Source organism: Salvelinus namaycush, chromosome 8 (assembly GCF_016432855.1).
Source record: "Salvelinus namaycush isolate Seneca chromosome 8, SaNama_1.0, whole genome shotgun sequence".
NCBI lineage: Eukaryota > Metazoa > Chordata > Actinopteri > Salmoniformes > Salmonidae > Salvelinus > Salvelinus namaycush.
The window spans coordinates 47,517,305-47,646,816 of NC_052314.1; the positions used below are offsets into that span (position 1 = coordinate 47,517,305).

The 129,512-nt window shown below is 43.0% G+C and overlaps 4 protein-coding genes across 12 annotated transcripts; 3 read left to right on the top strand and 1 right to left on the bottom strand.

The window, feature by feature from the left end:
- Positions 1–13,625: 13,625 nt before the first annotated feature.
- LOC120052163 (leucine-rich repeat LGI family member 2-like) lies at positions 13,626–37,003 on the top strand. Its single transcript, XM_038998995.1, has 10 exons — positions 13,626–13,742; positions 13,798–14,017; positions 27,212–27,335; positions 27,582–27,653; positions 28,340–28,411; positions 28,721–28,792; positions 32,450–32,521; positions 33,639–33,808; positions 34,400–34,564; positions 36,168–37,003. Exons 1-10 carry the CDS (start codon positions 13,626–13,628, stop codon positions 37,001–37,003), a joined length of 1,920 nt encoding a protein of 639 aa, XP_038854923.1.
- Positions 37,004–38,651: 1,648 nt separating this feature from the next.
- Positions 38,652–73,799, top strand: LOC120052758 (coiled-coil domain-containing protein 149-like). Of its 5 annotated transcripts, XM_038999854.1 has the most exons (16): positions 38,652–38,816; positions 43,799–43,979; positions 44,419–44,620; positions 44,775–45,137; positions 47,207–47,368; positions 50,273–50,311; positions 53,697–53,804; positions 54,015–54,131; positions 56,435–56,607; positions 56,760–56,832; positions 57,237–57,321; positions 69,258–69,405; positions 69,639–69,715; positions 70,055–70,090; positions 71,292–71,582; positions 71,854–73,799. In XM_038999854.1, the coding sequence occupies exons 4-16, from the start codon at positions 45,036–45,038 to the stop codon at positions 71,871–71,873; spliced, it is 1,431 nt and encodes a 476-aa protein (XP_038855782.1). In that variant the 5' UTR covers positions 38,652–38,816; positions 43,799–43,979; positions 44,419–44,620; positions 44,775–45,035; the 3' UTR covers positions 71,874–73,799. The 5 variants fall into 5 exon arrangements, with proteins under 5 accessions (XP_038855782.1, XP_038855786.1, XP_038855784.1 ...); XM_038999858.1 differs by lacking the exon at positions 44,775–45,137; XM_038999855.1 differs by lacking the exons at positions 38,652–38,816; positions 43,799–43,979 and having other exon boundaries at positions 44,309–44,620.
- A 3,919-nt stretch (positions 73,800–77,718) lies between these two features.
- LOC120052760 (extracellular superoxide dismutase [Cu-Zn]-like) lies at positions 77,719–80,494 on the bottom strand. Of its 3 annotated transcripts, none has more exons than XM_038999860.1 (2): positions 80,381–80,494; positions 77,719–78,601 (listed from the first exon to the last, which is right to left on the bottom strand). In XM_038999860.1, exon 2 carries the CDS (start codon positions 78,577–78,579, stop codon positions 77,941–77,943), a length of 639 nt encoding a protein of 212 aa, XP_038855788.1. In that variant the 5' UTR covers positions 78,580–78,601; positions 80,381–80,494; the 3' UTR covers positions 77,719–77,940. The 3 variants fall into 3 exon arrangements, with proteins under 3 accessions (XP_038855788.1, XP_038855787.1, XP_038855789.1); XM_038999859.1 differs by having other exon boundaries at positions 80,296–80,422; XM_038999861.1 differs by lacking the exon at positions 80,381–80,494 and adding an exon at positions 80,265–80,373.
- Positions 80,495–90,405: 9,911 nt separating this feature from the next.
- LOC120052761 (pre-mRNA-splicing factor ATP-dependent RNA helicase DHX15-like) lies at positions 90,406–102,593 on the top strand. 3 transcript variants are annotated; one of them, XM_038999862.1, is made up of 14 exons: positions 90,561–90,622; positions 91,672–92,020; positions 92,720–92,913; positions 93,504–93,663; positions 94,686–94,904; positions 95,145–95,312; positions 95,579–95,665; positions 97,764–97,913; positions 98,214–98,322; positions 98,572–98,763; positions 100,459–100,581; positions 101,393–101,583; positions 101,724–101,893; positions 102,105–102,593. In XM_038999862.1, the coding sequence occupies exons 1-14, from the start codon at positions 90,561–90,563 to the stop codon at positions 102,220–102,222; spliced, it is 2,292 nt and encodes a 763-aa protein (XP_038855790.1). In that variant the 3' UTR covers positions 102,223–102,593. The 3 variants fall into 3 exon arrangements, with proteins under 3 accessions (XP_038855791.1, XP_038855790.1, XP_038855792.1); XM_038999863.1 differs by lacking the exon at positions 100,459–100,581 and having other exon boundaries at positions 90,406–90,622; XM_038999864.1 differs by lacking the exons at positions 90,561–90,622; positions 91,672–92,020 and adding an exon at positions 92,348–92,579.
- The last annotated feature ends 26,919 nt before the right edge of the window (positions 102,594–129,512 follow it).

The following is a 129,512-nucleotide window of genomic DNA, read 5'->3' on the forward strand; positions in this document are numbered from 1 at the left end:
TGTCAGTTGGCTTTTCATAGCCGATTATTCAGAGTTAGAGACAGCAGGTGCAGTAGAGAGAGATACTCGAAAACAGCAGGTCCGGGACAAGGTAGCACGTCCGGTGAACATGTCAGGGTTCCATAGCCGCAGGCAGAACAGTTGAAACTGGAGCAGCATCAGGCCAGGTAGTCCTGAGGCATGGTCCTAGGGCTCATGTCCTCCGAGAGAAGAGAGAAAAGAGAGAAAGCGAGAAAGAGAATAAGAGAGAGAGATAGAGGGAGCATACTTAAATTCACACAGGACACCGGATAAGACAGGATAAATACTCCAGATATAACAGACTGATCCTAGCCTCCCGACACATAAACTATTGCAGCATAAATACTGGAGGCTGAGACAGGATGGGTCGGGAGACACTGTGGCCCTGTCCGACGATACCCCCGGACAGGGCCAACCAGAATACAATATTTGTATTCTGTATATTTGCAATTTAAGCCATTATTTTGGAGTCACTACAATGTTGTTGATCTATCCTTCATGTTCTCCCATCACAGCCATTGAACTCTGTAACTTTTTTTACATCACCAATGGCCTCATGGTAACATTCCTGAGCAGTTTAAGACTATCTTTGATGTGTCTAGGTAGTTTAATACATCATCCACAGCATAATTATTGTGGCTGCTTCACGTGATGTATTGTTGTCTCTACCTTCTTGCCTTTGTGCTGTTGTCTGTGCCCAATAATGTTTGTACCATGTTTTGTGCTGCTACCATGTTGTGCTGCTTCCATGTTGTGTTGCTACCATTGTTATTGTCATGTGGTGTGGATACCATGCTGTGTTGTCATGTGTTGCTGAAATGCTATGTTGTTGTCTTAGGTCCCTCTTTATGTAGTGTTGTTGTGTCTCTCTTGTCGTGATGTGTGTTTTGTCCCGCGGGAGACCTTTTGCCTTTTGGTAGGCCGTCGTTGTAAATATGAATTTGTTCTTAACAGACTTGCCTAGGTTAAATAAAAAATGTAATAGATAAAACATTTACTTGACCATGCTTAAAGAGATATTTAATGTCTGATTTGTTATTGTTATCGATCTACCAATCGCTGCCCTTCTTTATGAAGTTTATGAGGAAAAGCTCCCCTGGTCTTTGTAATTGAATCTGTGCTTGAAATTCAATACTTGACTGAGGGACCTTATACATGTTGTATGTATGGGGGACAGAGGAATGGGTGTCAAACCCTATTATTTCTTACAGAGTGAGTCCATGTAACACATTATGTGATTTGTTAAGACTCCCTCTCTTTTCTTGCCCTCCCGGTTTTGACCCTTGCCTGTCCTGACTCCGAGCCCGCCTCGGAGTCAGCTTCGTGGGCTGATGGAGGGAGTCCAAACATTGGCTGAGCTCCATGAACATGCTGCTGGAGCATTTCCGCGGGTCGTCTGGGGGGCAGCCTGCCACGGTGGTAACCCCACTGCCCCTCAGCAACTCGGCGGTTAGTAGCGCCGCCCCACCGGCCACTCCACCTTCCCGGGAGCCCCGGTTACCTCCTCCGGAACGCTTCAATGGAGAGCTGAGCACCTCTCTGCATTTTTAGCTCAGTGTGCCCTCATTTTCGAGTTTCAGCCCTCCTCCTTCCCCTGGATCACTCCAAAATAGCCTATATCATCACGCTAATGTCTGGAAGGGCTCTCACCTTGGTTACCGCTGTATGGGAACAGCAGCCGTCCATATACGTGAGCCTGGAGGGGTTCGTGGGAGAGGTGAGGAAAGTTTTTGATGCCCAGTTCTCCGGGAGGAAAGCTGCCAGGAAGCTAATCCAGCTCCGGTTTGTGGTGGATTTCCATACGTTGGCAGCGGGAGAGTGTGTGGAACCCGGAAGCACTGTTCAACATGTTCCTGCACCGCGTCTTGGAGGAGGTTAAGGACGAGCTTGCGGCTCGGGATTTACTCAAGGATTTTGACTCCTCATCGCTTTGACCATCCGCATAAATGGGCAATTGCGGGAACGACGGATGGAGAGGAAATTCAATTTCACTCGCACGTCCAGGGCCGAGGCACTGTTTTCCAAGCCCATGCAACTAGGCAGGGCTGGGCTGTCGCCGGCGGAACGGCAACACCGGATCAGCACAAGCTGCCTGTATTGCGTGACTTTTGGTCATTTTGTGTCCTCGTGCCCGGTAAAAGACCAGGCTCACCAGTAGGAGCGAGTACTCTGGTGGGACATATGGGGAACTTTTCTGCTTCCCTCACTCGCACCCCTTTTCATGTCATTCTACTGTGGTGTAACCAGGCCAAATTTCTCCGGGTCCTCATTGACTCTGGGGCCGATGAGAGCTTTTTGGATGCCACTGGTTTCCGAGCTGAACATCCCCACTCAGCCCTTCTCCATTCCTGTGGATAATAGAGCATTGGGCGTGCGCTCTATATGTCGGGTCACCCATAACACCACTCCCATCAACCTACGTGTGTCAGGGAATCACAGTGAAACCGTTCAGTTCCTGCTCATCAAATTCCCCCAGATTCCCGTGGTTTTGGGATTCTCCTGTCTCCAGCGACACAACCCACTTATCAACTGGTCTACGGGTGCCATCATGGGCTGGAGTCTGCTCTGCCACGCGCACTGTCTGAAGTCGGCGCAACCTGCCACTTCCCTTCCGCCGCACCGCCCCTATGACTGCTGGATTGACCTTCTCCCTAGCACCACACCGCCCCAGGGTGTCTGTACTTGCTGACGGGACCTGAAACCAAGGCTATGGAGGACTACATTGGGGACTCCCTAGCTCCCTCCTCTCCCGCTGGCTCAATGTTCTTCTTCGTGAAGAAGAAGGAAAAGACCCTGCGCCCGTGCATTGACTACCGGGGACTCAACAACATCACGATAAGGAACCGTTATCCACTACCACTCATTTCCTTGGGGGGCCATGGTGTTCTCCAAGCTGGATCTACGTAACGCCTACCACCTGGTGCGGATATGAGAGGGGGACGAGAGGAAGACCGCCTTCAACACGGCCAGCGGCCACTATGAATATCTGGTTGTGCCCTTTGACCTCACCAACGCCCCTGCCGTGTTCCAGACTCTGGTGAATGACGTTCTCCGCGACATGCTGAACCGGTTCGTCTTCGTCTACATTGATAACATCCTCGTCTTCTCCCGCGCTGCCCAAGAACACATGCTCCATGTCTGGCAGGTTCTCCAGCGCCTTCTGGAGAACCAGTTATTCGTTAAGGCGGAAAGTGCGAGATGGATCCCGAGAATGTGAAAGCGGTGGTAGATTGGCCCCAGCCTACGTCCAGGGTGCAGCTGCAACCTTTCCTGGGGTCCGCCAACTTTTATCACCGCTATATCCAGGGTTACAGCACCCTGGCCTCCGCCCTGTCTGCCCTCACCTCTACCAAGGTTCCGTTCGCGTGGTCCACGGCCGCTGATCAGGCGTTCCAGGACCTTAAACACCGCTTCACCGCGGCTCCGATCCTGGTTCATCCGGCACCTTCAAGTCAGTTTGTGGTGGAGGCGGATGCTTCGGATGTTGAAGTGGGGGCTGTTCTGTCCCAAAGTTCTGCCCTGGACTTTAAGCTGCATCCCTGCGCCATCCCTGCGCCTTCGCAGTCTATCACAGTGCCATCCGTTTTGTCACCAAAGCCCCATATACTACCCACCACTGCGACCTGTATGCTCTCGTTGGCTGGCCCTCGCTTCATATTCATCGCCAAACACACTGGCTCCAGGTCATCTATAAGTCTTTGCTAAGTAACGCCCCACCTTATCTCAAATCAAATCAAATCAAAGTTTATTTGTCACATGCGCCAAATACAACAGGTGTAGACCTTACAGTGAAATGCTTACTTACAGGCTCTAACCATTGGTAAGGGGAAAAAAAGGTGTGTGTGTGTAGGTAAGTAAAGAAATAAAACAACAGTAAAAATACATTTAAAAAAAGAGTAGCAAGGCTATATACATACACCTGTTAGTCAGGCTTATTGAGGTAGTATGGACATGTAGGTATCGTTAAAGTGCCTATGCATATAGGCTGCGCCTATATGCTGCGCCACTGCGCCTCCCGGGTGGCGCAGTGGTCTAGGGCACTGCATCGCAGTGCTAGCTGCGCCACCAGAGTCTCTGGGTTCGCGCCCAGGCTCTGTCGCAGCCGGCCGCAACCGGGAGGTCCGTGGGGCGACGCACAATTGGCATAGCGTCGTCCGGGTTAGGGAGGGTTTGGCCGGTAGGGATATCCTTGTCTCAGTATGTAAAATGTAAAAAATGTAATAAAATGTATGCACTCTACTGTAAGTCGCTCTGGATAAGAGCGTCTGCTAAATGACTAAAATGTAAATGTAAATGTATATATGATGAACAGAGAGTAGCAGAAGCGTAAAAAGAGGGGTTGGCGGGTATTGGGACACAATGCAGATAGCCCGGTTAGCCAATGTGCGGGAGCACTGGTTGGTTGGGCCAATTTTGGTAGTACACTGCTCAAAAAAATAAAGGGAACACTTAAACAACACAATGTAACTCCAAGTCAATCACACTTCTGTGAAATCAAATTGTCCACTTAGGAAGCAACACTGATTGACAATAAATTTCACATGCTGTTGTGCAAATGGAATAGACAACAGGTGGAAATTATAGGCAATTAGCAAGACACCCCCAATAAAGGAGTGGTTCTGCAGGTGGTGACCACAGACCACTTCTCAGTTCCTATGCTTCCTGGCTGATGTTTTGGTCACTTTTGAATGCTGGCGGTGCTTTCACTCTAGTGGTAGCATGAGACGGAGTCTACAACCCACACAAGTGGCTCAGGTAGTGCAGTTCATCCAGGATGGCACATCAATGCGAGCTGTGGCAAGAAGGTTTGCTGTGTCTGTCAGCGTAGTGTCCAGAGCATGGAGGCGCTACCAGGAGATAGGCCAGTACATCAGGAGACATGGAGGAAGTCGTAGGAGGGCAACAACCCAGCAGCAGGACCGCTACCTCCGCCTTTGTGCAAGGAGGAGCAGGAGGAGCACTGCCAGAGCCCTGCAAAATGACCTCCAGCAGGCCACAAATGTGCATGTGTCTGCTCAAACGGTCAGAAACAGACTCCATGAGGGTGGTATGAGGGCCCGACGTCCACAGGTGGGGGTTGTGCTTACAGCCCAACACCGTGCAGGATGTTTGGCATTTGCCAGAGAACACCAAGATTGGCAAATTCGCCACTGGCGCCCTGTGCTCTTCACAGATGAAAGCAGGTTCACACTGAGCACATGTGACAGACGTGACAGAGTCTGGAGATGCCGTGGAGAACGTTCTGCTGCCTGCAACATCCTCCAGCATGACCGGTTTGGCGGTGGGTCAGTCATGGTGTGGGGTGGCATTTCTTTGGGGGGCCGCACAGCCCTCCATGTGCTCGCCAGAGGTAGCCTGACTGCCATTAGGTACCGAGATGAGATCCTCAGACCCCTTGTGAGACCATATGCTGGTGCGGTTGGCCCTGGGTTCCTCCTAATGCAAGACAATGCTAGACCTCATGTCGCTGGAGTGTGTCAGCAGTTCCTGCAAGAGGAAGGCATTGATGCTATGGACTGGTCCGCCCGTTCCCCAGACCTGAATCCAATTGAGCACATCTGGGACATCATGTCTCGCTCCATCCACCAATGCCACGTTGCACCACAGACTGTCCAGGAGTTGGCGGATGCTTTAGTCCAGGTCTGGGAGGAGATCCCTCAGGAGACCATCCGCCACCTCATCAGGAGCATGCCCAGGCATTGTAGGGAGGTCATACAGGCACGTGGAGGCCACACACAATACTGAGCCTCATTTTGACTTGTTTTAAGGACATTACATCAAAGTTGGATCAGCCTGTAGTGTGGTTTTCCACTTTAATTTTGAGTGTGACTCCAAATCCAGACCTCCATGGGTTGATAAATTAGATTTCCATTGATCATTTTTGTGTGATATGGTTGTCAGCACATTCAACTATGTAAAGAAAAAAGTATTTAATAAGAATATTTCATTCATTCAGATCTAGGATGTGTTATTTTAGTGTTCCCTTTATTTTTTTGAGCAGTGTATGTACATGAATGTATTGTTAAGTTACTATGCATATATGATAAACAGAGAGTAGCAGCAGCGTAAAAGAGGGGTTGGGGGGGGCACACAATGCAAATAGTCCGGGTAACCATTTGGTTACCTGTTCAGGAGTCTTATGGCTTGGGGGTAAAAACTGTTGAGAAGCCTTTTTGTCCTAGACTTGGCACTCCGGTACCGCTTGCCATGTGGTAGTAGAGAGAACAGTCTATGACTGGGGTGGCTGGGGTCTTTGACAATTTGTAAAGCCTTCCTCTGACACCGCCTGGTGTAGAGTTGACTTCCGGGTTGGAGCGAGTGGTCGCGTTTCGCTTCGCTCCACAGGTAGTATTACATTTAATTTAATTTCATTACAGTACAACGGTTTGATTTGTTTGATCTTAGCACTTTTTTTCTTAGCTAGCTACATAGCCGTCTTTGTATCAAAGATAATTGTGTAGTTTAGATTATTATCGAATTATCGAATCTTCTAACGTTGTCAACACTGCTAGCTAGCCAGCTAGCCAGCTAGCCAACTTCTACCGAATCATTACAACGGAACGATTTGATTAGTGTAGTGTTGGCTAGCTACATAGTTGTCTTTGCATCTAAGATAATTGCGCAGTTTAGAGTAATCATCTAGCCAGTTATCGAGGTTACCTAGCCAGTTCCACTTTCAAACAAAGTCAGCTAGCCAGCTATTTTCGCCGTCAACACTGCTAGCTAGCCAGCTAGCCAACTTCTACCGAAACAGTACAACGGAACGATTTGATTAGTGTAGTGTTAGCTAGCTACATAGTTGTCTTTGCTGTCCTTGTATCTAAGATAATTGTGTAGTTTAGAGTAATTATCTAGCCAGTTATCGAGGTTACCTAGCCAGTTATCGAGGCTACCTAGCCAGCAACACTTTCAAACATAGTCAACAACGCAGCCACTGCTAGCTAGCCTACTTCACCAGTCAGCAGTACTGCATCATTTTAATCATTTTAGTCAATAAGATTTTTGCTACGTAAGCTTAACTTTCTGAACATTCGAGACGTGTAGTCCACTTGTCATTCCAATCTCCTTTGCATTAGCGTAGCCTCTTCTGCAGCCTGTCAACTATGTGTCTGTCTATCCCTGTTCTCTCCTCTCTGCACAGACCATACAAACGCTTCACACCGCGTGGCCGCTGCCACCCTAACCTGGTGGTCCCAGCGCGCACGACCCATGTGGAGTTCCAGGTCTCCGGCAGCCTCTGGAACTGCCGATCTGCGGCCAACAAGGCAGAGTTCATCTCAGCCTATGCTTCCCTCCAGTCCCTCGACTTCTTGGCACTGACGGAAACATGGATTACCACAGATAACACTGCTACTCCTACTGCTCTCTCCTCGTCTGCCCACGTGTTCTCGCACACCCCGAGAGCTTCTGGTCAGCGGGGTGGTGGCACTGGGATCCTCATCTCTCCCAAGTGGACATTCTCTCTTTCTCCCCTGACCCATCTGTCTATCGCCTCCTTTGAATTCCATGCTGTCACAGTTACCAGCCCTTTCAAGCTTAACATCCTTATCATTTATCGCCCTCCAGGTTCCCTTGGAGAGTTCATCAATGAGCTTGACGCCTTGATAAGTTCCTTCCCTGAGGATGGCTCACCTCTCACAGTTCTGGGTGACTTTAACCTCCCCACGTCTACCTTTGACTCATTCCTCTCTGCCTCCCTCTTTCCACTCCTCTCCTCTTTTGACCTCACCCTCTCACCTTCCCCCCCTACTCACAAGGCAGGCAATACGCTTGACCTCATCTTTACTAGATGCTGTTCTTCCACTAATCTCATTGCAACTCCCCTCCAAGTCTCCGACCACTACCTTGTATCCTTTTCCCTCTCGCTCTCATCCAACACTTCCCACTCTGCCCCTACTCGGATGGTATCGCGCCGTCCAAACCTTCGCTCTCTCTCCCCCGCTACTCTCTCCTCTTCCATCCTATCATCTCTTCCCTCTGCTCAAACCTTCTCCAACCTATCTCCTGATTCTGCCTCCTCAACCCTCCTCTCCTCCCTTTCTGCATCCTTTGACTCTCTATGTCCCCTATCCTCCAGGCCGGCTCGGTCCTCCCCTCCTGCCCCATGGCTCGACGACTCATTGCGAGCTCACAGAACAGGGCTCCGGGCAGCCGAGCGGAAATGGAGGAAAACTCGCCTCCCTGCGGACCTGGCATCCTTTCACTCCCTCCTCTCTACATTTTCCTCTTCTGTCTCTGCTGCTAAAGCCACTTTCTACCACTCTAAATTCCAAGCATCTGCCTCTAACCCTAGGAAGCTCTTTGCCACCTTCTCCTCCCTCCTGAATCCTCCTCCCCCTCCCCCCCCCTCCTCTCTCTCTGCGGATGACTTCGTCAACCATTTTGAAAAGAAGGTTGACGACATCCGATCCTCGTTTGCTAAGTCAAACGACACCGCTGGTTCTGCTCACACTGCCCTACCCTGTGCTTTGACCTCTTTCTGCCCTCTCTCCCCAGATGAAATCTCGCGTCTTGTGACGGCCGGCCGCCCAACAACCTGCCCGCTTGACCCTATCCCCTCCTCTCTTCTCCAGACCATTTCCGGAGACCTTCTCCCTTACCTCACCTCGCTCATCAACTCATCCTTGACCACTGGCTACGTCCCTTCCGTCTTCAAGAGAGCGAGAGTTGCACCCCTTCTGAAAAAACCTACACTCGATCCCTCCGATGTCAACTACAGACCAGTATCCCTTCTTTCTTTTCTCTCCAAAACTCTTGAACGTGCCGTCCTTGGCCAGCTCTCCTGCTATCTCTCTCAGAATGACCTTCTTGATCCAAATCAGTCAGGTTTCAAGACTAGTCATTCAACTGAGACTGCTCTTCTCTGTGTCACGGAGGCGCTCCGCACTGCTAAAGCTAACTCTCTCTCCTCTGCTCTCATCCTTCTAGACCTATCGGCTGCCTTTGATACTGTGAACCATCAGATCCTCCTCTCCACCCTCTCCGAGTTGGGCATCTCCGGCGCGGCCCACGCTTGGATTGCGTCCTACCTGACAGGTCGCTCCTACCAGGTGGCGTGGCGAGAATCTGTCTCCTCACCACGTGCTCTCACCACTGGTGTCCCCCAGGGCTCTGTTCTAGGCCCTCTCCTATTCTCGCTATACACCAAGTCACTTGGCTCTGTCATAACCTCACATGGTCTCTCCTATCATTGCTATGCAGACGACACACAATTAATCTTCTCCTTTCCCCCTTCTGATAACCAGGTGGCGAATCGCATCTCTGCATGTCTGGCAGACATATCAGTGTGGATGACGGATCACCACCTCAAGCTGAACCTCGGCAAGACGGAGCTGCTCTTCCTCCCGGGGAAGGACTGCCCGTTCCATGATCTCGCCATCACGGTTGACAACTCCATTGTGTCCTCCTCCCAGAGCGCTAAGAACCTTGGCGTGATCCTGGACAACACCCTATCGTTCTCAACTAACATCAAGGCGGTGGCCCGTTCCTGTAGGTTCATGCTCTACAACATCCGCAGAGTACGACCCTGCCTCACACAGGAAGCGGCGCAGGTCCTAATCCAGGCACTTGTCATCTCCCGTCTGGATTACTGCAACTCGCTGTTGGCTGGGCTCCCTGCCTGTGCCATTAAACCCCTACAACTCATCCAGAACGCCGCAGCCCGTCTGGTGTTCAACCTTCCCAAGTTCTCTCACGTCACCCCGCTCCTCCGCTCTCTCCACTGGCTTCCAGTTGAAGCTCGCATCCGCTACAAGACCATGGTGCTTGCTTACGGAGCTGTGAGGGGAACGGCACCTCCGTACCTTCAGGCTCTGATCAGGCCCTACACCCAAACAAGGGCATTGCGTTCATCCACCTCTGGCCTGCTCGCCTCCCTACCTCTGAGGAAGTACAGTTCCCGCTCAGCCCAGTCAAAACTGTTCGCTGCTCTGGCACCCCAATGGTGGAACAAACTCCCTCACGACGCCAGGACAGCGGAGTCAATCACCACCTTCCGGAGACACCTGAAACCCCACCTCTTTAAGGAATACCTAGGATAGGATAAAGTAATCCTTCTAACCCCCCCCCCCCCCTAAAAAATTTAGATGCACTATTGTAAAGTGGCTGTTCCACTGGATATCATGAGGTGAATGCACCAATTTGTAAGTCGCTCTGGATAAGAGCGTCTGCTAAATGACTTAAATGTAAATGTAAATGTAGAGGTCCTGGATGGCAGGCAGCTTTGCCCCAGTGATGTACTGGGCCGTACGTACTACCCTCTGAAGTACCTTGCGGTCGGAGGCCGAGCAATTGCCGTACCAGGCAGTGATGCAACAGGTCAGGATGCTCTCGATGTTGCAGCTGTAGAACCTTTTGAGGATCTCAGGACCCATGCCAAATCTTTTTAGTTTCCTGAGGGGGAATAGGCTTTGTCGTGCCCTCTTCACGACTGTCTTGGTGTGTTTGGACCAATCTAGCTTTTTGTTGATGTGGACACCAAGTAATTTGAAGCTCTCAACCTGCTCCACTACAGCCCCGTCGATGAGAATGGGGACGTGCTCGGTTCTCCTTTTCCTGTAGTCCACAATCATCTCCTTAATCTTGGTTACGTTGAGGGATAGGTTGTTATTCTGGCACCACCTGGCCAGGTCTCTGACCTCCTCCCTATAGGCTGTCTCGTCGTTGTCGGTGATCAGGCCTACCACTGTTGTGTCGTCAGCAAACTTAATGATGGTGTTGGAGTTGTGCCTGGCCATGCAGTCGTGGGTGAACAGGGAGTACAGGAGGGGACTGAGCGCGCACCCCTGGGGAGCTCCAGTGTTGAGGATCAGCATGGCAGATGTGTTGTTACCTACCCTCACCACCTGGGGGCGGCCTGTCAGGAAGTCCAGGATCCAGTTGCAGAGGGAGGTGTTTAGTCCAAGGTTCCTTAGCTTGGTGATGAGCTTTGAGGGTACTATGGTGTTGAACGCTGAGCTGTAGACAATGAACAGCATTCTCACATAGCTGTTCCTTTTGTCCAGGTGGGAAAGGGCAGTGTGGAGTGCAATAGAGATTGCATCATCTGTGGATCTGTTTGGGCGGTATGCAAATTGGAGTGGGTCTAGGGTTTCTGGGATAATGGTGTTGATGTGAGCCATTACCAGGCTTTCAAAGCACGTCATGGCTACGGACGTGAGTGCTACGGGTCTGTAGTCATTTAGGCAGGTTGCCTTTGTGTTCTTGGGCACAGGGACTATGGAGTCCTGCTTGAAGCATGTTGGTATTACAGACTCAATCAGGGACATGTTGAAAATGTCAGTGAAGACACCTGCCAGTTGGTCAGCACATGCCTGGAGCACACGTCCTGGTAATCCGTCTGGCCCCGCAGCCTTGTGTATGTTGACCTGTTTAAAGGTCTTACTCACGTCGGCTACGGAGAGCTTGATCACACAGTCGTCCGGAACAGCTGATGCTCTCATGCATGCCTCAGTGTTGCTTGCCTCGAAGCGAGCATAGAAGTGATTTAGCTCGTCTGGTAGGCTCGTGTCACTGGGCAGCTCGCGGCTGTGCTTCCCTTTGTAGTCTGTGATAGTTTGCAAGCCCTGCCAGATTCGACGAGCGTCGGAGCCGGTGTAGTATGATTCAATCTTAGCCCTGTATTGACTCTTTGCCTGTTTGATGGTTCGTCGCAGGGCATAGCGGGATTTCTTGTAAGCTTCCGGGTTAGAGTCCCGCACCTTGAAAGCGGCAGCTCTACCCTTTAGCTCAGTGCGAATGTTGCCTGTAATCCATGGCTTCTGGTTGGGGTATGTACGTACAGTCACTGTGGGGACAACGTCCTCGATGCACTTATTGATAAAACCAGTGACTGATGTGGTGTATTCCTCAATGTCATCGGAAGAATCCCGGAACATGTTCCAGTCTGTGATAGCAAAGCAGTCCTGTAGTTTAGCATCTGCTTCATCTGAACCTTTTTTTATAGAGCGAGTCACTGGTGCTTCCTGCTTTAATTTTTGCTTGTAAGCAGGAATCAGGAGGATAGAGTTGTGGTCGGATTTACCAAATGGAGGGCGAGGGAGAGCTTTGTACGCATCTCTGTGTGTGGAGTAGAGGTGATCTAGAATTTTCTTCCCTCTGGTTGCACATTTAACATGTTGATAAAGATTTGGTAGAACTGATTTAAGTTTCCCTGCATTAAAGTCTCCGGACACTAGGAGCGCCGCCTCTGGCTGAGTGGTTTCCTGTTTGCTTATTTCCTTATACAGCTGACTGAGTGCGTTCTTAGTGCCAGCATCTGTCTGTGGTGGTAAATAAACAGCCACAAAAAGTAGTGTGGCCTGCAATTTATCACAATATACTCTACTTCAGGCGAGCAAAATCTAGAGACTTCCTTAGATTTTGTGCACCAGCTGGTGTTTACAAATATGCACAGACCGCCCCCCCCCCCCCCCCCCCCCTCGTCTTACCGTAGTGTGCTGTTCTATCCTGCCGGTGCAATGTGTATCCTGCTAGCTGAATATCCATGTCGTCATTCAGCCACGATTCCGTGAAGCATAGGATATTACAGTTTTTGATGTCCCGTTGGTAGGATATTCGTGATTGTACCTCGTCTAGTTTATTGTCCAATGATTGCACGTTGGCGAGTAATATTGATGGTAACAGCAGCTTTCCTAGTTGCCTTCTGCGGGTCCGGAAGAGGCATCCGGCTCTTCATCCTCTGCGTCCTCTGCGTTGCTTCCTTTTGCGAATAATTGGAATGTCTGCCCTGTGGGGTGTTTGGAGAATATTGTGTGAGTCCTGCTTGTTGTTGTTGTTGTTGAAGAAATCTTCGTCTAATCCGAGGTGAGTGATCGCTGTCCTGAGTGATCGCTGCTCTTTTCTTCCGTCAGATACGGTTGCAGAAACATTATGTACAAAATAATTTACAAATATTGTTAAAAAAAACACATAATAGCACAATTGGTTAGGAGACCATAATACGGCGGCCATCTCCTCCGGCGCCATTTTGTTATCAGCTCGCTGGTCACCATAGCAACACTCACCCGTAGAACGCGCTCCAGCAGGTATATTTCACTGATCATCCCCAAAGCCAACACTTACTTTGGTCGCATTTCCTTCCAGTTCTCTGCTGCCAATGACTGGAACAAATTGCAAAAATCACTGAAGCTGGAAACTTATATCTCCCTCTCTAACTTTAAGCATCAGCTGTCAGAGCAGCTTACCAATCACTGTACCTGTACACAGCCAATCTGTAAATAGCCCATCCAACTATCTCATCCCCATACTGTTATTTATCTTCTTGCTCTTTTGCACCCCAGTATCTCTACTTGCACATCATCATCTGCACATCTATCACTCCAGTGTTAATGCTAAATTGTAATTATTTCGCCTCTATTACCTCCCTAATCTTCTACATTTCCACACACTGTACATAGATTTTTCTATTGTGTTATTGACTGTACGTTTGTTTATGTGTAACTCTGTGTTGTTGTTTTTGTTGCACTGCTTTGCTTTATCTCTGCCAGGTCGCAGTTGTAAATGAGAACTTGTTCTCAACTGGCCTACCTGGTTAAATAAAGGTGAAATAAAAACTTCTAATAATAAATTACAATGTGGGGAATCGGGAACTTCTTGCGGTCAAGATGGCATTGGAGGAATGGAGGCACTGGCTCGAAGGGGCGAAACATCCGTTCATTGTGTGGACCGACCACAAAAACCTGGAGTATCTCCGCCCCGCCAAGCGCCTCAACTACAGGCAGGCAAGATGCGCCCTGCTGATTACCCGGTTCAACTTCTCCCTCTCCTCCTGGGCAGGGTCCAAGAACGTCAAGCCAGTTGTCTCGCCGCTATAACCCTACGGCTACCACCCTGGAGCCCGAGACCATACTTCCCACCTCGTGCCTGGCGACGGCACTCAGCTGGGGTATTGGGAAACAGGTCCGGGAGGCGCAGCGGTCCCAGCCGAACCCGGAGGGGATGTTCGTGCCTGACGCTGCATTCCTCCAGGCTTGCCTGCCACCCGGCGGACCCTGGCGTTTGTGCGACGATGCTTTTGGTGGCCCAACATGGTTCCTGACGTCTCCGCATTCGTCAACGCTTGCAACGTGTGTGCTCAAAACAAGACTCCGCGGCAAGCTTCGGCTGGTCTTCTCCAACCTCTGCCTGTCCCTCCCCGTCCCTGGTCTCACATATCCCTGGATTTCGTCACAGGTCTCCCCCCGTCTGAGGGCAACACTGCTGTCCTGACGGTGGTCAACTGGTTTTCCAAGGCCGCCCACTTCATTCCTCTCCCCAAACTACCCCCGACCAAGGAGACGGCCCAGCTTATGGCGCAGCACGTCTTCCGGATCGATGGACTACCCGTGGACATAGTCTCCAACCGGGGCCCTCAGATCTCTTCCCGGTTCTGGAAGGCGTTCTGCACCCTCATTGGGTCGTCGGCCAACCTGTCCTCTGGGTTCCACCCCCAGTCCAATGGCCAGTCAGAGTGAGCCAACCAGGACTTTGAGACAACTCTACGCTGCCTGGTCTCTGCCAATCCCACCACCTGGAGCCAGCATCTTGTGTGGGTGCTCTGCCACGGGCCTATTGCCTTTTGAATGTTCCCTGGGGTATCAGCCCCCGCTCTTCCCCGAGCAGGACGAAGAGGCCGGCGTACCTTCTGCCCAGATGTTTGTCTGCCGCTGTCGTCGTACCTGGAGGAGAGCCCGGTCGGCCCTCCTCAAGACCACCTCCAGGAATTGACGACAAGCGGATCGCCATCGGACCCCGGCTCCCCGGTATCGTCTCGGGCAAAAGATATGGCTATCCACCCGGGATCTGCCCCTCCGGGTGGAATCCCACAAACTCTCCCCCGGTTTATTGGCCCATTTCCCATCTCTAAAATGATTAGTCCCTCTGCTGTTCATCTTCTGCTGCCCCGTACCCTTCGTATACGCCCCACCTTTCATGTGTCCCGAGTTAAACCAATGTCTTACAGCCCTGTCTCCTGTATCCATCCCCCTCCAGGTGTCGTCCATCTTCCCCATTATCTCCTGTGTATTTATACCTTTGTTTTCTGTCTGTCTGTGCCAGTTTGTTCAGCTCCTGATTTTCCAGTCTCTCTTTTTTGACCCTTGCCTGTCCTGACTCTGAGCCCGCCTGCCTGACCACTCTGCCTGTCCCTGACCCTGCCTGCCATCCAGTACCGTTGCTCCACCTCTGGTTTTCTGACCCCGGCCTGCCTTGACCTGTCTATTGCATGCCCCTGTTTGGAACATTAAACTATTGTTTATTCGACGTGGTCTGCATCTGGGTCTTCCCTTCATATCTGATAGTTATCACATCTTTAAAAAAAAATGAATTTTTTTCTTCCACTTTGACAGAGTATTTTGAGTAGATTGTTGACCAAAAATGTAAATTAAATCAAATTTAATCCCACTTTGTAACACAATACAATGTGAAGAAATCCAAGGGGTATGAATACTTTTGCAAGGCACTATACAAACAATTTATAACAGAAGAACTGCCCTGACATTGCTAATCTGTATAATGTCTTTGCCGATTAGAAAAAATTCTGCATCTGGATGACAGCCTTACTTGACTTAGTTTGCTGTTTATGGTATGTTTTGCTTAAGTAGGTATGCAGCATTGTCAGAGCCAGAACTGCTCATAGAGCAGGAGTTGGTTTCTGTAGCTTGAGGCAGCTTGATGCACAAGTACACCTCCTGAACCGGACGCTATAGTTTATTTCATGGCCTTATCACCGATCCATCTCCTTAATGCTGAGAGCCAAGCAGAGCGGCATCAGTCTTTGCTGACTCAAATGGAGATCGAACCCCAAACCTTCCAATATCAGGGCTGACACTAACCACAAGGCAATGTAGTTTGTCTGAGTTGTTCTGCTGAAAGAGTTGATATTCTAAAGGTAATGAGAGAGAATCCCCGTGCTGACCTATTATCTCACTGAGATAATACATCCTCTTCCTACAGTGTCCTTTTCTCTTTTGATTGCTACATTAGCCTAATGCACCCGCATTGCACATGTCAGCACAATTAGCCCTCACTTAGTCATTAAAGTTGGCCAGTCTTATTTGTAATGGGCATGGTAACCATATTCTACAAAGAGGATTTTGTACAGTCTATTCAAATCAAATCAAATTTTATTGGTTGTGTACACAGAATTGCAGATGTTATCGCAGGTGCAGCGAAATGCTTGTGTTTCTAGCTTCAACAGTGCAGTAATACCTAACAATAAATAATAATAACAATATTACACACATAATCCAGAAAAATTAAGAAACATCAGAACGAGCAATGTCAGAGACTGGAATATGTTTTGTATGGAAACATTATTAAAGTGACCAGTGTTCAATGACTAGAACACAATATATACATATAAATTGAGGAAAGCAGTATGTAAACATTGTAAGGGTCCTGTGTGTAGCTGGTGTAGAGAGTCAGGCACAGGACAGCAGATATGAGTAGTCAACGTATTTTTACTCAAAATATCAAACTACAAAGTAACATCACTAGCACACCATGACAGACCGAAAATACAATAAACAATCACTCACAAATACAACGTGGGGAACAGAGGGTTAAATAATAAACAAGTAATTAGTTGAGTGAAGCCAGGTGTGAAAAAGACAAAGACAGAACAAATGGAAAATGAAAAGTGGATCGGCGGTGGCTAGATAGCCAGTGACGTCGACCGCCGGATGCCGCCCGAACAAGGAGAGGGACCGACTTCGGAGGAAGTCGTGACAAACATTTTTAAAGTGACCAGTGTTCAATGACTCTATGTACATAGGGCAGCATTCTCTAAGGTGCAGGGTAGAGTACCGGGTGGTAACCGGTTGAGAACTGTGACTAAGGTTAGTGGTGAATGTTTAACAGTCTGATGGCCTGGAGGTAGAATTTGTTTCTCAATCTCTCGGTCCCGGGCTTTGATGCACCTGTACTGTCTCCACCTTCTAGATGGTAGTTGGGTGAACAGGCCGTGGCTTGGGTGGCTGAGGTTCTTGATGATTTTATTGGCCTTCCTTTGACACCGGGTGCAGTAGATGTCCTGGAGGGCAGGCAATGTCCCCTCAGTGATGCGTTGGGCTGACCGCACCACCCTCTGGAGATCCCTGCGATTGCTGATGTTACAGTTGCAGTACCAGGATGCACGACAGGATGCTCTCAATGGTGCATCTGTAGAAGTTTGTGAGGGTCTTAGGTCCCAAGCCAAATCTCTTCAGCCTCCTGAGGTTGAAGAGGGGCAGGTTGTGAGTGATGTGCACACCGAGGAACTTGAAGCTTTTGACTCTCTCCACTGTAGCCCTGTCGATGTGGATGGGGGCGTGCTTTCTCTACTGTCTCCTGTAGTCCACAATCAGCTCCTTTGTTTTGTTGACGTTGAAGGAGAGGTTATCTTTCTGGCACCACTCCACCAGGACTCTCACCTCCTCCCTGTAGGCTGTCTTACTGTTATTGGTATTCAGGCCTAGCACTGATGTGTCGTCAGCAAACTTGACGATTGAATTGGAAACATGCGTGGCCACGAAGTCATGGGTGAACAGGGAGCATGCACTTCTGTGGGGCCCCAGTGTTGAGGGTCAGCGTGGCGGATATGTTGTTTCCTACCCTTCACCACTTGGGGCCAGCCCGTCAGGAAGTCCAGGACCCAGTTGCACAGGGGAAGAGTTCAGAACCAGGGACCTGAGCTTAGTGATGAGCTTGGAGGGAACTATGGTTATGAAGGCTGAGCTGTAGTCGATGAACAGCATTCTTACATACAGTTGAAGTCAGAAGTTTACATACACTTAGGTTGGAGTCATTAAAACTCGTTTTCAACCACTCCACAAATTTCTTGTTAACAAACTATAGTTTTGGCAAGTCGGAAAAGACATCTACTTTGTGCATGACACAAGTAATTATTCCAACAATCGTTTACAGACAGATTATTTCACTTATAATTCACTATATCACAATTCCAGTGGGTCAGATGTTTACATACACTAAGTTGACTGTGCTTTTAAACAGCTTGGAAATTTCAAGAAAATGATGACATGGCTTTAGAAGCTTCTGATAGGCTAATTGACATCATTTGAGTCAATTGGAGGTGTACCTGTGGATGTATTTCAAGGCCTACCTTCAAACTCAGTGCTTCTTTGCTTGACATCATGGGAAAATCAACAGAAATCAGCCAAGACCTCAGAAAAAAAAATGGTACACCTCCACAAGTCTGGTTCATCCTTGGGAGCAATTTCCAAACGCCTGAAGGTACCACGTTCATCTGTACAAACAATAGTACGCAAGTATAAACACCATGGGACCACGCAGCCGTCATACCGCTCAGGAAGGAGATGTGTTCTGTCTCCTAGAGATGAACGTACTTTGGTGCGAAAAGTGCAAATCAATCCCAGAACAACAGCAAAGGACCTTGTGAAGATGCTGGAAGAAACAGGTACAAAAGTATCTATATCCACAGTAAAACGAGTCCTATATCGACATAACCTGAAAGGCTGCTCAGCAAGGAAGAAGCCACTGCTCCAAAACCGCCATAAAAAATCCAGACTACGGTTTGCAACTGCACATGGCGACAAAGATCGTACTTTTTGGAGAAATGTCCTCTGGTCTGATGAAACAAAAATAGAACTGTTTGGCCATAATGACCATCATTTTAGAACACCTACTCATTCAAGGGGTTTTCTTTATTTTTACTAATTTCCCCATTGTAGAATAATATTGAAGACATAAAAACTATGAAATAACACATCATGTAGTAACCAAAAAAGTGTTAAACAAATCAAAATATATTTTATATTTCAGATTCTTCAAATAGCCACCCTTTGCCTTGATGACAGCTTTGCACACTCTTGGCATTCTCTCAACCAGTTTTGCCTGGAATTCTTTTCCAACTGTCTTGAAGGAATTCCACATATGCTGAGCACTTGTTGGCTGCTTTTCCTTCACTCTGCGGTCCAACTCATCCCAAACCATCTCATTCCGCGTCTCACAAAGACACTGCGGTTCTCCAATTTGGAATCATCAGACCAAAGGACAAATTTCCACCAGTCTAATGTCCATTGCTCGTGTTTATTGGCCCAAGCAAGGCTCTTCTTCTTATTGGTGTTCTTTAGTAGTGGTTTCTTAGCAGCAATTCGACCATGAACGCCTGATTCACACAGTCTCCTCTGAACAGTTGATGGTGAGATGTGTCTGTTACTTGAACTCTGTGAAGCATTTATTTGGGCTGCAATTTCTAAGACTGGTAACGCTAATGAACTTATCCTCTGCAGCAGAGGTAACTCTGGGTCTTCCATTCCTGTGGCAGTCCTCATGAGAGCCAGTTTCATCATAGTGCTTGATGGTTTTTGCGACTGCACTTGAAGAAACTTTCAAAGTTCTTGAAATGTCCCATATTGACTGACCTTCATGTCTTAAAGTAATGATGGACTGTCATTTCTCTTTTCTTATTTGAGCTGTTCTTGCCATAATATGGACTTGGCCGTTTACCAAATAGGGCTACCTTCTGTATACCCCCCCCCCCCCCAACACAACTGATTGGCTCAAACTCATTAAGGAAATAAATTCCCCAAATTAACTTAATTTAATTGAAATGCATTCCAGGTGGCTACCTCATATGGTTGAGAGAATGCCAAGAGTGTGCAAAGCTGTCATCAAGGCAAAAGGGTGGCTATTTGAAGAATCTCAAATATAAAATATATTTTGATTTGTTTAACACTTTTTTGGTTACTACATGATTACATATGTGTTATTTCATAATTTTTATGTCTTCCCTATTATTCTACAATGTAGAAAATAGTAAAAAAAAATAAAGAAAAACCCTTGAATGAGTACTGTAGGTGTTGTAAAACGTTTGACCAGTAGTGTATGTGTTGGGCTTTAAATATTGTTTGTCACACCCTGATCTGTTTCACTTGTCTTTGTGCTTGTCTCCATCCCCCTCCAGGTGTTGCCCATCTTCCTCATTATCCCCAGTGTATTCATACCTGTGTTCTCTGTTTGTCTGTTGCCAGTTTGTTTTGTTCGTCAAGCCTACCTAGGGTTTTCCCCTTGCTTCTGTCTGTTTCTAGTTCCTGTTTTCTAATTTTCCCAGTTTTGACCATTCTGCCTGCCCTGACCCTGAGCCTGCATTCCGTTCTGTACACTGTCTGCATCTGGGTCTTCCCTAAAACATGATAGTTTATTTGTATGTGTCACGTTCGTTCTCCTCCTCGTCTGAGGAGGTGCATGGATCGGACCAATACGCAGAGTGATATGAATACATCTTCATTTATTAGAGACGAAGATGAAACGAACAATATACAAACTAATACAAAAAACAATAAACCACGAACGTGAAGCTACAAACGAAAGTGCACACACAGCTACTAACGTTAGACATAGACAATTACCCACAATCACCTAAAGCCTATGGCTGCCTTAAATATGGCTCCCAATCAGAGACAACAATAAACAGCTGTCTCTGATTGAGAACCAAACCAGGCAACCATAGACTTTCCTAAACCTCTCTACTTAACACAACCCCATACACTATACAAAACCCCCTAAACAATACACACACCCTAAACTAGACAAAACACACAAACATCCCATGTCACACCCTGACCTAACTAAACTAATAAAGAAAGTCAATATAACAGAGGCCAGGTTGTGACAGTATGTGTTGGGCTTTAGCTGAGATTATTCTTTACAGAGTGAAGTATACAGTGCATTCTGAAAAAAAATGTAAAACTGAAATATAATATTGACATAAGTATTCAGACCCTTTACTCAGTACTTTGTTGAAGAACTTTTGGCAGCGATTATAGCCTTGAGTCTTCTTGGCTATGAGAGTACAAGCTTGGCATACATGTATTTGAGGAGTTTCTCCCATTCTTCTCTGCAGATCCTCTCAAGCTCTGTCAGGTTGGACGGGAGCGTTGCTGCACAGCTATTTTCAGGTCTCTCCAGAGATGTTCAATCGGGTTCAAGTACTGGCTCTGGCTGGGCCACTCAAGGACATTCAAAGACTTGTCCCAAAGCCACTCCTGCATTGTCTTCTCTGTGTGCTTAGGGTCATTGTCCTGTTGTAAGGTGAATCTTCGCCCCAGTCTGAGGTCCTGAGCGCTCTGGAGCAGGTTTTCATCAAGGATCTCTCTGTACTTTGCTCAATTCGTCTTTCCCTCAATCCTGACTAGTCTCCCAGTCCCTGACACTGAAAAACATCCCCACTGCATGATGCTTACACCACCATATTTCACCGTAGGGATGGTGCCAGGTTTCCTCCAGACGTGATGCTTGGCATTCAGGCCAAAGAGTTGAATCTCACCCTCCATTTGGTAAATCCGACCACAACTATATCCTCCTGATTCCTGCAAAAACTAAAGCAGGAAGCACCAGTGACTCGGTCTATAAAAAAGTGGTCAGATGAAGCAGATGCTAAACTACAGGACTGTTTTGCTATCACAGACTGGAACATGTTCCGGGATTCTTCCGATGGCATTGAGGAGTACACCACATCAGTCACTGGCTTTTTCAATAAGTGCATCGAGGATGTCGTCCCCACAGTGACTGTACGTACATACCCCAACCAGAAGCCATGGATTACAGGCAACATTCGCACTGAGCTAAAGGGTAGAGCTGCCGCTTTCAAGGTTCGGGACTCTAACCCGGAAGCTTACAAGAAATCCTGCTATGCCCTGCGACGAACCATCAAACAGGCAAAGAGTCAATACAGAGCTAAGAGTGAATCATACTACACCGGCTCCGAAGCTTGTCATATGTGGCAGGGCTTGCAAACTATTACAGACCACAAAGGGAAGCACAGCCGCGAGCTGCCCAGTGACACGAGCCTACCAGACGAGCTAAATCACTTCTATGCTCGCTTCGAGGCAAGCAACACATGAGAGCATCAGCTATTCTGGACGACTGTGTGATCACGTTCTCCGTAGCCGACGTGAGCAAGACCTTTAAACAGGTCAACATACACAAGGCTGCGGGGCCAGACGGATTACCAGGATGTGTGCCCCGGGCATGTGCTGACCAACTAGCAGGTGTCTTCACTGACATTTTCAACATGACCCCGATTGAGTCTGTAATACCAACATGTTTCAAGCAGACCACCATAGTCCCTGTGCCCAATAACACAAAGACAACCTGCCTAAATGACTACAGACCCGTAACACTCACATCCGTAGCCATGAAGTGCTTTGAAAGGTTGGTAATGGCTCACATCAACACCATTATCCCATAAACGCTAGACCCACTCCAATTTGCATACTGCCCAAACAGATCCACAGATGATGCAATCGCTATTGCACTCCACACTGCCCTTTCCAACCTGGACAAAAGGAACACTTATGTGAGAATGCTATTCATTGACTACAGCTCAGCGTTCAACACCATAGTACCCTCACTAAGCCAAGGATCCTGGTACTAAACACCTCCCTCTGCAACTGGATCCCTGACTTCCTGACAGGCCGCCCCCAGGTGGGGAGGGTAGGTAGCAACACATCTGCCACGCTGATTCTCAACACTGGAGCTCCCCAGGGGTGCGTGCTCAGTCCCCTCCTGTACTCCCTGTTCACCCACGACTGCATGGCCAGGCACAACTCCAACAACATCATTAAGTTTGCAGACGACACAACAGTGGTAGGCCTGATCACCGACAACGACGAGACAGCCTATAGGGAGGAGGTCAGAGACCTGGCCGGGTGGTGCCAGAATAACAACCTATCCCTCAACGTAACCAAGACTAAGGAGATGATTGTGGACTACAGGAAAAGGAGGACCGAGCACGCCCCCATTCTCATCGACGGGTTTGTAGTGGAGCAGGTTGAGAGCTTCAAGTTCCTTGGTGTCCACATCAACAACAAACTAGAATGGTCCAAACACACCAAGACAGTCGTGAAGAGGGCCCAACAAAGCCTACTCCCCCTCAGGAAACTAAAAAGATTTGGCATGGGTCCTGAGATCCTCAAAAGGTTCTACAGCTGCAACATCGAGAGCATCCTGACTGGTTGCATCACTGCCTGGTACAGCAATTGCTCGGCCTCTGACTGCAAGGCACTTCAGAGGGTAGTGCATACGGCCCAGTACATCACTGGGGCTTAGCTGCCTGCCATCCAGGACCTCTACACCAGGCGGTGTCAGAGGAAGTCCCTAAAAATTGTCAAAGACCCTAGCCACCCCAGTCATAGACTGTTCTCTCTACTACCGCATGGCAAGCGGTACAGGAGTGCCAAGTCTAGGACAAAAAGGCTTCTCAACAGTTTTTACCCCCAAGCCATAAGACTCCTGAACATGTAATCAAATGGCTACCCAGACTATTTGCATTGTGTGCCCCCCCCAACCCTTCTTTTTACGCTGCTGCTACTCTCTGTTTATCATATATGCATAGTCACTTTAACTATACATTAATGTACATACTACCTCATTTGGGCCGACCAACCAGTGCTCCCGCACATTGGCTAACCGGGCTATCTGCATTGTGTCCCGCCACCCACCACCCGCCAACCCCTCTTTTACGCTACTGCTACTCTCTGTTCATCATATATACATATTCACTTTAACCATATCTACATGTACATACTACCTCAATCAGCCTGACTAACTGGTGTCTGTATGTAGCCTCACTACTTTTATAGCCTCGCTACTGTATATAGCCTGTCTTTTTACTGTTGTTTTATTTCTTTACTTACCTATTGTTCACCTAATACCTTTCTTGCACTATTGGTTAGAACCTGTAAGTAAGCATTTCACTGTAAGGTCTACACCTGTTGTATTTGGCGCACATGACAAATAAACTTTGATTTGATTTGAATCTTGTTTCTCATGGTCTGAGAGTCCTTTAGGTGCCTTTTGGAAAACTCCAAGCAGGCTGTCATGTGCCTTTTACTAAGGAGTGGCTTCCGTCTGGCCACTCTACCATAAAGCCCTGATTGATGGAGTGCTGCAGAGATGGTGTCTTTCTGGAAGTTTCTCCCATCTCCACAGAGGAACTCTGGAGCTCTTTCAGAGTGACCATACGGTTTTTGGTCACCTCCCTGAACAAGGCCCTTCTCCCCCGATTGCTCAGTTTGGCTGGGCGGCCAGCTCTAGGAAGAGTCTTGGTGGTTCCAAACTTCTTCCATTTAAGAATGATGGTGGCCACTGTTCTTGGGGACATTCAATGCTTCAGAAATGTTTTGGTACCCTTCCCCAGATCTGTGCCTCGACACAATCCAGTCTCAGAGCTCATGGCTTGGTTTTTGCTCTGACAAGCATAGACAGTTGTGTGCCTTTCCAAATCATGTCAAATCAATAGAATTTACCACAGTTGGACTCCAATCAAGTTGTAGAAACATCTCAAGGATGATCAATGGAAACAGGATGCACCTCAGCTCAATTTCGAGTCTCATAGTAAAGGGTCTGAAAACTCATGTAAATAAGGTATTTCTGTTTTTTATTTTGTATAAGTTTGCAAAAATGTCTAAACCTGTTTTCAGTTTGTCATTATGGGGCATTTTGTGTAGAGTGATGAGGAACATTTTAATTTAATCAATTTTAGAATAAGGCTGTAATGTAATAAAATGTGGAAAAGTCAAGGGGTTTGAATACTTTCCTAATGCACTGTATACACATTTAAAAAAATGTTTTACCAGAAGCATTTAACTACAGGGCACTTCCACATGATATGGAATGTGCCTACCTTATTTACATACAATATTTCCATATCCTTAATATCCTTCGTCTGCGCTTATGGACTGTCCTCTTCATTTCAAACCACATGTTTTCAATGGGGTTGATTTTGTGGTCAATTAACAATTTCTCAGTGAATTTTGATGTGTGCTCGGGGTTATTGTCTTGCTGGAAGATTCACTTTAGGCAAAATTTTAGCCTCCTGGCAGAAGCAACCAGGTTTTTGTCTAAAATGTCCTGCTACTTGGTAAAGTTCATGATGCTGTTGACCTTAACAAGCGCCCCAGGACCAGTGGAAGAAAAATAGCCCCATAACATATAAGATCCCCTACCATATTTTACAGTAGGTATGAGGTACTTTTTTGCATATGTTTCTGTTTTTCTACACCAAACCCACCACTGTTGTGAGTGGCCAAAGAGCTCTATTTTCATGTAATCTGACAGCACAACCTGGAGTTTGCTAAACAGCATTGGTACTTGGATTGGAACCGATGCTTTGGTCAGACGACATGAAAATAGAGCTCTTTGGTCACGCACACCAATGGTGGGTTTGGCGTCAAACTGATATTATGCAGAAAAGTACCTCATATACCTTATAAATTGTTTTATTTTATTACTTGTTAAACAAAATCTCTTTCTCTGACCAATTGTTAGTAGAAAAAATAATATAATTTTCTAAATGTTTGTAGTATACAATAAGAACTCAGTTTTGAATAATTTATTTTATTCAGTCTTTTTGCTAATCTTTATCAATGGTGCCACAATTTGGGAGGTAACTGTATATGTTGTGTGGGGGATATCGCCAGAGCACTTACTGTTATAAATGTTTAATGTACACACTTATCGTTAATGCATCTTATCTTACCTAATTCAATCACAATGCCATTAGGGTTGTCAATATATTACATTAGCAGAGGTTATGATATAGAGGTCATAAATCAAAACGATGAGTTGCAAACAAGTCCACAGCCCTACAGGCCTATACAGAGTATTCAATGGTTTTAAATGTAAAATGTGTCTAGGCCTAGAGGTAGAACTATTACATTTGATCTAAGGTAGTCTAAAAGTATGGAATTGCTTCATCATCTGAGCTGGACCTGCCTCACTGTTTACACTAGCTTCTACAGTATATCCACACAGTCAGATTCCACAGCCACTAATTGAGATTCACAGCTACAAAGTAAGATTGGCTACAAAAATGATCTTAATTGAAATGATCTTAATTTAAGGTTAGGGTTAGGCATAAGGTTAGCAGTGTGGTTAAGGTTAGGTTTCAAATCAAATTTGATGAAAATAAATGGTAAATATGGGTGGGGTTTATGACTTAGAAGCTAGTCTAGGAGTTAGACATGAACCTGCCTCTCCTGTAGTTATCCTTCCTTGTCGTCTGTACTGGTGTAGGATCTTAATGTGATCACTCTTTTGTTGCTGGGAATTTTTTCTGCACGGCAGGAAAATCTAATCAAATGTTATTTGTCACATGTGCCGAATACAACAGGTGTAGTATACCTTACCATGAAATGCTTTCCTACAAACCCTTAACCAACAATGCAGTTCAAGAAATAGAGTTAAGAAAATATTTACTAAATACACTAAAGTAAAAATTAAATAAAGTGGCATATGAGCTTCATGAATTACACAAATTCACTGAAAACACGCAAAAACAACGGTTATATTAACAGGCTATTGCACTTTTCATTGAGCATAATTTTAGACCAATAATTGCCTAACCACCATTCATGCAACATTATAGACTAAACTTTCAAATCCTGTTAGGCCTACTGTAGGTTTATTTTTCTGCGACAATAGGCCTATTGGTCAAATTAAAATCCTACACCTGTAAATCAACCATATTCTAAACAACTAGGATGGCCCATGAATTTAGTTGTAATCAGGCATCAGACAAAACAAATCTATAAGGGCGCGATATTGGAGATCACGAGACATGTATTAAATTGTTCAAGAGAGGTCACAAATTGTTTAGTTTAAACATGGAGCTGTAACATAATTGCGGACAGTAGCCTATTTAGCCTATTTATAAAGGAGAAATGTATCCCGACAAAAAGCAGATATTGCCATGGCGGACACGTGGGTTTATGTGTTGGGGAAAAAAGGGGACAATTTATTTGAGAACATAACTACACTACAATCCTATTTTCAAACAACAAAAAAACGGTCTCCTTTCTCCGCTGCACATACCAATAATTCAAAAATCACTAGTCTATCGCACATATGGGCCAACTTTCTCACCTATTGGAGCTTTGAAAGAAGGCTAACTACTGATATTATCATCAACATTTTTTAAATATTTTAATCGACCGTAGTTTGCCTGGAATCCCGGAAATCTTCCTGAATTGCGTTGGATGCGAAATTAAGAAGCCTAGCGGGAAGCATCTGCAGCAGAATCTGCTTATGTCAGGTGTTCTTCTGTCCACTGCTGTATTCAAGGCACGGAGCGGTGAGATAGAGGTGGATTGCATCGAAGTCACTCTCTGTCATTGTCATACATTTCAAAAAATGTTAGGCTCGAAGCATTGGTTATGGATCAATTTGATTATACTGTGTCTCGGTCAAGCCAGTCTAGCTGCACCTAAAAAGGTTTTTCGATGCCCTTCGGGATGCTCGTGCTCCAAGGAGACCATTATCTGTGTCGGGACCTCAAGTGTACCACGGACTATGCCGAATGACATCAACTCACTGTGAGTATTGTCCTCAATTTATTCATCATCACACATAGTTGAAAGGAAAATACAGTAGGCCTATCACATGGAATGTTGAAAAACGTGCAAGCATGAATTGTGTAATGACTTCAGTGTTACAAATGTAGCCTAACCCACTTTATATGTGTCAATGATTTCCTCGTTACAGACTATTTAGACAACTGAAGCATATTAATAGGTTAATGCTGGTTTCATATTGTCAATATTATGTCGATCTTCCACCAGGAGCATAGTAAATGGATCCCTCGCAGAAATCACAGAGGCCATGTTCTCCCTCATGCCATCTCTGCAGTTGCTGTACGTAGCCACATAATTTACATTTTCAGCAAGTACATAAGAATATTTTGTTTTTATAGTAACCTATACATGGATCCAGCAATACAGGCCTACACCACTAACTGTAAATGCAATTCTGATGAGGCTGTGGTCCTGTACGGCTCAGTTGGTAGAGCATGACGCTTGCTAAATCAGGGCTGTGGTTTGAATTCCTGGTGCTACCCAAACGTACAATGGATGTATGCATGACTAAGTCACTTTGGATAAAAGCGTCTGTTAAATGGCATAAATTATTACTATATCAGACAGAGACACATGCAGGGAGTCGTGTCAGACTGAATTGCCTTATTTATGAACAGTATCTCAATGACTTCGATAATCTGTTTGGTCATTGTGCCTTGCAGATCGAAGGTCCGTCACTCACTAAAAGGTCCGTCACTCACTAAATGACTGGATATTATGATGTAACCATGAAAATGATTACTACAGTAATGATTTCAATTCTTCACTTGAAACCACACACACACCTGCGCGAGTACGCATGCAAGCCCTAACACGCACACAACTCACTGCATCCATGCTGCTAATCTTTTTTTTTCCATCTTTAATAAGTTTAACATTTGCCATCCAAATGTTAAAAGTGGAATATGCTATGGAATTTTGGCTAATACGACCCAAAACGTATCATGTTTTTCTTATTTTCTCAGGCTTCTCAATTCAAATTCATTGACCACCATCAAAGATGATGCTTTCTATGGCCTTCCTCATCTTGAATATTTGTGAGTATTTGGTTCAAACTAATTTGACTTCCTCTCCCCAGTCAACTGTTTTTGCAGAGACAGTATGATTAACAAACATCTGAATTAATCTTCAATGTCTAAACACATTTTAAGGTGGCCTATGGAGCACTAGTGTATGTGATACCTGTAATTCGTCATAATTCTTTCTTCATTTGTGTCATATAAAACCAAAAGTTGTTAGCTTTAGTAAAATAAGTAATTTGATATTTTTAAAAGTGAATAACAAGCTCAAAAGACAGCTAGAGTAACATCATTACTCCCTTAATTTATTACATTTGTGATTAACAGATTCATAGAGGGCAACAAGATTGAGACTATCGCCAAAAATGCCCTCAGAGGTCTCCGAGACGTGACTCATTTGTAAGTCTGCTGATACCATTTCTACCATCTCTATTCTACCCAGGGCTGTAACTGCATATGAAGACACCAAGGTCCGGACCTCTGTAATTGTTTAGAATTTAAAAAAATTACAGTACAAGTCAAAAGTTTGGGCACACCTATTCATTCAAGGGTTTTTCTTTATTTGTACTATTTTCTACATTGTATAATAATAGTGAAGACATCAAAACAATGAAATAACACATATGGAATCATGTAGTAACCAAAAAAGTGTTAAACAAATAAAAATATATTGTGTATTTTAGATTATTCAAAGTAGCCACCCTTTGCCTTGATGACAGCTTTGCTCACTCTTGGCATTCTCTCAACCAACTTCACCTGGAATTAGTTTCAAACAATCTTGAAGGAGTTCCCACATATGCTGCTGTTCCTTCACTCTGTGATCCAACTCATCCCAAATCATCTCAATTGGGTTGAGGTCGGGTGATTGTGAAGGCCATGTCATCCGATGCAGCACTCCATCCTTCTCCTTCTTGGTCAAATAGCCCTTACACAGCCTGGAGGTGTGTTGGGTCATTGTCCTGTTGAAAAACAAATGATAGTCCCACTAAGCGCAGACCAGATGGGATGGCGTATCGCTGCAGAATGCTGTGGTAGCCATGCTGGTTAAGTGTACCTTGAATACTAAATAAATCACTGACAGTGTCACTAGCAAAGCACCCCCACACCCCCACACCATCACAACTCCTCCTCCATGCTTCACGGTGGGAACCACACATGCGGAGATCATCCATTCACCTGCTCTGCGTCTCACAAAGACCAGTGGTGGAAAAAGCACCAAATTGTCATACTTGATTAAAAGTATAGATACCTTAATGGAAAGTTACTCAAGTAAAAGTGAAAGTTGAGGAAAAGTCTAAAAGTATTTGGTGCTAAATATACTTAAGTATCAAAAGTAAATGTAATTGATAAAATATACTTACGTATGAAAAGTGTAAATCATTTCAAATTCCTTATATTAAGCAAAGCAGACGGCACCCTGTCTTGGTACACTACTACACTCAGACATAATCTACAAATTATGCATTTGTGTTTAGTGAGTCTGTCAGATCAGAGGCAGTAGGGATAACCACGTATTTTCTTGATAAGTGCGGGAAAGTCCTCAACTGGCAGCTTCATGAAATAGTACCCGCAAAACACCAGTCTCAACGTCAACAGTGAAGAGGCGACTCTGGGATGCTGGCCTTCTAGGCAGAGTTCCTCTGTCCAGTGTCTGTGTTCTTTTGCCCGTCTTAATCTTTTATTTTTATTGGCCAGTCTGAGATATGGCTTTGTCTTTGCAACTCTGCCTAGAAGGCCAGCATCCCGGAGTCGCCTCTCCCCTGTTGACGTTGAGACTGGTGTTTTGTGGGTACTATTTAATGAAGCTGCCAGTTGAGGACTTGTGAGGCGTCTGTTTCTCAAACTAGACACTCTAATGTACATATCCTCTTGCTCAGTTGTGCACCGGGGCCTCCCACTCCTCTTTCTATTTTGGTTAGAGCCAGTTTGCTCTGTTCTGTGATGGGAGTAGTACATCGCGTTGTATGAGATCTTCAGTTTCTTGACAATTTCTCGTATGGAATAGCCTTCATTTCTCAGAACAAGAATAGACTGACGAGTTTCAGAAGAAAGTTCTTTGTTTCTGGACATTTTCTGGCCTGTAATCGAACCCACAAATGCTGATGCTCCTCATACTCAACTAGTCTAAAGAAGGACAGTTTTATTACTTCTTTAATCAGCACAACAGTTTTCAGCTGTGCTAACATGATTGCAAAAGGGTTTTCTAATGATCAATTAGGATTTTAAAATTATAAACTTGGATTAGCTAACACAACGTGCCATTGGAACACAGGAGTGATAGTTGCTGATAATGGGCCTCTGTACGCCTATGTAGATATTCCATTTAAAAAATCAGCCGTTTCCAGCTACAATAGTCATTTACAACATTAACAATGTATACACCGTATTTCTGATCAATTTTATGTTATTTTAATGGACAAAAAATTTGCTTTTCTTTCAAAAACAAGGACATTTTTAAGTGACCCCAAACTTTTGAACGGTAGTGTATATATAGAGAGAGATTTTTTAGGACCTCAATCAAGGTCTCAACTTACTGTTGAGAGTTAGAATAGTAGAATACACAAGGTGCAATTTTGAAACTTAGTTGTGAATCAGCAGTTTTTCTTTTGTTATATGTCACTCACAGACAGTCACTCAATTAGCCCAAGTCAGTTAAAACATTTTTGATTGTTAAATTAGTCTAGTTAGTCTAGCCAGCTATATACAATTGCAATAATCATGGCCGAATTCCCGACCCGGCACTCAGGGAATGTGCCCAGGGGCCCTGACTTCCAGAGGGCCCCCATTGATTTTGTTTGTCACTCCCACTCAGATATCATATTAGCATGGCATGTCATGGCAAAATGTGTAGAATTGCAGAAAAGGTGCTTTAAAACTGCAAAAAATGATCCACACCCCATGACAAAACATTTAGAATTGTAGGAAATTATCTGTAAAACAGCAACCCCCCAAAAATGATTTGTTTACTTTTTGTTCATAAAATACTTTTTCTGCTTACAAATCCCTTTGTACGCATTCAATTATAGTTTTGAATCCTGGTGCTGAGTTAATGTGAGTTAATGTGTTGCGGCTAATTGTGTACTGTACAGACTCAGGGCAGAGCAGGCTGTTTGCTGCTTCATTAAAACGTGTTTATTGTGATAAAATGATGTTACAACAGTCCCTAGCTAACTAGGTAGCTAGCTTGCTTGTGGAAGGAGAATTTCATTTAGTGTTGCACTTAGCTGGTTGGTTAGCTTTTCTTTCGTTTCATGTGAAGTGACTGGCTCAGGCTTAGCTAGTAAGTTATCATGTACATGATCAAACTTCAGAAATACTCAAAACCCCTTAGCTAGACTTAAACTTAAAAATTCATTACAGATTTCTTGATTTATCTTGATTTATTCTCATTATTTTTGAGAGAGGCGTAGAAGTGACTGTTGTTGCTAGGAAACATGATAGGATTCATTGGAAGAAGTTGCTGCCAAGGGCGCCGAGTCGGCGTTGGATGCGCACTCAATAAAGAGGCTTCCAAAGGGCGCAGTGGAGCCATCAATGACTCAAGTACTAGCATTTTTAGATTGACTCTATTGACTTGTAAGTGCTCGAAGTACTCAAAGTGTTCGGTTTGAGATTCAGCCTATATGTTTATAGATCAACTTTTTGCTGACCCCCCAACCCCCCTGTCCAAACCTCACTAAAACTCAGACAGACCCTGTCTCTGCCATCTCTTCCATCTTTATTGTCTCTCGATCTCTATTCTATTCCATCTTTATAATCTCTACCATCTCTATTTTCTATCATGTTTATCATCTGTACTATTTCTACCATCTCTTCCATCTTTCTACCATTTCTATCGGCTCTTATCATTTCTCTCTCCCTGATCATCTCTCTGTACCACCTCTGTCATTTCTATCAGATCTATCAATCTCTTATATCTACCATTTCTATCGGCTCTACCATTTATATAATTTCTATTCTCTACTATCTCTATCATCTCAATCCTCCACCCAAGAATCTCTCTCCATGATGACACATTATTTTTCTCTCCGTCTCCTGCCGCACTGTCTCTCGCAGGTCGCTGGCTAACAACAACATGAGGGCTTTGCCAAGGGATCTCTTCCACGATCTTGACTCCCTGCTAGAGCTGTGAGTAAGAAACCCAGCTAGCAATCACTTATAGGACCACAGGTTTCTATGAGGCAGCACTGACACTGCACCAAACATCTCTAATTGATAGTTGGCAACCCGCTCTTATTAGGCTTTTAAGACTACCGCCTTTTGCCCGATGTCAGGAGGATGAATACTGAAGATGGGCTGCCGGTGCTCCTCTATAAGCTTGCTATCAGGGAATGGTGGTTTGCGATTTATTGAACAAGATCACATTGAATATCTGGATATCCAATGAATAATGGTTTTGAATATAATATTGACAATGAGATTAACAGGAAATGGTTGCTATACTCAGCTAGTTCAGTCAGAATGCTGCTTGTGCTTAAAGAGTTAATGGTCAATTTGTGTATATACCTCAATGTTTTGTTTTTAGTAGGTTTAATAAATAAGTGCCTTGTTCAGTACACTGGCTAGCCAGTGATTTAGAAATGGCACACTACATTTTTACTAGGGACAAGCTTAGTCCCGCATGCATATAGGGCGCCATTTTTGTCACAGAACAGAGCACATATCTGTGAAAAACATTGTAGAACTCCACATTTATAATCTGCAGTGCAATATAATTTGAAAACGTCATTTAATGTTGTGCATAACTGCCAATTGCTCATGCAAAATGTTGCCCGTAATGTGTTGTTGTTTTGGCATTTGAAAAGGTGTATGGGATGTTACGCCTGGTCCAGAGACAACCTTCAGCCCCTTTCCCCTAGGTCCATCTGAAGAGAGATTGGATAGGTGAAATCAACATGATGACATCTCTACCTGTTTCATCAAATCTGAAAACCCACAAGGGGCTAAGGAAAGGGACTAGGGGTTGTTTTGAAAAAAGTGTTAGGGTTAGGGTTAATCTGATTTTAGGGAAGTAGATAAAGGGCTTCATTGCCACAATCCCAAACTATCCCTTTAATTGGTGTCCAGGAAACTAGCCCCTAGAGTCCAGACATTATTTTCTTGCAGTGTGAGGATACTGGATGGCATACATGTTCCCATTATTTTAACTCTGAATGCCCTAAGCTTTGCCTTTTACTAAGTGATCACATTCTATCTTTTGGTGGATTCATTTATGTTACTGCATCCATCCTCTGTCACATGTTAGGGATTTGAGAGGCAACATATTTCAGTGTGACTGCGAGAATAAGTGGCTGATGATGTGGCTGAAAAACACCAACGCTACCGTATCGGATGTCAACTGCGCAGGTCCCATAGAAATGAAGGGCAAACGCCTGAACGACCTTCCCATCCCGCCAGACGAGTGTATCTCCACGGGTAATTTAACCAGCGCACCTCCACACTCCAGTCAAACATAAATGTCACACCCAACCAATTTATATTATTTCTCCTTTTAAGAATTATATTTTTGGTGTGTGTGTTGAGGGGGAATCAAATATACAGTTATGCATTTTATTTATAGGCACATCTGTGTGATACTGTAATAATACTATACACATATACTGTAGTAGCTCTACATACTATGAACCATGTTTGATTTACATATATACACAAAGATTTCATGACACACAGTCCTTTCACACCATATATGTTGTCTGTTCAACAGTTGATCAGATTTCTTGTAACAACACAAATACCTTTTTAACTCTTACATGGTAAAATACATTTTACTTTCTGTAATAATGTATTGGACATCATCAGTACTTTGCTGTTGTATAATTAACAAAAAATTACCAATGGACAATGGGGGCTTTAATTCTTCGAATTCAAGTTATATTTAATTATTAATTTGTTGTAGCTTATTTGGAGAGTTGCCAGATTATTGTGGCCTTGTGTGGATATCAAGTTTTCCTCTGTACACATTTTTGTGTTATGTTCATCATGTTGTGTTCCTTTTCTGCCCCACAGACTTTGTCCGTCATCAGTCCATTCCAACCCAGGCTTTGTCGGCTGACATTTTCTCCCATAAGGAGGACATTTATGTGGCGATGGCTGACCCCAATTACAACAGCTGTGTGGTCATGGAATGGGACCACATTGAAATGAATTTCAGGCCTTTCGATAACATCACAGGTTTGATTTCTTTTCGTGTTTCTTTTTTTGTGTGTGTGTTTTTTTTATTGATGTAGGCCTATCCTTGTTGTTTAGTTAAATATACTAGAAATCTCACCATCCATTTTTTTTGTTTTTCAGTTGTACTATACACTGAGTTTACAAAACATTTCCATGCTCTTTCCATGACATAGACTGACCAGGTGAATCCAGGTGAAGCTATGATCCCTTATTGATATCACCTGTTAAATCCACTTCAATTAGTGTAGATGAAGGGGAGGAGACAAGTTAAAGAAGATTGTTAAGCCTTGACACAATTGAGACATGGATTGTGTATGTGTACCATTCAGAGGGTGAATGGGCAAGACAAAATATTTAAGTGCCTTTGAAAGGGGTATTGTAGTAGGTGCAAGGCGCCCCGGTTTGAGTGTACCAAGAACTGCAACACTGCTGGGTTTTTCACACTCAACAGTTTCCCGTGTGTATCAAGAATGGTCCACCACCCAAAGGACATCCAGCCAACTTGACACAACTGTGGGAAGCATTGGAGTCAACATGCGCCAGCTTCCCTGTGGAATGCTTTCGACACCTTATAGTCCATGCCCCTACAAATTTAATTTAGGCCCCAACGAATTAAGGCAAACTCAACTCAATATTTTTTAATTTGTAAAAACATTGTAATTTTTTATTTAACTAGGCAAGTCAGTTTAAGGACAAATTCTTATTTACAATGACGGCCTACCCCGGGCAAACCTGGACGACACCCTATGGGACTCCCAATCACGGCCGGATGTGATACAGCCTGGATTTGAACCAGAGACTGTAGTGATACCTCTTGCACTGTGATGCAGTGCCTTAGACCGCTGCGCAACTCGGGAGCAAATATTAGGAAGGTGTTCCTAATGTTTTTTACACTCAGTTTACATTTGTTGTTCCACACACAATTCAATAGAAATCACAAATTTGACTGGCCAGGACCTTAAAACAACTTATCTAGTGTGAATGTATATTGAGAAACATTCTTTTCAAGTTGAAGTTTTTATTACACTCATATAGCAGTCAATATAAACTGAAATACATGAGCATACAAAATATTAAGATAAGAGTAACAAAATAAAAAGTGTAAGTAAAGACATTTTATAAAAAATGTCCTGCGTCTTAAAGTGGCTCCTTAATCAATGAGCAGAAATATAAGGTCGGCCCCAACGAATTAAGGCAAAGGGGGGTTGATCTCTTGTACTGTTCAGTTCTAGACTTTGGTATAGTCAGTTGGTTTTGGCTGCGGGTGTTCCTGCCTGTCACTGTCAGGGGGGTAACCAGTCTTTGAATTGAGATTTTAGGAGGTTGACAACAAAATCTGTGCAGAGTTGTGTCCTTATTTCATGAATCCGGGGTAGGGACAGGGTCTGAAGTGCCTCAGTATAACTCGAGTATCATCCTAGGATGATGTAGCATGCTCTTTTCTGAATAATTTCCAGGTCATCAGACTGGGCCTGGATCAGTGAACTATTCCATCACATGAGTAGTGGTAGAGCTTATAGGACTTGATAATTTGACTATATTTTATTTCATTTTGTTCTCATTCATAATTTCACTATTACTAATTATTTAAATATTACTCCAGGAAAGTCTGTTGTTGGATGCAAGTCTGTTCTGATTGACAACCACGTCTTGGTAATCGTGACTCAGCTCTTTGGCGGCTCCCACATCTACAAGTTTGACGATCAACAAAACAAGTTCACCAAGTTCCAAACCATTGAGGTCTTCAACATCTCCAAACCCAATGACATTGAGGTGTTCCAAATAGCCGGCGAGTGGTACTTCATCATTGTGGACAGCTCCAAGGCAGGCTTATCTACTCTGTACAAGTGGAACGACCAAACGGACCGGAACGAGACCGGTTTCTACTCCTACCAGTTCCTCCACGAGTGGTTCCGAGATACGGACGCCGAGTTCGTCGAGCTAGACGGGAAGTCCCACCTCATCTTGGCCAGTCGCTCTCAGGCGCCCGTCATTTACCTGTGGAACAAGAGCAGCCAGAAGTTCCAACTGCACAGCGAAATCCCAAACGTTGACGACGTGGTGGCGGTCAAAGCCTTCCAGGTAGACGAGGAGCTCTACCTGGCCATGACGTGCTACATCGGGGACTCCAAAGTCCTCAAGTGGACCAGCAAGCAGTTCACTGAGGTGCAGGCCCTGCCTTCTCGTGGCGCCATGGTCCTCCAGCCATTTTCATTCAAGGACAGGCACTACTTGGCCCTGGGCAGCGATTACTCCTTCACACAGATCTACTTGTGGGATGAGGAGATCAAAATGTTCTCCAAGTTCAAGGATATCTATGTGCAGTCTCCACGTTCTTTCAATGTGGTGTCCACTGACCGGCGTAATTTTTTATTTTCCTCCAGCTTCAAAGGGAAAACTATGGTCTTTGAGCATGTTATTGTCGACATAAGCCTGTGAAACTAGAAAGCTTTTATTTGTGCCTAACACCATCAAATTATTGTTTCTGACACATTTATACCCGTTGCCATGAGTAGTAAATTATTTATTTATTTCATGAAAGATGAATATAGTGTTTTAAATTAGTATTTTTCATTTGCAATGAACTATGGTTTAGACAGTCTCTGCAAAACTATGAATTTCTCTTTGTTTACATTTGTTAACATTTTGTTATTGAATGTAATGATAGATTGGTAAAATTATTTCCATGTTAAGTTTGAAACCAAAATATTCATATTAAAGCAATGACAATATGTGAAATGTAACCCGCATGATGAACAATGGCTGCCAATACCTGCAATGGTCTTGTACAGTGACTTATCAGGGATATGATTATAGCAACTGCACAGTATTTACAGCTAGCTGTTAAACATTAACAACTATTATACCTTTACTGAACATAATGAATAACGGAACTGAAATTGATGATGGCCAGCTATATGATGGAACAGTGCCTGGCTAATAGCAAAACAGAATGTCAATAATGTAGTATGAATTCCTATGCAAGATAATGATACATATCTTTCTGTATATTTAATGCTGTTCTTTATTAATATGCTTTATTATATGCTGTACTACATTAGTACAGTTAGCTAGAACTTCATTTATATAATACACATATATTCCTTGTCTTTAGTGTCATGACCTTGCTGCCTTTACCTTCAACATGTTAACTATGCCCTACTACAGTATGTTACCTCTGTACAATGTTGATGTTCTGAACAAATGGTCTTTTCAGACACATCTATCTATGTACTGTATATAAGTTAGAAATACAGAAAATTTATTGAATGTAGATTCCATTTGGCTTTAAGAAGATCCTCGTGAAATAATTGTTCTCCATTTATTATTTAACATTTGTGGTTTTAAAATGCAATAGAAATAAAGCATCTGACAGGAAATCTACTGCACTGTTGTTTTTGTTCCCATTATTCTGTACAGCATACCTAGCACTTACAAATGCTGAGAATTTGTCTGTGTTGCAATGATAAAGTGCCCAAGATGGCAAAGTTAAGATGTGTAGCCTTGTCAGCACTGGGCCTTTGTGACAGATTTATCTCTGGCTTGCAAGAATAGAGGACATCAGTGCATTGGTAGGCTACATGTATTAGCCAGTGTTATGAGAATAAGAGAAAATGTAATGTGTGGGGAAATTTCCAAACCACTTCCATTCCTTGATTAGTTGTCAATCAATTTTGTAAGAGGAGGGCAAGTAGGCCTATGCTGTTATATTCCTTTCTTTGTGAAACAACAACACATTGTCAATATTCTTTGAATACATTAACAAAGGCTATGAGCATTACCTGATTCTGTAGGCTATAGCCTTTAAACCTATGCATTTACCTCAAGATGAGTGTGATAAGTGCACCACCCTATGTTTAAGACCGACATTGCAGGGCATTGAGGCAAAAGGAAAACACAATATTTCGTTTACAAATGCATTAAAATGTACTTTCCATGTCGGCATATTTGCATAACAAAGAAGACACAGATCACACTGAAAGGTCAGTCATATTCATATTAATGACCCTGATAGCTGCTCAACTCTGCTGACGTTTCACACGCACGCACGCAACTGACAGACAGGCGGAAGTGAGGTAGACTGAAATAGCATAATGTCTTCCTATGCAGAATAAATACAGTGATGCTTCCCTCCTGATACTGACTGTACCGCCAAGCTTGATAAACGACAACATTGAAAGGCTGCCATAAAACAAACGAGATGAATTCCTCAAGAAGAAGCGAAAGTGATTGGCAGGGTTTGGTCAGCGAGGTGAGTTTATTCAATATGCCACTGCCTCCATGTAAAACTTAATACATCGGCTCACAGCTGTCAGTATCTTTATCACGTTGTTTGAAATAAATGTGGCTACAGTATCTCGTTTTTGAAACACTTCCTATAGCCTAAATATGAATGTTTGTCGGGTAGCCTATTTAATCTACAACGCAGTTGCATATTTCAAATTCAACATGCTAGCCTACAACAAACTAGAACTGATGTGTACAGGGTATTTTATTTCCAAGACAGAACCGCTACGTCGTTTCTTTTGATAAATATGACGGCTTGAACATGGAATGAGATCCAACATTTTGACGCATGTTCATTTTAAATGGAAATGGATTAACCGTGGTTTAATGCGATTATAACATCGTCCTCGTTTGTTAGGAGGGAGGGAAGACTGCCTAGTACTGCACTAATAAACATCTAAATGTTTTCAATAAAGTCCATTACATGTTTTCCTGCTACGGACATAGTCTTCCTTGTGGGCCTAGGCTATATGCTATCCCCGATAACATTTGGGAGCATAAGGAAGTACATTTTGAGAGAAATCCAGACAAATGTTTTCACACGGTGCTGTACTGTTGGCCTACAGTACATTCTAAGCTTATTTACAGAAGCATTTGTTAACAATTAGGGTAAGGTTAGTCAGTCAAAAAGCACACAGGCGCAGAACAGGAATGTGACAGCTATATAAAGCATTATATAAACTATTCCAATCTTTATTTTGGTCATGTATTCATTAGGTGTGTAATGCAACGCTATGTACAGTTGAAGTCGGAAGTTTACATACACCTTAGCCAAATACATTTAAACTCAGTTTTTCACAATTCCTGACATTTAATCCTAGTAAAAATTCCCTGTTTTAGGTCAGTTAGGATCACCACTTTATTTTAAGAATGTGAAATGTCAGAATAATAGTAGAGTGATTTATTTCATCTTTTATTTCTTTCATCACATTCCCAGTGGGTCAGAAGTTTATATACACTCAATTAGTATTTGGTAGCATTGCCTTCAAATTGTTTCACTTGGGTCAAATGTTTCAGGTAGCCTTCCACAAGCTTCCCACAATAAGTTGAGTGAATTTTGGTCCATTCCTCCTGACAGAGCTGGTGTAACTGAGTCAGGTTTATAGGCCTCCTTGCTTGCACACACGCTTTTTCAGTTCTGCCCACAAATGTTCTATGGGATTGAGGTCAGGGCTTTGTGATGGCCACTCCAATACCTTGACTTTGTTGTCCTTAAGCCATTTTGCTACAACTTTGAAAGTATGCTTGGTGTCATTGTCCATTTGGAAGACCCATTTGCGACCAAGCTTCAACTTCCTGACTGATGTCTTGAGATGTTGCTTCAATATATCCACATAATTTTCCTTCTTCCCTCTTCATGATGCCATCTATTTTGAAGTGCACCAGTCCCTCCTGCTGTAAGAACCCCTACAACATGATGCTGCCACCCCCGTGTTTCACAGTTGGGGGGGTGTTCTTCGGCTTGCAAGCCTCCCCCTTTTTCCTCCAAACATAACGATGGTCATTATGGCCAAACAGTTCTATTCTTGTTTCATCAGACCAGAGGACATTCTCCAAAAAGTACGATCTTTGTCCCCATGTGCAGTTGCAAACTGTAGTCTGGCTTTTTTATGGTGGTTTTGGAGCAGTGGCTTCTTCCTTGCTGAGCGGCCTTTCCGGTTACGTCGATATAGGACTTGTTTTGCTGTGGATATAGGTACTTTTGTACCGTTTTCCTCCAGCATCTTCACAAGGTCTTTTACTGTTGTTCTGGGATTGATTTGCACTTTTCACACAAGTACGTTCATCTCTAGGAGACAGAATGCGTCTCCTTCTTGAACGGATTGACGGCTGCGTGGTTCCATGGTGTTTATACTTGCGTACTATTGTTTGTACAGATGAACGTGGTACCTTCAGGCGTTTGGAAATTGCTCCCAAGGATGAACCAGACTTGTGGAGGTCTACAAAAAAAAAATTCTGAGGTCTTTGCTGATTTCTTTTAGATTTTCCCATGATGTTAAGCAGAGGCACTGAGTTTGAAGGTAGGCCTTGAAATACATCCACAAGTGCACCTCCAATTGACTCAGGCTAATTGACATCATTTGTCAGAAGCTTCTAAAGCCATGACATAATTTTCTGGAATTTTCCAAGCTGTTTAAAGGCACAGTCAACTTAGTGTATGTAAACAGCTGACCCACTGGAATTGTGATACAGTGAATTATAAGTTAAATATGTCTGTAAACAATTGTTGGAAAAATTACTTGTGTCATGCACAAAGTAGATGTCCTGACTTGCCAAAACAAGTTTGTTAACAAGAAATTTGTGGAGTGGTTGAAAAACGAGTTTTAATGACTCCAACCTGAGTGTATGTAAACTTCCAACTTCAACTGTAGATGTAATGTATAGGTAACAAATTACTAAAGAAGGAGCTAGAGATAAATATAGTCTAACCAGAAAACCTGTTCCAACCCCCCCCCCCCCCCCCCCCCCCCCCCCTTCCAACTGCCCGATTCTGCTGGTCTTCGAAGATTCTGCCATTATGCTCCTGAAGTTGCCGTTAATAGGCTACACCAGCGGTCGCAACCTCATCCATTTGCAGTGCCACGTTATCGTACCATTTCTACTGATCTGCATTGCAGCCTGCAACATTGCAGCCTGCAGGTAGAAAATGTCCATGTAAAATAAATATCATATAAATCACATTGGCTATGCATGGCCTGTCAGCAAGGAACTTTAAACATTGTATCAACTATTAACTTTGATAGCACCATCAGGCTGGACAAACTTTAACATTGTATAAAATCATTTGGGCCCTCTGAGTTTTCCGTGCCAATAAGCTCCTGACAAACAGACACAGCTGTAGACTACCTTCTACCTGATCTGAGTGTTACATTTGTTTTCCCCTTTCATGCTGAGTGGTTGTCAAAAGGGAGAGAGGGCTGTAAAGATTTTTCAAATAGGCTACTTTGAGGAACTATTGTCATTCTCAATGGATGTAAAAACAGACTTTGTTTACTTGCTGTTTGAGGCGATGGTGAGTTAAGACAATCAGAAATAGTATCAGATCCCCAACTGGGCACATTTTATAAGCTATCATTTGCGCGCACGCCAGGTAGCCTAGGCCTACTTCTATGCGTAATCGGGTGCGTGTCCTTACTCAAGATTGACAGTAGCGCTCAAAACAAAAGACAAATAAATTGATAACTCGTAAATGTAATGAAATAAACCCCCCCACAAAAATGTTCACATGTAGCCTAGGTTGTGCACTGCAAACAATGTGTGCACTCCTACAATGACAACTTTAAGACTGTAATAATATATTGAATGCATAAACAGAAATTACCGTAACCAAACAAACATTATAGAGTAGAAATGATGTGAATTAATGGTAAATGTGGTGATACTGGTGTGCCATCCCCGCGGCCTCACTGTTCACTGAGACAGCTGTTAATCAGACAGCTGTGAATGTCTCGTGTGCCATGCATTCTTTTTTATATATTTGCCACTAGTTGACAACAAAAAAAATCGTATATATTTGCCACTGGTCGACCAACAACCTATCGACCAAACAATCGACTAAATGGGATCAGCCCTACTTTAAGAAAATATCTCAGTGACTTTGAAAGAGGGGTCTCAAAGGAGCATAGAGGGTTTAAAGTGTGTGTGTGTGCATGCTCAGGCATGAGATTTCAACCAAATTGAACCATTATGGGAGATTCTGGAGCAGTGCCTAAGACGGTGTTTTCCACCACCATCAACAAAACACCAAATTATGGAATTTATTGTGTAAAAATTGTCACATCCCTCCAGTAGAGTTCCAGACACTTGTAGAATCTATGCCAAGGCACATTGAATCTGTTCTGGTGGCCCAATGCCCTGTTAAGACATTATGTTGGTCAGGGTTCCCATGGGTCCTTGAAATCCTTGAAAGTTTGTTAATTTGAGAGAAAAAATCCTTAAGTTTTTGATAATATACATAAATAGACATGGGTCATTGAAAGTGCTTGAATTGATATATTTTGTGCAAGAATATAAATTGCAGTTCTTTAGATTCTTTAGATTAATTATTTTGTAACTTAACGTCAGTAACAGACTGACCACACCGCTCGCGTCGCGTGCGAGATGTAGAAAATGTAGAAATCTATGTTATTCAATTATTGCACCCACACTGCTCGCGCACGCCAACGAGCGTCTGCGTTGCCAAGGGCTAAAATAGAAATCAGTTCTATTTCTGATGCAGATGCTCTGCAATTCCTGCCTCTCCCATCTCCTCATTGGTTTATAGAAGCAGGTACCCACATGCCATCTCCTCATTGGTTATACCCATCTCCTCATTGGTTATACCCATGTGGGTGACTGAAAGACGAACTAGGTCAGTGGCGGTAATGCACCTAATTTATGAAAGTTGTCAATCGCAATGTAAAGTCAAGAGAAGAAAAGGCCTGGAAGGAAGAGTAATGACTAGAAACGATTCGGTTGACCGTTTTATGTGTGGATTAATTGGCGAGTAGAGGACCTTGTGCATTTCAGGTAAAATAACAACTCAATGTTTATATCCCAGGACAAATTAGCTAGCAAGCTAACTAACTAAATTGCCATAAATGTTTAATACTTTTCGACCTGTCCCCAAATTAATATATTTGGTTCAGAGTTTGTTTTGATATTTTAACCTGCGTGTCGTGATCGCGTTTGGTGTGGGGGGACAAAATTAATTTCTGCACTATGGCGCACAATGGTTTGGGCGCAGCTGATTTGGGTTTCGCGTAATAGGCTAAATTCCGCTGTCTGCATGTGTGTCTTCCGCCGTCTGTGCGTCCTTGTTTCACGCGTCACCTGCCTCGCAAGTGCGACGGTCAGGTGCATGCATGAGTGATTGAAGTTGAATGATGCAGGTTAAACAGCGGCAAGGAAGCGAGAAAGCTAACGTTAAGTGAACCTTCAACTCTGCCTGGAAAATGTACATTCCAGGACTCGAGGCTCACCAAAGACATTTACAAAGACTGGCTTGTTAAAGATCCGCGGGACATCCATATGGCCCGATGAAGAGCCTACAGCAAATCAATAAAAGTGCACGCCATGGGCGAAGCAGCTATGACGAGCCATGCTGCTGGAACATCACACATGACGGCACTGCACAAGTTAAAAGCAGGTAGGTCCTACCCCTGGTAACATGCAGAAAGGAATACAACAACCATAGTTAGTTACTAACGTTAATTAGTTAGCTAGATTATTCCAGTTGGGTAAATTAAGTTGGGTAAATTTAACTTTAACGTTACAGAATTATTCGGTAAAATTAACGTTTGCTAGGTTGTTGTTAGCTAACGTTATCTAGATGTCAGTCAGTTCTCCCACAAAATCACACCTGTCAATATAGTGCTAGCTAGCTAATGTTAGCCAACTTGAGGCAAGCAAAGCTGGACAGTGAACATTTAAAAATAAATGACGGTTTGCTGACATTGACTGAAAGTTTACATTTAGTTAAAGGACGTTAACTAGAGTCGTTAGTGACAACGTTTCATGACTAATGCTAGTTAACGTTAACCAGCTAGCTAGTCATTCATCAGACTTGGACACTTATTTTCTTACAGTTCCCACTCTATTGAACTAAGTGGAAAAGTCATCGTCATCTACATCACCACCTAGACAATCTTCTACAACTACTACCACATTCACCACCTCCTCAAGACAGTCCGTCATAACTTCCCAAAGAGGACACATTGTGGGCTGAGACATTGTGGTGTCTGAATATGATGAAGTCTCACTACTCTTTCCACTCTAGTGAACGCACGGGTGAGTGGTATGGTTTATAAACTGTCACCTGTAACATGAAATTATTTTTAGGAACATGTTTGTTTTCATATTCTCTCTCTGAAACACGTTCACACACAGGCTATAAACAGAAATAAGTGTTTGAAATCAATCTTTTATTTTTTTTAAATTTTAGGTGTGCTGTTCTTAGTGATGTTCCCAGACAGTGCAGTAGCCAAGACCTTCGCATGCGGGGCAACAAAGACCAGCTATGTGTGCACAGATGGCTTGGCTCTTCATTTCAGGCATTTGTTGTCTAAAAAACTGTCTGCTGGGGGGAGGACTATGTTTTTCTCTTTGATGAGAGCCTTAACAGAAAAACAGTCAAAGCAGTGTGACTCACGCCTGTTTATGGGATAAGGACAAAGTCGTGACAAGAATTTATGATTCTAAATCCATGGGACATGCGACTGCTTTGGACCTTAAAGCTGTCTATGAGAAGAGCACCGAAGATCTACCAAAGAAAAACATGCTTCAGATCTCCATGGGTGGACCAAATGTAAGTTGGGCATTTTACTCAAAGGTTGAGAAGTCCCTCCTTGATTTTTATGTACACCTTATAAACATTGGCAGTTGCGGTCTCCATATTGAACATGGAGCGTTTCAGAAGGGAATGGAAGAAACCGAAAGGAAAGTCGACAGTGCATGCTATGTACCAACTTCTGAAGGATACTCCAGCCCGCAGGGAGCACTACCTTAGCATAATTGGATCATCAGATCCCCCAATGCCACTTAGGTTTTGCAAGGCACAGTGGGTTGAAAATGCACCCGTGCTTGAACGAGCTTTAAAGTTTTTACCCCATATGGCAACATGTGAAGGCTGTAGATCCAGGCACAAAGTCCTTTGAGGTGGTTCAGGAGGCCGTTAAGGACCCTCTCATGACAGCAAAACTGAATTTTATCTTGTCATTGAGCAAAGGGACACCATTCCTCCACACGCTACCAGACCGATAAGCCCATGGTGCCATTGTTCAAGCTGCTTAAGAGCATGATAAGCAGATTCATTAAGCCAGACCTCATGAAAGAAGCGAAGAGCCCTCAAACTTCTTGATGTAGAGGTGAGCCAGTCATCCAATCACATCGACTCCTCACAGGTAGACTTGGGCTTTGTTACTTGAAGAATCGTGAGTGACTTGCCCGTGAATTTTTTTTGCCAGAGAACATTGATGGACTTCAAAATCGCTTGCAAGAAGTGTATGGTCACAACTGTTAACAAACTCATTGAGAAATCCCCATTGACGTACACTCTGGTCTCACATTTTTCTTTGATCCAAGGGAAATGGCAGGCACAAATGGAAAGATGCTGTCTACAGCAAAATCGAAGATGGCCCTGACCTACCTTGTAAATGGTCAACGGGAGGAAGAAGATTGTGATAACATCATTTGACAATACTCACATTTTATTGATGACATTGTCCAGGCCCAAAACTCAGAGTTTGTAACTTTGATCCTGTCCAAGACAGCGTGGACACATTTACATGAGTACATGTCAAAGGACAAAGAGTTCAGAAATCCTTGGAAACTTTCCTGCCAACTCCTCTTACTGTCACACGGGCAAGCCTCAGTAGAGCACGTATTCTCCATCAATCGGCAGATTGAAGTGGAGAACTTGAAGATTCATACGTAGCACAGAGATGTATAGTTGACCACATAAGAGCTGTGGGTGGCATACATAATGTGTGCATTGACAGATCGCTGCTGATGTCAGTGGCATCTGCAAGGCAGAGGTATGTGACGCATCAAGAAGAAGAGACAGAAGAATGGATGAGCAAAAAACAGAGAAGACCTTATAGATTAACTTAAAGGGAAGAAAAAGACTGACAGTTGACATAAACGCTCGTGAGACCTCGGCAGACAAATTTGCACTTAAAGCGGAGAGCACAGGCAACCTCACTCTTATTACCAAGTTCAATAGCCTGAGAAGGGGTGCTAAAGATAAGAGCTCAAATAGCTGAAATAGAAACACTACTCAACAAAAAAGTGAATGACCTAAAAGTGAATGATCATGTTTTTGCTCTGCGACATGTTTCGTGTTGTTAAGCTGGTGCTAATGAAATAAACGAGGAGTTACTTAGCTCTTCAACTCGTAAATAAGTCTGTCTTTATCGCTCATCTTACACAATATATTGTTTTGCTGTGTTAGAGAAGGCAAGAGACCACGTAGTCTGCCATCACTGTAACACAGCACAATTTGAGATGTGTTCACACATTCAAGCGCCTCTCTTTTTAATTGTCTGTGAGCTTCTGTAAAGCCTGCTAGTTCTCATTATAATAATTCTCAGTGTTGTAACTGTAATTAACCTTGATCCATGTCTCAAACTATGCCATGTTGGGTCCTTGAATTGGGCCTGGTAAGGCCTTAAAGTCCTTGAATTTGATGTTTAAGAAGGTGTGGGAACCCTGGTTGGTGTTTCCATTATTTTGGCAGTTAGCTGTACAGTGTGTCCTGCTTATAGAAGTTTAATATGTCCCACACAGTGATCTCATCATGCAGGCAAGTTGCCTTTTTTACAGTATGTCTGATCTGCTTGCACAAGATGACAATGTGTGTTCCTGTCATGTGTACAGTTCCTGGTGTGTAAGCGCAAGTTGGAGAGCAAGAAGGAGGCCCTCCTGATTCTGTCCAAGGAGCTGGATACCTGTCAACAGGAGAGAGACCAATACCAGCTGATGGCCAACCAGCTCCGAGAACGCCACCAGGGACTCAAGAAGAAGTACAGGGAACTCATAGTGAGTCTACACCCTCGGAATAGGGTGATTTTGGATCAGTTATATTTTCAGAATTAGGGGAGGGGAATCTGATCCTAGATCTGTACCTAGGGGGAAACTTCACCCCGGAGCCACTACTTCACACTACTACTCCACAACTGCTCCTCACATTGCTACAATACCTTACTACTGCCAATCTCACACACACTGAATTACTACACAAGAGGGACATTAAAGGCCTCATTCAATCAAAAGTTGTATTACCGAGTTTTAATAATTCAAAGTGACACTTCCGGTATCACAAGAAATATGAAGATCAAGTTTGATTTGTTGCATGCTTCGTAAACAACAGGTGTAGACTCAGTGGCATGCTTACTTATGGGCCCTTCCAACAATGCAGAGAGGAAAAAGATAAATAATAGAAAAATAATAACACAAGGGATAAATACACAATGAGTGTATTGATAACTTGGCTATATACACAGGGTACCAGTACTGAGTCGATGTGCAGGGCTACGAGGTAATTGATGTAGATATGTACATATAGGTAGGGATAAAATTACTAGTCAACAGGATATACACTGCTCAAAAAAATAAAGGGAACACTTAAACAACACAATGTAACTCCAAGTCAATCACACTTCTGTGAAATCAAACTGTCCACTTAGGAAGCAACACTGATTGACAATAAATTTCACATGCTGTTGTGCAAATGGAATAGACAAAAGGTGGAAATTATAGGCAATTAGCAAGACACCCCCAATAAAGGAGTGGTTCTGCAGGTGGTGACCACAGACCACTTCTCAGTTCCTATGCTTCCTGGCTGATGTTTTGGTCACTTTTGAATGCTGGCGGTGCTTTCACTCTAGTGGTAGCATGAGACGGAGTCTACAACCCACACAAGTGGCTCAGGTAGTGCAGCTCATCCAGGATGGCACATCAATGCGAGCTGTGGCAAGAAGGTTTGCTGTGTCTGTCAGCGTAGTGTCCAGAGCATGGAGGCGCTACCAGGAGACAGGCCAGTGCATCAGGAGACGTGGAGGAGGCCGTAGGAGTGCAACAACCCAGCAGCAGGACCGCTACCTCCGCCTTTGTGCAAGGAGGTGCACTGCCAGAGCCCTGCAAAATGACCTCCAGCAGGCCACAAATGCACTCTGGAGTAGGTTTTTTCGTCAAGGATCTTTCTGTAATTTTCTCCGTTCATCTTTCCCTCGATCCTGACTAGTCTCCCAGTCCCTGCCACTTAAAAACATAATGATGCTGCCGTAGGGATGGTAGGGATGGTATTGGCCAGGTGATGAGTGGAGCCTGGTTTCCTCCAGATGTGACGCTTGGCATTCAGGCCAAAGAGTTCGATCTAAGTTTCATCAGACCAGAGAATCTTGTGTCTCATGGTCTGAGAATCCTTTAGGTGCCTTTTGGCGAACTCCAAGCGGGCTGTCATGTGCCTTTTACTGAGGAGTGGCTTCCGTCTGGCCACTACAATAAAGGCCTGATTTGCGGAGTGCTGTAGAAATGGTTGTCTTTCTGGAAGGTTCTCCCATCTCCACAGAGGAACTTTGGACCATCAGATTCTTGGTCACCTCCCTGACCAAGGCCCTTATCCCCCGAATGCTCAGTTTGGCTGGGCAGTCTAGGAAGAGTCTTAGGGGTTTTTAACTTATTTCATTTAAGAGTGATTGAGGCCGCTGTTCTTTTTTTACATTTCATTTTTTAATTAACATTTATTTAACTAGGCTAGTCTGTAAATAATAATTTGTTCTTAACTATGACGGCCTACCCCGGCTAAACCCTAACGACACTGGGCCAATTGTGCGCCACCCTATGGGACTCCCAATTCACGGTCGGTTTTGATACAGCCTGGAATCGAACCAGGGTCTGTAGTGACTTTTTTAGCACTGAGATGCAGTTCCTTAGACCGCTGCGCCACTCTTGGATCTTCAATGCTGAAGAATATTTTTGGTACCCTTCCCCAGATTTGTGCCTCGACACAATCTTGTCTCAGAGCTCTAAGGACAATTCCTTTCGATCTCATGGTTTGGTTTTTGCTCTGTCTGTGGAACCTTATATAGACAGGTGTGTGCCCTTCCAAATCATGTCCAATCATTTGGATTTACCACAGTTGGACTCCCATTAAGTTGAAACATCTGAAGGATGATCAATGGAAACAGGATGCACCTGAGCAAAATTTAGTCTGTAGCAAAGGGTCTGAATACTTATGTAAATAAGGTATTTCTGTTTAATACTGTCACGACTCCTACCGAAGGTGGCTCCCCTTCCTGTTTGGGTGGCGCTCGGCGGTCGTCGTCACTGGCCTACTAGCTGCCACTGACTTTTTCCTCCCCCTCCTTATTTGTTTATTGGTTACACCTGTTTTTAGTTAGGGTGATTAGTAGGGCTTTATTACCCAGCAGGCCCGCCTGTTGGGTGTGCAGGATTGTTTTGTGTACTGTTTGTACATGCGTGTATGTCACGGTTCGTGGTAGTTGTATTTTTGGAACTATTTTGTTCCCCTTGTGTGTTGGGGCATTTGGTTGGAGTGGTGTCGTTTCACCTTTGTGGTGATTAAAAGTTACGCTACTCTGAACTCTGTCTCCTGCGTCTGACTCTTTCCTCCACTACACCCCGGGCATTACAAATACATTTCCAAAAATTAAAAAAAAACTGTATTCGCTTTGTTATTATGGGGCATTGTGTGTAGATTGAGGGAAAACAATGATTTAATAAATTTTAGAACAATGCTGTAATGTAACAATGTGGAATAAAGAAAGGGATCTGAATACTTTCCGAATGCACTGTATAGTACTTTATTTCTTTACATTTCATAATTTAATAACTATAGTCATATCAATCATACAATTTTACCTTGACTTAAGCGAAGTGATCTGTCCTCACTATCTATTTTTTTTTTCTTCTACATTCTAGGATGGAGACTCCAGTCTACCACCTGAAAAAAGAAATCAAGTAAGTCGACATCAATAGACGCCATGGCGTCAAAATATTTAAATGTTCTTACTAATTGTAGTAACGTGGCAGTCTAAATGTGTCGACTGAAAAGTAAATGATCAACCGTGTCAAATTGGATGACCACGGTAATGGTTTGCATTATGACTGTACTGTACTGACATAACACCCTTGGCCAGCAACTTCCCTATGTCGAGGACGTTATAGTATGCTAGACTACACAGCAAATTTGCGGTGTGTTAAAATCTCTGTGATGAGGTAAGTGTTGTCATTGTAATATCTGAATATTGATTCTAGTGGGGTTAACAGTGGGATCGAAATTGACGCCATATGCGGTGAGTAAATTAAGTGTTATTTGAATCACAGTGGAATCAACGCCAGTTGGTGTTACTCGACTGTGTTGCTTTAATTTCCATTAACTCTGAGTGAAAAAGACATGGGAGGGGCCTCATCATATTTCCAGCATTCTTTGTTGCAGGTTGCTTTTTAGAATAGTTTATTTTAATATGTATGTTACTGAATTAATTAATTGATCTTATGCTACACAAAGATTAATAAATTGGAGTAGTTTTAAAATATATATGTTAAGTGGTTGGACTTATTTCACCCGTTATTGAGATGGTTGTTCCAGTTTAGGTAGTTATTTATCAATCTCCCTACCTTGGCAGGCATTCTATCTGCAGATGCGGGTGATTAAAAGTTACAACTGTTGTATATCCTAAATGGATTCCAATAGGAATTATATAACACTTTGCAAGTCAGCAGAATATTACTTGCCGATGTAGCCTGCAAACCAGGAGTTTCAGACCACTGTGTTAGGGTAAAACTAGGCTGTCAAAGTCTGGTGTTAGGTTCTTATTTTTCTGAGTAAATAACTCAAGAATACTAGAGAAGCTTTAACCAAGTTTAATCATTCCCAAAGGTTCTGTACAGCTGAAATCAGACAGCAAACATTTCAGACATCACAGTTTATATACATCCTACTTAAGACACTCCTCCTCCTTACCGTTTATGGCTCCACATGAAAGAAGGTAACCAGATACTAACCCTGATTACTCCCTTAAGGGGAGCTGACCTCACCTCCTGATCCACAGATATCCATCTGTCTTCCCTATATCAACACATCGCTCTCCTCTCCTCCATCAAACACATTCCAAAGCCTTCTGTCTTTCTTCAGAGAACCATTAACTTCTAACATAGTCTCTTTCATTTCCTATCATTCATTTACTACCTCAATGATCAAAGTTTAGCCAATTCCAACAATGGTATTGTCAAAAAAAATGTATGTGTTCTCATAAATAATAAAATATGACCTTACACACTAACTTAGTGAAGGCTACAGGACTGAAAACCATCGAATGCAACAATCATGTCTGTCACTAGAAAAGACCGTCATGGGTGCAACAGGTACCTCTAAAATTCACTCGAAAGGCACTCTGAGAAATAAATATGCAAAAGGCTTTAGTATTAACACCCAAAAAACAGTTACTGTAAGACCACAGGTGTTAATTCCATTAGACTAAGAAAATGTAACAGCGTCAGCTCTAATAAAGTGTACATTTATCAACAATATTCTGATGGTTCACATACACATTAAGAAAGTGTTACATTTAACATTGTTGGTGTTAAAATTCTGATCTCAAATTTGCTGTGTAGATGTGAAAGAACAGTACCGTGCTTCTACACCTGCATTGCTTGCTGTTTGGGGTTTTAGGCTGGGTTTCTGTACAGCACTTTGACATCAGCTGATGTAAAAAGGGCTATATAAATACATTTGATTTGATATCATGTACAGTTGAAGTCGGAAGTTTACATACACTTAGGTTGGAGTCCATTAAAACTTGTTTTTTCAACCACTCCACAAATGTATTGTTAACAAACTATAGTTTTAGCAAGTCGGTTAGGACATCTACTTTGTGCATGACACAAGTAATTTTTCCAACAATTGTTTACAGACTTATAATTCACTGTATCACAATTCTAGTGAGTCAGAAGTTTACAAACACTAAGTTGACTGTGCCTTTCAACAGCTTGGAAAGTTCCAGAAAATGATGTCATGGCTTTAAAAGCTTCTGATAGGCTAATTGACATCATTTGAGTCAATTGGAGGTGTACCTGTGGATGTATTTCAAGGCCTACCTTCAAACTCAGTGCCTCTGCTTGACATCATGGGAAAATCAAAAGAAATCAGCCAAGACCTCAGAAAAAAAATGGTAGACCTCCACAAGTCCGGTTCATCCTTGGGAACAATTTCCAAACTCCTGAAGGTACCACATTCATCTGTACAAATAATAGTACGCAAGTATGAACACTATGGGACCACACAGCCGTCAAACCGCTCAGGAAGAAGACGCATTCTGTCTCTTAGAGATAACGTACTTTGGTGCGAAAAGTGCAAATCAATCCCAGAACAACAGCAAAGGACCTTGTGAAGATGCTGGAGGAAACCGGTACAAAAGTACCGACATAAATTGAAAGGCTGCTCAGCAAGGAAGAAGCCACTGCTCCAAAACCGCCATAAATCCAGACTACGGTTTGCAACTGCACATGGGGACATTTTGGGCTTTTTGGAGAAATGTCCTCTGGTCTGATGAAACAAAAATAGAACTGTTTGGCCATAATGCCCATCATTATGTTTGGAGGAAAAAGGGGGATGCTTGCAAGCCGAAGAACACCATCCCAACCGTGAAGCACGGTGGTGGCAGCATCATGTTGTGGGGGTGCTTTGCTGCAGGAGGGACTGGTGCACTTCACAAAATAGATACATCATGTGGTAGGAAAATTGTGGCTATATTGAAGCAACATCTCAAGACATCAGTCACGAAGTTAAAGCTTGGTCGCAAATGGGTCTTCCAAATGGACAATGACACCAAGCATGCTTCCAAAGTCGTGGCAAAATGGCTTAAGGACAGCAAAGTCAAAGTATTGGAGTGGCCATCACAAAGCCCTGACTTCAATCCCATAGACAATTTGTGGGCAGAACTGAAAAAGCGTGTTTGAGCAAGGAGGCCTACAAACCTGACTCAGTTACACCAGCTCTGTCAGGAGGAGTGGGCCAAAATTCACCCAACTTATTGTGGGAAGCTTGTGGAAGGCTACCTGAAACGTTTTACTCAAGTTAAACAATTTAAAGGCAATGCTACCAAATACTAATTGAGTGTATGTAAACGTCTGACCCACTGGGAATGGGATGAAAGAAATTAAAGCTGAAAGAAATCATTCTCTACTATTATTCTGACATTTCACATTCTTAGGATCACCACTTTATTTTTACTGACCTAAGACAGGATTAAATGTCAGGAATTGTTTAAAACTGAGTTTAAATGTATTTGGCTAAGGTGTATGTAAACTTCCGACTTCAACTGTACATGTCATTCACTCTCAGTTGAATTTGGCCCAGCTGTTGAGAGACTCCAGAGAAAGGAGTAAGCAGCTGTCTGAAGAGGTGAAGGAGCTGAGTCAACGACTGGCTGAGGCCCAGGGGGATAACAAGGTATGATGTCCTTAAGGGATGGGGTCAATTCTATTTCAATTCAGGAAGTAAACTGAAATTCAAATTTTCATCATTTAAAAAAAAATTCAGTTTACTTCCTGACAGTGCAGCAATGGTTTACGCACATTTGAAATCAAACAGTGGAGTTACTGTCGGTTGCATTCCAAATTGAAATGGAATTGACTCTGTCCTCCCCCTACCCTCCCACAGCTCCTGCGTATGACCATAGCCAGACAGAGGTTGGGGGATGAAGAGGTGGGGGCAAGGCACTTCCAGGCCTATGAGCGGGAGGACCTGGTCCAGCAGTTGGAGACGGCACGAGAGCAGGTGAGGAATGGAAAGGTTGTGCCATAATTTGTGTAACTGTTGGTATCTGAACCCCGGTCTCCCACTCAGGAAACCACCTTCAACATTAGACCAAGAGGAAATTCCAGGGCAGGGCTACCTCATTGCAAAAGTGTGAGTCTGATTCACCTCTGCTACATTTGGTTGAGTGGTAATGCGACTAATTGCATTGGAGCACATGTCACTCTAGAGATCAGGGTTAAATTCCCCGGTCTGGCACTTCTGAACTGTTTCCACCCTCATCTGTCTCTCCTTTTTACTGTCTTAAATACATTTTAAAATTCTGAGCAAGACTGCATTCTCCTTTTTTTTTTTTTATATATAAATCAAAGTTGTAGAATAAGTTGTCCTGCAAAGAGGGTATGGTGGTGGGTTAAAAGAAGGCAAGCAAGTGTGAGGAACATACATTGGGTGATTTTGGAAACCACACCAATGGCAGAATGAAGTTGTACAGATGGTTTTAATATTTTCATATAGCAAGATAAGAGATCAATTGTCACAATACCATATTCCCAACCAACCATAATTCAGCCTATGTTGCCCACTCATTACGCAAGGCGGTGTTGGACGTTTGCCACAGTCACAATCTGTAATATTATAGGTATTTAGTGGGGCAAAAAAGTATTTAGTCAGCCACCAATTGTGTAAGTTCTCCCCCTTAAAAAGATGAAAGAGGCCTGTAATTTTCATCATAGGTACACTTCAACTATGACAGACAAAATGAGGGAAAAAAATCCAGAAAATCACATTGTAGGATTTTTAATGAATTTATTTGCAAATTATGGTGGAAAATAAGTATTTGGTCAATAACAAAAGTTTATCTCAATACTTTGTTATATACCCTTTGTTGGCAATGACAGAGGTCAAACGTTTTCTGTAAGTCTTCACAAGGTTTTCACACACTGTTGCTGGTATTTTGGCCCATTCCTCCATGCAGATCTCCTCTAGAGCAGTGATGTTTTGGGGCTGTTGCTGGGCAACACGGACTTTCAACTCCCTCCAAAGATTTTCTATGGGGTTGAGATCTGGAGACTGGCTAGGCCACTCCAGGACCTTGAAATGCTTCTTACGAAGCCACTCCTTCGTTACCCGGGCGGTGTGTTTGGGATCATTGTCATGCTGAAAGACCCAGCCACGTTTCATCTTCAATGCCCTTGCTGATGGAAGGAGGTTTTCACTCAATCTCACGATACATGGCCCCATTCATTCTGTCCTTTACACGGATCAGTCGTCCTGGTCCCTTTGCAGAAAAACAGCCCCAAAGCATGATGTTTCCACCCCCATGCTTCACAGTAGGTATGGTGTTCTTTGGATGCAACTCGGCATTCTTTGTCCTCCAAACACGACGAGTTGAGTTTTTACCAAAAAGTTATATTTTGGTTTCATCTGACCATATGACATTCTCCCAATCTTCTTCTGGATCATCCAAATGCTCTCTAGCAAACTTCAGACGGGCCTGGACATGTACTGGCTTAAGCAGGGGGACACGTCTGGCACTACAGGATTTGAGTCCCTGGCGGCGTAGTGTGTTACTGATGGTAGGCTTTGTTACTTTGGTCCCAGCTCTCTGCAGGTCATTCACTAGGTCCCCCCGTGTGGTTCTGGGATTTTTGCTCACCGTTCTTGTGATCATTTTGACCCCACGGGGTGAGATTTTGCATGGAGCCCCAGATCGAGGGAGATTATCAGTGGTTTTGTATGTCTTCCATTTCCTAATAATTGCTCCCACAGTTGATTTCTTCAAACCAAGATGCTTACCTATTGCAGATTCAATCTTCCCAGCCTGGTGCAGGTCTACAATTTTGTTTCTGGTGTCCTTTGACAGCTCTTTGGTCTTGGCCATAGTGGAGTTTGGAGTGTGACTGTTTGAGGTTGTGGACAGGTGTCTTTTATACTGATAACAAGTTCAAACAGGTGCCATTAATACAGGTAACGAGTGGAGGACAGAGGAGCCTCTTAAAGAAGAAGTTACAGGTCTGTGAGAGCCAGAAATCTTGCTTGTTTGTAGGTGACCAAATACTTATTTTCCACCATAATTTGCAAATAAATTCATTAAAAATCCTACAATGTGATTTTCTGGATTTCTTTTTCTCATTTTGTCTGTCATAGTTGAAGTGTACCTATGATGAAAATTACAGGCCTCATCTTTTTAAGTGGGAGAACTTGCACAATTGGTGGCTGACTAAATACTTTTTTGCCCCACTGTATAAGGCATCTCTTACAATGTTTGAAATGCCATAAAAAGTTTGAAATCGTACATGTTGTGTTTTTTTTGTTTGTCCTAGAATGAGGAGCTGGAGCACAGTGTGAAATCTCTGACTGACGAGCTGCAGGATGTGAGGGCAGAGCGTAACGTGTTCCAGGAAAAGGCCCAGCGGCTGAACCACGAGGTGAACCACATCTTGGGGGGACACGAGTGTCGGATTCTAGACGTAGATGCACTCTGCATGGAGAACAGGTGTGTTTGTGTGTGGGAGAACATAATGTATGTAATATCTGTAATGCCTTACTGAATGCAATAAGGATGTTCATGAACAACTTGCTTCACAATGTATGACTTTGGTCATTTGTTTTAGAATACTTTTTAAATAAACTGATGTTTTCTTTAAGATATTTACACGAGAGGTTCAAACAACTGCAGGAGGAGGTCACCATGCTCAAAATGAATGTCATGAAGTACAAGGTATTGTAAGCAACATATAAACAAGCCTTTAATGTTGTCTGAATAGTACTAATAATACTATAGAATAGAACAATCCTTAGAGATGATCACAAGTAATAACTACTCAAGGCCTTATTTAGTCAGAGCTGGTAACTGGGTTTCTGGGCTCATGTTCTAATGTCAATTAATGTCATCTTTAGGGACAGTTTTGTTGCCAAGATGGCACCCATAACAATTGTAGATCTCAAACCAAGTTTGACAAACTGTATGATATTCTGTATGGTTTTTTTATTTGGTAATATTCTGTATGGTTTTTTCCCCCCCACAGTTTGTATGGTTCACAACCCTCTACTACTACACATGCTCAATCATGTTAGTGAACAGGGGTATACAATATATCATATGAATATTTTACTGGTTTTCAGAGTGCTCTGGAGAGCAGGAAGAACTCCAAGACTTATGGCAAAGCTAACAGCAGTGCACTCACCGGGGTGCTCTCTGCCAAACAAGGTACTGCACAAACTGTTCCCCCACTCATCTTCTTTCTGTTAGTATTTTATTCATAATGCAAATCAATCATTGTACTCTATCTTGAAAATGTACACACTTCCAGACTTGGAATTGGAAAACACATTTTTGGGGGATTGTATTAACAGTGGACTAATGAACAAAATAATAAACATTTTATTTGTATGTAGTTTTTTAAAATTCATAGTAGACCTATTGAGACCTAGTTCTCTTTTTCAAATGTGACCTGCAAACACAAATATACACACATACAGTACCAGTCAAAAGTTTGGACACCTACTCATTCAAGGGTTTTTCTTTATTTTTTACTATTTTCTACATTGTAGTATAATAGTGAATGCATCAAAACTATGAAATAACAAATGGAATCATGTAGTAACTGAAAGTGTTAAACAAATAAAAATATATTGTATATTTGAGATTCTTCAAAGTAGCCACCCTTTGCCTTGATGACAGCTTTGCACACTCTTGGCATTCTCTAAACCAGCTTCGCCTGGAATGTTTTTCCAACAGCCTTGAAGGAGTTGCCACATGCTGAGCACTTGTTGGCTGCTTTTCCTTCACTCTGTGGGCCAACTCATCCCAAACCATCTCAATTCGGTTGAGGTCCGTTGATTGTGGAGGCCAGGTCATCTGATGCAGCACTCCATCACTCTCCTTCTTGGTCAAATAGCCCTTACAGAGCCTGGAGGTGTGTTGGGTCATTGTCCTGTTGAAAAACAAAATATAGTCCTACTAAGCGCAAACCAGGTGGGATGGCGTATCGCTGCAGAATCCTGTGGTTGCCATGCTTGTTAAGTGTGCCTTGAATTCTAAATAAATCAGACTGTGTCACCAGCAAGGACCCCCAGCAATTTGACCATGAAGGCCTGGTTCACGCAGTCTCCTCTGAACAGTTGATGTTGAAATGTGTCTGTTACTTGAACTTTGAAGCATTTATTTGGGCTGCAATTTCTGAGGCTGTTAATTCTAATGAACTTATCCTCTGCAGCAGAGGTAACTCTGGGTCTTCCTTACCTTTTGTGGTCCTCATGGGAGCCGGTTTCATCATAGCGCTTGATGGTTTTTGCGACTGCACTTGAAGAAACTTTCAAAGTTCTTGAAATTTTCCAGATTGACTGAGCTGTTCTTGCTATAATATGGATTTGGTCTTCTACCAAATAGGGCTATCTTCTGTATACCACCCCTACCTTGTCACAACAGAACTGATTGGCTCAAACGCATTAAGAAGAAAATAAATTCTACAAATTAACTTTTAACAAGGTCCACCTGTTAATTGAAATGCATTCCAGGTGACTACCTCATGAAGCTGGTTAAGAGAATGCCACGAGTGTGCAAAGCTGTCATCAAGGCAAAGGGTGGCTACTTTTGAAGAATCTCAAATATAAAATATATTTTGATTTAACACTTTTTTGTTTACTTGATTCCATATGTGTTATTTCATAGTTTTGATGTCTTCACTATTCTACAATATAGAAAATTAATTGTAAAAATAAAGAATGAGTAGATGTCCAAACTTTTGACTGGTACTATACATTACATTAAAATACAAAAACACACTCATGGGAAGCATCACAAGTAAACATCACAAATCACCCAGAAAAAGTTACATTCCTCCACAAATAATTCCCCAATCAATACTCTAAACTTCACGAACAGAACCTTAAGATGAAATATATTTAGAATTTTGTTACAGCAATACACTGCATTAAAACTAAAAGCAGATTTACCTAGCTTGGTGGAGACCCTAGGAACCTAGAGTTAACCAATCCTGTGAACGGGTTAGGCAACTCAGGTGTCTATATACTTGAAACGCAAAGTGAGATAAGATGGAGGTTTTTGAAGTATCCCATTTAAGAGTAGTAGCAGCTGCGCTTTGATAAATATACTATTCTGCACTTTGATAAATATCAAAATATAAACTTAACATTTTAAGTGTTGGTTTCATGAGCTGAAATAAAAGATCCCAGACATTTTCCATACGCACAAAAACCTATTTCTCTCAAATGTTGTGCACAAATTTGTTTACATCTGTGTTCGCGAGCATTTCTTCTTTGCCAAGATAATCCATCCACTTGACAGGTGTGGCATATCAAGACGCTGATTAAACAGCGTGATCATTAAACAGGTGCATCTTGTGCTGTGGATAATAAAAGGCCAGTCTAAAATGTGCAGTTTGTCACAACACAATGCTACAGATGTCTTGAGCTTTGAGGGAGCATGCAATTGGCATGCTGACTGCAGGAATGTCCACCAGATCTGTTGCCAGAGAATTACATTTCTCTACCATAAGCTACCTCCAATGTTGTTTTAGAGAATCTGGCAGTACGTCCAATTGGCCTCAACCACAGACCAGTATCCACACCAGCCCAGGATTTCCACAGCTGGCTTCTTCACCTGCGGGATAGTCTGAGAACAGCTGATGAAACTGTGGGTTTGCACAACTGAAGAATTTCTGCACAAACTGTCACAAACCATCTCAGGGAAGCTCATCTGCGTGCTCATCGTCCTCATTAGGGTCTTGACCTGACTGCAGTTTTATGTCGTTACCGACTTCAATGGGCAAATGCTCCCCTTCACTGGCACGCTGGAGAGTGTGCTCTTCATGGATGAATCCCGGTTTCAACTGACCCTGGCAGATGGCATTGTGTGGGTGAGCGGTTTGCTGACATAAACATTGCGAACAGAGTGCCCCATGGTGGCGGTAGGGTTATGGTATGGGCAGGCATAAGCTACGTACAACAACCACAATTGCATTTTATTGATGGCAATTTGAATGCACAGATACCGTGACGAGATCCTGAGGCCCATTGTCGTGCCATTCATCCGCTGCCATCACCTCATGTTTCAGCATGATGATGCTCTCCCCCGTGTAGCAAGGAACTGTACACATTTCCTGGAAGTTGAAAATATCTGTCCTTCCATGGCCTGCATACTCACCAGATATGTCACCCATTGAGCATGTTTGAGCATGCTCTGGATCGACATGTTCCAGTTTCCACCAATATCCAGCGATATCCACTTTTCACAGCCATTGAAGAGGAGTGGGTCAACATTCCAAAAGCCACAATCAAAAGCCTGATCAACTCTGATGGAGATGTGTTGCGCTGCATGAGGCAAATGGTAGCCACACAAGATACTGACTGTTTTTTGTGATCCACGCACCTAAGGTATCTGTGACCAATAGATGCATGCCTGTCTTCCCAGTCATGTGAAATCCATAGATTAGGGCCTAATAATTTATTTAAATTTTCTGTAATTCAGTAAAATCTTTGTAGTTGAGTTAATATTCAGTGTAATATCACCATAATCAAGAACAGATAAAAAGGTTGACTGAATAATCTGCTTAATGAGCTCATCGATATGTTAAAAAAAGAAACGTAAAATCCATATCAATCCAAGTGCCTAAGTACTTACAGTTGAAGTCGGAAGTTTACATACACTTAGGTTGAAGTCATTCACTCTTTTCAACCAATCCACAAATTTCTTGTTAACAAACTATAGTTTTGGCAAGACGGTTAGGACATCTATTTTGTGCATGACACAAGTAATTTTTCCAACAATTGTTTACAGACAGATAATTTCACTTATAATTCACTATCACAATTCCAGTGGGTCGGAAGTTTACATACCCTAAGTTGACTGTGCCTTTTGAACAGCTTGGAAAATTCCAAAAAATTATGACATGGCTTTAGATGCTTCTGATAGGCTAATTGACATAATTTGAGTCAATTGGAGGTGTACCTGTGGATGTATTTCAAGGCGTACCTTCAAACTCAGTGCCTCTGCTTGACATCATGGGAAAATCAAAAGAAATCAGCCAAGACCTTAGAAAGAAAATGGTAGACCTCCGCAAGTCTGGTTCATCCTTGGGAGCAATTTCCAAACGCCTGAAGGTACCACATTCATCTGTACAAACAATAGTACGCAAGTATAAACACCATGGGACCACGCAGCCGTCACACCGCTCAGGAAGAAGATGCGTTCTGTCTCCTAGAGATGAATGTACTTTGGTGCGAAATGTGCAAATCAGTCCCAGAACAACAGCAAAGGACCTTGTGAAGATGCTGGAGGAAACGGGTACAAAAGTATCTATATCCACAGTAAAACGAGTCATATATCGACATAACCTGAAAGGCTGCTCAGCAAGGAAGAAGCCACTGCTCCAAAACCGCCATAAAAAAGCCAGATTGCGGTTTGCAACTGCACATGGGGACAAAGATTGTACTTTTTTAGGAAATGTCCTCTGGTCTGATGAAACAAGAATAGAACTGTTTGGCCATAATGACCATCGTTATGTTTGGAGGAAAAAGGGGGATGCTTGCAAGCCAAAGAACACCATCCCAACTGTGAAGCACAGGGGTGGCAGAATCATGTTGTGGGGGTGCTTTTCTGCAGGAGGGACTGGTGCACTTCAAAATAGATGGCATCATGAAGATGGATAATTATGTGGATATATTGAAGCAGCATCTCAAGACATCAGTCAGGAACTTAAAGCTTGGTCGCAAATGGGTCTTCCAAATGGACAATGACACTTCCAAAGTTGTGGCAAAATGGCTTAAGGACAACAAAGTCAAGGTATTGGAGTGGCCATCACAAAGCCCTGACCTCAATCCCATAGAAAATGTGTGGGCAGAACTGAAAAGTGTGTGCGAGCAAAGAGGCCTACAAACCTGACTCAGTTACACCAGCTCTGTCAGGAGGAATGGGCCAAAATTCACCCAACTTATTGTGAGAAGCTTGTGGAAGGCTACCTGAAATGTTTGACCCAAGTGAAACAATTTAAAGGCAATGCTACCAAATACTAATTGAGTGTATGTAAACTTCTGACCCACTGGGAATGTGATGGAAGAAATAAAAGCTGAAATAGAGAGGGATTTACTATTATTATGACATTTCACATTCTTAAAATAAAGTGGCGGTCCTAACTGACCTAAAACACATTTTTACTAGGAATCAAATGTCAGGAATTGTGAATAACTGAGTTTAAATGTATTTGGCTAAGGTGTATGTAAACTTCCGGCTTCAAATGTATATGCGAGAACACGTTTAATTGGAGAACCATCTGACTAAACATGTAGCTAATTTGAAACATTCTTACGAGAGTTTTTAAAAACGTGCTTAATACAGGCAAAATAAAATGCATGTTTTAAATCTGCTAGGGATTCCTGCATAGCTATAAAATCTGAATGTGGTTTTGAGATAGCCAGATCAACGGGCAATAGCATACATAATAGGATCATCTGTAAAAAGATCACGTTTTTTTTATTTTATACAGATTGACCAATGATGTTTTAAATAAATAGTGACGAACAGGTCCCAAAATCAACCCCTGTGGTACACCTTTATGCACTTCAAGAAATTCGGACTTAACCCCATCAATCACGATAGCTTGAGTTCTGTCACTAGGATAATCATAAAACCATGAACAGGTGTCAGAATTTAGGCCTATCGAGGACAACTTGCACAATGCAATAGCATGATCAACAGTATCAAAAGCTTTTGACAGGTCCACATTTCATTTTAGTGTCTAAAGTATTGAAACGATCATTAACACCAAAGGGTTGCTGTAATAGTGCCATGCCCAGGGCTTAACCCTGATTTGGCTTACATTCTAAGCTGACATATGGAATTATTTTAAGGTGGTCATACTATGAATCATCTAACTGTGTTGGTTTTAGGACCCCTTTAGGTATCAAAAGAAAATATATATTAAAAATGATAAAATATTGAATTTGGCCCAAAGAAATGCATTGAATAACACATTCATAAATTGCAAATAGACAGTCAAAAAATAAATAAGAAGAAACAAGGTTTTGAAGTGTTTGTCCTATATCTAGGAGATATAAGAAAGCTCAGGAAATGTATTTTTACACATTTAACCCCTTTTTACAAAATGACCTTCATACTTCCATTTAATATTTTTAAACCAGTACCGGTTACCTTCAGACGAGTCCCGTGAACTTGTGTCATGAGAGTCTGCCTTGTCCATAAAGTGGTCATAACAGTTTTGTAGGTCAAACTGTTCGGACGCTACAGACGTTTTCTTGAAAAGACCGATTTTTGGGATGTCTCATGCTCTGCCACCTTTCACCACAGATGCGGAAGTGCGACATCAGTTTTCCAATGCAAAAAAACATATCTCTATCTTAAGCTGACAGATTTTGATAGGGATTTTTTTTATTATGTTACTTAGAGCGTCAATCAACTCTAGGGTGTTAAATGCATCAATGGTGGCATTTTTTTCGTACGGAGGCCAATCTGGGCCTAAGCCTGTGTTCCTGGCCTTGACCCAACCATCTTTTTTATGATTGACTTCTGATAATTCCGGAGTTTATCAGGCATTCGATTTACCTTTTAACCCTTAGTTTTCTGGAGGGAGCATGATTATCCACAATAGTGTTGAAGACATCGGCAAAAAGGCTAAAAGCTAAATCAGGTTCGGGGATAGTTGAAATGCAGTCAAGGTCACTAAAATAAAGATCATGTAAAAGAAGCCTATTCACTGAAGTTTTTAAAGTTCCTCTTTGTGATGACCCGAGGCTTAGATTTTTGTATTTTCACATCACTAACGCAAACAATTGGGCAATGGTCACAAATATATTTGGCAAAAACACCAGTAGAAACATATTTCTCTGGTGTATTCGTTAGAATCAGAGTTGACTTTAAAGGATCTTTAGGGTTGGGCCGTATAGGCTTAGTCACCAGCTGTGTTAGGTTTAGATCATTACACATCGTTTAGATTGTCTGAAGCTTGCATTTCCCAATCATATTTTAGGTCACCCAACATCTTTTTCTGATTTCTTGTACATAATGACACACTTTAGCTCTTCAGATATATCCAGTGGATTTGAATCAATATTTTGTATTCAAGATGTTATATACGTCAACTTACAATCTTTTCCGTCATACCAACCTTAGAGGAAAAATAAGTAAACTGACTGAAATATTGTTTTGTTGTCTGCACGTCCCAAATATCTCTTTACATTACATTTCTATGTATTCCAATACATAGAAATGTAAAGAAATATTTGGGACATGCATTTTAAAAGCAGGTTGTCGTTTCTGTTGCCTGTATTTCATTTTTGGTAACACTTTACTTGACACCCAGAATCATAACACGTTATGACATGGTCATAACCTGTCATAATATGGTCATTTCACTGTCATAACACATATTTAGACCTGTTGTGATATATATTGTGTTATTTTATGGCTAATTATGAGACCTACCACACAAGGAAAAACATTCCATTACACCATAGTCTACTTGTCAACAGTATGTTTGTTATATACAGTGGCGATTTTAGCATGTAAATCTTTTTTTATTAATTGAATATCCAAAACATACAATATACTTGCAGTGAAGCCGCTCAACAACTAAGCCACACCAGTCATCCAACAGACTCCCATTCAGAGCGACACACACAAGCATCCAGGGTCAACGCCCTGCTCAAGGACACGTCGACAGATCTCCCACAAGGCCAAAAAAAACGGGGACGCGAACCCTCCAAGACCCCCCCCACAGTTCCCCATAGCAGTCCCTCAAACATGAGACCCCTCCCACAGTCACTCCCCCCCAAGGAAATAAAAAATAATAATAAAAAAATGTATTCCATTCCCCACGCCCCAAGAAAATTAACTCATGACAAAAAAGAAAGACGCAAGAAAACAGAAAACAACTAAGGACATCAAGGACAACTAAAATCATAACAGCAAGGCCAACTATATATGTTTGAGTGCATGTCTGACACTATTTACATGTGTATGTCTGTGTGTGTATTGGAATGAGAGTGTGTGTGTATATGCATGTGTACAAACACCTGCACGGCATCAGCCTCAGGCAAACCGGCATTAGCTGTAAAAACACTGCCCCTCAGTGTCATTCAAACTTACTTTTTATAATGTTTTTTTTTTTTACTTTGACCATCATTCAATCTCCTGCCCAGCAACTCCACTCCCACTCGTCTACAATTCCATATCTCAACCCTCAGCTTCCCTCAGCCCATTCCACCCATCTCTGCTGGCCAGCCTTTTCGGATTTCTACGCAACATATATCTTTCAACTATGCTGTGATGTTTAACATACAATTTCAATCTATCGAATCCACAGATTGCGAGTTGAAGATAAATACTTTACTAAGAGTATTAGTAATTGACTGACCCGGTCTCTCCAGATCTCATAACAGTGCTATTTCTAGGGTCAATTTTAGATAAATGTTATGCATTTCCAGCCATTTCTGAAACTGAGACCAGAAACGGGCTACCTGAGGGCAATACCAAAATAAATGGTCTTGATTCTGTATCCTCACAACAAAATCTGCAGAGCTTCAATGATTTTATGCCCCAAATATTCAACATTTTGTTGGTGGCAAGAATTCTATATAATAATTGTCACGACTTCCGCCAAAGTCGGCTCCTCTCCTTGTTCGGGCGGCATTCGGCGATCGACGTCACCGGCTTTCTAGCCATCGCCTCTCCATTTTTCATATTTCCATTTGTTTTGTCTTGTTCCATACATACCTGGTTTTCATTCCCTAATCACACTGCATGTATTTCATCCTCTGTTCCCCTCCATGTCTTTGTGTGAAATTGTATTTATGTTATGTGTGTGTTGTTACGCGCCATACTTTTTGTCTATGTTCTGTGTTTGGGCACATTTATGTACTTTTGTGCTTTCGTTGGACCGGAATAAAAAGTGCGCCTCTTCACTACACTCTGCTTTCCTGCACCTGACTTCGCCTCCAGTACACACCCTTAACAATAATTTTAGTTGAAAAGCACGAAGTCTTGAATCTTGCGTCGTTTTATATATCAACTCATACCATGGAATCGGTACATCAACAGTCTCTTCCCAACTATTTTGCAATCTGTATGGCACAGTTGTCAACATACTGGTCCTTAAATGAAACTGGTATACTTTCCTATTTATGCTATTTTTATTCCTCCGCAAGTTTTGATCCTTTATATTGGGCAGACAGACCAGTTCCCTACCTCCTCCCGCTGCCACCTGCCTCCATTTTTGGGGTAATGCTATAATCAATTGGTTGTACTCTTGGATTGAGCAGACCTTCCCGTATAATTCTGATAACTCCATGAAAGACAACTCTACCATTCCAATTTACAATATCATTTAAGAACAAAATACCCTTTTCAAACATCTTTCCCAATGATACAGGTAATTTATTAACCAGCACATTTGAGTTCAGCCATAATATTTCTTCTATCTTTTCAGGGGGATGAAATTGTAGCCAGCCTGGCAATGCTTATTTAAAGAAGAGCGATAGTTTTTTCGAAGTATAATTTTCAATTAATCGAAAATAAGACCGCAGTCTGCACAAAGGCAAAAAGGCCATTTTTAAACAATGGATGAGCTTTTCTTCGTAATCTACTTGAGAACCAGTTAGGGTTCATGTAAAACTTTTGAATAAGTGAAGCTTTTAGAAAGTTTAGTGCTTTTATATTTAATCTCAACCCACCCTATTCATTATATAGATGGCATGTAAATCTTAGTGGGGCAAAAAATAAACAAGTGGGATGCATGCCAGCAAAGCCACAACACTAGACAATACATTTAATTGCATAATGTGACAAACGGTGCCTTCAACCTGTTAGGGCCTACATAAAGCTCTCCCAACAGCAGCCCCAACATCTTACCACTGCTACACCTGGCTATCAGCGTAGCCTTGTCTGGCAGTGAAACAGTTCATTCAGCCTCATTTACTGCCTTTAAAAAAATCCTAGCTGATATGCCTGACTTGCCTAAACATGTGGTTTCTAATGACAATTGAGATGTACAAACTATGGCATAAGGGGACAACAAGCGGATAGGAGGCAATCCGTAATTTCGATTAAGACATTAATGAGCGAGCTAGGACGGACGTAGTCAATAACTATTTGTTTAGCACTTTTGAAATGAACAGCGACAGAATTCAGAACCATGGGCCATTAAAGTGTTCTCCCTGTACACCAAGTCAGAACTGTAGGATAAATAAAGGGGGCATATAAGCAGACAATGAAAGCTCTTAAAATATTTGATGACATTTCTCTGAAACAGGTTATAGGCACCAATTAAGAGGGGTAAATAGACCAAATGATTAGGGTGAGGCACATGGGCTACTAACAACTTACTACACAACAAACACTTAGTATTACTTTCTTAGCTACAGTATGCATATCTCCCTGGCATATTGCATAATTTATGCAGCAACATACAATACATTTTTGGACTTGCCTTGTTGTGCTGTGCTCACTTGAAGAGGAAGGTGGCACAGCGGTCCTTTATGGGAAAATTGTCATCAAAGCCTGCCATTCTCTGTATTTATGGTGCTTTCAAAACAACTGGGAACTCTGGGGGGGGGGGGGGGGGGGGGATAAAACGAGGTCGAATCATGATGATGTCATTGATCTTCAGGTCGTAGCTCTAGAAAGAGGCCGGATTTACAATTTCAAATTGGATGACCGTTCAAAACTTATTTTCCCAGTCGGAGCTCGTTTATTCCCAACTTTCCACTTGTCTTGAACTCACTGAAGTCAAGTTTTCATAGTTCCGAGTTAAGTTGTTTTAGCGCGGCACAAATCATGCGTCATTGACAGCATGTTGAATGTTTATCATTTTAAACTTGGAAAAGAGCCCCTTAATCCCAGATTTGGGACCACACAGCCACTGTTACTGATTCCTTCCAAACCATTGTTGAATTTGCCATTTACAACTTGTTGCGTAATGTTTATGGCTGATGAGCACCAATACGTTTTATCTATAATTTCTCTTCAATATTTCTCTTCATATGACAAGGATTAAAAAGGATTTGCCAGTAGATTGTCGACATGATTCATGATGATGACTGCTAGCTAAGATTTTGAAAGTATGATGTTGACATGATCAGTCCAATCTACTGTAGAAGCTACTGTACATAAAACGTGATTTGACGTCATTTTATCTGTGGCCAATGAACTTGAGCCTTCTTGGATGGGCACTTTTATAATGTAACTCTATGGCAGCACCCAAGGGGTTAGAGTTTTTTAGGTCTACCCTTAGACTTGGCTGTGATGTAGTGTCCCCATGAGTGACAGAACACTGCTGCAGAAGCAAAATTCAGAAGCAGGACAAGACACCCTCATTATGACTGACATAAGGGCATGTACTTGATAAGCCTATCTGGCTTATATGATTATGATGGGCATATTGCTTCTTCACAGTGTCAAAGTGTATTTTCTTAGTCCAAGTAAAGTGACACAGGATGGTAATAATGATTTATGACCGTGTCAAAGTGTATTTTCTACAAGTTATTTAAAATGTTATGGAAAAAACATGACTAAAGAATTCATTACAACAATAGAAAATGACTATAAAAAACAAATTTTCAAACAAAAGGAAACTTCTTGGCAGGAAAAAAACTAATCTGAGTAAATGTGGGTTTTGATGTGTGTAGGTGTCATAACAGCCATAAAATAACACTGTCTCAACAGGTAAATATATGGGTCATGACAATGTTATGACCATGTTACGACAAGCTGTCAGCTGTTACGACACGCTATGTCAGCTGTTATGACATGGTTAGGATCGTGTTATGACGCTGGGTGTCAAGTAAAGTGTTACCTAATTTTCCTCTAAAGCCAGTGGTGATGTAGATATCTCTGAACATTCTGTCAGTTCTCTGCACATTTCATTTTAGATAATGAATACATAATCAAAATGCTAACATCCCTCTGTATCCAGCTCACATGCTCTTGCACCATGCATTTACTTCCATACGTAATACGCATCAAAAGGCAAAGCTATCTAAGATGGAGACTCAACTTAAACCCCCCCCCCCCCCCCCAAAACATCTGCCTAGGCAAACATAATCACAGACTAAATCTAGTAGTCTTTTTTTCTGAACATCTTACCTATCTTAATGCGATTTGTGTGTGTTCAGTGCAGGAATTATTGCTTTCTGAGGACAACGGATGCAGTCTCCCCGTCACGTCTCAGTCTATCTCAGACCTCAAGTCCCTGGCCACAGCCCTACTGGAAACTATCCATGAGAAGAACCTGGTCATTCAGCACCAGCGCCAAACCAACAAGTAGGGAGCTCTTCTGCTCTGTAGAAATGTTTAAATTCCTTTCTTCTTAATCAGAATTTCTTCTGTTTTTCTAACTCTCATTTCCAATTTCCTCTAGTTACTCTGTAAGTAGCCATGTACTCACTTATTGCATTTCTACCTGCAACGTTGTGAACATCTCACCTCATTGAATACAGCCCCATGTCTGTTTGTAACTCTTCCTATGTTGTTTGTAACTCTTCCTATGTAAACAGGATTCTGGGAAACCGAGTAGGGGAGCTTGAAAAGAAACTGAAGACTCTAGAGGTGTCGGGACTATGGAGCCTCCCAGGTCTCTGCCACACACTGTTTATTTTTTTGTTCCGAGGTCATTTTTATTATTTTAGAATTTATATCATGATGCATATTGCTCGCATTTGAATGCCCCTGCTGTATACATTTGTAAATGCTGTTTGAAAGTGGCATGAGCTAATATAAATAGAGTATTATTGGCTGGTATGAGGCACCTTTAACTGGTGACTCATACTGATAGCTTTTGATCCTGTATGTGGTCACTGGCCAGTATTATTGGTACCCAGTCACTATTGTCAAACTATGAATGATTTTGATTGATGTTCCATTTCTCCCACTGTACTGAGTTTCTTCTCTCTTTTCCTTCTGCTTTCCGGAGGCCTGACTTACAATGTGTCTGTGGGATTCTCTGGAAGTATGTTTCCACTGCTTTACTTCACTAATACTGTACTATAGTGTACTACCATTTTTTTATTTTTTTTTATTTAAGTTGCTGATGACTTGCTTTATCTCCATCCTGTCCCTGAAAATATCCATGGTACACTTTTTTTGCTATATTTATACTGAGCAATCCCCACTGCATGTATGTTTTGAGATTATTCTGTTTTTTACGGAGAAGAAAATACACTAATGCAACAAAACCATACTTATAAAACGTTTGAGTCACCGCAGAAATCCTGACCGGCCTTCAAAATAATAAGGCCGGTCAGGCAGAGAAAGTCATAATGCTGTCCCTGTGTTTCTTGTCTACAGTGTGAACCCAAAAATAAACCGAACTATATTTTTCTGAACATTCTTTCTTTCTCACTGGATGGGAAGAATGTCCTTTGCACTGATCCATGTAAACCCAGACTCGACTGAAGAGAGGTAGCCTGGTCCCAGATCTGTTTGAGCTGCATAGTCAACTCCTACTCCTATGGTCATTTCTGCATTGGTGTGCTACACAGCACAAACTGATCTGGGACCAGTCCAGAAGAGAAGCCACTCTGAAGCCAGACTCTATATTTACCCTGTCCCTTCTACAGTATTATGTATCCAAAAATAAGGGATGCTCTGCCCAGTCACACTGCCCAGTCACACTTGTCAAAATAATCTATTAAGTGCATGCCAGTTCTTTGTATTGTAAATTCATTATAAGTAAAGATCTTGGCTTTTATGTGCAGGGTAGGTTGGGAGTATAATGTTTTTGTCAATACAGTTGTCGACGTGATCTAGTAGAAATATGGCGCAGTGGTCTAAGGCACTGCATCGCAGTGCTAGTGACCGGGAGACCTGTGAGACGGCGCACAATTGGCTCAGCGTCGTCCGGGTTAGGGGAGGGTTTGGCCGGCCGGGATGTCCTTGTGCCATTGACTCATGTGCACGCTGACATGGTCGCCAGGAGTACAGTGTTTCCTCCGACACATTGGTGCGGCTGGCTTCCGGGTTAAGCAAGCAGTGTGTCAAGAAGCAGTGCAGCTTGGCGAGGTCGTGCTTCGGAGGACGCATGGCTCTCGACATTCGCCTCTCCTGTACTAGAGTTTTAGCAATGTGACAAGACTAACTACCAATTGGATATCACAAAAAAGGGGTCAAGAAATAGTGCTTGTAATATTATTTGGCTTGTTTTGTGATAGGAGGGAGAGATGCCATCATCCTGAATGAAACTCTGCAGCCTATCTCCACTGTGACAAGCTCTGAGGAGAAGGAAGTACCCCCTACTGAGCACGAAGTACCCCCTACTGAGCACGAAGTATCCCCTACTGAGCACGAAGTATCCCCTACTGAGCACGAAGTACCCCCTACTGAGCACGAAGTACCCCCTACTGAGCACGAAGTACCCCCTACTGAGCACGAAGTACCCCCTACTGAGCACGAAGTACCCCCTACTGAGCACGAAGTACCTTCCACTGTGCAGTCTACCACAGGTAAATAAGAATATTCTACGTTCTATGTAATTCTGTGGGGCTAACTGTATAAATAGCAATTTTATGAAATATTTTACATTCCAATTCTCATGCATTCTATAGAGTAATGTATCTTTCACTGGCTCTTATGTACTATATCGTTAATTTGTATTACAGCAGATGACTACACCATTCTCATTGCTGCCAATTTGGTTTTGGGTGTTGAAATCAATGTTACTAATGCTGCTACATTTCAATTATACCATAACATTCTCAATTCTTTTGACCGTAGAGCAGAGGATGACAAGGTAGCCAATGACAGGCAGACCCCCCGTCCCGTCCCAAGACATGTGGGGGGGTTACCCAGTGTGACGGGGGATACAGAGATAAGCACCAAGGAGCCAGAGCCACTAGTGTCACCAGTCAGCCTGGACACATCCAAGCAAAACTAGACAGGCAAAACTGCTGAGGAAGTAACTGACTGTTCTCAAGCAGAGACAATAAACCTGGATGAATGTCAGACTGTCGACCAATCACAAAGTGCAAATGAGGTCACGGTGCTTCCAAGGTACCAATTAGACGAGACTGTAGACAGGACTCCATCCCCTTCCTCAGGGCCAGACTTGGACATGTCCTGCCCTGTAAGACATATGCCACCTATCAAAGCCTCTAAAGGACACAAAACCCACCCAGAGAGAGGCGAGTTGGTCAGATGACGACATCTTAAGGGTGAGGTCTGAGGAGATTGACATGGCAGAGGGCTCTATGACAGAAGACCCCAATCTTCCATCCTCAACATCAACCTGCAGCTCTCCTATTCAAACAAGTCCCACCCACGGGGAGAATAACCAATCGCACCACAAGGCAGAACATTCAGAAGATGTGAGGGTCGAGTGCTTAACGAATGAGTCAGAAATCCTTCACTTGAACAGTAGCCACTCAAATGCTGAATGTTCAGAATGGGAAAACGGTGAAGAATGACAGCTACTTCAGCCAAAACCATGCCTAGATTGACACTAATAGAATGGGTTTCAATACTCCTGAGGGTGCATTCTGTAAGATGTCGTACTGCTTACTGGTGATTCCAAGCTCACAACATTTCTGAAAGAGATATTACTCTGCTACTGTTGCTCTAATGTGGAATTGAACCCTGCGGCCCTTCTATTCAGTGGTTGAAGCTGGCCTGGACTGACCAGTACAGAGAACCTACTAGCTCCTCATATGTTCTACTGCTTGAGTACTGGCAACTCTTATAGAATACCGTCTCTAAAATGCAAACCTTGTCTAGTTAGCTCAAATTTTAAAGTGCGTGCCAGCACTTTTTTCAATGCTCCTCAGAATTCTATTGATAACATTTCTAATAGTGTCACTGAAATCTTATGGATTGCACCCACCCAGCTCTTTCCATCAGTTGTTGGAGGGGAGAGGAATAGTTATTTAAAGGCCCAATGCAGTAGTTTTATATCAATATCAAATTATTTATGGAAAACAATTAATTACCTTACTATAATAGCTTTCCATTAAAATGTCAAAATAATGATTTTTTTGTTGTTGCAAAAAAACGGTTCCTCAAGCAAGAATTTTGCTAGGACTGTCTGTGAGTGGGGAGGGGAAAACTGAAATCTAGCTGTTATTGGCAGTGATGTTTGTAACTCTTTGGTCTATTAACCAATTTACAGCATGGGGACGTCACCATGGAAAGCTGAAACTCCCGCCCATGCAAACCTGCTGATTTATAAGGTCCTGTGTAAAATTTATTTTCAACCAGCAACTTTCAGGAAATAACACTGATCAAATGTTTTCACATTTTTACAGTGTTAATTTCATCAGCTGTTGTACAATGTGATATAAAGAAAAAAAAATTAATTGCATTTTGACTGCACTGGGCTTTAACAGTATTGGAACATGTAAGGATTTGCAGGTAAATTCATCTGAATTCAATCACTTTTTGACAGCATCCCTTTTGATTTAAACAAAACTTTCCATACATGTTTACCCTTGGAAGAAGTGGTCAGAAAGTGACGTTTTGGACATGAAGGCCAAAACAATCAGGAGATAAAGGTGCTCAAAGTTTACCTATTTTGCATACCCCACCACACCATGAGATATTCATGTCTTCATCACTAGAAAAGATAGTTAAGTTTGAAATAGTTTAAAAGCTTACAAACAGTGTTGTCACCTATTCTTATTTATTGGAGTGCAAAACAATTTAATAAAGAAATTCATTTTTAAAACTTTTAATGTCAATTATCTAAAACCAGTAAAAAGAATTTCACATCTGAGGTTTTAGTGTTCAGACAATAGCTCTTGAATCCAGGGTAGGTGTTATTTCATTTAAGTGTGTTAACACTTGCAGGGCTGATGGCCCAGATGGCATCCCAAGCCATGTCCTCAGAGCATGTGCAGACCAGATGGCTGGAGTGTTTACCGACATACCGGTATTCAATCTATTCATATCCCAGTCTGTTGTCCCCAACTTGCTTCAAAATGTCCAACATTGTTCCTGTACCTAAGAAAGTGAAGATAACTGAACTAAATGACTATCGCTCTGTAGCACTCACTACTGTCATCATGAAGTGCTTTGAGAGGCTAGTTAAGAACCATATCACCTCCACCTTACCTGACAACTTACCCACTACAATTCACATACCGCCCCAATAGATCCACGGACGACGCAATTGCTATGGCACTGCACACTGCCCTTCCCCAACTGGACAAGATAAATACCTATATAAGAATGCTGTTCGACTACAGCTCAGCCTTCAATACCATAGTGCCCTCCAAGCTCATCACTAAGCTCAGGGCCCTGGGTCTGAAACCCTCCCTGTGCAACTGGGTCCTGGACTTCCTGACAGGCTGAACCCAAGTGGTGAAGGTAGGCAACAACACCTCCACACCGAAGGCAACACAAGGGTGTGTGCTCTGCCTCCTCTTATACTCCCTGTTCACCTATGACTGCGTGGCCACACGTCTCCAACTCCATCATCAAATTTGATACACTTTATATGTACAGTGCATTCGGAAAGTATTCAGACTCCGTCACTCTTTCCACATTTTGTTACGTTACAGCCTCATTCTAAAGTGGATTAAATAAAAAAATCGACACACACTACCCCATAGTGACAAAGCGAAACCCCTTATTTTTTTTCAAATACCTTATTTACATAAGTATTCAGACCTTTTGCTATGAGACTCAATTAAGCTCAGGTGCATCCTGTTTACATTGCTCAAGTTGTAGAAACATCTCAAACATGATTGGAGTCCATCTGTGGTAAATTGATTGGACTTGATTTGGAAAGGCACGCACCTGTCTGTATGAGGTTCCACAGTTGACATTGCATGTCAGAGCAAAAACCAAGCCATGGGCTCGAAGGAATTGTCCCAGACAGGATTGTGTTGTGGCACAGATCTGGGGAAGGGTACCAAAACATTTCTGCAGCATTGAAGGTCCCCAAGAACACAGTGGCCTTCATCATTCTTAAATGGAAGAAGATTGGAACCACCAAGACTCTTCCTAGAGCTGGCAGCCCGGTCAAACTGAGCAATCGGGGGAGAAGGGCCTTGGTCAGGGATGTGACCAAGAACCTGATGGTCACTCTGACAGAGCTCCAGAGTTCCTCTGTGGAGATGGGAGAACCTTACAGAAGGACAACCATCTCTGCAGAACTCCACCAATCAGGCCTTTATGGTAGAATGGCCAGATGGAAGCCACTCCTCAGTAAAAGGTACAAGACATACCACCAGAGGTCTCTTCACAGTCCCCAAGTCCAGAACAGACTATGGGAGGTGCACAGTACTACATTGAGCCATGACTACAACTCATTCCACATCAAGTAACTCATGCAAGCAGTAAATTAGATTTTTTTGAAAACATAAAAATACACCTTATGGTACAGCAGGGACTGTGAAGCAATACAAACACAGGCACAGACAGATGCATACACACACAATAACATACACATGTACATGTGGATTTTGTGTTTTAGATACAGTTGAAGTCAGAAGTTGGAGTCATTAAAACTCATTTTTCAACCACTCCACACATTTCTTGTTAACAAACTATAGTTTTGGCAAGTTGATTAGGACATCTACTTTGTGCATGACACAAGTCATGTTTCCAACAATTGTTTACAGATTATTTAACTTATATTTCACTGTATCACAATTCCAGTGGGTCAGAAGTTTACATACAGTAAGTTGACTGTGCCTTTCAACAGCTTGGAAAATTCCAGAAAATTGTCATGGCTATAGCCTATCAGAAATAAAAATAGGCTAATTGACATCATTTGAGTCAATTGGAGGCATACCTGTGGATGTATTTCAAGGCCTACCTTCAAACTCAGTGCCTCTTTGCTTGACATAATGGGAAAATCAAAAGAAATCAGCCAAGACCTCAGAAAAAAATGGTAGACCTCCACAAGTCTGGTTCATCCTTGGGAGCAATTTCCAAACTCCTGAAGGTACCACATTCATCTGTACAAACAATAGTACGCAAGTATAAACACCATGGGACCACGAAGCCGTCATACCGCTCAGGAAGGAGACGCGTTCTGTCTCCTAGAGATGAACGTACTTTGGTGCAAAAAGTGCAAATCAATCCCAGAACAATAGCAAAGGACCTTGTGAAGATGCTGGAGGAAACGGGTACAAAAGTATCTATATCACCCTGTATTCAAGAGCATGTTGTGTCTCAACTAATGGCAGACATTATGTAAAATAGGGTCTAAGCTACAACGTGAAAAAAATTGGTGTTCATGCTTTTTTAGATAACTGGTTAAAAAGGGACAATTTTTATTAACAAAAATACTTTATATTATAAAATTGTTTGACAACCCTGTTTGTAAGCTTTTAAATTATGTCAATCCCAACCATTTATCTTTTCCAGTGGTGAAGACCTGGATGTCTCATGGTATGGTGGGGTATGCCAAATGGATCAACTTTGAGGACCTTTATCTCTTGTATATTTTGGCATTCAGGTCCAAAAAGTCACTTCGGAGCACTTTTACAATGGGCAAATATATATGGAAGGTTTCGTTCCAATAAAGACTGGTGCTGTCAAAAAAAGTGATAGAATTCAAATTGATTTACCTAGGTGCAATATACTGTACCATACGATTTTGGGCATATGCCCTTCCCACTGGGCACACCACATCATTTCAACGTGGACAATCAGGTAATATTTGGTTGAGGTATTGATCAATGAGATTACAACCTATTATTCGCCCACTCAAAAAGACAGCCAGCAGTTTGTTGAATTTCCAATGTGTTATCACTACTTTCAACCATCAAAAAGCACACTGCTTGGCTAGTATCTGCTTGGATAGTTCCATCCGTGCAACTGGTGGATTGTTGGTTGAGTTGAAGACATAAATCCAACATAATTTGTAAACAATTTATTCGGCTATTTACTGTATTATAAAAGTGATATTGAATTGTGTTTGGTTGTCAACACAAACAAATATAAACATTTGAAAGAGATGTATCTACTGCTTGGAAAGTTCCATCTGTCCTATATTCTTTAACTTTGATTTTTGGTTGAATCCAACATATCAATAATTAATTTGTCAACAAACTGGAACTAAATTTGAAATCAACCAAAGCTTGAAACCCTAGGCCTATATTGTCTATTTTTTGTTGAATCCTGGGTTAAATTGCTTAATCGAAACGATTGAAATACTGCTAGTTTTCCCAGAAAACTGCCATTTTCATTAGCCAATGCAGCAATTTTGAAATGGAAGTGTCAGCCAATCAGCTCCTTTGTTGTTCAACACAATGTGCCATTCCATAATTGCTAGTGCTAGCTAGCATGAGAACAAAAAGGGCAGTTTCCCTGGAAAACTAGCAGTATTTCAATCTTCTCAATCGAGCGGTATGGATAAAGGTAACATTTGGAGTACAATAGCATATCCCATCCCTGGATTGAGGTATGTTTTCCGACCCATATCTTGTATCTTAATGTAAACATGATTGCGTTTTGACCCTAGTGCAGCTCGGTGTAAACAAGCACAACGGTAGGGTCGGTATCTTCTAGCTAATATAAGAGTATTCAGTATTCATTTGAAAGATCTTTTTTTGATATACCGGTAAAAGTATAATGAAATGTAATGGAAAGAAATACACAAATTTCTCAGAAATTATTTACAAAGCACACTTGGAATTTCAATAAAGATCTTTTCAACGTTTAATACAAGATACATGAATTGCTATCAGCTATGGTAAACCTGTCCTATCCCTTAAAATAAAAGATAAACATGACTTTAAAAGAGAAGGAAACATTTTTGTAATTTAGATCTGGATAAAATTAAAGTAATGAAATGAAGTTGTCTTGCGATGAAAGGTGGTGAGCTCAGAAAGAAAAGAGAAGAATAAACTACGATTCTCATCCCCTTCTTCTCTGCTGTCGATTATGGTGCTTATCCCACAGTTTGGGACTGCTCATCCCGATGGTGCAGCACGCCAGCCTCCGCCCAGCATTACCATGTAGCAGGCTCCCCGCATCCCCGCCCTGCCCTAGGTCGTCTGCCTTCTCATGGACCACCACCGCCCGCCCAAGCACCGACAGCCCCCCGAAAAGAGTGGCATTTGATTCAGTCAACTTGTGAACCCTCCCCTGGTGGGCCACAAAGTTCCCAAAGTCCCCCGGGTGGCTGGGATGGGGGACCCTGTAAGGGTTGTAATGGCCACCTGTGGAATCGCAGCCCTCGCTGAAATCCCCGTACTGGTGGATGTGGATGGCTTTTGGCTGATGATCACTGTGACTTGGGAAACCATGGAGAAGAAAGAGGACTTTGAGGCTTCCCTCAGGGTATTCCTGCTTGAACAGCACCTGTCCATACACGTTAGGTAGACCTTCGCCTAGTTTGGTGCTGGGTCTCATTTTGCAGGCTGCATAGACAGTTTTGTTATACTCCGTGGCCTCTGGTGGGGCCATGTTGGAGGCAGCCTCCTGGCTGTGTGTAGAGGAGCAGGCTTGGAAGCTTACCAGAACCAACAGAAGTATTGGATGAAATAAAGGCATGGTCCTAGCTATTTTATGTAACCTAGAAGAAAAACAAAATACACAATCAGGATCTCAGTGTCCACAGGGCAACCATGTTTTATCATTAAACTAACCTGTAGCCTAACTAATGCACATAAATATAAACTGATTTAAATTGTGAGGATGAAGCCTTTAGGTCAAAGTTGGGATTTTAAGTACATTAAACTATTCTATACTATTTAAGTACACTTCTTTATACATTTATAATATTTGCCTAACACTATAGACTTGTAGTAGGCTAACCATTGCCTACCTAACCTTGTAGATATTTTTGAAAGATATGCCCTGTCATATTTACATTTAGAAAAGGCTATTGAAAAGCCAGGTTTACCTGCCAGGCTGGTATTACAGAGACGTGGGGAGAGTAAATATCTATACTACACTACATGCTTAATTTAGCCGATACTACAATTTCTGTTTAGCCTACTTCTCTAATATGAATAGGTTTAAACACATATAAACACTATAGGCAGTGGTGTAAAGTACTTAAGTACTACTTAAGTAGTTTTGGGGGGTATCTGTAGTTTACTACTTGTATTTTTGACAACTTTTACTTTACTATACATTCCTAAAGAAAATAATGTACTTTTTACTCCATACATTTTCCCTGACACCCAAAAGTACTCATTACATGTTGAATGCTTAGCAAGACAGAAAAATTGTCAAATTCACACACTTTCAAGAGAACATCCCTGGTCATCCCTACTGCTTCTGATCTGGCGGACTCACTAAACACAAATATTTCATTTGTAAAGATGTCTGAGATTTTGAGTGCGCCCCTGGCTATCCGTAAATAAAAAATGGTTCCATGTGGTTTGCTTAATATAAAGGAATTTGCAATTATTTATACTTTTACTTTTGATACTAAAGTATATTTTAGCAATTACATTATTTTTTTTACACTTAAAACTTATTTCGGGATCAGTGTCCTGTCCACGGGACGGTTAAGCTAACAAAGGCTAATGCGATTAGCATGAGGTTGTAAGTAACAAGAACATTTCCCAGGACATAGACATATCTGATATTGGCAGAAAGCTTACATTCTTGTTAATCTAACTGCACTGCCCAATTTACAGTAGCTATTACAGTGAAAGTATACCATACTATTGTTAGAGGAGAGTGCACAATTTTGAACATGAAAAGTTATTAATAAACAAATTAGGCACATTTGGGCAGTCTTGATAAAATTATTGAACAGAAATACAATGGTTCATTGAATCAGTCTAAAACTTTGCACATACACTGCCATCTAGTGGCCAAAATCTTAATTGCACCTGGGCTAGAATAATACATTACGACCTTTCTCTTGCATTTCAAAGATGACCGTATAAAAGAAATACAAAAGAACGGTTGTTTATTTTTATTCGTATTATCTTTTACCAGATCTATTGTGTTATTCTCCTACATTCCTTTCACATTTCCACAAACTCAACTGTTTCCTTTCAAATTGTATTTTAGCCGAAAATTGAAAAAAAAATGTTTAAGTATATTTAAAACCAAATACTTTTAGACTTTTACTGAAATAGTATTTTACTGGGTTACTTTTACTTTTCTAGTCATTTTCTATTAAGGTATCTTTAATTTAACTCAAGCATGACTATTGGGTCGTTTTTACACCACTGATTATAAGCTATAGCTTGTAGTAATAATTGAGGAAAACACACCCAAATGAACACACATTCCTCAGTCGCTTACGGTCTTTGAAGTCCAACGTATTTCGGATTTGGCATGCAATTTTTTAGAATATATGTTGATGGCGTTCGTGATCTCTGTAGCATACCTGTCTGGCGAAATCACAATTCTTGACAATTGTCGGAATAAACCATCGAGGTTGTCACAAACTTTGCAGAGCCCGTCAATCTTGAGGGTGTTCGATTAAGTGCACCGGGCTATGGTCCATGATATGAACGGGTAAAAGTAGTGAGGGTGGAGCACCATTCTAATATCTCAAATAGAAAAAGTAATCTGCACCGCTCGGTCATGTTGTAAACACGGCAGCATGATGTGTAGTACAGAAACATACATCTATTTTAGTTTAATTGGGAATTCAGAAAAAGTATTTTTATCAAAAGCAATAACTGATGGCAGGGGAAAACACAGAATCCTACTCATTACTACGTCACTTTTGTTTTGAGCCGATTTGGCACCTGGCTCACGCCAGGGTGGAAGCCGGTTCCTAAACGAACGCATTAATAAAATCCTCTCCTTGTGTAACCAGAGGGCGTAGGTGGTGGGTGGAGCCGGGGTGAGAAGACACATTCTTTCCAGGTCATTTCGCTCGGGGGCGGTGCCCTACGTCACGGTGGGCGTAGGTTTCAAAGTGCATGGACTGTCCAGATGCTCGTCCACGTTCAACCGAGGACCCTCCGCCTGGGACCTTCTTCATAAATTAAACTCTGGTGGGTTTATACTTTATAGTTTACAATTGAACTTTCGTATTAGTACATAATTTTGCTTTATTTGAACTAACAATAGCTAGCTGGACCAGTTTTCCCAAAAGTTAACGATGTGTAAAGTTTTGCTTTCTAGCCAACCAACAACGTCAATGCTGCTATCAAGCCAATCTACTTTAGATGAATGAAATATATGAAATTGATTTTATAGATTTTTTTTCAAGGGCCTATACATGAGGCCAACTTTACCATAATTTATCCTGGAGGCATTGGGCATACTCACACATCCAGTCTCATTATGAAACAGTATCTCTCAACTTTTAACAATGCAAAATATTAATACAAAATAATTTGTTTTAGCTTCTTTCTATTCTGTGGCTACATTATTAGCAAACAACGTGAATTCAGAGATTACATTTGTTTAGGCTACTTCATCTTTGTGGCTCCCTGATTAAACAGTAACATCCATTACTGTAGTTAGGCTTGGTATGTCCACCAGATGCATGTCCACCAGATCAGTGGAGGCTGGTGGGAGGAGCTATAGGAGGACTGGCTCATTGTAATGGCTGGAATGGAATGATGGAATGGAGTCAAATGTGTGGTTTCCATATGTTTTATGTGTTTGATACCGTTCCATTAATTGCATTCCAGCCATTACAATGAGCCTGTCTTCCTATAGCTCCTCCCACCATCCTCCTCTGCACCTGATGCATCAAACTCTTTGCTTTCTAGCGGAGGTCATTCGTTGTCAATGGAGCAGTCAGCAACGCAATGTTGGGGATGCCGCACTAGGCTGCGGTGCGTTCTGTGTACCGCAAGCGTTCAATATTTTCAACTCTTGCTTTGCTTTACCATGTGGTGATACAAATGGAAGTACACACACAGACTCCAACTAGCTAGTTTTTAGCTAGTTGAAAAGCGAGCTACACATCAGGCAAATCAAAACGCATATGCATCTGGTGGACATCGGACGTACCCCTGCACATCGACTCGGTACTGGCACCCCTTGTATATAGCCAAATTATTGTTACTCATTATGTATCTATTATTACTTGTATTATTAAGTGTTTTACTTTTCTATTATTTCTCTATTTTCTTTTGCTGCATTGTTGGGAAGGGCCCGTAAGGAAGCATTTCACTGTTAGTATACACCTGTTGTTTACGAAGCATGTGAAGAATAAAATGTTATTTTAATTCCAAGTCGGAAACTTCCAGAGCTCCGACTTTCGACCTGAAGATCCCTGACGTCATGATTTGACCTAGTTTTTTCAGAGTTCCTAGTTGTCTTGAAAGCACAATGGGTGTTTCTCAAAATCCATACTACTTTGAGGCGTTATATGTGTCTATACCTTAATTGTAAAATGTCATATTAAACTAACAACTGATAAATCAATGATTATTGTAGAGTGATTATTGGAAGACTCGAGCTGCTCATGCTCCGAACACGCAAATTGGACCAGGGAGGCTGGAGTATGAGTCCAAATCAAAGTATGCGAAACGGAGCACGGAGAGCACTTCTCGAATGCGTACTCCGTTTGAACATATTTTGAAGAATGTATCGATGCCAGCTTCAATGGAAGTATGCAAAGAAATATGACGCAACCACAAAAAAATGGACGCAAAAATGTATTGAAATCAATGGCGGACATTATTTGAGCTGACATTATTTCTCTCATTATTTGAGAGAAAATACACTCTGACTTCAGAATGAAATGTTGCCTATTCACATCTCATACAGTATGGTTGCCTGACTGCAATATGTTATCTTGATATGTTAATAAATACATGCTGTGTTAATTTTGGCATGTTTACCTGGCTATGTACCATAGATAGCAAGCCCATAATAAGTCAATAGGGGTAACTGGCGAGCTGCTACTACTACTGTTTGCTAGCCAGCCAGATAGCCATGAAAAATTGTTAGCAAGCTGTCAATGAAGAATTGACACCTATCTTGCATAATATCTGTTTTGGTCATTTTTGCCTGTTAAACTATCTGGTTAGCTACATTACCACGATTCACATATAGCTAGCTGATAGTTATGAAGTAAAAGGGTTGCTTTGTGTATATATTCTTCTCTATTGCCATTGTTGTCCTGGCTGGAAGACGGTTCAGTAAATGGGTATTGTAAGTTAACTGACTAGCCAGGAAAAATTGGTGGCTACCCATGAAAAATGTACATCTACCTTGCATATTTTTAATTTTACCTTTAGGCAAGTCAGTTTAGAACACATTCTTATTTACAATGACGGCCAAGGAACAGTGGGTTAAATGTCTTGTTCAGAACGAAAGATTTTTACCTTGTCAGCTCAGGGATTCGATCTAGCAACCTTCCGGTTACTGGCCCAAAGCTCTAACCACTAGTCTACCTGCCGCCCCGCATAACATTAGTTGTAGGTCATGTTTGGCCGTTTAACTAGCTGACTAGCTAGATTATTACGATTCACATATCTAGCTGATAATTATGTATCAAAACATTTGCTTTGTGTATATCTTGTTTCGTCTATTGTTGCCATTGCCATAGCTGGACAAGTTGTATAATTGTTTTATTATTAACAACAAATCAATACAAAAAGTACATGGGGAACACAAGTATATATCAAATCAAAGCAGATGTTATTGTGAGTGTAGCGAAATGCTCTTGTTTCTAGCTCCAACAGTGCAGTAATATCTAACAAGTAATATCTGACAATTTCTCAACAATACACACAAATCGAAAAAAATCTAAAACTGTTATCGTTTTATATATATACACTACCGGTTTTAGAACACCTATTCATTCAAGGGTTTTTCTTTATTTGTACTATTTTCTACATTGTAGAATAATAGTGAAGACATCAACACTATGAAATAACATGTGGTCCCGTGTGGCTCAGTTGGTAGAGCATGGCGCTTGCAATGCCAGAGTTGTGGGTTCATTCCCCACGGGGGGACCAGGATGAATATGTATGAGCTTTCCAATTTGTAAGTTACTCTGGATAAGAGCGTCTGCTAAATGACGTAAATAAAACATATGAAATCAGGTAGTAACCGAAAACAAATCCAAATATATTTTATAAATCATGTAGCCGCCCTTTGCCTTGATGATAGCTTTGCACACTCGTGGCATTCTCTCAACCAGCTTCATGAGGTAGTCACCTGGAATGCATTTCAATTAACAGGTGTGCCTTGTTAAAAGTTCATTTGTGGAATTTCTTTCCTTCTTAATGCGTTTTAGCCAATCAGTTGTGTTGTGACATGGTAGGGGTGGTATACAGAAGATAGCCCTATTTGGTAAAATACCAAATCCATATTATAGCAAGAACAGCTCAAATAAGCAAAAATAAAAGACAGTCCATCATTACTTTAAGACATGAAGGTCAGCCAATCCGAAAGATTTCAAGAACTTTTAAAGTTTCTTCAAGTGCAGCCACAAAAACCATCAAGCGCTATGATGAAACTGCCTCTCATGAGGACCACCACAGGAAAGGAAGACCCAGAGTTACCTCTGCTGCAGAGGATAAATTCATTAGTGTTAACTGCACCTCAGATTGCAGTCCAAATAAATGCTTCACAGAGTTCAAGTAACAGACACAACTCAACATCAACTGTCCAGAGGAGACTGCGTGAATCAAGCCTTTATGGTCGAATTGCTGCAAAGAAACCACTAATAAAGGACACAAATAATAAGGAGAGACTTTCTTGGGCCAAGAAACAATAGACATTAAACCGGTGAAAATCTGTCCTTTGGTCTGATGAGTCCAAATTTGAGATTTTTGCTTCCAACCACCGTTGGATTCAGAGTAAGTGAACGGATGACCACCGCATGTGTGGTTCCCACCGTGAAGCATGGAACATGGAGCTGCATTCTGCAGTGATACGCCATCCCATTTGGTTTGCGGTTATCATTTGTTTCATTATCATTTGTTTTTCAACAGGACAATGACCCAACACACCTCCAGACTGTGTAAGGGCTATTTGACCAAGAACGAAAATGATGGAGTGCTGCATCAGATGACCTGGCCTCCACAATCAACCGACCTCAACCGAACTGAGATGGTTTGGGATGGGGGTTGGTTTGGGATGGGGTTGAGATGGTTTGGCATGGGGTTGGACCGCAGAGTCAAGGAAAAGCAGCCAACAAGTGCTCAGCATATGTGGGAACTCCTTCAAGGCTGTTTGAAAAGCATTTCTCATGAAGCTAGTTGAGAGAATGCCAAGAGTATACAAAGCTGTCATAAAGGCAAAGGGTGAATACTTTAAAGAATCTAAAATATATTTTGATTTGTTTAACACTTTTTTGTTTACTACATGATTCCATATTCATTATTTTATAGTTTTGACGTCTTCACTATTATTCTAAATGTTGAAAATAGTAAAACATATATAAAAACCCTTGAATGAGAAGGTGTGTCCAAACTTTTGACTGGTACTGTATTTCTAACAATGTCAGACTAGTATTAGACATACTTGACTACTCAGACCTAATAACCAAGGATAGCTTCATATAATATTGGGATTTTTCTAAAGCTTTTGACACAGTGGAACATCCGTTCCTCGTCCATTCACTTGAGAAATTTGGCGTTGGTGATGTTTCCTGTAAGGCTATTAAGACTCTCTATACGAATGGTAACAGCTCAATTAAACTGACACTTGGCACTTCACCTAGATTTGAGTTAAAGAGAGGAATTAGGCAAGGTTGTCCTATCTCACCGTATCTGTTTTTATAAATCATCCAACTTCTTACATTCTTTAAATAATAGGTATTTCCTATTAAGGTATTTCCATAGCTGAAAAAATATATATATTATAAGCCAGCTGGCTGACTATTTTCTGAAAGACGCTAGTCAGATTCCCATATCGAGTAATGTGATAGAATCATTTTCCAAAGCATCTGGTCTATGTCTTAACATTAATAAATGTGAACTCATGGCTGTCAAAGATTGTGTGACACCCTCATGTTATGGTATTCCAGTGAAAGAAGAACTTACATATTTTGGCATAACCAATACTAAAGACTACGGTTTGCAACTGCACATGGAGACAAAGATTGTACTTTTTGGAGAAATGTCCTCTGGTCTGATGAAACAAAAATAGAACTGTTTGGCCATAATGACCATCGTTATGTTTGGAGGAAAAAGGGGGAGGCTTGCAAGCTGAAGAACATCATCCCAACCGTGATGCAGCATCATGTTGTGGGGGTGCTTACAGCAGGAGGGACTGATGCACTTCACAAACTAGATGGCACCATGAGGGAGGAAAATTATGTGGATATATTGAAGCAACATCTCAAGACATCAGTCAGTAAGTTAAAGCTTGGTTGCAAATGAGTCTTCCAAATGGACAATGACACCAAGCATATTTCCAAAGTTGTGGCAAAATGGCTTAAGGACAACAAAGTCAAGGTATTGGAGTGGCCATCACAAAGCCCTGACATCAATCCTACAGAAAATGTTTGGGCAGATGTGAAAAATCGTGTGCGAGCAAGGCCTACAAACCTGACTCAGTTACACCAGCTCTGTCAGGAGGAATGGGCCAAAATTCACCCAACTTATGGTGGGAAGCTTGTGGAAGGCTACCTGAAACGTTTGACCCAAGTGAAACAATTTAAAGGCAATGCTACCAAATACTAATTGAGTGTATGTAAACTTCTGACCCACTGCGAATGCGATGAAAGAAATAAAAGCTGAAATAAATCATTCTCTCTACTATTATTCTGACATTTCACATTCTTAAAATAAAGTGGTGATCCTAACTGACCTAAGACAGGGAATTATTACTAGGATTAAATGTCAGGAATTGTGAAAAACTGAGTTAAAATGTATTTGGCTAAGGTGTATGTAAACTTCCGACTTCAACTGTACCTACTTATTAACAAAATTAAGGAAGTTTCTTTAAAAAGTATTAATACATATTATCCTGCCAACCACTATATGAAGTGATAAAAATTACCACCCAGAAACATATTTTTTGGCATTCTATTCATGTTAGGAATCTGTGGCAAGATATCAGTAGATTTATAACTGAACACATTTATGAATTGAACTATATTTTAAGACAGCTGGAAGAAGCTTCAGTGAATGGGGAGGTGAAGCGTGAGGTAATACAGTAGGGGGGATGTGAGTGCTTCTCAAATGTATTGTTTTATTCATTCTCCACACTCTCGTCCTCACAAGAAAGTACTCAAGAGAACGTGGTCGGAGAACACACTCGGAGCATGAGAGTGTGGAGCACGGTATAATGCATATTGAGAAACACCCAATGTGTCCCCATTGCTTATAGAGCTCGCCAGTTTGTTCTAAAATCCGGAAATGAAACCTCTGGTTTGTTCAGCCAGAGATTTGTGTATAATGAGGAGATGCCCAAACAATGGAAGTCAATGGGCTCGTTTTAGTGAGATAGCAACCGACCGTTGTCCCAAAGGCGGGAAAAGCAGGCAACAAGTTTAGGTCCAAAATAAATCAAGACAAACGTATTGGACTTATTTTGAACAGATTTTGGGGAGATGTTATCTCTCGCTTCGCCTCTTCCTCTCTGCATCACCCCTTCCGGTAGGGCAGTGGTTCCCAAACTTTTTATAGTCCCGTACCCCTTCAAACATTCAACCTTCAGCTGCGTACCCCCTCTAGCACCACGGTCAGCACACTCTCAAATGTTGTTTTTTGCCATCATTGTAAGCCTGCCACACACACACTATACGATACATTTATTAAACATAAGAATGAGTGTAAGTTTTTGTCACAACCCAGCTCGTGGGAAGTGACAAAAGAGCTCTTATAGGACCAGGGCACAAATAATAATATAATAATAATCAATAATTTTGCTCCTTATTTAACCATCTTACATATAAAACCTTATTTGTTCATTGAAAATTGTGAATAACTCATCACAGGTTAATGAGAAGGGTGAGCTTGAAAGGATGCACATAACTCTGCAATGTTGGGTTGTATTGGAGAGAGTCTCAGTCTTAAATAATTTTTCCACACACAGTCTCTGCCTGTATTTATTTTTCATGCTAGTGAGGGCCGAGAATCCACTCTCACATAGGTACATGGTTGCAAAGGGTCTTAACAGCTGGAGTTGCCAAGGCAAGATACTCTGAGTGCAGCCCAATCCAGAAATCTGGCAGTGGCTTCTGATTAAATTCATTTTTCACAGAACCGCTTGTTGCAATTTCGATGAGGCTCTCTTGTTCAGATATCGGTAAGTGGACTGGAGGCAGGGCATGAAAGGGATAACGAATCCAGTTGTTTGTGTCATCCGTTTCAGGAAAGTACCTGCATAATTGCTCACCCAACTCACTCAGGTGCTTCACTATATCACATTTGACATTGTCCGTAAGCTTGAATTAATTTGCACACACAAAAATCATACAATGATGGAAAGACCTGTGTGTTGTTCTTGTTAATGCAGACAGAGAAGAGCTCTAACTTCTTAATCATAGCCAGAATTTTGTCCCGTACATTGAATATAGTTGCGGAGAGTCCCTGTAATCCTAGATTCAGATCATTCAGGAAAGAAAAAACATCACCCAGATAGACCAGTCGTGTGGGAAATTCGTCATCATACAAGTGGTCAGACAAGTGAAAATGATGGTCAGGAAAGAAAACTTTAAGCTCGTCTCAATTAAAAAATGTGTCAATACTTTGACCCTTGATAACCAGCTCTCTTCTGTATGTTGTAAAAGCGTCACATGGTCACTGCTCATATCATTGCATAGTGCAGAAAATACACGAAAGTTCAGGGGCTTTGCTTTAACAAAGTTAAAGTGTATTTGTATTTTTCTAATAGGCCTTAATGTGATCTACAATTTCTTGTCACATAGAATATTGAATATCCTGAAAACAAGTAGCCTAGTCCTAGAGACAGAACGTAAAACCTGCGGATCTTACGATAATGTAGCCCATTTTCTCAGTGCACGCTACCAAATCACTGTTGTCAACTCCTCAGTAAGGAAAGTAGCTATTGGCTGTCCTAAAAGTCGCTATTAGTAGCTAAATGATGTCATCACCTAATTCGCATAATTGGCAATGTGCATGTAATTGTGATGGATTCTGTAGGAGAAAGGAATAATGTCGTGGGAGAGACAAAAAGTGAGTAAAAAAACACCCTAAATATGTTTAGAACTACAAATGAACTTTCTTCTGTCAATTCTTGTTTTATGTCACAATTCCAACCCTCCTGCTTTATCTGGGCTTGGGACCGGCAAAAGTGACCAAAAAGAGACACTGGCGGAGTTACTTCGTTTTTAATTTAATTTTAAATGTTTTAGTTTTTTTAGTTTAGTTTTCTTAATTTGGTTTGGTTTTTAATCTTATGGTCCACTTAGGAGCCTACAACAAGTCACAGTAAAGCATTAACATTTTTAACCATAACATTTTTTTGTATACAATCTACATTAACAATCTAAAAATGAACTAAAGAGACAATAGAAAAAAACTGTCAATGGCAATGTGAGAAAATTATGGTAACTAGTCTGGCCCTAATTCAGGTTAATTTTTTTTATGTAAACCAGGGCGGCATCATCCAGCGGCGGCTTCCCGCATGCGATTCATTTGCAGTCTAGACGAGGAGTGATGAACATGCTCTGACTGCAGCTGGGAGGGACTGCTGCGCGAGGACTGGGCCGCCAGTGAGTGCTGTGAGACGGGGGTGGGGCCCGGCCCACGGCAGCACCCGCTGCTCGTTGAGAAGAGTAAGAACGATACGTGCTTTCACGTCAGAGTCTCCAAAAACACCAGAAAAAGTCACTAGATTTGTCGCTAGTAGCTTTTTTGAAAGTGTCGCTAGAGGGGTCTAAATACTCGCTAAATATAGCGACTAGTCGCTAAGTTGGCAACACTGTAAATAGAAAGACACCAAGTATACTGATAACTTCCGCTATTCAACTGTGCTGAAACATTAATGAGTCTGACCGTGTAACAACTGTTATGGCGCAATGATACAGAGGATGGCAGCAGTGAGCAACATTTGTTACTGTTTTACCGAAGATGTTTTATAACTAAACCAAGATAGACAATCGCCCCTCGTTTCCAATGGGGAACAATTTACCAATAGTGGGCAGATTCAAGCACGAGCTAGCGAGATCCTATTGGCGTGTTCTAGCATAGTCTGCATATTTGCGTTAGGGGACGCCTATTCTGTGAAGTGCGCGTGTGCAAGAACTCAATTCGCCTTTGCGCACCTTCTAAACAACACGATTTTTAAAAACGTTTGCAAAGGACAAGGTCTACAATACTTAGTCCACTATGTTCATAACATATTCTAGTTTTGTGAACATAAAACTGTATTGAGATCAAATGTTTAATCGATAAGAAATTTTGCAGAATGTCTGCCAAAATCCATCTCCTCCCACTGCCCACTAGTGAGTGGAAACGCCAAGCGGATGCTTCACATTTATAATCCAGTGAAACACCTGTCTCATTGTTCTAGTCCGTGGTTTTACCCTTTGCAGGAGCACAACCAGTGAGCTAAAACAAACTGCTTCCGGGTTACCCGAATTTGCTTCCTCGCGCGGAACACTGTACCTAGCCGGTTGTAAGGAAACTAGCTAAATATACGCTGTTATTTTAAATCTGTGTTTGTTCATCATGTCTAAAAGACACCGTTTAGATTTGGGTGACGACTACTCCAATAAAAAGAGATCTGATGGGTAAGCTTCTCGTTTCATGCATCTACTGTCTTTCGGGTAGCAAGTTGTTGCTAGCGAACGGCTAGATTGTTTTGTTTAGCTAGGTACCAACCGGCAAATATTGCGTCTTACTAGTTATCATTTATAAGCTGGCTACTTTGTAGAGATGATACACTATTAGTTACATATCCGCAAGTTTCCTGTGTTAGTCAGCCTGTGACGCTCGTGTAGTCATGTTGACAAGGCACGTGTTGATGTTCTGCGGCCTAGCGCTAACGTTAGAGTAAACTGGCTAGCCATAATGTTAACTCAATTCCACGATGTCTTTACATCAACGGAGTTGGGTGGACTGGAGCTCCGACGTCACATACAATTGAGTTTTTATTTAAAAAACTACTGCACCCCAAAAAATAGCCCGCAATTATGCGACACATTGTCGTTTTCTGTGACATCGGAGCTCCAGTCCGCCCACGTCTTCGCTCAACTCTGTTTATGTACACGAGCTGGGTGGCAGGTAACCGAAAGTTTGCCAGTTCTAATCCCTGAGCCGACAAGGTGAAATCTGCCGTTCTGCCTTTGAGCAAGGCAGTTAATCACCCACAACAACAGGTGCCCAATGTGGCAGCCCCATGCACTTCTCTGATTCAGAGGGGTTGAGTTTTGGTTGGGCCTTGTGGGAATTGACGATAAATGTAATCCTTTATTCATGGAGTTGGGGTTTATTTGGCAATTAATTGGCCAAGCTATTTCTCAAGTTCAGGAACTAGCCTCTCAGCTGCAAGATAGCCAAATAACCAACACTTGCGTATTCTAATATTGCATCCAACTTGCATTAGCGCATCATCTGATTTAATCTACATACAATAGTCTTTTGGGGACCAGGTGAAAAACTTGCATATTTGGATTCCATGAATGGGTCATCTGTAAAGTTTCCTGCTGTAGAATGGGCAATGAATAATATAAATACACTGATTATTGAGAAATAATAATATCCCACTACATTAAAGTGTACTCTATTTCAAGTAATATACTATTGTGGGTTGACTTATGTATATTCTTCTATTTTTCAGGAAAGACAGAGATCGCGACAGGGACCGTGACGAGCGCTCTAAAGACAGGGAGAGGGACAGGGACCGTGACAGAGATCGGGACCGGGACCGAGATAGGGACGTGAAGCCCTCTGTCGTGCCCCCCAACACAATGATGGCCGGGGGAGGCATGCTTCCTCTCAAGCAGACAGCCATGCAGCAGCAGATCAACCCGTTCACAAACCTGCCCCACACGCCGCGCTACTATGAGATCTTGAAGAAGAGGCTGCAGCTGCCTGTGTGGGAGTACAAGGAGCGCTTCAACGACATCCTGGCACGCCACCAGAGCTTTGTGCTTGTCGGAGAGACGGGCTCCGGGAAAACCACACAGGTGCAGTTCTGTTCAATAGTCCTTAAACATTAAGGTCTAAACAGCTCTTCCCATTGGGCAAGTCGGGGGTATTTTTTTTGGTTGGCCGAAAGATTATGATCACTTATTTTCACCTACCCACGGGAGGAACCAGAAAGACCAAACTACTAGAATTCTTTGCATTTTGGTTATCTGTAAAAAAATATATATATATATATATAAAAAAACATCCCCTGCCCAATGGGGCAACTTGCCTGACTGCTCAGGTCACTTGCCCCGGGAAATAGGGAAACCCTAAATGTTAATATCTGGCTTAAATTCTTCTGTTTCTCTACTTTGCAGAGGTGCTTCGTTTGCATTTTTGCATTGGTAAATCTTCATGCTTGTAACAGAAGAAGCAGTTTGGATTGACCTTTAGTTTGATCTCCGGTTCCCTCTGTGTTTCTGATGGAACCAGATGGGTGATATTGCTTACTGTACACCTTTCACCCCCCCACACACACATGCCATTGAAGGCCAAGTGGTTACATCACTGTGTTTACACCTACTCTGTTCCCTCAGATCTGCAAACACAGAAGAGGTAGTGTATAAGGGACGTTTGTAATTTGGCATTCCAGTCAATTCTCTCCCTCCCCTCCAAAGCAATGCACTTTGAAATATGTTTATGTTGTTTCAGTTAGACAGACACATTCATAACATGCCCTCCCTTTCCCTCCTCAGATCCCCCAATGGTGTGTGGACATGGTGAAGGGCTTGGGTGGCCCCAAGAAGGCGGTGGCCTGTACCCAGCCCAGAAGGGTGGCAGCCATGAGCGTGGCCCAAAGGGTGGCCGACGAGATGGATGTCATGCTGGGCCAGGAGGTGGGCTACTCCATACGATTCGAGGACTGCAGCTCCGCCAAGACCATACTGAAGTAAGCAACTTATTGTCTGGATAGTAGAGGCTACATCAGGGTTATTCAATTCCAGGCCTAAACACTTCCGGTTTTCATTCTTGCATACTACCAGGATCATAATTATTAGGGCACGCACGTAGCAAAGCGCTGCAAGATGTTATGCAACAAAATTAGAAAATTAGCATTTGTTATTGGATAAGTTCAGATGGTACCACTTCACTCAGTTTAAGAGTTTTCTTCTGTTTTGTGCCTACTCAACACAACATAGGTAAAACTAAGCATTTTGGCCCTTCAGAACTGTAATTTGAATACCCCCAGAATACATGATCCAAGAATTTGGGGTTATAGCCAGTTAATTCAATTCAACACACACAGCTTCAGTCAAAATACTTTGGACATGCTTTAATGAATAAGAATTAAGTTATTTTAGACTACTGTGGTCAACAAGTATTTGGTATAGTGTTGCAGCTGCACACTAAAAGAGAGCAAAGGTTGTTTATAATTATTCATTTTGAAAAGGCATAAGATCAATGAACACACATTTTGGTGTTCCAGCCATCACTCGGTCAGCATCTGCTATGTTTTAAACCGTGTCCTTCCCCTTTAAGGTATATGACAGACGGTATGTTGCTTCGGGAAGCCATGAACGACCCCTTGCTGGAGCGGTATGGCGTGATCATCCTGGATGAGGCCCACGAGAGAACGCTGGCCACGGACATCCTAATGGGAGTACTGAAGGAGGTGGTCCGACAGAGGTCAGACCTCAAGGTACAGCCTCTGAGTCCAGGGGGAATCTCAAGTCTTTCCTCGATTCCTCATGTCCTTGATTTGGATCTTCTCCTTTGTGTTTTGAGAAAGAGGCGAGGAATCAAGGAAAGACAAATGAGGGTTGGTATCTCTTCTTTTTTTTGCATTTAGTCCATTCTGGAGATACATTTGATTCATTAGTTTAATTTAAATTAGCTTGTTTTTGGATGGAGTTAAAATGGCATTGACCATAACTGAATGAGTCGCATGAAGAAGAAAAAACACATGAATTGTAAATTTTGCTTTACCGTTGAAATTATTTTCAAGTCCCAAAACAACCCCTGGCTTAGCCCATTCCCCATTCCTCTACAAAAGGCCAAAAGAGCCACTGAACACGCCAATTGGCACGTGTTTTTCTGTTGCTTATTAGAAAAATTAGATTTCTGTCTTGGTGTGTTTCCTGACAGATTCTGCATTTGGTTAGTTTGTCGCCCATGAGACACTGTAGACACGGAAGCCTATTTCACTTCTGCAAAATCCCCAGAATGACTCTAAGATACTGTAACTCAAGAAATCTGTTAATTAAGACATTTTTGCAGAGGATGTTTTAGTTGGTCAATTTTACGTGTAAGTTGTTTGTGCAGTATTTGCAATCACTGCAGCTGTTCACCCCCATGATAGTGGGCAAATGGACATTGTCAAATCAAAACCCAACCTTAATTTATCCGTTGTGACGCACTGTTTAAGACGACACAAGAATAACTGTTTCTGACTCATATCGATGCCACATAGGCCGTTTTCAAAGGGATTTCTTTGCTTATTAAAGGCAGTCACTCTTTAAGGGTTATGTTTTTGGATTGCTTTTGACTTACCTTAGTCCCAATGTAATTTAGCCAAATTATTTGCTCGCCCATTCTAGATCCCTATTCAAACGTAGATGTTTCCCTATTTGGCTCCCATAGTCAGGATTTCACTATTGTACACTAAAAGTGACATTGCAACAACCACAAAGCATTATACAGGAATATGTTCTTTGCCCACAGGTGATTGTGATGAGTGCCACGTTAGACGCCGGGAAGTTCCAAGTGTACTTTGACAGCTGTCCGCTGCTGACCATTCCCGGACGCACACACCCCGTGGAGATCTTCTACACCCCTGAGCCGGAGCGGGACTACCTGGAAGCCGCCATCCGCACGGTCGTTCAGATCCACATGTGTGAGGAAGAGGAGGGGGACTGTCTGCTTTTCCTCACCGGACAAGAGGTATTCTTCCACCCCTTCTCAAATGCAATCCAGATAGTTTGAGTTGGTTCGCTGTTCAAGAGATATACCTCCAGCCCTTCTCATATGCAGTCAAGATGGTTCAGTTCAGTGTTGAAGAGTGATACTGACAACACCAAGGTTGTCGCCTGAATATAAGTTGAATTGTTGGGGAGGTTTAACTTTCAGGATACCTGTCTGCTGCTCAACATGAATATTGCCTGACTCTGAACTGTCTATCAGGAAATTGACGAGGCCTGTAAACGGATCAAACGGGAGATCGACGACTTGGGACCTGAAGTCGGAGACATCAAAGTCATTCCACTATATTCCACACTGCCTCCCCAGCAGCAACAAAGAATCTTTGAGGCAGCACCCCCCAGGAAGCCCAGCGGTGCGATAGGAAGAAAGGTAGACCAGCAGAACATTGCAAAAACAGGGTTGTGTTCAGTAGGAAGAAAACATTTTGGAACTGAGTGAAATGGGAAGGTACCTCCTGAACTTATACAATCAGATTTAAATTTTCAATTTCAAAATGTTTTGCTATGGGGTGCCCTACTGAATATACAACCCAGATTTCATACATTGGTGCTTGTTTATCACCAAATATTTCCAATGGCTTATGATGTAAGTATGCAAATTGTCTGCTAGTGCTAACCCCAATGCCTGTTCCCTAGGTTGTGGTTTCGACAAACATTGCTGAGACATCCCTTACCATCGACGGAGTGGTGTTTGTGATCGATCCCGGTTTTGCCAAGCAAAAGGTAGGCTGCTACTCCTCTCCCTCTATAATTTTTTTCCTTGTCTCGTCATTTCAAACCCAGAGGGAATACCAGGCACTAGTACTATGAACTTGTACTTTTTTCAATAACAGGGACACTTGAACTGTCTGTAGTCCACAATCTGAGCACAATGCAGATAGAAAAGTAATAGTAGTTCATTAACCAGGTTTCCATCCAACCAGTTCAAGCGGATGAATTACCTGACGCATAAAACAACTCATGACAGGCCTCATAGAAACAGAATGTTATCAGTAAAGTTTCCCAATGTCGACAAAACAAAATACGAAAGACAAGATAGGATAGGGTCTTTTTTTTTGTCTGTGAAGTAGATTTTGCGACAATTGTGGTAAATGCTTTTATGTGCAAATATTGATAGATATAAACCTTCAGGAGAACGCTACCTGCCCGAATGCATAGTGCCAACTGTAACGTTTGGTGGAGGAGGAATAGTGGTCTGGGGCTATTTTTAATGGTTCGGGCAAGGCCCCTTATTTCCAGTGAAGGGAAATATTAACGCTACAGCATACAATGACATTCTAGACGATTCTGTTCTTCCATCTTTGTGGCAACAGTTTGGTGAAGGCCCTTTCCTGTTTCCACATAACAATGCCCCGTGTACAAAGTGAGGTACATACAGAAATGGTTTGTCGATCGGTGTGGAAGGACTGGCCTGCACAGAGTCCTGACCTCAACCCCATCAGACACCTTTGGGATGAATTGGAACGTAGACTGCGAGCCAGGCCTAATCGCCCAACATCAGTGCCCTACCTCACTAATGCTCTTGTGGCTGAATGGAAGCAAGTCCCCGCAGCAATGTTCCAACATCTAGTGGAAAGCCTTCCCAGAAGAGTGGAAGCTGTTATAGCAGCAAAGGGGGGGACCAACTCCATATCAATGCCCATGATTTTGGAATGAGATTGTGCCAATGTAGTTTCTAAGTGAACTTAGTCATGTGATATATTTTGTTGTACTACCACTCGAAAAAGCTTGCAGAATTTATAGGCAGATGGAATAAGTTATGATCAACTTTATAACTTGTCTTTTCTTGGTGGTTAAGTGCACTGTGATGATCTTCATGCAAATTTCCACTAAATATCGAGGGTAGGCGATCAGTTGAATGCTGCTGGTGACATGATGACCGGTTTGCTTGGCTGCCAATTATCAATTACAAATGATCTGGTTTTTATCATATAACCTACCCTGTCCACTTTATCAGCAAACTGTCTTTAGAGCATACGCCAAAAACATATTGGGCAAGTTTGCTATATTATCGCAACAGTTTTTGGAACAAAATCATCGGTGGAGTTGAAAATGCAATGGAAACCCATTTAACTTAGATTATTTAATTCGGTACATGGGGAATTTAACCGCAAAATTATTTAATGTTCACTACGTCATTACACACAGCCGTTTATCCTCAACAAATCAGTTTGACGGAAACGCGCCTCTGGTGGGAAAATGTGCTTATCTGTCGCCAATTGTATGAAACCTAGCGACAGTGAATTTTTTGAGAACATACATTTGTTCCCTTATTACCTGTTTATTTTACCTGGGATTTGAACCAGAAATCCTCCCGTTACTTATCCACCTCTCTGCCGTTGCAGACTAGCACTTGTGTAATGGGTTCCCCTTCGCCCCATATCCAAATCCCTCCAACTGTACCTACAGATGAACAAGTGATAATCTTCAATCATTTATGTATTCATTGATTTTCACCTGTACATCTGTGGTACAGTTTAAGTAATGAATGTATGATTTAAAATTAACTCTAGAAGGGCTGTTCATGTCATTCACTGTGGACTTAACTGTTAAGTTCATGTTTTAAGTATCCCTATATTTCTGTTATTACGGCGCTATCACTCTGTTGTTAGTACGCCTGCGCAGTAGTCTCACTGGAGATGGACCTGACTTGAGTTTGATGGCAACTATGTACTGTGGTCATACGGTGAAGTAAACATTGTTAAACTGGGACGTGGTGTCATTTTGAGTTAACATTAACCAACGTGGAATCAGCATCCAGCATTTTTTTAAATAAAATAAAGACTTGAGTGAGAATGTTGTCTACACCTATAACCCACAGGTGTACAATCCTCGTATCAGGGTGGAGTCTCTCCTGGTCACGGCGATCAGCAAAGCCTCGGCGCAGCAGAGGGCGGGCCGTGCCGGCAGGACACGGCCAGGGAAGACTTTCCGCCTCTACACTGAGAAAGCCTACAAGACCGAGATGCAGGTGAACTGTCCTGGATTGTAGAAATGTTGGCGCAAAGTATACGGTTGAATGAAATATTGAATAAGTTGTTATCTTATGGATACTGTTGAGGACACTTCATTTATTAAGGAAATGTTTGTAGTCTAACGTATCTCATGTGGTGCTGGGCATTTTACAGAAGCCTGTTTCGGCCTTTACGTTCAGCTCTTGTTAAACACATGATTTGGCAGAATTAGCCGAACTTGTTACACAACGGATTATATGATACCAGTAGAATGGCTTCATGTTCTACTGATCTGACTATTTTCCTTTCCACTACAGGACAACACGTATCCTGAGATTCTCCGGTCCAACTTGGGTTCTGTCGTGTTGCAGTTGAAGAAGCTGGGTATCGATGACCTGGTGCACTTTGACTTCATGGACCCACCAGGTGAGGAGCCAAGGTTTTGCTGGAATACCTGCCTGTTGGAAGTGCTACTTTAGTTTGAAACTGTTTCATTTGAAACTGACTGGCAGCCATTTTTCTTGATATACCTCTTGACCAACCATTTTATCATAAAATATAATTTGTTGATTGATTCTTTGACAGACAGAAAAGTAAAAAATGACAAAGAGATCAAACATGTTCTATGCTGTACTGATCACTTGCTCCTCTTGCTTCCTCCCTTGCGATGTCAAGCCCCGGAGACCCTGATGCGGGCGCTGGAGCTGCTCAACTACCTGGCGGCGCTCAACGACGACGGCGACCTGACAGAGCTGGGCTCCATGATGGCAGAGTTCCCATTGGACCCACAGCTGGCCAAGATGGTGATCGCCAGCTGCGAGTTCAACTGCTCCAACGAGATCCTCTCCATCACCGCCATGCTGTCAGGTAATGGCCCAGGGTGGCTGGCATCCAAAGTCGCCCAGTGCCCACCCTTGGCACCAGTTGGCACCCTCTCAACCCTGTGGTTTCCAATTTAATGCAAGATGGAGATCTCTAAATTGATCGTCTCATCAGTGCTTTGTTTATGCTATTTGTTAATTCCTGGAAGAGTTAATTAATATTTTGGGAAAGTAAGGAGGTGGCCCACAGTTAAGGGGGCTTGCAGATCTAGTTAGCAAAGATGCTAGAAAGTATTAGATTTATATGGAGGGCTCAAGTTAACAATATTTGGTAAGTATTCCTCAAATCAAAATGTGAGAGAACAAAAAGCCAAATGTGGGAAACTTCTGCTGTAGAGGGCCCCACGGACAAATACACTTTTTTTGGTCTACATAAAGGATTTGGATTGCTTACTGGTTAGATACCTTAAATTGCTAATTGTCATTATCAATCAAGTGATGGTTGATGGAAAAGTAAACTGAAAGCCAATTGTATTCTGTATCAAATTGAGAAGTTGACCATGTTTCTTCCAGCTTCTTGAAATATGGGAGTGTTTATCCTCAGTGCAATTGGGCAGGGCAGGCATCTCAATGTAGTGTTCTTAGATAGGTCTAAAACATTGCCTCTGCATTTGTTTAGTGGTTTGTCTATGGCTGCTTTAATGGTGTCTCTTGATGTATTATTGGACCAATTGCACCGGCAGTACAAGATACCATGGCAAGCAATGTTTTTTTATCGTCAAGATGTTGTCATGGTCTTAGTCGTCAAATTTATTTCTCATCAAGACCTGATCTTTATTTTTGATTTAAGTGAGATTTACACATTTTACAGGATGATTTGTTATCTGCATGTGGGTGGTTGATTTAGGTTAAGCTTTCTTGGCCAGTTTTGGTTTTACTACCGGGGGGAAACTATTTGCATTCAATATGGCAAGATAGATTTCTGATTTTATCATATAGAATGTTCAGTGTTTGGACTTTTCACAGTATTTCAAATTGGCATTCCCCTCGTGTTTTACTCATACACATTTGTGATTTGGTTGTGGTCAATTCATTATCAACTCAGGAGATTCATAGAAATTCCAGTTCAGTACAAAGGCCATCCATTTTTTTGATTCTTGTAACGGTTCCTGAAATTCATGTTGAATTTGGTCTGCGACTGTAAAATGACTACCTTGAATGTCAAATATTCATTTAAACATGTATGAGTAAAGCAAAATTAGGCTTACAGGCGGAACATGAAAGTAATGATCGGTGGTGTTGCAAAAACTCCCAGTTTGGACATATTGATGTTCTTCCATACAAAGCCGTATGTCAGTAGTGACATCGTATAAGGACATCTATTTCCCTTTTTATAACGTCAAGGCCATTGACTTGAATGTGAAATGGACTTGGATTCTCTTGAATGTTATACATATATATACACTGTTCTCAAGTTCAATGCTCTTTTAACGCTCTGCAGGTGTGTGAAACCTCTTTGTTTTGCAGATGTGGTTAGGTGTTGACTCCCTTGACAAGCTAGTAGCCAGTCATCATGCAGTCGGAAGAGCCCCCCCCCATAAACACACCACTTGGTCCTGCCCTGCCCCCCTATGCTCTCTGTCAAGTTTTCTAGCTACAATAGGCCTTGTTCCTCTGTTCTGTGAATGCTTGACTCATCCCTATGGGCGTCTGTGTTGGGGCCCATACCAACCTTGTCTAGTCCCGCAGTGTTTCGTCCGCCCCACCGAGGCTAAGAAGGCGGCGGACGAGTCCAAGATGCGGTTCGCCCACATCGACGGAGACCACCTGACGCTCCTCAACGTCTACCACGCCTTCAAACAAAGTAAACATGGCCACCACAAACATCTTATTTTGATAGGGTCAAATTAATTAAAGGGACCGATTAGACTCCAAAATCAACGTTAATCGGATGTTTTAGACCTCAAAAGTCCTATACCTATACATCCTATAGACCAACCTTAATTACCTTGTGTAGACCAACCTTAATTAATGAAAGACTAAAGATAAGCACCACAAATCTGGAATTAACATGGGATATTTGGATCTATAAATTGATGGACTGATACATGGGCCGTGTCCGAAATCTGTCTTACTTACTTCTTACTAAAACAACATACTGTGTACTTAATTGTACTACATACTATTTAGAATGTACTGTTTAGTAAAAAACCTAATGCAGTAAGCAACAAATGTCACCCATCCTGAGAGTGCACCATCTGATGCGCATTTGCGTTGATTCCCGCAGTTTGTTAATTTGGGTACAGCGTGTCCCCTTATCTCATCATCAGCTAATAATCAGCTGTTGTCAAACACACGTGAGTCTGGAAAGACGATTCTCTTCCTCAAGTGTGCAGCAAATTCTAATAGAAGAGAAGCCGAAATGAGTATAACAAACATCCTGCATTTAAAGCATACTTTATTATTTTTTAAATTTACTATAAAACTTTCGGTTTTCGCATACGTAAAATGCCTACTATGTAGAACGTAAGTATGGGTAATCGAACATGGCCATGGACTTATCTCAACAGAAGATTAACTTTTGAAGACTGATTTTTAAGTGTTATGTCCCTTTAAGTAACTTACTTTGAAACATGATGCTTATTTGACTTGCCGTCTTTGTTGTCGTTTCTCAGACCACGAGTCTACACAGTGGTGCTACGACAACTTTGTGAACTACCGTTCGCTGATGTCGGCCGACAACGTGCGCTCGCAGCTGTCCCGGATCATGGACCGCTTCAACCTGCCCCGCCGCAGCACCGAATTCACCAGCAGAGACTACTACATCAACATCCGCCGAGCGCTCGTCACAGGCTTTTTCATGCAGGTCAGTCGGTGCACAGCAGGGCAAGTTCCATTTCAATTAACTCCGAATTGCATGAATTGAAATGGAATTGAGTTAAATCGTATTTTTTTCACTTATCTCGCATTGTGTGCATTTTCTGAAATGTTTTCTTGTTTGCGTAGGTGGCTCATTTGGAGCGCACGGGCCATTATCTCACAGTCAAGGACAACCAGGTGGTCCAGCTACACCCGTCTACTGTCCTGGACCACAAGCCAGAGTGGGTGCTCTACAATGAGTTTGTCCTCACAACCAAGAACTACATTCGCACCTGCTCGGATATCAAACCGGAATGGTACGTTTGTGGTCATGAAGTATAACTCAGAAATGTCCACACAAATAAAACGATTAGCGAATACACTGTAAATAACAAGGGTTTTTGATAAGCGTCAACATTTCAAAACTAATTTATCTCTTATGTAAAACTCGTCGTTTACAGGTAATGCTTTTATTGGATATTTTGATTATATTCTACGACTTTGCTTTAATTGATCTTGTCTCCCCAGGCTGGTGAAGGTTGCTCCTCAGTACTACGAAATGGGCAACTTCCCACAGTGTGAAGCCAAGAGGCAGTTGGAGCGAATCGTTGCCAAACTCCAGACCAAGGAGTATTCCCAGTACTGATTAACAGCGACTGAAGAGAGGAAGACATCCTTGAAAGAGCTTGGCACAATTCATACTTTAAAGTTGTATCCTATCTTCAATCTTAATGTTTCTTGATTCAAGATATGATTTTTATAACTTTTTTGTTTGTGGTTTTTCTGTCCATTCAATAGCAACGTGTATAACTGTAAGCATTTATGAAATTGATCTCAATGGTGAATATTAGGCTATTCTGATTAGAGATTTTCGAAAAGGAATACAATTAACATGTTAAGCATGAGTATTCATGTGGATATTGTTGATGTTCCTCTAGGAAATTGTGAACCCTGAGAAAGTGTACTTGCCTAGGTTGTCCTTGTTTCTTCAATAAAGGAGCTTCGACTTGAATAAAACAATGAATAATAGCTCATGGTCTTTATCTAAAATGTTTAACTGTACATTATTAACCTGTATACCCAGGGGTGAAAGTGGATTTAATTTCTTACTGGTAAGGGAATTACTACTAAAAAAATGTTATGCGTCTAATCATAGAATTACATATAGAATCCCTATTCATTTAGTGACCTCCGTGGGCCAAGTAGGCCTATAAAGATTAGTCAACTTTGATCATGTGTTTATACCACATTAAAAGGTAATACAACTACTTATGTTTTCATCTGATTGTCAAAAAATCGCTTCAAAACGCTCTCCTGTTGACTACCGGAGCATATTTCACCTCACTAAATTCCAGCATCCAAGCAGTGCACCTGCAATTTGATGAATGGAAAGCAAAATCTGTTAAAAAACCAAAACGTGTAATGACGTTCCGCGATTGTCATTAGGCACACTACCCTTATAGCCTGAATTGATGTGTCCAGTGCTGTATGTGCGCTTCTGTCTGCACTTCTCTGTCTGGGCCACATATCTCCGCCTTGATAACATTTTAAGGTTCTTGTCGAACCATGATGCAATTTGGAGAGTATACTGCACATTTTGAAGTCAATTTGCTCATGTTCATGCAGCTGACATGCAGTAATGTTAAATAATGAAGCAATTGCCAACAGTTTTTTTTGACAGATTTAATTATTGTGCTAGGCTTGTGTTTTACTGGTATGGCGTACCCCCACTTTATTTTCTTAACATTGAAAAATAACTTCAATGTAATTTGAGAACAAGTATTCTTTAACAAAGCTACTTCACATCCAGAAACTGTATGAAAGCTTGAAATTAGTCCTCTCTTTTTACTGGGTATAGGTCCGCCCAACAGTATATTCTATTAACGTAATATAGTATTTTGGGTGAGCTTGTGGCTCTGAGGATTCTCTCTCCATCCCCCTCTTTGTGTGTTGTCTGTGGCTGGATCTGGAAGTGCTCTGAGGTCTTGTTCCTCTGAGCCTGTGCACACCACATTGAAGCATGATGCATCTGCTTTCCGCAGTACTGTTGCTGGTGTCTTTGAGGTTGTAATCCACACACGTTAACCTTCTCACAGCCCAGTGTCTCTGATTAAAGTCTACAGTTTGTGTTTGTTTCAGCTTTGTTTCACCCCAATGCCTTCCTGTTAGGCCATTGGGGTTTGAGCTGAGCTGGCGAAACAGGCAATGGGGAACGCAGCCTCCTGCCCATAAGGAGCTCGGCAGGCAACGGCCCATGATGCAGTGGTGTGACCCTGTAAGCTAACAGCCCTGTACGGATCCTTGTTCTTTTTCAACAGTCCCTTGACTGTTTTCACAGCCCTCAGACTCACAGTTGCTTTGTGCGTGTGTAACAGTATAACTTTAGACCGTCCCCTCGCCCCGACACGGGCGCGAACCAGGGACCCTCTGCACACATCAACAACTGACACGCACGAAGCGTCGTTACCCATCGCTCCACAAAAGCCGCAGCCCTTGCAGAGCAAGGGGCAACACTACTTCTAGGTTTCAGAGCAAGTGACGTAACTGATTGAAACGCTAGTAGCGCGTACCCGCTAACTAGCTAGCCATTTCACATCCGTTACACTCACCCCCCTTTCAACCTCCTTTTCCGCAGCAACCAGTGATCCGGGTCAACAGCATCAATGTAACAGTATAACTTTAAACCGTCCCCTCGCCCCGACACGGGCGCGAACCAGGGACCCTCTGCACACATCAACAACGGTCGCCCACGAAGCATCGTTACCCATCGCTCCACAAAGGCCACGGCCCTTGCAGAGCAAGGGGCAACACTACTTCTAGGTTTCAGAGCAAGTGACGTAACTGATTGAAACGCTAGTAGCGCGTACCCGCTAACTAGCTAGCCATTTCACATCCGTTACACGTGGTATTGGTTATTGGTCACGTGTGAAGTCAAATTGTGCTGGAAAAGGAGCTTGTGGAGACCTGGGAAGCGTTATCTTTAACCAGGACCTCAGCGACCACTGGCAAAAATGTACTGTAATCCATTGATAACCTCAGTTGATGTGGTTATGGGTGTCTTTGCTATTTCAATGTATCTTGAATAGTAACCTACAACTAGCAGATAAGTCATTTTTACAATAAAACATATATGCCGCTACCTTTTTCAATGTCCATGTGTCCCTCATGCACTCTGTCTAGCATTTCCGGTTGTAAAGTTTCTGGGATTACAATACGTTGTACTATCATGAGAAGGTCCATTACAGTGGAAGTCACTTTGATGAATCCAATAGGGCTTCAGCAGCTGATAAAATGGTTATTAATCCCCCAGATGGGAAATCTGATTGTACCAGTCAATACTTACATTACCAGTAAATAGACCATAAAAACACAAGGACACACAGACATTAAAAGCAGCACATCAATGGATATTTTTAAAAATGAAGTCTCATGGCATATGGTAAGAAGGATCTGCGGAAACTTTCTGTTTTGGCCCTGGGTAAAATACATCTGTCTGCCATCGCACTGCAATGTTCCAGGCAGGTACTGTGGCTAGTGTTGGCCTCTATACTTCTAAGCTTTTTGAGGATCCATTTATCCAGCATGGGCTCTAGTTTGTCCTGGTTGGTGCCGATGGTAGATCCAGCCTTCTTGATGATTTTGTTGAGCCTGTTTGCTTCCTCCCTAGTGATGTTACCCCCCCCCCCCAGCAGATTACACTGTAAAACAGGACACTAGCCACAACACTATTAAAAAACATTTGGACCATTTTTGAGTAGACGTCAAAGGATCTGAGCTTCCTTAAAAAAAACAGGCTTTGCTGAGCCTTTTTAAAAACCATGGAGGCAGTCTGCTGTGTAGCGGGTGAAGAGGAATGGTGACAAAAACGTCCCTTGTGGGGCACCTGTGTTAGTGATGATCGTGTCTGAGAACGAGTGGTTCTGTAATCTTTTATTTACCCTTTCTTTAACTAGGCAAGTCAGTTAAGAACAAATTCTTATTTACAATGACGGCCTACCCTAGCCAAACCCTAACTCAGACGACGCTGGGCCAATTGTGCGCCGCCCTATGGGACTCCCAATCGCGGCCGGTTGTGATACAGCCTGAAATCGAACCAGGGTCTGTAGTGACACCTCTAGCACTGAGATGCAGTGCCTTAGACCACTGTAGGTACACTAGAGGTAGACAGTGACTGCATGAAGATAAAGTGCAGGATCCTGCTCATCTATTCAGCACAGTCCTTGAGCACCTGGGGTCTGACTCCATCCGGTCCTGCAGCCTTCCTGGCATTTGTCAGTTTTAATTGTTTCCTTACCTGGTCAACAGTTCGAGTAATAGCAGGACTGCTGCTGTAACCTCTCCATAGACCCTTCTGTCTTTCTGTGGAGAAATCACAGTTATCAAAGCGTGCAAAGAACAGGTTGAGCTCATTAGCTGGTGCCTCCACAGTTCCCTCTGCTGAACGCCCACAATATCCAGTCATGAGCTGCATCCCCTTCCACACCTCCTGGATGTTGTTGCGAGCAAATTGTTGCTCAATCTTGCACTTGAAGTCCCTCTTCCCAGCCCGGATCAATTGTTTTAATTCCTTCTGTATCCATTTCACCCTGACTATGTCAGGAATGCTTGTTTTTTCATATTGAGTGTGTTCTTAATGTCTCTTGTAATCCATGGTTTGTTATTGGGGAAGCACTTCACAGCTCTCTGTGGAACAACATTATCCACACAGAAGTTGATATAGTCAGCAATACTGTTGGATAGAAGGTTTATGTCACCGCCAGAGGCATCAATGAATGTATTCCACTCAGTACACTCAAAGTTTCACAGCTGTCCTGTGACCATTTCTGTACCATGATGGTTTTGGGCTTCTGGTGCTGGACAAGTGGTCTGTACTTGGGCAGGAGGTGGATCATATTGATGCAGTTTCTCCTGCCTGGGCAAATCCATCCATTCTGGAAACAGAAGACAAAGGGCTGTGAGACAAGAGCTTAATCCTGGATACATGAAAAGTAGGATGTATACAGAGGGTACGGGGTAACAGCAGATAAACAGCAGTGGGACTAAGGACTCTAGAGATGGGGAAAGGACCAATGAAACGGGGGGAAAGTGGCAGGGGGTAACGATTCTTAACCGTGATGTTATTGAGGCCCCAGTAGTCAATACATGGACGCAGGGTCTTGTCCTTCTTCTCCACAAAGAAGAACCCTGCACCCGCAGGGGAGGCAGAACAGTGAATGCTCCCGGCAGCCAGAGAGTCCTCATTGTACTCCTCCGTGGCCTTGGTCTCAGGACCAGACAGGGAATATAGCTGGCCTTGAGGCAGTGTGGTGCCCGGGAGGAGGTCAATAGTGCAGTCGTAAGGACGATGCGGAGGAAGAGAGGTAGCACAAGCCTTGCTGAAAACCTCCAGGTTATGGTACTCTGAGGGAATGGCAGAGAAATCTGAGGCAGTACTTAAACCTGGAGGAGGATGTTCCAGGTGAGGCTGCACCGCCTTAAGGCAATGTGAGTGGTAAAACGGGCTCCAACCCAGGATTGAAACCGTGGTCCAGTCAATAACGGGGTTGTGCTTCTGGAGCCATGAGAATCCCAAAACAACTGGGACGTGGGGAGATTCGATGAGGGGAAGCTGTATGGATTCACTGTGATTGCCTGATACCCGCAAGTTAATGGGAACTGTGCTGTGCGTGCCCCTGCCAATGGAGCGGCCGTCCAGTGCTCTGGCGTCTATGGGAATGGAGAGGAGTTGTGTGGCGATATCTAGCTCGGATACCAGGGTAGCGTCCATAAAACTTTAATCTGCCCCAGAGTCTATGAGCACCCGGAGAGAATTAGACCGGTCACCCCACAGCAGAAAAAAAAGGGAGTACGAGTAATGGGAGTTAGAAAATTCCCAGTCTGGCCCACCAGCGTACTCGTTCCTACTGATGAGCCTGGTCTTTTGACTGGGTAGGTGGCTATGTAATGCCCCGCAGCACCACAATACAGACAACAGTTGGAGCTCAGCCTTCGTGAACGTTCCTTAGGCGATAATCTAGCTCTGCCTAGTTGCATAGGCTCCAGAGTAAATGAGTCACACCTCGCCGTTGATTCCCGAGGGAGTTCGGGTGGCTTCAGCTCCTCTCGGATATGCAGACATCGGGGACTTCCGGACTTCTTTGGAGGTGAGCAGGCAGCAGAGGATGAACAAGTGTGACCGAGATCCGACCTCCTCTCACTCCTGCGGTCCCATAGACGTCTATCAATCCTAATGGTTAGGGTAATGAGGTGATCGAGGTCCAAAGGTAACTCCCGAGCTGCGAGATCGTTTTTTATCTCCTCCGACAGTCCGTGAAGGAAAGTATCGAATAGGGACTCCGGATTCCAGGCACTCTCGGTGGCCAACTGCGTAGTCTGCCACACTACGGGAGTCTTGACGTAATCCAAGTAGTTTTCGGGCCGCCTCTCTCCCGGATATCGGAGAATCGAACACCTTCCTCCCCTCCGTCATGAAAACTTTCAAATGACGACAAATGGCGGATTGTTGCTCCCAAACTGCCGTCGCCCAGGAGAGCGCCCTTCCAGACATTAGCGTAATCAGATACTCTATCTTCGAGCGATCCGAAGGGAACGAAGACAGTTGCATCTCAAAAACGAGGGAGCACTAAGAAAGAAACGCCCGGCAGGTTCCAGGATCCCCAGAATATCGCTCTGGAGGAGATAAGTGGGGTCCTCAGAGAGCCGGGGTCGGCTGTACCAACCCACCACTGGTAGGGGAGTTACTGAGTGACTTGGAGGTCTCTGTTGTGGTACGCTGCCTGTGAGATAATCCACGGAATTGCTCCAGTAACGTCTTGAAGCCCTGGTTGTGGCGTTCCACCAGCGAATGGAGCCCTTCATAAGATTCTGGAGTAGCTCCTTATGTCTTCCAATGGTGGCTCTATGCAGAGAGACAGTTTTGCGGAGCTGGTCCGAGTCTGCTGGGTCAGTCATGGCCAGGTCGTACTATAACGACACAGGGCGAGACCCAGATGCAGACACAGGAGGCAGATGGTTCGAGTCTCTGATATTTAAGGGGCAGGCAAGAGTCAGGTTGAGGACAGGCAAAGTTCATAAACCAGGTCAGAGCTCCAAACGGTACATGGCGGCAGGCAGGCTCGAGGTCAGGGCAGGCTGAATGGTCAGGCAGGCGGGCTTAGTGTCAGGGCAAGCAAGAGGTCAGAACCGTGAGGACTAGAAAAACAGACTAGGAGCAGAAGCTCGGAAAAAACACGCTGATAAGCTTGACAAGACAAGACGAACTGGCAACAGACAAACAGAGAACACAGGAATAAATACACTGGGAATAATGGGGAAGATGGGTGACACCTGAAGGGGGGTGGAGACAATCCCAAAGACAGGTGAAACAGATCAGGGTGTGACACTTTCAACCGTGGTCGACAGTAACCAGCCACACCCAACAAAGACATTGTGCTGCTTGCTAACAGGTTTAGGCACATTTTTAATTGCCTCTAATCTATCTTTGGAGAGGACGCCAGCCCCAGAAGTAATGTCATGACCAAAATATTTAACGGAGCGTTATGACCATTTTCTGCCCAAAAAATCAACAATGCCCTAGTGTCCTCATGCCATATCTCCTCTGATTTTGAGCAAACCAACAAATCGTCAACATACTGAACCAAAGTACTCCCTCCCGGAGAAACAAAATCCCCTAGGTTTTGAGACCAGCATGTTTCAAGCAGACCACCATAGTCCCTGTGCCCAAGAACACAAAGGCAACCTGCCTAAATGACTACAGACCCGTAGCACTCACGTCCGTAGCCATGAAGTGCTTTGAAAGGTTGGTAATGGCTCGCATCAACACCATTATCCCAGAAACCCTAGACCCACTCCAATATGCATAACGTCCAAACAGATCCACAGATGATGCAATCTCTATTGCACTCCACACTGCCCTTTACCACCTGGACAAAAGGAACACTTATGTGAGAATGCTATTCATTGACTACAGCTCAGCGTTCAACACCATAGTACCCTCAAAGCTCATCACTTAGCTAAGGATCCTGGGACTAAACACCTCCCTCTGCAACTGGATCCTGGACTTCCTGACGGGCCGCCCCCCAGGTGGTGAGGGTAGGTAGCAACACATCTTCCACGCTGACCCTCAACACTGGAGCTCCCCAGGGGTGCGTGTTCAGTCCCCTCCTGTACTCCCTGTTCACCCACGACTGCATGGCCAGGCACGACTCCAACACCATCATTAAGTTTGCAGACGACACAACAGTGGTAGGCCTGATCACCGACAACGATGAGACAGCCTATAGGGAGGAGGTCAGAGACCTGGCCGGGTGGTGCCAGAATAACAACCTATGCCTCAACGTAACCAAGACTAAGGAGATGATTGTGGACTACAGGAAAAGGAGGACTGAGCACGCCCCCATTCTCATTGACGGGGCTGCAGTGGAGCAGGTTGAGAGCTTCAAGTTCCTTGGTGTCCACATCAACAACAAACTAGAATGGTCCAAACACACCAAGACAGTCGTGAAGAGGGCACGACAACTCCTATTCCCCCTCAGGAAACTAAAAAGATTTGGCATGGGTCCTGAGATCCTCAAAAGGTTCTACAGCTGCAACATCGAGAGCATCCTGACTGGTTGCATCACTGCCTGGTACGGCAATTGCTCGGCTTCCGACCGCAAGGCACTACAAAGGGTAGTGCGTACAGCCCAGTACATCACTGGGGCTAAGCTGCCTGCCATCCAGGACCTCTACACCAGGCGGTGTCAGAGGAAGGCACTAAAAATTGTCAAAGACCCCAGCCACCCCTGTTTTCTCTACTACCTCATGGCAAGCGGTACTAGGACAAAAGGGCTTCTCAACAGTTTTTACCCCCAAGCCATAAGACTCCTGAACAGGTAATCAAATGGCTACCCGGACTATTTGCATTGTGAGCCCCTCCCACCCCTCCCACCCCCCCCCCCCCCCCCCCCCCCCGCAACCCCTCTTTTTACGCTGCTGCTACTCTCTGTTTATCATATATGCATAGTCACTATAACTATACACTCATGTACATACTACCTCAATTGGGCCGACCAACCACTGCTCCCGCACATTGGCTAACCAGGCTATCTGCATTGTATCCCACCCACCACCCGCCAACCCCTCTTTTACGCTACTGCTACTCTCTGTTCATCATATATGCATAGTCACTTTAACCATATCTACATGTACATACTACCTCAATCAGCCTGACCCTGACTAACCGGTGTCTGTATGTAGCCTCACTAATTTTATAGCCTCGCTACTGTATATAGCCTGTCTTTTTTACTGTTGTTTTTATTTCTTTACCTACTTATTGTTCACCTAATACCTTTTTTGCACTATTGGTTAGAGCCTGTAAGTAAGCATTTCACTGTAAGGTCTACACCTGTTGTATTCGGCGCACTTGATAAATAAACTTTGATTTCATTTGATTTGACATTTCTTGTGCAAAGATTTCCGGTGATTCCACGTAGCCTTGTGGCATCACTGTCCATTTCCATTTAGTCCCAAGAAACGTAAACGAGAACCAGTCCTGTGACTCTTCAGCCACAGGGACGCTAAAGAAAGCATTAGCTAAATCAATTACTGATAAACAACAACTACCTGGAGGCACCTGGGATAAAATTGTAACATTGTTAGGCACCAGGGGTGCTCTAAGCATGTACAACATTGTTTACTAGACTAAGGTCTTGCACAAAACGATAATCCCCAGATGGTTTCCTATCAGGTAAAATTGGTGTGTTTACAAGGCTAATTCGGGGAGGGAACCATAGCGTCTCTTTCAACTAATGCACTATGAATGAGAATGATACCCTTTTCGGCTTCCTTGCTAAGAGGTTACTGAGCTTTGTAAGGTCTGTGGGTGCTTTTTGGAATTACCACAACTGGTGGAGCTCCTTTCATGTGTCCAATGTCAGTCTTTGATTTAGCTCACAGTTCTTCAGGGATATCTTTTAGCCAATCAATGTGTGAATTATTTTGTAATACCACAGGCATGGTTTCAACAGGAATTAGTTATTTTCTTGGTGTTGTCATTGCAGTAGCCCATTATGGGGAATAGAAAGTTGCTGTAGAAGCTGACCACTGTCCTTACCCTTCCCAGGCCACCCAATCAGTTGCTTCCATCACTTTCTTCATCCAAATACCCACATCTTTCCATTGTTTTCCTGGAGCTTTTGATAAGCTACAATGGGGAACAGAACCAGGGACTTCATACAAACTCATCTGAGTATCCGTCAACAACACTCCAGCTGCTACAAAGTCTTCTCCTCTGTATACCCCATTCATGGTTATCTCCACTTTCTCTTTTTGTTTTGACCATCTCTGTTGGTATTCAGTGTCATCTTCGCATGAGGGAACAGCAGCAGTACAATGTAGGTATTCAGACACTTCCCAGTTACCATGCAACGGGGAAGAGAGGGATTGCTTTCTCAGATGTCCCTCAACATGGTGATCATTCAGGTGCCAAGCATAGTAACAGTTCATCAAGTATGGGAAGATTCCATTTTCTCTCAATCCCAATGACAATCCTTCTTCAGTACAGGCAACAGATAAATTAATTTTACACATCAAATCTCTTCCTAATAAATTTACTTGGCAGGCGGAGGAGTACAGGAATCGGTGTCTCCATTTGCCCTCTCCCCACATCCAGGGGAAAAGTCTAACATTCTTCAGATGGAATTCCAGACGATCCCAATGTGTACATAGTTTTTCTTGAGGGGGAGACAGACAGGGCAGACATTTTCAACACTGAGACCACTGCCCCCTCAGCCCCCTCATCCACCTCCTCTTCCAAATGGGTTGTTCACCTGCACGCCCACAGGTATGGACGGCCACTCTCCTTGGCCTTCTCCTACTGGACAGTGTGTTGTAAGATGCCCTACCTTCCCACAGTTGTAGCAGCTCCAGTCTCTACCTTCGTCAGCTCCAGTGCCCACTTCAGGGCAATGTCTTGAAAAATGCCCTAACTTCCCACAGTTGTAGCCCTTCCAGTCTCGCCCCGTCAGCTCCAGCAGGGGCCCCTCGACCTCTACCTCACCTCTACCTCCTTGGTTTCCTCGGTTGCCACCATTGTCCCAATGTCCTCTTCCTCCCCAAGAGTAGTACATCAGCTGTGCCTTCTTCAGTGTCTTTCCGTCCTTCATTTAATTTTCCTTCAACTGTGGGTGATATATGGATTTACGTCAGACAGTGGTTTCGTTTCCCGTGCAATACAAGTTGTAGTTACAGCTGTCTTCAGATCTTGTCTCAGGCCTGTCACCACAGCATGGCACAATAAACTGCTGTATGAGTCTTGGTCAGGCATCAGACCTGAGTGTTAGAGGAAGACTGTCTCCATTCATTCCATGTAGTCACTCAATTTTTCATCAGTTCCCTGTTTGGTGGAATGGATTTTCTGCCAGTCTGTGTGTTTGGGGAAAGCAGCCTTTATAGCGGTAAAAACTGCATCCAGCTGGTCACCACGATCATCAACTGGTACATTGCGGTCCCACATGTGTTTATAGTCCCCCCATTTAAATTTCAAGCAGTGGCCTATACACTTCTATTTCTCTGGTGGTGGGGTTGTACATGGAGATGATTGCTTTTACCTCTTCCTCAAACCTCACATCATCCTTTGCTGGGTCATTGACATCGCCCACTATTGCTTTTATTTCGTCAACATCCCACGGTTTCTCCATTTCCAATATCCCACCTCCATTGGTGTTGGGGTAGCGTATTATTGGAAACACTCCCTCAAGCTTCTTTTTGGAGGTTTTCTTTCTGTCATTCTGCTGGTCTTTTCTGCTTTGTCCTTCATTGCTGTCCTCGCTGCTGCTCCTTTTATCTTCGTCTTGGCTACTTTCTTCTTCATTCCTCCTGCTTGCACTCCTTAATTTGCTTCTTATTTCTCCACTTTTATTTTTTCTCTTACATTTCTCCAGTTCTTTCCTGAGCTCTTATAGCTCCTCTTCTTCACTCTCCCTCTCCTCTGTTTTTCTCTGCTCGTTCGCTCTGGTCCTTGTTTTTTGCTGTTAGCTTTCTGTCTTCAGCTCCAGCACCCACAGCCCCTTCAACAGCTCCTAATCCCATGGCTCCTCCACCTGGCACAGACCCAACCCCCTCTTTCTTCTCTGGTTCCACTTGCTTTACCATCAGTCCTCTTATAGCTTTATGTTTTGTATTTTCTGCTTCTCGCTCCCACTTTCTGAAATCGTCCGACTTCACTTTTACCTTCTTGTGTTTTCTTTCAAGTTGGCCTCTCACAGACTCCAGTCTTTCTGTGCTCAGTGTCCCATCAACAGGGAAATGACCATCTATCCATTTTGTCCAGTCCTCTGTTTGGTTCAGTACCCCCCTAGAATTTTTTTCTCCATTACACTACACAGCCCTTTTGGTTCCCAGCACTGATCCTCCATCTTACTCTTACTATTTCCCTTTCCCATACTCAAACCCTTTGTTGAACTCTTCAGAAAGAAATTCCAGCTTAACACGTCACCCCACATTCCCAAACACATTCAGTAATCTCCCGTATCACTCGTCGTTACCTCCTATGCATACATATGCATCTTCTGCGGTTCCTCTATAGTCTCCATAGTTGCCATAGTCGCTACAGTTTCCATAGTCCCTGAGCATCTTCTACAAACAATTATCAGTGGGGCCTCTCCTGCCCTCACTCTAGCCTTCTCTTATGACTAGTTCTAGCCTTCTTCTAAGACTAGTGGTACCCTTCTTCTACATCTTTTTGTTAAATTTTATTGGTTTTATCATTTTTATTTTATTTTCATACAAATTCATTTAAATTGACTTACTGATATTCAGTAGACGTGTCCCTCAGAGGTTAGCGGATAAGGTATCTTCCTCCGGGCAGCTCACAGTAAAAGTCTGGTCTGGGCGGGTCCTTGTCGTCTTTGGTCAGACAGGAATTTCCCTTGCACGCCTTACATTTACATTACATTTACATTTAAGTCATTTAGCAGACGCTCTTATCCAGAGCGACTTACAAATTGGTGCATTCACCTTATGATATCCAGTGGAACAACCACTTTACAATAGTGCATCTAACTCTTTTAAGGGGGGGGGGGGGGTTAGAAGGATTACTTTATCCTATCCTAGGTATTCCTTAAAGAGGTGGGGTTTCAGGTGTCTCCGGAAGGTGGTGATTGACTCCGCTGACCTGGCGTCGTGAGGGAGTTTGTTCCACCATTGGGGTGCCAGAGCAGCGAACAGTTTTGACTGGGCTGAGCGGGAACTGTACTTCCTCAGAGGTAGGGAGGCGAGCAGGCCAGAGGTGGATGAACGCAGTGCCCTTGTTTGGGTGTAGGGCCTGATCAGAGCCTGAAGGTACGGAGGTGCCGTTCCCCTCACAGCTCCGTAGGCAAGCACCATGGTCTTGTAGCGGATGCAAGCTTCAACTGGAAGCCAGTGGAGAGAGCGGAGGAGCGGGGTGACGTGAGAGAACTTGGGAAAGTTGAACACCAGACGGGCTGCGGCGTTCTGGATGAGTTGTAGGGGTTTAATGGCACAGGCAGGGAGCCCAGCCAACAGCGAGTTGCAGTAATCCAGACGGGAGATGACAAGTGCCTGGATTAGGACCTGCGCCGCTTCCTGCGTGAGGCAGGGTCGTACTCTGCGAATGTTGTAGAGCATGAACCTACAGGAACGGGTCACCGCCTTGATGTTAGTTGAGAACGACAGGGTGTTGTCCAGGATCACGCCAAGGTTCTTAGCACTCTGGGAGGAGGACACAATGGAGTTGTCAACCGTGATGGCGAGATCATGGAACGGGCAGTCCTTCCCCGGGAGGAAGAGCAGCTCCGTCTTGCCGAGGTTCAGCTTGAGGTGGTGATCCATCATCCACACTGATATGTCTGCCAGACATGCAGAGATGCGATTCACCACCTGGTTATCAGAGGGGGGAAAGGAGAAGATTAATTGTGTGTCGTCTGCATAGCAATGATAGGAGAGACCATGTGAGGATATGACAGAGCCAAGTGACTTGGTGTATAGCGAGAATAGGAGAGGGCCTAGAACAGAGCCCTGGGGGACACCAGTGGTGAGAGCACGTGGTGCGGAGACAGATTCTCGCCACGCCACCTGGTAGGAGCGACCTGTCAGGTAGGACGCAATCCAAGCGTGGGCCGCGCCGGAGATGCCCAGCTCGGAGAGGGTGGAGAGGAGGATCTGATGGTTCACAGTATCAAAGGCAGCCGATAGGTCTAGAAGGATGAGAGCAGAGGAGAGAGAGTTAGCTTTAGCAGTGCGGAGCGCCTCCGTGACACAGAGAAGAGCAGTCTCAGTTGAATGACTAGTCTTGAAACCTGACTGATTTGGATCAAGAAGGTCATTCTGAGAGAGATAGCAGGAGAGCTGGCCAAGGACGGCACGTTCAAGAGTTTTGGAGAGAAAAGAAAGAAGGGATACTGGTCTGTAGTTGTTGACATCGGAGGGATCGAGTGTAGGTTTTTTCAGAAGGGGTGCAACTCTCGCTCTCTTGAAGACGGAAGGGACGTAGCCAGCGGTCAAGGATGAGTTGATGAGCGAGGTGAGGTAAGGGAGAAGGTCTCCGGAAATGGTCTGGAGAAGAGAGGAGGGGATAGGGTCAAGCGGGCAGGTTGTTGGGCGGCCGGCCGTCACAAGACGCGAGATTTCATCTGGAGAGAGAGGGGAGAAAGAGGTCAAAGCACAGGGTAGGGCAGTGTGAGCAGAACCAGCGGTGTCGTTTGACTTAGCAAACGAGGATCGGATGTCGTCGACCTTCTTTTCAAAATGGTTGACGAAGTCATCAGCAGAGAGGGAGGAGGGGGGAGGAGGGGGAGGAGGATTCAGGAGGGAGGAGAAGATGGCAAAGAGCTTCCTAGGGTTAGAGGCAGATGCTTGGAATTTAGAGTGGTAGAAATTGGCTTTAGCAGCAGAGACAGAAGAGGAGAATGTAGAGAGGAGGGAGTGAAAGGATGCCAGGTCCGCAGGGAGGCGAGTTTTCCTCCATTTCCGCTCGGCTGCCCGGAGCCCTGTTCTGTGAGCTCGCAATGAGTCGTCGAGCCACGGAGCAGGAGGGGAGGACCGAGCCAGCCTGGAGGATAGGGGACATAGAGAGTCAAAGGATGCAGAAAGGGAGGAGAGGAGGGTTGAGGAGGCAGAATCAGGAGATAGGTTGGAGAAGGTTTGAGCAGAGGGAAGAGATGATAGGATGGAAGAGGAGAGAGTAGCGGGGGAGAGAGAGCGAAGGTTGGGACGGCGCGATACCATCCGAGTAGGGGCAGTGTGGGAAGTGTTGGATGAGAGCGAGAGGGAAAAGGATACAAGGTAGTGGTCGGAGACTTGGAGGGGAGTTGCAATGAGATTAGTGGAAGAACAGCATCTAGTAAAGATGAGGTCAAGCGTATTGCCTGCCTTGTGAGTAGGGGGGGAAGGTGAGAGGGTGAGGTCAAAAGAGGAGAGGAGTGGAAAGAAGGAGGCAGAGAGGAATGAGTCAAAGGTAGACGTGGGGAGGTTAAAGTCACCCAGAACTGTGAGAGGTGAGCCATCCTCAGGAAAGGAACTTATCAGGGCGTCAAGCTCATTGATGAACTCTCCAAGGGAACCTGGAGGGCGATAACATGCCTTCACATGGAATGCATCACTGGTGTTCCATCGCAGACCTTCACTGGGAAGCTCCACAAGTAGAATCATTGATCAAGTTTGAACGCCAGATTGTGGTGGAAATTCAACACCAGGGACACCTGAAACCAATCTTAAAATGAATCACTCTTTATTATCAGCAAGCTGGAGAGGTTACAACAAACTCTGCACACCGTACATATCTATCAGAAACTCTGTTGGAGCGGTCCCAGCAGTTGTCTTATATACGGCTATACACAGACAAGTTATATTTACATGATGTAGAATAATGAATTCATCACTACCGGTGGTTCGCACATGTGACTGACCAATACCTCACGAGGCTTTCTCTCTCTCCGAGTTGAGACCTTGAAACTGAGATACCTCGGTTGTTCCCATAGCAATACTCTGGGCGTACTGCCAAGTTGAGGATCAGTGATAGTGAGCATTCCTCCATACACAATCAGTCAGTCACCTGCATGATCCCATCTAATTAGTTATCAGAAAGTAGCATTGATTTGATACATAAACAATTTCCTTCACAGAGGTCTTCCAATGCCTTGCAAAGAACGACACCTATTGGTAGATGGCAAACAACAATTTCAAGCAGACATTGAATATCCCTTTGAACATGGTGAATTTATTAATTACACTTTGGATGGTGTATCAATACACACAGTCACGTCAAACATACAGGTGTCCTTCCTAACTCAGTTGCCGTACAGAAAGGAAACCGCTCAGGGATTTCACCATTTTAAAAAATATATATTTTTATTTAACCAGGTAGGCTAGTTGAGAACAAGTCCACATTTACAACTGCGACCTGGCCAAGATAAAGCAAAGCAGTGCGACAAAAACAACAACACAGAGTTACACATGGAATAAACAAACATACAGTCAATAATACAGTAGAAAAAGTAAATATACAGTGTGTGCAAATGAGGTAAGATAAGGGAGGCAAGGCAATAAATAGGCCATAGTGGCGAAATAACTACAATATAGCAATTAAACACTGGAGTGATAGATGTGCAGAAGATGAGTGTGCAAAGGAGCACTGGGGTGCAAAGGAGCAAAATAAATAAAATAAATAACAGTATGGGGATGAGGTAGTTGGATGGGCTATTTACATATGGGCTATGTACAGGTGCAGTGATCTGTGAGCTGCTCTGACAGCTGGTGCTTAAAGTTAGTGAGGGTGATATGAGTCTCCAGCTTCAGTGATTTTTCAGTGATTTTTTCAGTTTGTTCCAGTCATTGGCAGCAGAGAACTGGAAGGTAAGGCGGCCAAAGGAGGAATTGGCTTTGGGGGTGACCAGTGAAATATACCTGCTGAAGCGCGTGCTACGAGTGGGTGCTGCTATGGTGACCAGTGAGCTGAGATAAGGCGGGGCTTTACCTAGCAAAGACTTATCGATGACCTGAAGCCAGTGGTTTTGGCGACGAATATGAAGCGAGGGCCAGCCTAAGAGGGGCGGCAGGGTATCCTAGTGGTTAGAGCGTTGGACTAGTAACCGAAAGGTTGCAAGTTCAAATCCCCGAGCTGACAAGGTACAAATCTGTCGTGCTGCCCCTGAACAGGCAGTTAACCCACTGTTCCTAGGCCGTCATTGAAAATAAGAATTTGTTCTTAACTGACTTGCCTAGTTAAATAAAGGTAAAATAAAAAATAAAAAAGAGAACATGCAGGTCACAATGGTGGGTAGTATATGGGGCTTTGGTGACAAAACGGATGGCACTGTGATAGACTGCATCCAATTTGCTGAGTAGAGTGTTGGAGGCTATTTTGTAAATGACATCTCCGAAATCAAGGATCGGTCGAGGGTATGTCTGTCCAAATCGAGGGTATGTTTGGCAGCATGAGAGAAGGATGCTTTGTTGCGAAATAGGAAGCCGATTCTAGATTTAATTTTGGATTGGAGATGATTAATGTGAGTCTGGAAGGAGAGTTTACAGTCTAACCAGACACCTAGGTATTTGTAGTTTTCCACATATTCTAAAGGCCAATGGTGACTTTAAAACAGTTACGGAGTTGAATGGCTGTGATAGGAGAAAACTGAGGATGGATCAACAGCATTAACAATACCAACCTAGTTGACAGAGTGAAAAGAAGGCTAGCTTGTACAGAAGAAAAATATTCCAAAACATGCATCCTGTTTGCAACAAGGCACTAGAGTTATACTGCCAAAAATGTGGCAAAGCAATTCACTTTTTGTCCTGAATACAAAGTGTTTATGTTTGGGGCAAATCCAATACAACACATTACTGAGTACCACTCTCCATAGCATAGTCATGGCTGCATCACGTTATGGGTGTGCTTGTAATAGTTAAAGACTGGGGAGTATTTCAGGATAAAAAATAAACGTAATGGAGCTAAGCTCAGGCAAAAACCAGTCTGCTTTCCACCACACTATGGGAGATGAATTCCCTTTTCAGCAGGACAATAACTTAAAACACAAGGCCAACACTGGAGTTGCTTACCAAGAAGACTGTGAATGTTCCTGAGTGTTTTGGCTTAATTGTACTTTAAAATCAATGGCAAGGCCTGAAAATGGTTATCTAGCTGTCACGACTCCTACCGAAGGTGGCTCCCCTTTCTGTTCGGGTTGCGCTCGGCGGTCGTCGTCACCGGCCTACTAGCTGCCACTGATCTTTTCCTCCCCCTCCTTGTCTGTTTATTAGTTACACCTGTTTGTAATTAGGTTAATTAGTTGGGCTTTATTACCCAGCCGGCCCGCCTGCTGGGTGTGTGGGATTGTTTTGTGTGTACTGTTGTACACGCCTGTATGTCACAGTTGTTCGTGTACGTTAGTTATTTTCGGGACTGTTTAGTTCCCCTGTGTTTTGGGGCATTTGTTTTGAGTGGCGTCGTTTTCACCTATGTGGTGAATAAAGAAGTAGCGCTACTCTGAACTCTCTGTCTCCTGCGTCTGACTTCTTCCTCCACTACACCCCGGGCATTACACTAGCAATGATCAACAACCAATTTGACAGAGCTTGAAGAATTTTGAAAAGAATAATGGGAAAATGTTGCACAGTCTTGGTGTGGAAAGCTCTTAGAGACTTACCCAGAAAGGCTCACAGCTGTAATTGCTGTCAAAGGTGCTTCTACAAAGTGACTTAGGGGTGTGAATACTTCATTAAATTAGATATTTCTGTATTTCATTTTCAATAAATTAGCAACATTTTCTAAAAACATGTTTTCACTTTGTCTTTATGGGGTATTGTGTTTAGATGGGTGAGAGAAAAATTATATTTAATACATTTTGAATTTGTATTTGCCAAAGCAGCAGTTACTCTTCCTGTGGTCCAGCAAAATTAAAGCAGTTTACACAGTTTTAAAACATTACAATACATTCACAGATTTCACAACACACTGTCTGCTCTCAGGCCCCTACTCCACCACTACCACATATCTACAGTACTAAATCCATGTGTATGTATAGTGCGTATGTTATTTTGTGTGTGTGTGTGTGTGTGTGTGTGTGTGTGTGTGTGTGTGTGTGTGTGTGTGTGTGTGTGTGTGTGTGTGTGTGTGTGTGTGTGTGTGTGTGTGTGTGTGTGTGTGTGTATGCATATGTCTGTGCCATCGTTTGTGTTGCTTCACAGTCCTGTTCCATAAGGTGTTTTTTTAATCTGTTTTTTAAATCTAATTTTACTTCTTGCGTCAGTTACTTGATGTGGAATAGAGTTCCATGTAGTCATGGCTCTATGTAGTACTGTGTGCCTCCCATAGTCTGTTCTGGACTTGAGGACTGTGAAGAGACCTCGTGTGGCATGTCTTGTGGGGTATGCATGGGGTATGCAAGGGTGTCTGAGCTGTGTGCCGGTAGATTAGACAGACAGCTCGGTGCATTCAACATGTCAATACCTCTCATAAATAAAAGTAGTGATAAAGTCAATCTCTCCTCCTCCTTCATCCAGGAGAGATTGACATGCCTATTATTAATATTAGCTCTCTGTGTACATCCAAGGGCCAGCCGTGCTGCCCTGTTCTGAGCCAATTGCAATTTTCCTAAGTCCTTTTTGTGGCACTTGGACAGTAGGGCGAGTTGAAGTGAGTCGTACTTGAGCCTCAAGTCCATAACAAACCGTTTTAAGGACAGCCGTTTTAGCAACTCCGTGGTTGCTAAAAAATGGTCAAGCCTCCGACTGACTGCGCCTTTGCACACATACCTACATTTATTCATAATTTGCGCCATCGCAAGTGAGAGAGAAGATTGGGAAGAAACCACCATTTTTGTTTCTGAATGATGTCTGAGGGTTGGAGTGTGCCCCTGGCTATCCGCCAAAACATATTTGTATAAAAAATTGTGCCATCTGGTTTGCTTAATATATGGAATTTGAAATGATTTATACTTTTACTTTTAATACTAAAGTACTTTTTTTGCCATTACATTTACTTTTGATACTTAAGTATATTTAAAACCAAATACTTTTAGACTGTTACTCAAGTAGTATTCTACTGGGTGACTTTCACTTTCACTTGAGTCATTTCCTGTTAATGTATCTTTCCTTTTACTCAAGTATGACAATTGGGTACTTTTTACACCACTAGCTCCATGTATTCTGCGCTGCTCCCCCAGGCTACGGCAGCACTAGGCTACATCTCTGTTAAATTCGCAAGTATTATCTCACCGGAGAAAGCATCCAATCAAGCAAAACAGCTCTCCTCTATCTTACTATATGAAGCCTATGTATCTGATGCTGTCTGGCCAAAAAGAGTATGACATGCCATTCTCTTTTTGTCCAGACAGCATCAGATACATGGGCTACACATACTAAGACAGAGGGGCGCTGTTTCGCTTGCTCGGATGCTTTATGTGAGATCGATATGTCTTTATGTCGGCATGCGTTTCGTTTAAATATTTTATTTGGACGGGCAAGAAGGTATGGTAGGTCGGGCGGGCCAGGCCCCCTAAGGCCCATGTTTGTGATGGCGCTGATCTTCTCTGGGTCCGGCTCTATACCAGCTGTGCTGATTTTGTGTCCCAAGAACAGGACATCTGATTGTGCGAAGGTGCATTTTTCATTGAGTGTCATGCCAACCTCCTGGATGTTTATTTACATTTATTCAAACAGGGAAATCCCAATGAGACCAAGGCCTCTTTTACAAGGGAGTCCTGCACACAATCATACAAATTCACAGTAATTACAATTCCAACACAATAAAAACATACAATATTTAGAAGCAATTTAAGAAAAGTAACTTACAAAACACGATCATGAAAAACAAATATTCCTCAGTAAAAAAGCCATCAACCAACCATCTGAACTGCCCTAGCGGCACCAAAACATCCAACTTTAGAGAGTTCTGGAGATCATTCCACAAGTAAGGTGCAAAATAACTAAACACAGATCTTCCAGATCTACAGTACCTACCTAACTCAGTGGAGCATTTTGCATCATCGTGATGATGTGGCCAGTGACACTTTGCTTCTTTAAAGTCCAATATCTTGAAAACTTGACTGCTGACATGCAAAACATTTTGGGACTGTATCAACAGTGATGAAAAAAAGACCAAAAGATAGTTTGAGTGGATCCTCTGCTCTACAGCCCAGTCTCGCTGTGACATCTTGGGAAGAGTGCTTGAACCAGGGAGTAGATCAGCGTGGGAGAACTCTAGCTGGTATGGCACCCACATCCATGGCAATACACTGGACAGCGACAGGTGAGTCAGTACTGCCATCTTTAGCACTTGAAGATCTGTATGGATTGTGTACGTGTGCCATTCGGAAGGTGAATGGGCAAGACAAAATATTTAAGTACCTTTGAACGAGGTATGGTAGTAGGTGCCAGGGGCACTGGTTTGTGTCAAGAACTGCAACGCTGCTGGATTTTTCATGCTCAACAGTTTCCCGTGTGTATCAAGAATGGTTCACGACCCAAAGGACATCCAGCCAACTTGACACAACTGTGGGAAACATTAGACTTTGTACTCACTTCGCCTCCATGGCCTTTTTATATTTTTATTTATTTATACATATATTTGTTTGCCTTCACCTCCCTTATCTCACCTCACTTGCTCACATTGTATATAGACTTATTTTTTTCACTGTATTATTGACTATATGTTTGTTTTACTCCATGTGTAACTATGTGTTGTTGTATGTGTCGAACTGCTTTGCTTTATCTTGGCCAGGTCGCAATTGTAAATGAGAACGTGTTCTCAATTTGCCTACCTGGTTAAATAAAGGTTAAATAAAAAATAAATAAAAAAAAGAGTCAACATGGGCCAGCATCCCTGGGGAACGCTTTTGACACCTTGTGCCCTGACAAATTAAGGTGGTTCAAAGGGAAAAGGGGGGTGCAACTCAATGATAGGAAGGTGATCTTAATGTTTTGTACACTTAGTGTACAGTTCTGTGTGGACTCTTTTGGCTTATTAGTGGATTTCCTAATGCCTGGCCGTCCTCGAGGTTGAGAATTTTTCAATAGTATTCCAAATTGGTAAAGACCCGTTATGAGTTGCTGACTCGTGGTTTGTTTAATCCTCTTGAAACTACGAAGGAAGATGTGTGTCCCCCATTCCTGTACTATGTTGTTCTTTGTAGTCTTCCAGGAGATATTAGGTGAATCACTTCAACGCAGGTGTTCAAAGCAGGTATTCAATGCAGGAATATTTTTTTTTTATAAGAATCTTCTGGCTCTAGACTTTGTTGATGAAAAAATTTCTAATTTCTTATCCGGTTTCAACATTGAAGTTCAAAATAACTATACAGAACAAAAATATAAACACAATATGTAAACACATCAATTTCAAAGATTTTACTGAGCTACAGTTCATATAAGGAAATCAGTCAATTCAAATAAATTCATTAGGCCCTAATCAATGGATTTCACATGACTGGGCTGCAGCCACTGGGGAGCCAGGCCCAGCTAATCAGAATGACTTTTTCCCCACAAAAAGGCTTTATTACAGACAGAAATAGAACTCAGCAGGTTTAGACAGTCCAGTAAGTTAAGGAAGTCAGCAGCCATAGAGCACTTGGGTGAGTCAACATGGATGTTAAAGTCTCCAAAAAGTACAATGTTAGAGAGGGTGTGGCATACAGAGGTTGTTGGTTCAGAAAAACTCAGAGATAAAAGTCTTCGGAGATTTGGTTGTTTACATTTAAAAGCAAGGCACCCAAAAGACTGAAAATCAGCAACAGTCATTGGGTTTAAAATAATGCAGTCTCATTGTAAAACAAGAAGGCCTACACTGTGACCATGGCTGCACAGCTTTTTTTTAATGCATTTGTATCCAGGCGCAGCTGCTTCATTAACATGGTAAAAAAGTAACCTTCTCTGTGCCATGTTTCAGTGAGGCAGATCATGTCAAAGTCATTGTCATAGATAAACTCATACGGACATTTAACCCAATCCCTCTGAATCAGTGTCTTGCCACGTTTGTGTTGTTTCCCAATCTACTCTGTCACTCTCTCTCTCCTCTTCTCTCTCTCTGTATCAGATGGTAGGGACCAAGACAGAATATATTACAAATCATATTTGTGCAATAGAGCCAACTAACACTGTTTATTGCTCTTCCTGCTATGTATCGTGTCATGAGTGATTGGCTGATATCTGACTGTAGTCTGATGGAGTGAGCCAAGCCATAATCTGTAGAGTTCTGAATTGTTTCTCTCCCCCTAAATGTTTTTGCTGCAAGGGATATAGCCTTACATGTATTTCCTTCTCCAAAGTGTATCTAATGCAAGGGCCACTAGAGGAAGATGTTGTATAATGTAATTTGTATGAGATGCGCCACTTCAATAGAACTGAAAGGTCTTATGGAGAAAGGAAAGGATGTATATGACAATGAATGAGCAATAGTGTTTGAGTTTATTATCAAGTCAGCATCGTCAGAATAGCTTCCCAGTTCCATGCAGAGTACCAGTGTAATGTATGCTAACCTTTGATGGATATGGCAAAAGACATAGGTCATGGCGTGGAAAGCCAAGCGATTCATGCAGCAAGACCAGAAAGCCTAACAAGACTATCAGGACCATGAAGACCACCTAACCAGTCAGACCCATAGTCAGCACCTAACTGGTCAGGACAATGGGCAGTGCCAAAGTAGTCAGGACCATGAATAGCACCTAACTAGTCAAGACCACAGACAGCACCTAATTAGTCAGGGCCATGGACAGCGCCTAGTCAGTCAGGACCAGAATACCTAACCCAAGACCTCACCTAGCTATAGGTAGGTAGGTAGGTGTCTATGTGTGTGTGTTAGGCAGGACCAGAATATCTAACCCAAGACCTCACCTAGCTATAGGTAGGTAGGTAGGTGTGTGTGTGTGTGTGTGTGTGTGTGTGTGTGTGTGTGTGTGTGTGTGTGTGTGTGTGTGTGTGTGTGTGTGTGTGTGTGTGTGTGTGTGTGTGTGTGTGTGTGTGTGTGTGTGTGTGTGTGTGTGCGTGCGTGCGTGCGTGTTAGGCAGGAGCAGAATACCTAACTCAAGACTTCACCTAGCTATAGGCATGTGTGTGTGTGTGTGTGTGTGTGTCTCACAATGCCTCCTCATGCATGTCAAGCAAATGTCCATCAAGGGAGAAACATTCCACAGCTTTATTCAGAGGTAACTTGATCCTAATGTTCACTAAGTGTATATCATTATTCCCTCCTCAAATCAAATCTAGATTAATTATGTTAGATCAGATAATAACAACAGTTATGAATGTTTAGTTATAGTATGTCTGATTTAAACATAAAATCTGGTGCAAACCTACTGACCATCGACGCAAAAAACAACAACAAAGGAAGTTGTATACGCTATATCAGTGTTTCCCAACAGTACATATTTTTGTTGTGGCTCCAGAAAAGGAGCACTCTAAAAAGGAACACGATCAGGTTCCACACAACAAGTATAAACAAACAAAACACTGAAAAACTGACATTCTCTATTTCCTGTTGATGACACAATGGCATTCCTGCTTTGAATGAGAGTCCACTTCTTTTTTTTTTGGTAGTGGCAGTCCCACTCCTCACATGTCTTTGTTTTGTTTATTGGAAAGATAGATATAGAGAGGAGAGAGTGTGCTCAAAAAGCGGCGGTATATGTGTTCTGGATGCAGTGGCTTAGACCGTTAGACCACCGTTAGACCGCCGTTAGACCGCCGTTAGACCGCCGTTAGACCACCGTTAGACCACCGTTAGACCACCGTTAGACCACCGTTAGACCGCTACACTATGAGAGTCCTTCTCATACAATGATAAAAGCTTTGGGACGTAGTGAAAAGTGCTATATAAATGCAATGCAATCCAATTGTATCATCTATGAGTTTCACCTAAATAAATAAACATTATTATACAGTATATTGCTATTGTATTTTTTACAGACAGACTCTCCCTCTTTAAATATGTCTGTAAAATACTGTATTAAATACTCTCAACCTTTGAAATAAAGCTTACCCCTTGAATACTTTTTGAATAGCAAGTACTTCTTTCTAACTTTGGTCTGGGATAATAACCAATAGTGAACCAGGAATAAGCAGTTGCTTGAATGGAGAGTGTATGGGTTGGCCTGGCACTCTGACAGTAAATAAGTAACTATAGTTTCAAACACAATTTTTGAACATGTTCCATTTTTCAAAAATTTCTCTCAAGGAATGGTCTACATACGGAATGGGGTTCCTTGTGAGACATTAGCTAGAGTTTTGTTTCTGCCGCCAGAGCTTTTTAAAATAGTTTTTTCAAATATAAAGGCATTATTTCTGTAGTGCTGCAGATATTTCAACATTTTAGATTTACCATTTTTGCATTAGACCAGGTAGATGGAATTGCTATTAATTATGGCCTGCCACTACTAATATTGATCAATTTGCTCAGTTGAGTGATTGCTTTTAATTGCATAATGGAGTTGTGTGTTTTGTAATTCCACAAGAGGAATATGCCTACTATTCCTTAGTTCACTTGTGTAGCCCTACAAAACTGCTCAACTATGCAAGCAATAAGCCTACAGTAGCCTAACCAACTAAGTAAACATCATTACTAGCCTACATAGACTACACCAAACTGGTTTCTGTAAGGTTCTGTATTTATTTTCTTAGTCAACCTTGTGTTCTGTTTCGTTGTGTTCTTGAACGTAGCCCTGTTTCTTTGTGTTCTTGAACGTAGTCCTGTCTTTCACTTTTGTTCATTGATTTCACCTGTGTTAGTTACTCACCTGGTCTCATCAGCTCCTTATTTAGTTCAGTTCATTCTGTTTGTGCCTTTGTGAGCTATTGTTCGTTTTGACTCCGCAAAGCCTTTTCCTAGCTCGTTTGTGAGGACCTGTCATAGCCTTCAGTCCTAGTTTTGATTCACCTGCCTGTTTGCCTACCTGTGTATGACCATTGCCTGCCTATGACCACGTTTCCTGCCTTCTGTGAAGGCGAAATAAACATCTGCCGCGCTCTGCCGAGTATGCCCTCGAGTTCCGCACCATGGCTGCAGGGAGTGGATGGAGTGAGGCTGCTTTACTTACCGTCTACTGAAGAGGGCTCAACAGGGAACTTCAGGCGGAGCTAGCCTGTAAAGGTGACCTGGAACTACATTGATGAAACACTCAAACGGTTTCATTCGTCCTTCTTCCCTGGCTGCGTCCAGCTTCTCCTTTGGAAAAAAAGACGGTGGTCTCCGTCCATGTATTGATTACCGTTCCCTGAATGACGTCACGGTCAAGAACCGTTTCCCTCTGATCCCAGCAACCCTTGAACAAGTGGGCCGCGCCAACATCTATACAAAACTTGACCTGCGAAGTGCATATAACCTTGTCCGTATGCGTGAAGGCGACGAATGGAAGACGGCCTTTATCACCGCACGAGGGCACTGCGAATACCTGGCGGTGGATACCTCCGAAGTAGGAGCCATACTCTCTCAGTGGGTGGGAACACCTCCCAAATCACATCCCTGTGCCTTCTTCTCCAGGAAGTTTTCCTCCGCTAAGAGGAACTACGATGTGGAGTGGCGCCACTGGTTGGAGGGGGCACAACATCCCTTTCTAATCCTAACAGATCATCGTAATCTGGAATATATCAGAGGAGCCAAGAGGTTAAACTCCAGTCAATCCCGCTGGGCTCTCCACACGCTTCCATTTTCATGTTACTTACATCCCTGGAAAGAAAGACGTAAAAGCTGATGCTCTCTCCCGCCAGTCTGACCTTCCGACCAGTAACTCAGACCCTACACCCATTCTTCCTTCCTCTTGCATTATGGGACCGGTACAGTGGGAGGTTCACTCTGCCATATAAAAAGCCCTAACCTCAGACCCGGCTCCTCCTGAGACACGAGCTGGGAAGAGTTACGTACCAGCAGCTGTTAGACCCCAACTGATGCAATGGTATCACGTCCTTGGGGTCAGGACATCCGGGCATTACACGAACCACCGAACTTCTAGCCCGGAAGTTCTGGTGGTCCTCACTGGCATCCGACGTAAGGGATTACGTACTCTTCTGTCCAGTCTGCGCCCTAACCAAAAGCCCTCATTTCCCTTCCGGTAAGCTTCAATCTTTGCCAATCCCTCACAGACCCTGGTCCCACATAGCTGTTGACTTCATCACAGACCTTCCTGGTAACACCACCATACTTGTCATAGTAGACCGTTTTTTAAAAATGTGTCTGGCTCCTCATTTACCTAACGCCATAGAATTGGCTGAGTGTGTGTTCCGTCTGTATGGGATTCCGGAGGACATCGTCTCTGACCGCGGGCCCCAGTATGGCGAGCCTTCTGTGACCGACTGGGGGTTATCCTCAGCCTCTCCTCCGGGTACCATCCCCAGACCAACGGGCAGACAGAATGCTTGAACCAAGAAATAGGGAAGTACCTCCGCCAACAATGTTCTGCCTCTCCACATGACTGGAGTCGGTATATGGCCTGGGCCGAATACGCTCAGAACTCACTGATGCATTCATCCCTCCGCCTTACTCCGTTTCAGTGTGTACTTGGTTACCAACCCCCCCATGTTTCCCTGGGAGGTGGAGCCTGGTACTGTCCTAGCTCTCGACGACTGGTTTCGGCGTAGTGAGCGGGTATGGGAGACCGCTCACCGGCATCTAATACCCAGAAAAGCTTTACCGACAGACGCCGCCGACCTACTCCACTCTTTCACCTCGGACAGCGTGTGTGGCTCTCTACCAGAGACATCCGCCTCCCCTGCAAAAAGTTCTGTCCTCGCTTCATTGGTCCCTTCAAGATAACCCATTGCATCAACCCTGTCACGTACCGCCTCCAGTTACCCCGTCAGTATAAAATCTTCTCGTCCTTCCATGTGTCTCTGTTAAAACCGGCCACCTACAGTCCTCTTCATCCTCCAGTCTCAACCCGCAGTCTGCCCCCACCGTTGGACGTCGGAGGGGAACCTGCCTACGCCATTCAGGCCATCCTTGATTCCAAACGCCTG

Excerpts from the sequence above, each read along its gene's own strand:
- LOC120052758 (XM_038999854.1), top strand. The coding sequence starts at position 45,036 with ATGGGACATGCGACTGCTTTGGACCTTAAAGCTGTCTATGAGAAGAGC. Across the intron at positions 69,406-69,638 it reads CACCAGCGCCAAACCAACAA|GATTCTGGGAAACCGAGTAG; the intron begins GTAGGGAGCTCT and ends CTATGTAAACAG. Across the intron at positions 70,091-71,291 it reads GTCTGTGGGATTCTCTGGAA|GAGGGAGAGATGCCATCATC; the intron begins GTATGTTTCCAC and ends GTTTTGTGATAG.
- LOC120052760 (XM_038999859.1), bottom strand. The coding sequence starts at position 80,378 with ATGCTACAGAGATCACGAACGCCATCAACATATATTCTAAAAAATTGC. Across the intron at positions 78,602-80,295 it reads TACGTTGGACTTCAAAGACC|GTTACATAAAATAGCTAGGA; the intron begins GTAAGCGACTGA and ends TTTTTCTTCTAG.
- LOC120052761 (XM_038999862.1), top strand. The coding sequence starts at position 90,561 with ATGTCTAAAAGACACCGTTTAGATTTGGGTGACGACTACTCCAATAAA. Across the intron at positions 92,914-93,503 it reads TCCGCCAAGACCATACTGAA|GTATATGACAGACGGTATGT; the intron begins GTAAGCAACTTA and ends TTCCCCTTTAAG. Across the intron at positions 94,905-95,144 it reads TTTTCCTCACCGGACAAGAG|GAAATTGACGAGGCCTGTAA; the intron begins GTATTCTTCCAC and ends ACTGTCTATCAG.
- LOC120052163 (XM_038998995.1), top strand. The coding sequence starts at position 13,626 with ATGGCATTGGAGGAATGGAGGCACTGGCTCGAAGGGGCGAAACATCCG. Across the intron at positions 28,412-28,720 it reads CTTCCTCATCTTGAATATTT|ATTCATAGAGGGCAACAAGA; the intron begins GTGAGTATTTGG and ends TGTGATTAACAG. Across the intron at positions 28,793-32,449 it reads CTCCGAGACGTGACTCATTT|GTCGCTGGCTAACAACAACA; the intron begins GTAAGTCTGCTG and ends TGTCTCTCGCAG.